The following is a 139,259-nucleotide window of genomic DNA, read 5'->3' as shown; positions in this document are numbered from 1 at the left end:
CCAGGGCCCTGCAGCCAGTAGGCTTGTGGCCCTGCCTACCAGTGGCTAGCAGTTTTTGCACACGGCAGGGCCAGGCAACCAACCAGCCTGGTAGTCAGCCACACCTACAAGACAACCCACAGTAGTCAGTCCCCCATAACAGAAGGACCCACACAGACCAAGAGAGGGCACCCCTAGAGCATATAGCTCTGGTGACTATAATGCAGTGCACCACACAGGGCATCCCCTACAAAAATGCCACTTCTGGAGTTCCCGTCGTGGCTCAGTGGTTAACAAATCTGACTAGGAACCATGAGGTTGCGGGTTCGATCCCTGGCCTTGCTCAGTGGGTTAAGGATCTGGCGTTGCCCTGAGCTGTAGTGTGGGTCGCAGATGCGGCTCGGATCCCGCATTGCTGTGGCTCTGGCATAGGCTGGCAGCTACAGCTCTGATTAGACCCTAGCCTGGGAACCTCCATATGCCACAGGAGCGGCCCAAGAAATGGAAAGAAGACCAAAAAAAAAAAAAAAAAAGCCACTTCTCCAAGTTTGGAAAAATAACCAATCTACCGAACACATAGAAATAAAAATAGACGAACATGCACATGCACCCCAATGTTCATTCCAGTACTATATGCAATAGCCAAGACATGGAAGCCACCTAAATACCTATCAACGGAGGAGTGGATAAAGAAGACGTGGTACATATGCACAATGGAGTATTACTCAGCCGTGAAAAGGAATGAAATAATTGCATTTGCAATGATATGGATGGACCTAGAAATTATCATGCTAAGTGAAGCTAGTCAGACAGTGAGACACAAACACCATACGCTACCACTACATGTGGAATCTAAAAACAAAGATACAATGAACTTACTTGCAGAACAGAAACTGACCCACAGACTTTGAACAGCTTATGGTTACCAAAGGAGATGGGGGGGTGGAAATGGGCTGGGGGTTTGGGACGGAGATATGGTAAAATTAGGTTGTGATGATGGTTATACAACTATGAATATAATAACAGTCAGTGAATTTTTTTAAAAAGAAATAAAAATAGAAAATTAGGCAAAGTGAGGAGACAGAGGCCTATGTTCCAAATGAAGGAATAAGATAAAGCCCCAAGAGAAAACTAAGGGAAGTGGAGATAGGCAACATACCCAATAAAGAGTTCAAAGTGGATTTCCTGCTGTGGTGCAGTGAGCTAATGGTCTGGCCCGTCTCTGTTGAGGCACTGGTTCAATCCTCAGTCCAGTACAGTGAGTTAAAGGATCTAGCATTGCTGCAGGTGTGGCTTATGTCACAGACGCCACTCAGATTCCATCCCTGGCCCAGGAACTTGCATATGCCATTGTCACAGCAAAAAAAGGGGGGGGTTCAAAGTAATGATCATAATGATGATCAAAGAAATGCAGAGAAGATTAGATGAATAGACTGAGAAGTTAGAAGTTTTGTTTTGTTTTGTTTTATTGTTCTAGGGCTGCACCCACAGCATACGGAGGTTCCCAGGCTAGGGGTCAAATTGGAGCTGTAGCTGTTGGCCTATGCCACAGCCACAGCAATACAGGATCCAAGATGCATCTGTGACCTACACCACAGCTCACAGCAATGCCAGATCCTTAACCCACTGAGCAAGGCTAGAGAATCGAACCTGCATCCTCATGGATGCTAGTCAGATTTGTTTCTGCTGAGCCACGATGGGAACTCTGAAGTTTGAAGTTTTGGGGGATTTTATCTGATTTTTTTTTAGGGCCACACCCACAGCAGATGGAGGTTCCCAGGCTAGGGGTTGAATCAGAGCTGCAGCTGCCAGCCTACACCACAGCCACAGCAACATGGGATCTGAGCCATGTCTGCAACCTACACCACAACTTACAGCAACACCAGATCTTTAACCCACTGAGCAAGGCCAGGGATCAAACCCGCATCCTCATGGATCCAAGTCAGGTTTGTTAACCACTGAGCCACGAAGGGAACTCTGAGCTTAGAAGTTTTCAACAAAGAGTTAGAAAATATAAAGAAGAACCTAGCAGAGATGAAGAATACCGTAAATGAAATGAAAAATACACTAGAAGGAATCAACAGTAGACTAAATGATATAGAGGAACAAATCAGTGAAGAGCTGAAAGACAGAATAGTGGAAAGCACTGAGGCCAAAAAAGATAAAAGAGAAAAGAATGAAAAGAAATGAGGACAGCTTAAGGGCCAACACCAAGCATTCCAACATTCCCATTATAAGGGTCCCAAAAGGTGTAAAAAGGGACAGAGAATGTATTTGAAGACATAACAGCTGAAAATGTCCCTAACCTGGCAGAGGAGTCACCCAAGTCCAGGAAGTGCAGAGTCCCAAATAGGATCAACCCAAGAGGACCACACCAAGACAGAGTGTAATTAAAAAGGCAAAGATTAAAGATAAAGCAAGACTATTAAAACAGCAAGGAAAAATATCAACTTACGTTTAAGGGAACTCCCATAAGGTTATCAGCTGATTTTTCAGCAGAAACTCTGCAGGCAGAAGAGAGTGATACAATATATTTAAAGTGATGACAGAATTCCTGTTGTGACTCAGCAGCAACGAACCCAACTAGTATCCGTGAGGATGCAGGTTTAATCCCTGGCCCCGCTCAGTGGGTTAAGGATCCAGCATTGCCGTGAGCTGTGGTATAGGTCGCAGACATGGTTCGGATCCCACGTTGCTGTGGCTGTGATGCCGGCCAGCAGCTGCAGGTCCAATTTGACCCCTAGCCTGCAAAATTCCACATGCAGGCCTAAAAAGATAAATAAATAAATAAAGTGACAAAAGGGAAAAACCTACAAGCAAGAATACTCTTACCTGTCAAGGCTTTTATTCAGATTTGATGGAAAGATCAAAAGTTTTACAGACAGGAGTTCCTGTCATGATGCAGCAAAAACAAATCCAACTAGGAATCGTAAGGTTTCGGGTTCAATCCCTGGCCTTGTTCAATGGGTTAAGGATACGGCATTGCCGTGAACTGTGGTGTAGGTCACAGACGCGGCTTGGATCTGATGTTGCTGTGGCTGTGGTGTAGGCCAGCAGCTGTAGCTCTGACTCGACCCCTAGCCTGGGAACCTCCATATGCTGCGTGTGCAGCCCTAAAAAAAAAAAAAAAAAAAAAAAAAAAAAAAAAAAAAAAAGTTTTACAGACAAGCAAAAACTAAAAGCGTTCAGGACCACAAAATCAGCTTTACAAGAAATGTTAAAGGGACTTCTCCAAGTGAAAAAAACAAAAGGTCAGAACTAGAAATGTGAAAATTATGAAAGGAAGAATCTCATTGGTAAAGGCAAAAATGCAGTAAAAGTAGTAAATGAACCACATGTAAAGCTGGTAGGAAGGTTAAAGGGCAAAGGTAATAAAGTCATCTATATCTGCAATAAGTCATTAAGGGATCCACAAAATAAAAAGATGTAAAATATGACGTCATAACAGTAGACACTTACCTCCCTGGCGGAGAGTAAAATGCAAGGTTATTAAAATGTATTTGAACTTTAGAAATTAGTGAACAGGTGGAGTTCCTGCTGTGGTACAGTAGGTTAAGAATCCAGCTGCAATGGCTCAGGTCGTTGCAGAGGTGTGGATTCGATCCCTGCCCAGGGCAGTGGGTTAAAGTATCCGGTGTTGCTGCAGCTGTGGCTTAGGTCACAGCTGTGGCTCAGAATTAGTCCCTGGCCCAGGAACTTTCGTGTGCCACAGGTGTGGCCATAAAAAAAAGTTAAAAATAAAAAGAAATTAGTGAATATATGCACATCAGCATTATTTACAATGGCCGAAGTATGGAAGCCACCCAAGTGCCCATCAATGGATAAAGAAGATGTTTCATATATATATATGAATATATATGTGTATATATGTGTATATATATGAATATATGTGTGTATATATGTGTGTGTGTTTACATATACATACATTCATACAATGGAGTATTACTCGCCTATAAAAAAGGAATGAAATCTTGCCATTTGCAACTACATGGATAGACCAAGAGGGTATTATGCTTAGTGAAATAAATGAAACAGAGAAAGACAAACACAGTATGATTTCTTTTATATGTGGAAACTAAAAATCAAAACAAATGAACAAACATGAGAAAACAGAAACGAAGTCATAGGTGCAATGAACAGGTAGTCACCAGACAGGAGCAGGGTGGGGAAGGAAAGATACAGGTGAGGAGATTAAGAGGTACAAACGTCCAGTTACAAAATAAATGAGTCACAGGTATAAAACATACAGTGTGGAGAATAGTCAATAATGATGGACTATCTTTGTAGGGTGACAGACTGTAATGAGACTTATTGTAGGGATCATTATGAAATGCACAGAAATACCAAGACACTGTGCCCTGTACTAGAAACTAGCATTGTATTGTAGGTCAATTGTACTTCAAAAACAACCAAGCAAACTCGTAGGAAAAAACGACCAGATTTGTGGTTCCCAGAGGTGGGATTGGGGAAAGGGGGAATTGGATGAGAAAGGCAGTCAAAAAGTACAACCTTCCAGTTGTAAGACAAAGAAGCATTAGGGATGTAATTAACAACAGGATAAATATAATTGGCATCGCTCTATGCTTTACATGAAAGCTGTTAAGTCAGAAATTCTGAGCATTCTTGTAACAAGAAAAACAGTTTTTTTCTTTAATTTTGCATCCATATGAGATGATGGTTGTTCACTGAACCGATTATGATAATCATTTCATGATGTATGTAAGTCAAATCATTATCTTCTGTACCTGAACCTTAGTGCCATATGTCAGTTACATCTCAATACAACTGGAAGAAAAATAAATAAAAATCAGGGTGCAAAACACTGGGTACTCTATTGTATGGCCCCATTTTATTAGTAAATAACTATACTCATTTACAGCATTAACAGTGGAGAGTTCTGGGTAGTGGGATTGAGTCATTTTAAAATTTTAGGAGTTCCCCTTGTGGCGCATGGGAAACAAATCCGACTAGGAACCATGAGGTTTCAGGTTCGGTCCCTGGCCTTGCTCAGTGGGTTAAGGATTGGCATTGCGGTGAGCTGTGGTGTAGGTCGCAGACGCGACTCAGATCCTGCGTTGCTGTGGCTGTGGTGTAGGCCGGCAGCTGTAGCCTGAGAACCTCCATATACCGCAGGTGCAGCCCTAAAAAGCAAAAAAAATAAAATAAAATAAAATGATTTTGATTGACCTATAGGGAGTTCCCACTGTGGCTCAACAGGGCAACAACTTGACTAGTATCCATGAGGATGTGGGTTCAATCCCTGTCCTCGTTCAGTGGGTTAAGGAGCTGGCATTTCTGTGAGCTTCAGCATAGGTCGAAGATTGGGCTCGAATCTGGCATTGCTGTGGCTGCAGGGCAGGCTGGCGGCTACAGCGCCAACTGGACCTCAAGCCCGGGAATTTCCACATGCCACAGGTGTGGCCCTAAAAAGGAAAAAAAAAATTTTATTGACTTATAAATATCTACAGTGAGCATACATTATTTACATACTTGGGCCAAAAATAAAATGTTCTTATAAATTTAATTTTTAAAACCTGTGCCCATCTCTGGAGAAGCTCCACAAATCCGGGACTGGGGAGTGGAAATATGTTCTCTATGTTTTTGGCTGACCACGAGACCCTGATTGAAAGCTTCCAGGGGACAAGCCGTCCCAAGGCCTATCAGACCAGCTCGATAATCGCGTGTAATACTCCATCCCAGCCTTGCCATGGTTCAGTTCTTTAGATTTCATTCCGCTGCTTGATTTGATACGTTTATGGTACACTTCTGAACACCTGTGTGCTTGGCCGGGGGTGCCATGCATTAGCAATGCAGTTCCCGAGGCCCCTCAAAGCCGAGTGCCAAGCAAGGCTAATGGCAAAGTAAATGTCGTTGTCTAATCTTTCTGCCACGCCAGTCTGGCACGACGAGATTACATAGTTTCCCTGCTGGCAGTCACGGACCAGCCCTGGCTGGCGATCAGGAGAATGCTTAATCCCGGCATCAGGATTCTACCTTCCCACCTGAGAGTTCCTCCAGGGACTAGCCAGGATGGCCTCTCCTAGTGCCCCTGGGATGGAGGCAGCGGTCACCCTGGAATATCCACTGTCCACTCTAACCAGGTGGAGGTGTGTGGGGACAGAGCCCAGGACAAGACCAGGGCTCTGCGCTGATCACTTAACTCTTCCGAACGGCGTCAATGGAGATGAGGCAGGAAGACTATTTTTTCACAAGATCATGTAAAAATCGGCAAAGCATTCATGAAGCAGAAAGAACCATAGAAACACAATCCTTGGGTTGATGGGGGTGTGCAGATAAGCGGGCCAGTGATGTCAGCTCCCTTCTGAGATCACTCACGTTGCTTGAGCAGAAAACCACCTTGCAGGACACAGACGTGGCTCCCAAATGGAGACGAGCAGGAGGCAGCCAGGCGGATCTTTGCGGAGTTTCCCAGGAGGTTTCTAGCCCTGGATTCGTTTTCTCTGGCTGGCAACGAATTAACGCAAATCTAGCAAATTAAAACAACCCACATGTATTATCTCCACATTTTTGTGGGTCAGGAATCCAAGCCTCATTGGCCGGATCCTGTGTTTCAGGGATTCTGACAAGGCTGCAGTCCAGGTGTTGGCCAGGGATGGGGTCTCATCTGATGCTCCAGTGGAAAAGGTCAACTTCCAAGCTCACAGGGCTGTCGGCAGGATTCAGTTCTTTGTGGGTTATCAGACAGGAGGCCTCAGTTCCTTGCTGGCTGTCAGCTGGAAGCCACCCTCTGTTCCTTGCAATGTGGGCCTCCTCGGGGCAGTTTGCTGCTTCACAACCAGCAAGGGAGAAAGTCTATACGAAGAGTCGGCCATTCATTAGGAATTGGTGCCACCAATTGTGTCAGTCTCCCTCTAACGTAGTCCTTCCCAGACAGCAGTATCTTCACCAATCCAAGGGCTTCCCACCGGCGGGATCCAAGGCCCTCTCCAGGTGGAAAGAAAGGGGCCTCCCCCTCCACCCTCCCTTGACCTAACCACAAACTCCTTGAAGGCATGGCCTTGTTCCATCTTCCTCATGGATGTACCCCAGCCACTAGGACGTGCCTACAAGCACAGAGCAAGTGCACAATAAACACGTGTCAAATGAATGTGTGAACTGGGTCCTGCAGGTCTAAGAAGGTTTCCTTCCCAAACGTACTTCTCCTCTGTCCAAAATTCCCATATGGGTCCCGCAGACAAGCTGATTCCCCCAAATTGGTGCCCAATCTTGGGCTCCAAGCCCTTGCAAGCCAGCTCCAAGGACACCCCGAGGAGCCTGGACACTACCTACCCCTCCTAGATGGATTCTGGTCACGCCACCCTACCCTCAAGATGACATGCAAGAGCCCATCTGGCCCGCACAGCAGCCAGGGATCTGAGAAATGTTCGCAGTACCCACCTGGCTCCTTGGAGCTGTGCCTCAGCTGCCAACGTCATCACTCCTGGAGTGAGATACAGGGAGAAAAGCAGAGCGTGGACAGGTTTTACTCATGGTTCAAAGGACCCAAATGGAAAAGAGGATGATGACTGGTTCCTCTTTGCCTTTTCATTTTCTTTAACGGGATTAGGATATTTTATTTGCAATGAATCCAGTGCATCCCCTCCAAGGCCTCCTTGGCCTGGGGTAGAGCCTCCACTCCAATTTGCCCCCACTCCCACCAAGTGGCCATCCCTGGCGGAGCTGGAAACGCACCCACTGCTTCACCTGCTGTAAAGACAGGTGCATCCGGTCTATTGCCACCAAGTGAAATTTCTCTTTTCAGGTGTTCAATCTAGAGATAGAATATTTTCATCACCCCGCCAAATTCCCCCGTTCCCCCTTGTGGTCAGTCTTCTACTCTGGCCCCAGCCCCTAGAAACCACGGACCTGTTTTCTGTTCCCATTATTTTGCCTTTTCCAAAATGCCACCTAAACTGAACCCTATAAATGTAGCCTTTGCGTCTGGTCTCTTTCACTCAGCATAACGCCCGTGAGATTCACCCGGGAGTTCATTCGTTCCTATAGCTGAGGGGTCTTCCATCGTGTGAATACAGACTATTCATTTATCCAGGGACCACCTGACAGACATCAAGTTTTGTTTCCAGTTTGGGGCAATTGTGGGGAAAAAAAAAATCTGTTATAAACATGTGGGTACAGGTCTTTGTGGGAACAAGTGTTTTTCATTTCTTTTCAGTGAATACCCAGAAGGGGTGTTTCTGAGCCAAGTGGTAAGTACATGTTGACTTTATAAGAAACTGCTCAACTCGGAGTTCTTGTGCGGGTGCAATGGTAACGAACCCAAATAGTATCCATGAGGACATAAGTTCGATCCCCGGCCTCACTCAATGCGTTAAGGATCCAGCATTGCTGTGAGCTGTGGTGTTTGTCAGAGATGAGGCTCGGATCCTCTATTGCCGTGGCCGTGGCGTAGGCCAGCAGCTGCAGCTCTGATTCAACCCCTACCCTGGGAACTTCCATATGTTGTGGATGCAGCCCTAAAAAGACAAGAAAGAGAGAGAGAGAGAGAGAAAGAAAGAAAGAAAGAAAGAAAGAAAGAAAGAAAGAAAGAAAGAAAGAAAGAAAGAAAGAAAGAAAGAAAGAAAGAAAGAAAGAAAGAAAAAGAGAGAGAGAAAGGAGAGAGGGAGGAGGGAAGGAAAAGGAAGGAAGGGAAGGAAGGAAGGAAGGAAGGAAGGAAGGAAAGGCTAAGCTGTTCTCCCAAGTGGCCGCACCATCCCATGTTCCCACCTGCAACAGGAAAATTCCACTTGCTCAGCATCCTCATCAGCACTTTTCCATTTAGCCTCTGTTATGAATATGGCTGGGAAGCGCTCTGTATTTCATCTTCTCAACAATCCTCTGGGATTGGTGGTACTACTGCCCCCATTTTACAGATGAGAAAACTGAGCCTCAGAGAGACTGGATCACTAGCCCCAGGTCTTGCAGCTATTTCAGAGGCAGGGCTGGGATCCCAGACCCCGGAGCCAGGGCTCTTCCTAAGATTCTTCCACAGCCTCCAGCAAATCCCAGTCAGTGGGTCTGTGAGGGAGCAGGCACGAGGAGTGACAGAGACGCGGGTTCAAGCCCTTGCTCAGTCACGCCAGGCAAGTGACACAACCTCTCCTGCCTCCATTTCCTCATCTGTAAAGTGGGATAATAACATCACCTATCACAGTAAGCAAAGAGCAGCGGTCAGTGAATCTAAGCTCCGGGTCTCCCCTCACGACCAAGGAAGAAAAGCACGTGCTCGAAGCGGTTCTGTGTCACTCACCGCAACAGTTGGCAAATGGCAGAAACCGCTCATTAGGAATCATGACCCTACCCTGAGCCACATTCCCAAGCTGCTCTTAACTAGCGGCGCTGACATGGGATTAATTAAAACACTGTCTTGAACACTTCTGCGCGCCATATAACTCACAGAGGGAGATGAAAGATGAATAAGATACACGCAATGTTCTTCACGGCTCATTCCCCACCTCCCAATCCGGAGGGTTCCCAGACTCACCCTGTTCCACCAAGCTCCGCTCCTCCATTTCCAAGTTGAAAAGTATGCCCATACCCTCCTTGCCTTCTTTTTTTTTTTTTTCAGTATTATGAACAGTTTTATTTATGCATCACATATACATAACGTGTAAGGAATAATCATGAGCACCCATAAGCCCAGCGTAAGACCCAAGTACTTTTGAAGACCCTGGTGACCCGCCCTCCAGGAGGAAGCCTGGAGCCAGGGTTTCCATCTGCTGCTCCCAGGACCTCGGCCAGCATCCTGAGGGCCATCCGCTCCTCCACAGAAATGCTGATATCTGCCCAAAGTTGATGGCCAAGGAAGCAGGCACCAAAAGATGTGAAAATGGGACACAAAGATGTCCTAAGGGGTGAATTTGAAAGGCAAATATGATTTTTTACTAACAATCACGGGTCCTAAACTTGATATGCCCTGCCCACCGCTCCTCCAGAGGCCCTGGGGGAAATTTGCAACTTGTGTAGAATCTGTGTCTCCTTTGGTTGGAAAAACCAGGGGTGGCCCAGGGACTCCAATTTCAGAACAAGACCCAGAGACATGGCCGGCTACCTACTGGTGACTTCCCGCTCACATACCCTCTCTTCCACAACTCCTGAATCAAAGTTCCCACTCCACTTTGTTGAATAACCCCACAAAGGGAAGGATCCATCGGGTTGGAAAGTCTCCTCTTTTCAGAAGAGAACTTTTTTAAGTCCTTCACACTCTAGTATGAATTTGCCCAGATTGCTTTGCTCCACTGCAGCTGATCCAGCCCAGTTTTAAGCATGGAACACCTAGAGGTCTGATCCAGAAGGGGTCTCAACGGTGGAGGCTGAGAGTGTGGGAGAGGAGCAGAAAGAAGAAAGAGGGTATAGAAAGCAAGGGGCACAGATCAGAAAGGCAAACTGGGCCTGTTTCAAGTTTGCTTCCTCCAGGAAAGGAAACCTTCCTCCATGTGCTCCCCACTCTGTCCCCTTCCTCTGTGCTACACACACCACTTTCCGAAGACTCAACCCAACTGCCATGAGAAGCAAGAGCAAAGTAAGTCCCATAGGCTAATTAGGCACCCAACAACCCCATATGATGACCTTTCTATGGGAAATGAGTCTTGAGTCCCAAATCACCGACCTACCAATATGCTTGGGGGCAGCAGCTACAGGAACATGGCCCATCACTGAAAGGAGAGCTGCTCTCTGAAAATCCCAACCGGGACACATCAAGGGTACCCAGAGCCCCTCTGACATCTGTTCAATGTAAGGGGCACTTTGGACCACTTTAGTCTAAAGAGTCAGCTTGTCAGTTTTAATGCATTGCATCATTTAAGGAATAAGCCCACTTTCCCAGCACGCGCTCTCTGCAGGGACCATTCCCAACTGCGGGAGGTGACTACAGTGGAAAGCTACCCAACTGGAAACTTCCCAGAACATGGCTCAGGGCAGGGACCATCTTATCAGGAAATTTTCTGTTTGGGGTAAGGGTAAAGGGTGACGTTTGGTGGCTGATAAGGCCATTCCCAAGGACTCGAACTGTATAAAAGGAGCAGCTCTTGCCTCCTGCTGCATACCTTCCATCCATCTTCCCTTCTCTGGAGACTTGGGAGCCAGGAAGAACCATGAAGTGGCTACTGCTGCTCAGCTTGGTGGTGCTCTCCGAGTGCCTCGTCAAGTGAGTCTGGGGGACATGCCGCACAAACAGCTTCCGGGGGGGATATTTCTTTTCCCTTTGCTGCCTGTGGCATCACATCTCTTTCTGCCGTATCTTCCTTTTCCCTTCTTCCCTCCCACAAGTCCTCTCTCTTCAACTGTCTCAGGTCTCCCCTGCTCTGCCCTTTTGGGGACACAGCACCGCAGAGGTGGTTAACAGCCTAGCCTGGGCTGGGTTCCCGGCTCCAACTCCAGGCCCCGGCGACTTTGGACAACACCTTAACCCATCTCTGTGCTCCTGGGCCCCAAACGGAAGCATCTCCCCTCTCGACTTCCTTCTTCCGCTCCTGGACCTGCTTCCTTCTCCTTCCGGGGTCTCCCCCCGCACCCCAGGAGGGGGACCCCTGCCTGATCACTCTTCTTCCTCCAAACCTTCTGTTGGCAAATGCTCCACAGGGTCCCGCTGGTCAGGAAGAAGTCCTTGAGGCAGAACCTGATCAAGAATGGCAAGCTGAAGGACTTCCTGAAGACCCACAAACACAACCCGGCCAGCAAGTACTTCCCCGAGGCCGCTGCCCTGATAGGCGATGAGCCCCTTGAGAACTACCTGGATGTGAGTAGCCCCAGGGACCCGGCCCAGGGTCGGGGTAGGGGCAATCCCAGAGCTCTGAGCCCCCCATGCCACAGTAACCCAGGGAGCTGCTCCCTAGATCTCAGAGGCACAGGGAGGGCAGGAAAACTCCAACAAACCTGTTGCTCTCATCCACTCATTCCCTCGTTCACTCATCCAGTATCTGGAGCTCCTCCATGTGTATCAGGCACTATGCTGGGCCCAGGGAAGCAGCAGTGATACACCTGAGGGAGCTCATAGCCTGGTAGTAGAGACAGGCGACAGTCAGCCTCGCAAAGCCTGACAAGTACAACCAGGCTGAGACTGGTTGATCGTGAAGGTGACACACCGAGTGTGTAGCAGGTGGTAGGCAGAGACGCCTCCCTCGGGCAGTGAAGGAAGAGTAGGGGTTCCAAGAGGACAGGTGAGGGTCCCAGAGAGCGGGACAGCTTGTTCCAGGCCCTGTAACTGCAGGGAGCAAAGGGCCTTTGAGCAAAGGAAATCGGTGTTCATTTTCAAAGCAAGGCCCCGGCGGTCGGCAGGTAGAGCCTGGCCAGAGTCTGGGATAAGAGTCTGCATCCTAATTGCTTCTCAGTTATCCTAACTAGAGGGGTTGACAAGGCCAGACTGCAGTTTTAGGAAGATCACTCTGACTCTTCTATGTGGGACCCCACAGCCCTGCCCTACCACCTGCCACACACTCGGTGTGTCACCTTCACTGTCAACCAGCCTCAGCCTCAGTAGCTCTTGTGTGTCCCCTGTGTGAAAGCCAAGGATAGAAAGCCAGGTTGCCTGGCCTTAGAAGCTTAGCCTATGAAACCTGCCAGGCCTGGAGCAAATCTAAGCGCTAATCCTTTGGGGCTAGTCATTTAAATTATCTGAGTGAGCCTCGGCTTCATCCTTCGTGAAACAGAACCATGAATAATCAGAAGGGATCGAGTAATTCATGCAATAATGTAGTTTTTGTTTTTTGTGGGGTTTTTGTTTTTTTCCTTTGGTTTGGGGTTTTTTTTTGGGGGGGGGTTGGTTTTTTTTTTTTTTTTTTTTTTTTTGAGTGCTTAGTACAGGGCCCAGCCCTTGGTAAGAGCTTGGCAAAATTAGCCCATTTGCTCACTTAACAAATATTTACAAAGTACCACCCTTGCACCAGAGGCTTTCTGCCAGGAGCTGGGGTGACAGTGGTGACTAAGCAAAGATCCTGGAACTTGTATTCTAGAAGGACAGACAAATAAGAGACAGATAAATAAGTATGGACGATCATTCCAGGCAATGACAAGTGCCACAAAGAAAAATTAATTAATTCGGGTAAACGGAAGAAGAAGAATGGGGCGGGAGCGAGTGTAGATAAAGTGGTCTGGGAGGACCTCTTAGGGGGAGGTGACATTTGACTAGAGCTCTGAAGGATGGATGAGAAGGAGCCAGCTGAGGAAAGATCTAGAATAAACCCTTTCCTAGCACAAGGAATAGCAAGTGCACAGGCCCTGGGATGGAAAGGAGCTTGTCATCAAAGAATAGCCATATCGGCGTGGCTGGAACAGAGCTGGCAAGGGAGAAAGTGCTGCCACTAAGGGTAAAAATCTGGGGAGTTCCCATGGTGGCTCAGCAGGTTACAAACCCTACTATCCATGAGGACGTGGGTTCGATCCCTGGCCTCGCTCAGTGGGTTAAGGATCCGGCATTGCCATGAGCTGCAGTGTTGGTCACAGACGCAGCTCAGATCTCTGGCATTGCTGTGGCTGTGATGTAGGCTAGCAGCTGAAGCTCTGATTGGACCCCTAGCCTGGGAACTTCCACATGCCGCAGATGTGGCCCTAAAAAGAAAAGAAAAAGAAAAAAAAAAAAAAACAATTTAATGAGAAAGTGCCTAAGCCTTTCCTCTGCTGGGCGCCATAAGGTTCCAGCCCTGGGCAAGAGTGCACGTTCTCTAGGACAGCAAGCCTGAGACATGCAAGGCATGAGCTGAAGAGGGGAGGGAACGGCAGGTTGTTATTAGGTGTTGATGAGGCCTAGACGAGAACGGTCAGAGGGGGACAAAGGAGCAATCAGGGAAGACTTCAAGGAGGAGGGGAAACCAGGCTCAGCCTTGAAGGATGGATGCATTGGATAGAGAGGAAAAGGCGAGGAGGCTAGTAAAGGGGAAGATGGGAGGGGATTAAAGAGATGACCCAGAGACAGTCCCCGGGGAGGCCAGGCAGCGGAGTCCCCAGTCCGTGAGCCGTGCCATCCCCACCCCCGCAGACTGAGTACTTCGGCACCATCGGCATTGGAACCCCCGCTCAGGACTTCACTGTCATCTTTGACACCGGCTCCTCCAACCTGTGGGTGCCCTCTGTCTACTGCTCTAGTCTCGCCTGCAGTAAGTGCCCTCCCCGCCTCACCAGGAGCCCTGAACATTCAGCAGTCTCAAATAGGTCCGATTCCAAGCCTGCCAGAGTCACTCAGGGATTCACTCAACGGGCATTTACTGAGCACCTACTATGTGCCCAGCACTGGGCTCAGATGCCTGGGGGGAGGGGGTCAAGGACTGGGCTCAGGTGCCCTCGGAGGGTCAAGGAGTGAGTCCCACAGGGTCCTCGGGCAGTTCAGTCCGGCGGCAGAGAGTGTGAAGATGCACGTGACCTGGGCAGCCCTGGACCCGTCCCAGCCAGCCTTAGCCTCGTGGGGGGGTGGTCCTCTGGAGGACCTTCCATCAGTGGAAAGGTCTCAATTGGTCCAACCAATCAGAAATGGAAGCTAGGAAGGTCTGAGCTCCAAAGTCTGGGGAGAGGATTCCCTTTCTCCTCCAAAGCCCCACCCAGAACCAGGGCACCCACCCCTGGGAGATGCCCCCAGCCCAGGATGCTCGCTCAGCTTTGGGAGTTTAATCATGTCACTTCTTGCCCCTGCAGGCGACCACAACCAGTTCAACCCTGATGACTCCTCCACCTTCGAGGCCACCAGCCAGGAGCTGTCCATCACCTATGGCACCGGTAGCATGACAGGCATCCTTGGATACGACACCGTCCAGGTGAGCCCCTGCTGGTGAACCACCTCATCCTGCCAAGCCCTGGGAACAGCTTCTGGGGACCTTGGAAGCCAGTGGGCATTGCCCAAAACAAGCTCATCTAAGCAATACGGGTCTCAGTGACCAATAAAGTAACCTGACTGGGACATGAGGAAAGTGGCAGGGATGTCACAGACATTTCTAGTGGGGACAGCAGAGACAAGGGGCCGGGTGCCTGGAGCCATAAGCCACCCAAGCTGAATACTATGGGAGGGGCGAGCACCTCTTCTTCTTCCTCCTCCCCCCAACCAGCAGCACAAAAGTTCCACCCGCACCTCCCCACCCAGGACACAGTGGGCTCAAGGGCTCTGATTTGCCTGGGGTTCCCACTACGCATCTGATCCTCAGAAACGCAAACACACGGTGACCATCTGTTCTGCAGCAAATTCTCACACCAAGTCGCAGTTGGTGGCCATCTGGAGCTCAGCCTCAATTGTTCCTTCCAGTGGAATCACGAGCATTCTCAGAGATAATCCCTCTCCCCTCCTTCCGGCCTGATGCCTGGAAGCCAAGCCCTACACAAAATGAACCAGGGATGCCCTGGGCCCAGGGCTGACACCCCAGAGGTTCAGCCAACACACTGATCCTGAACTTCTTGGACCCCCGCCCCCCCACCCAGGTCGGAGGCATCAGCGACACCAACCAGATCTTTGGCCTGAGCGAGACAGAGCCCGGCTCCTTCCTGTACTACGCCCCCTTCGACGGCATCCTGGGTCTGGCCTACCCCAGCATCTCCGCCTCCGGGGCCACCCCTGTCTTTGACAACCTGTGGGACCAGGGCCTGGTTTCCCAAGACCTCTTCTCCGTCTACCTGAGCTCGTAAGTTGCGCAAGGGGGATCTCCTGGTCCAGCAGGCCATTGTCAAGGGCTGGGCGTGGGCAGAGGAATCTTGGCTGGCAGAGGCTTAGAAAGGTCAATGTCTGGAGTTCCCGTGGTGGCGCAGTGGTTAACAAATCCGACTAGGAACCATGAGGTTGTGGGTTCGATCCCTGGCCTTGCTCAGTGGGTTAAGGATTCAGCGCTGCCGTGACCTGTGGTGTAGGTCACAGACGCGGCTTGGATCCCGAGTTGCTGTAGCTCTGGTGTAGGCCGGCGGCTACAGCTCCAATTAGACCCCTAGCCTGGGAACCTCCATATGCCATGAGTGCGGCCCTAGAAAAGACAAAAAGACAAAAAAAAAAAAAGAATAAATCAAGTGTTGGTTTTGGTTAAATAGAGGTTTATGCCAGAATAACCAAGGGCGTGTCGTCAACGTTCCTCTGACACTCACATCCTTGTCTTTTGAAGCCATTTGTTACTGCTCATGTTTTTCTTTAGGTTATTACCTGTTCCCTATAACCCCACTGTGACCCAGGGACTGTCAGAGGTTGACAGGGCAGGGGGGTGGGGTTAGGTGAGTGAGGTCACCGTCTGTGCGTGACCAACTCTTTGGTGATTCATTTCTTATCGTCATTTCCACTTGCTTCCCTATCTACCGAAACTACAGAGATATTTAGACAATGAATATTCCAGTAACAAGGACCCTCCCCTGTAGTTTACAACTGAAAGGCCCTTTTCTCCTTTTTTCCTCTTGGCCACTGAATATTCCAGTCAGCTCCTAAACATAATCTCCCTTTATGGGCACTTAGATATTTCAGGTGGGGCCAAATAGATCAGTTTCCCCATCAGAGCACTATGGACATTTTTGGACCAGATGATTCCTTGTTGGGGGGGGTAGGGGGTGCTGTTCTCTGGCTAGGGATTAAGGATTGAGCATTGTCACTGCTGTGGCTCCGGTTCGATTCCAGGCCCAGGAACTTCTGCACACTGAGAGTGCTGCCAAAAAAAGTAAATAAATAAAGGAGAATAGCTCTCAGAATGTGCATAATTTATGTTCAGTTGAATGAGTGAATGAATGAATGACCTCCTTTCTTCCCTCCACGTTCCACAGCAATGACGATAGCGGCAGCGTGGTGTTGTTGGGCGGCATCGATTCTTCTTACTACACAGGAAGCCTGAACTGGGTGCCTGTTTCCGTCGAGGGTTACTGGCAGATTACCTTGGACAGGTGAGGGCACTGTGGATGGGCAACATCCTGGCAGGGGCCCCCGATCCCGTTTCTTTACAGATTCACCGTTGGCTAAGCACGCCAGGGTCCCCCTGGAACAGCCAGCACCGCGAAAGGTGCTCCAGAAGGGAAGGCAGAAGTTGGCCGAGCCAGAGAGACCCCGAGAGACCCCAAGAAAGGCACCTCCCTGGAGGAAGAGGGCTGTCAGGGACCCCCCAAGGGTTCTGCAAGGGTGGGACAGCCACTTTCCTTCTGGGCAAGGAGGCAGAACAATCTACCAGAATCCTTGGGAAGATTCAAGGATTGAGGACCCCACTCTGTCTACCTAGCTCAGCATTTAGAGGACCTGTCACTTTCAATCTAGGGTGGAGGGAAAACGGCTGAGACGCCTTCAGGGCTTCTCCGTCCCCCATGCAGCCTCATCCTCCAGCTGTTCTTTCCACAGCTGGCCTGCTAGGGTGACCCATTGCTCAGGTTTCCCGGGATGCCTGGCTTTCAGTACTAAACCCAAGAGCATCCTGGGCAAACAGAAACCCACTGATCACCTTGCGTCTGCCCCAGGCGTGCTAAAACCCCACGGGTCCTGAACTCCTGCCCCTGCTCCCCTCGTCTCCATCACTCCCCACCCTCCATCCCCTCTGTCTGTGAGGTCCTCCTCCAGCTCGTCACCTCCCTACCTCTGAGTGTCTGCTTCCCTGAGAAACCTTCCCTGGTTGCTCCAAGCCACCCTGGGGGGGGGGGGTGTTCCGTTCCCCTGCCACGTGCCTTGCTCATCCTATTCTTCCTCGAGCATAACTTTCCAGCTAGGGTGTGAGCTCCCTGCAGCCAGAAACCATGCACCCATCTTGTCTGGCTTTGCCTCTCCCGTGCCAACCAGAGAAGGCACTTGAGTACATGAGTGAATAGAAGGAATGAGCATGTGATGGAGAGAAGCTGCAATGTTAGGCACCGGCCAATGAATGGGGAACAGGGACCTCCAGGGTCACCCGGTTCCTACCTGGCAGAGGTCCCCCCTGGGGGCTCAGGCGACCCTGACTCGCATCTCATCCTCAGCATCACCATGGACGGAGAGACCATCGCTTGCAGCGGTGGCTGCCAGGCCATTGTGGACACGGGCACCTCTCTGCTGACCGGCCCCACCAGTGCCATTGCCAACATCCAGAGCGACATCGGAGCCAGCGAGAACTCAGATGGCGAGGTGAGTCCAGCCCTGACTGCCCTGTGCTAGACCCAAGTGGTGGGTCCACCCCGCAGGAGGAAGGAGAGCTCTTCTAACCGTCGCCCTTTCCAGATGGTGATCAGCTGCTCCTCCATCGACAGCCTGCCTGACATCGTCTTCACCATCAACGGTGTCCAGTACCCTCTGAGCCCCAGTGCCTACATCCTGCAGGTAAGGGGACCCTGGGCCTTCCACCTAGATGTGCCCACACCGAATGTGGCCACATCCAAAATAAATGCACAAGTGAGAATTTGGATGCAGAACCCGGGGCGGGAGGCAGGGGGAGGCAAAGGCTGATGGCGGGCGTGAAAAGAGGATTCCTAGTTCAACCCCTGAGTCCCAGCTCTGGGGCTCTATTACTGGCCTGGGGATTCTGAGCAAGTTACGAGCTTCCGTAGCCTCAGTGTCCTGGTCTAAAAGCTGGAGCGTTCCCCATGCTCTGGGTGGGGTCGGGGTGATCATGGGACATTGACCACATCCAGGCGACAAGGGCTGGGCAAAGGGAGACCACATTTTCCGCAGGACCAGGGCTTACGATGCTCCTAGGTCTCTGCCAAATAATAAATCTTCAGTCAGATGAGCCCCAGGAAAACTCTACCTCCGATTATAATGCCGGATGGGAGACTCGTTTTCAGCAAGAAGGATGGACGCCTAAGGCCCCTCCCCCAGTGACGTGGATTAATTAGGAAGGGTGGGGCCTGAGCATGGTGGGGGTTGGGGGTGCAGGGGAGGGTCAAACTCCCCAGGTGATTCTACTATGCAGCCAAGGTGACTGGCCCAGTGACTTAGAGCATGAAAAGGACTAACAGCTGATCTGGTTTGCCCCTGCGACAACGGGCTCAGAATAATGAGAAAAGGCTGTGTCACCAGCCGCTTCCCAAATCCTTCCAGGCAGCTGAGTTCTCCCTAAACCCCTTAGCTCTGATGCTGATGTCAGGGTTGGTGCATCTGCCAGGAACACTAGATAATGTCTAGTAATCCCTGGAATCCATGAGTGCAGTTGGCCGCTTATGCGGGGCAGACCCCAGGCCGGCAAGAACCGAGTCCCCCGGCACAAGCCAGGAAGCGCCTCCTTGCACATGCCTTGCAGTGGACCACGGCCCCGGATGCTCACCCCGTGGCCACCTGGCACTGCCGGGTCTGTGTCCCGACCCCAGTCTGATTCTCCTTTCCTCCAGGACGATGACAGCTGCACCAGCGGCTTCGAGGGCATGGATGTCCCCACCTCCTCCGGAGAGCTCTGGATCCTGGGTGACGTCTTCATCCGCCAGTACTACACCGTCTTTGACAGGGCCAACAACAAGGTCGGCCTGGCTCCCGTGGCCTGAGCCTGCGTCTCTCCAGCCACCTCCCAGGAAGATCCTGCCTTGTTCTATCCCCGCGCTTCCATGTAGATAATTCTGATCGCTTTCCTCTGGGGTCGTGGAGGTGGAATCTTGGTCCTGTTCCCTGTCACACCAATAACGTAGAATAAATCATCACCTCCTGGAAAGTGCTCTGTGGGGTTGTTTTTCTTCATCAGTGTTCTCTTCTACATCATGGGGGTCAGACCACCAGGGAGGGGCTGGGGGGGGACGGAAATGACTGCATCCACTTGGACAGCACCAAACACAGTGACAGCGGCAGCCCCCACTTGGTAACAGAGCTGGAAGACAAACAGGCTTCAGCTGGTCCAGGTGGGAGTATCATATAAAGACAGACTTGGAGACCAGAAATGCCAGGCTCCTTATCTCCTCATAGAGCAGAGCACCTGACTCTTGGTTGAGGAGTAACTCCTTATTTTTCTCAAAGCCAAGAAGAGATCATGAGAAAAGGAAAGAGGTCAAGGGACGGCGATCACGGATGGTGACCTTCCCTAGGAGGCCAGGCAGGGCGGTATGTCCCATAGGACGGGCCAGAGCAGTGAGAGAGGCTAACACCCCAGAATCTACCAGGCTGCTCTGCCATGAGCTGGTTGATGCAGACGAACCCTTGGCAGCCCCTCCACCCCGAGCTCATCCCTTTCCCCATCGGTGGTTGGAAGAAGACAGTCTTCCATTCCCCAAGCAGAGGTTGTGCGAGAGGGAACGGACATGCCTGTGAGCAAATCTGCCCTAGAAAGGCAGCCGGAAGTAACGAGAGTCACCTTCCTCAGAATGGGTTTTGATAGCAAAGCTTCAATGGAAACATCTCAAAGTAAGCGTGGAACAGGCTACATCCTGGGGTCCTTCTTCAAGGTTCCCAAGACTCGGTTCCCAAAGGCGCTGAGAACTCTGGGCACAAAGTGAACTTGCACTTTGACTCAGCTCAGCTTGATCCCGGTCCCTCGGTTGCTGAAAACCTATTCTCGTCCTGTGCTCCCCACTCGGAGGTTGGAAAAATTCCCACTGCACCTGCCTCTGCCGGGTTCCGGGCTGCCTGCTGGAGACACTGGCCTCAGGGCCAGAGCTGCCCCACCCCCACCCCCGCTGAGGGGGGGATGGACTTTGGGGCACCCAGAACAAGATGGCTTTGGAAACTCTTGTCGCATCATTCTCCCCATTTGTAGTTTACTGCAAATAAAAGATGTCAGGATCCAGGACGGAGTGGGGTGAGCTCTCCCACCCAATGCCCCAGGTCTCTCCAGCATCACTTATACCCTTCCTAGCCCCCTTTCCACAGCCCCACAATCTTTTTGAAACCTAAAGTTGATCACACCCCTCCTTGCTTAAAGCCTTTCATTAATGCCCTGCGATTGTGCTTGGAATAAAACAGTAAATCTCTGGTGGGGTTTCCAGGCCCTGCATGCTCTGGTCCCCATCTCTCTTCCCTGTCTCGCCTCGATCCCTCTTATCCTGAACTCCCACCACCCTGGCCTTCATTCTACTCCCAAGTTCTTCCACACCTCCAGACCTTCGCACACACTGTTCCCTTTTTCTTGACCCACTACCTCCTAGCATTGTGCAGATGTCAGCTTACACATCACTTCCCTGTAAAGCCCTCCTTGACCACCCCTCACAGAGCCCGGCCCTCCCTTCCTCCACGGCACTGGGCACAGCTGGTGTTCTTGCCTACGTGGGAGGGCTGGCAACAGATCCACCAGAGCAACAACTGTGATTGTTTAAGTGCTGAAGCAGCAAGAGCAGGCCTGACACATTGGAGGAAGGTGCTCCCTAAATATTGTTGACTGAGGGAAAAATTCAGGATGACTTACTTACTTATTTATTTATTTATTTATTTATTGTCTTTCCTATGGCCTCACTCATGGCATATGGAGGTTCCCAAGCTAGGGGTCTAATTGGAGCTGTAGACGCTGGCCTACGCCAGAGCCACAGCTACGCGAGATCCAAGCCGCATCTGCGACCTACACCACAGCTCACGGCAACGCCGGATCCTTAACCCACTGAGCAAGGCCAGGGATCGAACCCGCAACTTCATGGTTCCTGGTTGGATTTGTTAACCACTGCACCACAACGGGAACTCCCGGGATGACTTTTTAAAAGGAAACAGCTAGGGAGTTCCGACTGTGGCTCAGGGGTTAAGAACCCAACTAGTATCCTGGATCAGTGGGTTAACCACCCAGCGTTGCCCTGAGCTGTGGCATAGGTCGCAGATGCAGCTCGGATCTTGCATTTGCTGTGGCTGTAGCGCCGGCCGGCAGCTGTAGCTCCAATTAGACCCCTAGCCTGGGAACTTCCATAGGCAGCAGGTGCAGCCCTAAAAAGAATGAATGAATGAATGAGTGAATGAATGAATAAGTAAATAAATAAATACATAAATAAATAAATGGAAACAAATAGAGTAAGACAAGAATTGGATCTGAATTGATGGAGACCATGGTTAGGCCCACAGATGGGTCCAGTCTCACCGGCACAGACCTTCTGTCCCAGTCATAGTTGGTCCAGGGGCACGCGTGGATTCTCAGGTTTCTGGGGATGAACTTCACGGTGTTCTGGCTTTTTGCTCTTGTTGCCACTATTTTCTAAGCACCTTCCCTGCCCCAGACAGTATGCTCAGCTCCAGGTTTGTAGCTAGTTCTCCCCAGACCCTCCCCTTCTGCTCCTGGCCCCCTTCCCCTGCTGGTGTCCCCCCTTCTCAGCCCTCCGCAGCTGCAGCTCAGCCCCTCCCTCCCAGCCCTCTTCTGCTCCCTCATCCTGGGATTCCTGGAGCTGGACAGAGTCTAAAAATGCTCCCCAGGAGTTCCTCTGTGGCTCAGCATGTTAAAGACCCAGGATTGTCACCACAGCAGCTTAAATCTCTGCTGTGGCGTGGCCCAGGAACTGCCACATGCTGCATGGCCAAAAATAAAAAAAAAAAAATTAATTAATTAAAATGCTCCCAATTTGGAGTTCCCGCTGTTGCACAGTGGGTTTAAGAATCTGACTGCAGGAGCTCGGGTCCCTGCAGAGGCATGGATTTGGTCCCTGGCCTGGCACAGTGGATGAAAGGATCTGGCGATGCTGCAGCTGCGGCTGGGATTCAATCCCTGGCCCAGGGAATGTCCATATGCTGAGGATGTGACCGTAAAAAGAAAAAAAAAAAAAAAAGGCTCCCCATTAGACAGATCGTCTGTACTAGAAAACCCCACGCTAACATACCTAATCTGACACTTTGCTCCACAAGATAAGATGGATTTGCATTCCTCTTCCACGGTCTGAGGCCCCTTCCCCATCCATCTTTCCCCATTTCCTGAGAGCCTCGGGGGTCTCAGCTCAGCTCAATCCATCCTTTCCACCCACGCTTGTCCAGGAGTGTTATTTGCATCTCCTAGGCCTCTGCTCTCCTCATCTGTGGAGCCCAGGCCCTCCCAAACACGGATTCTCACGCATCGCCAGTGGGAGCGTCAATGGGTATGAACCCGAGGGAGCACCATTTGGCGCCATCCGTCAAAATTAGAAATGCGTATACCTTTTGGCCCAGTAACTTCACTTCTGGGAATTCGTCTTAAAGATAGACTTGCACACGTGCAAAATGACGTAAGGCCGAGGTTATTCTTTGTGGCATCGTTTGTAAGAGTAAGAAACGACCCAAATGTCCACCCCCAGGGGATGGTTAAATGACTTCTGATGTGTGTGTGCGCAGAAGCCGCTACGCCCGCTGTAAAAAGCAAAGAAACGAGGATGCTTGCTAGGAACCGGGACAGAAAGAGCTTGCGGAGAGATGATTAGATGAAAAACACACAAAGAAGCACACGAAAAACAACAACAACAACAACAAAACCCAGGTGATAACAGAGCCTGTATTATTCTGTCTTTGGATGATAAAGATTTGCTTGCATATACATAAAGAAATCAAGAAGGGGCGCCCAAGAAACAGACATCACAGAAAGGGTAGGGGTACCGGGTGAATGTGGGGATGGAAAGACACCTCATCTATTACAGTTTTACGCTTTTCGGCCAAACCCTCAGCATGCAGAAGTTCCCGGGGCGGGGATGGAACCTGCATCACGGTTGTGACCTGGGCCGCTGCAGCGACACAGGGTCCTCAACCCACTGTGCTGCAAGGAAACTCCTACACATTTTTCTTTCTTTTTTCTTTCTTTCTTTTTTTTTTTTTTTTTTTTTTTTTTTGTCTTTTTGCCTTTTCTAGGGCCGCTCCCGTGGCATATGGAGGTTCCCGGGCTAGGGGTCTAATCGGAGCTGTAGTCGCCGGCCTACACCAGAGCCACAGCAACACGGGATCTGAGCCACAGCTCACGGCAACGCCGGATCGTTAACCTACTGAGCAAGGCCAGGGATTGAACCCACAACCTCATGGTTCCTAGTCGGATTCGTTAACCACTGCGCCACATGGGAACTCCTCATGAACTTATTTTGAATGTGTTTTACATCCCCATTATTAGAAATAAAAATGTGGGAGTTCCCGTAGTGGCGCAGTGGTTAACAAATCCGACTAGGACCACGAGGTTGCAGGTTCAATCCCTGGCCTTGCTTAGTGGGTTAAGGATCTGTGGTGAGCTGTGGTGTGGGTCACAGACGCGGCTTGGAGCCCTCGTTGCTGTGGCTCTGGCATAGGCCGGTGGCTATAGCTCCTATTAGACCCCTAGCCTAGGAACCTCCATATGCCGTGGGAGCAGCTCGAGAAAAGTCAAAAAAAAAAAAAAAAAAGTTCATGAAAGGTATTTTTAAATCTCTGAATTTATCCCAATGCAAAATCTACTGCGATTTGTCCTCGAGCCAATTGTCACCTAAACTCCAAAGCAGATCTCTTGACCCATGTCTGATTACTTGGCCTTGGGGAACTCCCTGGGTCCAGTGAAACTGACCCTGTGGAAGAGGTTTCCAGCACCCTCTCCCCCTCCTCTACTGCTTCTCAGAAGCCTCCGGTGGAATCCTAGGTTAGGGAAGTGCAGGCTGTACTCCCGCACAAAAAACACCCGATACACCCAGTGCGGGAGCCCAGGGTACTGAGAATTCAGACCAGCTCATCTGTGCCCCACTGGAGTCTTGAAAGTGGACCTCCAGCCTCCTGGTGCCAGCCAGCCCTGGGGTTTATTGTGGGCAGAACCTGTTCTGACCAAGCAAGGTCCCACCACTGGGGTCTCCCAACATATCACAGGGGGAAGGAGGACAGGTCAGAGGCACTCAGAGGCCCTGAGAAGGGACTGTGTTGGCCACAGCGGTCCAGCGGGGGTGCTCTGCCGACCGTGCACTTCAACCCCAGCTTGGGAGCAACATCTGCACAGGCCTGGGACCAGATTGGGCTGGGTCTTAGATTAAGTCCCTCCCTCCTTGATGCTGGGAGACTTTTAAAATGAGGAAGGAAAAGACAGATGAAGAGGGCTTGGCGGGGGGGTCCCTAGGAGGGAACCTCTGAGATGAAATTGCGGGCAGGTGGCGCTCAGCTTTAACATCTGCGGGGATGGGGGAGGGAAGCAAGCGGGAGGGGTGGGCCGGGCCCTCCCTAGGACTCAGCCAAAGAGTTCCTGTTGTGGTTCAGTGGGTTAAGAACCTGATTAATATCCACGCGGATGCAGGTTCCATCCCTGGCTTCGTGCTGTGGGTTAAGGATCCCGTATTGCAGTGAGATGTGATGGAGACCAGCAGCAGCCACTCCAATTTGACCCCTAGCCTGGGAATTTCCATATGCCACAGGTGTGGCCCTAAAAGACCCCAAAGGCTCAGCCAAGCCCCTGTGGAGCTCCGAGGCTGGAAGGGTGCTTGCTTCAGAGTCATTCTGTGTTGCAGCAAGGGGACAGGGCTTTGTGCCCTCCGTGTTGGCCAGTAATTCTATCTGGGCCACCCTAGGAAAGTGGCCTGGGCCAAGGCAGTTGCCCACCTGTGGGCTTGGAGTGAAGTTTTCCCACCTTTCCAAAGGTGAGAAGTGAACAAGAGGGGCAGCCTGGGGAGACCGAGACAGCCTTTAATCGGGAAACCTCAGGTGAGGACACATAATGGCTGGTGACACAATCCCAGTGGAACCCCAGGCCCCTCTATCCCTCCTCCTCCAGGGGAGACTCAGCCACCCCAACCTTTCTCACAGGACAGGAGAGCCAGGTGGGCCAGGAAAGATGCTGACCGCAGAGAAGGCCTTGCTGGATTCTTGTAACGCATCCCAAATGCTTCTCGGGGTCGAGGGGTCCCGCAGAAGTTGGCAGCCTCGTTGGCCCCCAGAGCCACCCTGCCAGGCTCCCAGGGCCACTGGCAGAGTCTTCTGTCCGGCGTCTCCTGGGCATGACCCTGAGGTGAAGACCTGGTCACCCTGTGGGCTCCTCCTCCCGCGAGGTCCCCGTGGTAGGTGGCTGGGGGCCGGGACTGCCCGTGGCTGCAAGGGCTGCAGACAGTCTGCGAGGCCTGAGGAGGGTGACGGGGGTCTCAGAGGGGCTGGTGCCCATCGTGGAAAGGGCCGAAGCTCCAGGTAGGGCTGTGGTGGGCCGTCTGGAGGCTGTGTGGGCCCTGGAGGCTGAGGACGAGGGCTCTGGTGTAAGAGGAGGTGGCCCGGGAGCCCCGGGAGAGGCCGGAGGTAGAGAGGAGGCTCCTGGGAAGATCGAAGGCCCTGGTGAGAGCCGAGGGGGCTGGGAGGCCCCGGGCTCCCCTGGGAAGTTGCCTTCCAGTCGCAGATGGGGTGAGGGTGAGGCCCGGGCTCCCGAGGGTAAAGTCTGCCTATTAGACAGGTTCGTTCTTAGGAGGAGCTGGAGGAGCTGGGGCGCTGGCCTCTGAGACGACGTGGCTGGGGGCCCCGGGCAGGAGCTGCAGTTGACCGGGGCTTCGGGGTCTCCACGGGGGCTCCGGGACGCTTTGCTGAGCTCTGCGACTCCACCAGGGGAGAGTCCCCGGCTCCCTTCCAGGAAATCTAGAGAGAGGGGCGGGGGAGGGGGGGAAGAAGATGCCCAGTGGTCCTCCCTGATGGCACAGGCAGCTCTGGGATCGGCTGCACGGAGGCCCCAGCTCTATCCTCTGAGGTCCTCGCACACCTGGGGGGGGGGGACCCAACAGCTCCTGCCTCCAGGGAGGGAAGACCAAAAAGGGAGAGGCAGGGAGAGGCACTGGCTGCATGACCTTGGGAAGGCACATAACTCCCCTGGGCCTCCATGTCCTCATCCATAAAATGGGCATCATAATAACAGTGACCGCCCAGGGCCACTCAATGCGGGCTGAAGGAGACAGTGCCTGCCTGGTCTCAGCCCAAACCCCAATGTTAACCATGGACTTTGGGTGACCGTCATGTGTCAGAGCCGGTTCATGGATGGTACCAAGGGTCCCGTCTGGTGAGGATATAGATGGTGCGGGAGGCCTGAATGGGGAGGGGAGGGCAGAGGGTACCTGGGAGCTTTCTGTACCTTTCCCTCGATTGGGCTGTGAACTTAAAAATGCGCTAAATAAAATAAAGTCTACTGAAAAACTTGTTTTTAAATAGGCCTGGAGCCTGGCATACCACAAGGGCTTACACTATCACAGGAGAACAAGAGAAGGAAAAAAGAATACTGGAGAAAGGTATGACTGGGGAGGAGACGATGACTGCATTTGAAAAATCATCAGAAAGTAACCTGTAACCTTTAAAAAGTGTGACAACGTTGTAAGTCAACAATACTCCCATAACATTAAAAAATAAATCAATAAAAATAAAATAAATACACCTGAAACTAATGCAACATTGTAAGTCAACTATACTCCAAGAATTTTTTTTTTTTTTGCCTTTTTAAGGGCCATATCTGCAGCATATGGAGGTTCCTAGGCTAGGGGTCCAATCGGAACTGTAGCCAGCCCACGCTAGAGCCACAGCAACACGGAATCCAAGCTGTGTCTGCGACCTACACCACAGCTCACGGCAATGCTGGATCCCTAACCCACTGAGCGAGGCCAGGGATCAAACCCAAAACCTCATGGTTCCTAGTCGGATTCATTTCCTCTGCGCCACGATGGGAACTCCAAATTTTTTAAAAAATAAAATTAAAAAAAATTGTGAATCACTGTGTTATATACCTGACATTTATATGCTATTGTACATAAACTATACCTAAATGTAAAATACACATATATGTGGAGTTCCCGTCATGGCTCAGTGGTTAACAAACCCGACTAGGATCCATGAGGTTGTGGGTTCGATCCCTGGCCTTCCTCAGTGGGGTAAAGATCTGGCATTGCCATGAGCTGTGGTGTAGGTTACAGACACAGCTCAGATCCCCCATTGCTGTGGCTGTGGCGTAGGCCGGCGGCTACAGCTCCGATTTGACCCCTAGCTTAGGAACCTCCATATGCCACAGGTGCTGCCCTCAAAAAGACAAAAGACAAAAAATAATAATAATAATGCAAATAAAATAAAATACACATATATAGGAGTTCCCTGGTGGGTTAAGGAGCCAGTGGGTTAAGATTCTGGTATTGTCACTGCTGTGGCTCAGGTTTATTCCCTGGCCCAGTAACTTTTGCACAATGTGGGACAGCCAAAAAAAAAAAAAAAAATTCACTGTATTTCTTTCTTTTTTGACCACCCCAAGGCGTATGGAGTTCCTAGGCCAGGGATCACATCTGAGCCACAGCTATGCCACAGCTGTGGCAATACCAGATCCTTTAACCTGCTGTATGGGGCCACAGATCAAACCCAGGTCCCAGCGCTGCAGAGACGCTGCCAATCCCGTTGCGCCACAGCGGGAACTCCAATTCTCTGCATTTCGATAAAAAGCAGTTTCTCTTTTAAAGGTGCTCTTATTACGAAGAACCACAGGACAAACGTAACTGAGGCAGGAGCCCCAGCAGGAGGAGCCGGGCTCTGCATCTCGCCTCTTTGGGCTTCCATTTCCCATCTGGAGGCTGGAGAGCAGAATGGGAACGAGCTCGGGGTAAGAAATCAGAGAGAGCTGGCCTTGAGGCTGACCACCACCTAGAGCCTGGCCTGAAGACAGAAACTCAACGTCTCTGAGCCTCCATTTCTCCATCTGCAAAGTGGAGGTAATAAGAGCACCCAAGCCTGAACATCCCTGGGCCGTTTAAATGAAATAATACTGGTTAAATGCTTTGGACACTGACAGGCTCCTTAGCTAACGAACCGTTAGTCTCCAGAAAGCAGGGCAATAATACCCACCAGCTTGGTGGTTAAACGCATATCTAGCATCACCGAACAGCTCCCAAGATAATGACTATTTGGGATCGGAATGTCTCCAGCCCCTCCAGTCTGGACAGCAGCTCTCCATCCACACATCTGAGAGCTGCCCTAAACACAGAACGTCCTCCTCAAAAGGTCAAAGGAGTTAAGCAGATATTTTATACAAGGAGAAACCCAGGCCACACATCCGTGGAAAAATTCACTGTCTTCCTAGAAGTTTAAAAAAAAAAAAAAAAAGTAAAATAGCCACATTGAAGGGACTTGATGGACATGTTAAATTGGAAAAATTAAATTAAAAACACGCAGTGTAGAGTTGGCAGGCATATGGGGAACCAGGTACCTCTCTGTGAGTTTTCTCTTTCTCCTGGACCCCCTTCTGGTCTAGGTGGGGGCGGTCACACCCTGGGAGTTACCAAACCACTCCTGACATCCTAGTTACTCCACCTACTAACCACAGGTCCGAACACAACTCACAAAATTTGAAAAACAGTGGCCTGACCGAAGATCTTCACAGTAGGTCCATTATGGATAGAAAAAAAGAGGAAGAAGAAGAAAAAAACCACCTAAATGTCAACCAGAAAGGCCAGGGGTAAGCAAACCACAATATTTGGGAGCTTTTCTTAAATGGCCAAGTGTGGGCTACGTCAATGCTCCGAAACTATGTGTTACAGCAGGTTGTCTGTGTGCTGTTGATGTCTCTGGAAGAGATCCACATGGGCGAGCACTCATGATGGAGAAAGACAAACAGACGAGGAGTTCCCACTGTGGCCCAGTGGGTTAAGGACCTGGTGTTGCCACAGCCGCACCTCGGATTCGACCCCGTGGCCTGGGAACTTCCATATGCCATGGGTGTGCCCAAAAGAAAACAAGGAGAAAAAAAAAGGCAAACCGATGAGAATAATTTTCAGGAGTCAATGCAGCAGAGCAGCTAAAATCATTGACTCTGGGCTCAAATCCTGGCTCTACTGCCCACCAGCTGTGTGGCCTTGCACATCCCACTCCACGTCTCTGTGCCTCAGTTTCCTCACCTGGGAACCAGGGATGCTAACAGAGTTAGCTCTGTGAGCACAAAGAGTTGCTCCGAGGATGGAAGGAAATCAGACAAGTGAAGAGAGAGAGATGGTTATCAGGTACATGAAAAGATGCTCAGCGTCACTAATCATCAGGGAAATGCAAATCAAAACCACAAGGAGAGGAGTTCCCGTCGTGGCGCAGTGGTTAACGAATCCGACTAGGAACCATGAGGTTGCGGGTTCGGTCCATGCCCTTGCTCAGTGGGTTAACGGTCCGGCGTTGCCGTGAGCTGTGGTGTAGGTTGCAGACGCGGCTTGGATCCGCGTTGCTGTGGCTCTGGTGTAGGCCAGTGGCTACAGCTCCGATTCAACCCCTAGCCTGGGAACCTCCATATGCCGCGGGAGCGGCCCAAGAAATAGCAACAACAACAACAACAACAACAAAGACAAAAGACAAAAAAAAAAAAAAAAAAACCCACAAGGAGAGGCCCCTCACACCTTTGAGAATGGCCATCGACACAAAAACAAGAACCAACAAGTGGTGGAGAGGATGTGGAGAATAAGGGGATCCTCGTACAAGGTGGGTGAGAAGGTAAATTGGTGCAGCCACTATGGAAACCGGTAGGGAGGTTCCTCAAAAAAACTAAAAACAAGAGTTCCCATCACGGCTCCGTGGTTAACAAATCCGACTAGGAACCATGAGGTTGCGAGTTCGATCCCTGGCCTTGCTCAGTGGGTTAAGGATCTGGCGTTGCCGTCAGCTGTGGTGTAGGTCGCAGACACGGCTCGGATCCCGAGTTACTGTGGCTCTGGCGTAGGCTTGGCAGCTACGGCTCCGATTAGACCCCTAGCCTGGGAACATCCATATGCTCTGAGGGCAGCCCTAGAAAAGGCAAAAAAAGACCAAAAAAAAAACAAACAAACAAAAATAGAACTACCATATGATCCAGCAATTCCATTCCTGGATATATGGCCAAAGGAAATGAAAGTATTAATCCAAAAAGATATACGTACCCCAAAATTCAATGCATTATTTACAACAGCAAGGGAACAACCTAAGTGTCCATCCATAGATAAAGATGGATAAAAATGTGATATATATATATACATAATGGGATATTAGACAACCATAAAAAAGAATGAAATCTTACCATTTGTGGAGTTCCCATCATGGCTCAGTGGTTAATGAACCCGACTAGCATCCATGAGCACATGGGCTCAATCCCTGGCCTCGCTCATTGGGTAAAGGATCGGGCATTGCCGTGAGCTGTGGTGTAAGTTGCAGACACAGCTCGGATCCCGCGTTGCTGTGGCTGTGGCGCAGGCCAGCGGCTATAGCTCTGATTGGACCCCTAGCCTGGGAACCTCCATATGCTGCAGGTGTGGCCCTAAAAAGACAAAAGATTAAAAAAAAAAAAAACTTACCATTTGTGACAATGTGGCTGCACCTAGAGGGTATTATGCTAAATGAATAAATCATACAGAGAAAGATAAATACCATTCGATCTCATTTACAGGAGGAATCTTTTAAAAACAAACAAACAAACAAAAAACACTGCTGTGGTGCAGGTTCAATCCCTGGTCCAGGAACTTCTGCACAGCCAAAACCAAACCCAACCCAAACAAAATGAAACAAACAAAAACTAATCTCACAGATACAGAGAACAGATTGGTGGTTGCTAGAGATGAGAGGTGAAGGGTCAACGAAATGGGTGAAGGGGCCAAAAGGCACAGATTTTTCCGATAAGTCACGGGGATGTGAGACACAGCGTGGTGATTATAGTTAATAATACTGTGTTAAAATAGCATAGTTGAAAGATGCTAAGAGATTAAATCTTAGAAGTTCTCATCACAAGAAAAAAATATTTTGTCACTATGTGTGGTGACAGATTTTTTTTTTTTTTTGTCTTTTTGTCTTTTTTGCCTTTGCTAGGGCCACTCCCTCGGCATATGGAGGTTCCCAGGCTAAGGGTCGAATTGGAGCTGTAGTCACCAGCCTACACCAGAGCCACAGCAACTCGGGATCCGAGCCGCGTCTGCGACCCACACCACAGCTCACGGCAACGCCGGATCCTTGACCCACTGCGCAAGGCCAGGGATCGAACCTGCAACCTCATGGTTCCTAGTCGGATTCGTTAACCACTGCGCCATGACGGGAACTCCTACAGGTGTTAACTACTGTGGTGATCATTTCACAATATATACAAATATCAAATCACTGTTGTACACCTGAAACTGATACAATACTATAAGTTAATTATACCTCCGTTTTCTTTATTCTTACAGCCTCATCTGCAGCATATGGAAGTTCCCAAGCCAGGGGTCAAATCAGAACTACAGCTGCCGGCCTACACCACAGCCACAGCCATGCTGGATCCAAGCCCCATCTGTGAACTACACTGCAGCTGGTGGCAACACGGGATGCTTCACCCACTGAGCAAGGCCAGGGATTGAACCCTTATCCTCACAGACACTGTGTCAGGTTCTTAACCCGCTGAGCCACAATGGGAACTGAGGATGCGTGTTCAATCCCTGGCCTCGCTCAGTGGGTCAAGGATCTGGTGTTGCCACAAGCTGTGGCGTAGGTCACAAATGTGGCTTGGATCCAGTGATCCTGTGGCTGTGGCGTAGGCTGGCAGCTGCAGCTCCAATTCAACCCCTGGCCTGGGAACTTCATATGCCACAGGTGTGGCCCTTAAAAAAAGTAAAAAATAATGATATTCCCTGACACATAATGGGGCTCATTACACATTAGCAATTATTTTTCTGCAATGTTGATTCAGTCCCTAAACTCTTTTTTTTTTTTTTTTTTTTTTTTTTTTTGCCGCACCGGCAGCATGCGGAAGTTCCCAGGCCAGGGATCAAACCCCCTCCATAGCTACAAACTACACCACAGCTGCAGCAATGCCAGATCTTTAACCCAATGCACTAAATTCTAAAAGAGGAAGAAAGCAGAGGAAGACATTAAGAAAGGAGGCAATGAAGAGGAAAAGGGACAGTAAACAGACTTGTCAGATGGCACAGCCCAGTGTGGCAGGGACAGCACCAACGAGGGTCAGCAAGCCCAGGCATGGGCCTGATTATACCACATGCTCACTGTGTGACCTTAAGCAGGCCACGTTCCCTCTCTGATCCCGGGCTTCTTACACCCAGCCCTGCCCAAGTTCTGTGTTTCTGGGAAGAAGAGCAAAGTGGGGAAAAGCCAGTGTTCCAAGGGAAACTCCAGGATGCAGAGGCCCGATTACCTGGGCAGGAGGAGCAGCAGTCTCTGGGAGGCAGGGAGGAGTCTGCACAGGCCTGCTGGCAGGGCATCTTCTCACAGCTCACCTCTCCCAGCTGGGGAAGCAGAAAGACACACATGAGGAAGTCCAGAGCAGCTCGCCTGCCCAGGACCTCGTGCATCAGCAGCTGGACCCACAGAAAGATGCCAGGCAGAAGCTGCAGTGCCTGGCCCTCACCTGAACAACAGGTGACACCCAACACAAGGGGGCTGCCTTAAAGGAAACTGCAAAGGCAGAGAATACCATCAAATCCGAAGGTATTCCGGGTGAGTAATTAAAGAATGGGCAGACACCGGCTAAGGGGCCCCAAGTTTGCAAAAGGACAAAGATTAGAAGCAGCCCCTGGCCCAGGCCCCCAGGCCCAGCTCACCTGGCATATGCACTGGGTACAGGGCTCATCGTCCAAGGTGAACACCTGGCCGTTCGCCACCTTCCTGCCCTCGTAGTTGCAGTCTGCAGGGGCAGAGGAGACAGAGGCCATGAGAGCCAAGGCCCACCCGGGAGCCCCGGCCGTGGGCGGCTGGTCCCACTCACCTCGGCACACTGGGCAGCACTCCCCGTCAGGGTGGAAAGGGTAGGTGCAGGTGATGGGACAGTCCACGGGCGAGCAGGCCACCGAGCCCAGCTACGGACACAGAACACGCACAAGGTCCTTCATTCTGGGGGGCTGATGGGACACTCCAGAAGGACAGATCACAGAGCCATGGAGTACCCATCGGAGCCACCAAGGTCAGAGGACAGGTCCACGGTGAGGGGGTGGGGTGCGTTAGAGTCTGTCCCCCCACTAGAACAAAAGCCCCACAGGGCCAAGGACCTGGCCTTGTCCACGGGAGCATCTGTCAACAGGTACCTGCCAAACAAATCCATGAACCACACAAGGAAGCTGGGCACCAAACACAGGGGAGAAAAAAAAAAAAAAAAAAAAAAACAGAAGCTGAAGCTCCCCAAAGCACGTGGTTGTGAACAGACAGGGTCCCTCGGACGGTCACCGCATTTTCCTCAAATCTCTCCGCAGACGCGTCCCTTTACACCCACTGCCAGCGAAGAAGCCTCACCAGCATGAAGCATTTTCAGCATGACAAACAATATGAACTTCTTTTTCTTTGTTTTGTTTTAAGGCTGCACCTGCAGCATATGGAAGTTCCCAGGCTAGGGGTCGAATCAGCGCTGCAGCTGCCGGCCTACATTACAGCCACGGCAATGCCAGATCCAAGCCACATCTGAGAACTACACCGAAGCTTGTGGCAACGCCAGATCCTTAACCCATCAATCTAGGCCAGGGATCAAACCCGCATCCTCATGGATACTAGTTGAGTTCTTAACCCACTGAGCCACAATGGGAACTCTTAGACTTACTTTTTCCAATTTTCAAACACTCAATGATATTCCTGTCCTTTGGACTGAGAGGCGGCATGGCTTAGGGGCATCAGCATGCTCCCTGAGGCAGAGTCAGGACGCCAGGATTCCATTTTTGGCACTTCACTTGACTGGCTGTGGCATCTTAAGCAAATGGCTTGTTTCTGTGCCCAGTTTTCTCACCTGGCAGCTGGGGACAGAGGTGGCACCTCATAGGAGTCCCCGTGGACTGACTGAGGTCGAGCTGAGAGCAGGGACTGGCACACAGCAGGGCCCGGAATGTTGAGAATATTAAAGACTCCACGCAGAGTCCTGGGTTTGCACGCCTCACCTCCAACCCGCAGCAAGAATCCCTGAGCCAGAGTTCTAGTTGTGGCTCAGCGGTAACAAACCGACTAGTATCCATGAGGATGCAGGCTCAATCCCTGGCCTCACTCAGTGGGTTAAGGATCTGGCATATCCCGGAGCTGTGGTGCAAGTTGCAGATGAGTCTCAGATTCCGCGTTGCTGTGGCTGTAGCATCGGCTGGCAGCTGCAGCGCCAATTCAACACCTAGCCTGGGAACTTCTATACACCGCAGGTGCAGCCCTAAAAAGAAAAAAAAAAAGAAAAACAAAAAAGACAAGAAGCCCTGAGCCACATTTTCTACTATAAGGAGCCAGCCCCCTTCCAGTCACCGAGAAGCCAGGCAGGGTTAAAACTATTTCTCTGGCCCTGGCTAGAGATTCACCCTAGGCAGTGCTGGACGGAGCCAGCTTTCAGCTTGGATCTGATCCAGAAGTGACCAATCCCTTGGAAGTCTCTGGATTTTTGCCTCCAGGGTTCAGGAGCCAGGGGCAGTTCCCAGGGAGATTCCATAGCCAGGGGTCAGGTCTGGGTGGTAGTACCAGGCAGATGCAGCTCAGGCACGGGTCCAGCACGGATGGGAAGGTCTGGTTGTTGTAGAAGATTCTGCCTGTGTAGGTGCAGCCTGCCAGAGAGAGCACGTGGTGAGTACCAGCCTGGGGATGGCCGGCCTCCACTAAGATGAAAGTTCAAGGCTATCTGGACAGCAAAGTTCAGGCCAACGGCCTCCCCAGGCTCTTCCCTGGGGAGCTGGGGAAGGGACAGAGCGCACACCTGGATCGGGTGCTGACTTTTTTTTGAGGTGGATTCTGCAAAAGGATTATAGGGTGTTCCCTCCAGGATTCTCCCCCAGGGAAGGGAGTGGCTCCTCCTACCCCCTCAGGATGAGGACAAGGGACCAGGAGACTCAACCTGGGTGCCCCGTGCCATGGCCACCCTCTCTGATCCTCTCCGCTCAGCCAAACCCCAAACCCCACCTTCCAGGATGGTCCCCCGCTGCTCCCCTCTCTGCTTCCTGACGCCCATAGAGGCCCCACATGAGAACTGCCACTTTGGTGATATTTATCACATACTGGTGTGTATAAAGCCACTGATGGGGAGTTCCCGTTGTGGCGCAGCGGTATGAGCAGCATCTCTGCAGTGCCAGGACTCTGGTTCCCAGTGCGGTGGGTTAGAGGATCTGGCTTTGCCGCACCTGCGGCATAAGGTGCACCTGCGGCTTGGATCTGATCCCTGGCCCAGGAACTCCATAATGGGATGGTAGGGAAACATTTTATAAGAAAAAAATTTATATCTATGATATGTGAGCTATGGCGCTTTGCACAGGGAAGCCTGAGACAGGGTGAGCCCAGAGAGGGGGACCAGGGGTGCTCTGCTGCCCCCCTACCGCCCCCCAGGCAGGGAATTACCTGCCGAGCAGTCCGGGCAGCACTGTCCAGGGATCCGGATCGGGTGAGGGCAGGAGTCCACACAGTCTGTCCTCTTGCAGCTCACTGAGCCATCTGCCTGAAGGAAGGAGGAACTTCACCAAGATCCCACCTGCCATGCCCACCTCCCCACCCCACTCCCCCCACCAGCTCCCCTGCAAAGAAAAGGCGGTGCTGCAAACTGGCCGGGGCTTGCCCTAATGGGCACCACGATGCACCTGGGAGGTGGCAGGGTTTCCCCCAAAGAGGACCAGCTCCTGGGGGATGGGGGTGGGAACCTTCCAGAAAGCCTTCCCATTTCCCGGAAGGGGGAGGGTCAGAGCTGGGGTTTCGGTCTCCTTGGCTTCCTATCCCTCTCCCCGCAGCAGCCAAGGCTTCGCCCTGACCCCATCCAATTCTTCCCTCAGAGTTTCCCTGAAACTCTGGCTCACCCCAAATCTACAGAGGACAATAAAATCCTATTTTTATAGAGAGCTATTCCACCGGAAATGTCTTTCAGAAGATGAAAGCGCCATACACAGTTCTTGTTCCTTTTTTTTTTTTGGTAAGAATTTGAAGTTTGGGGTTATTTTGTTGTAACACGAGTACCCTAGATCAGTCCTAAAGGAGAAGAAACGCATCAAATGTACTTTCCTCCCAACTCTAATTTCAGTGAAACGTTTCCAAGTTTCATAGGAGTCGAAGGCTTTTTAACACATGCAGCATCAAAGGGACGTGAGGGCTGTGCTTCTCACGCACTCACGAGCACGCGAGTCTCTCGGGGATTAAAATGCAGAGTCTGGGGCCGGGAGGCCTGGGCAGCTGGGAGGTCCTGCATGTCTACCAGGCTCCCTGGTGATGCTGACCACACTGCGGGTGCGGGGACCTGATCTGGAGAAATGAAGCTCTAAGGGACTAAGAACCCCTTTTTTTTTTTTTTAAATTTTTGGCCTCCCCTTGGCATATGGAACTCCCAGGTCAAGGATCAGATCCAAGCCACTGTCCAGACCTAAGCCACAGCCACAGCAACGCACTGTAGCAGGCTGGAGATTAAACCCACGTCCCAGGGCTCCCAAGAGGCTGCGGATCCCACTGCGCCACAGCAGGAGCCCCTAAAAACTCTTTTAAAGTAGAAACGAGGAGTTGTGATTGTGGCGCAGCAGGTTAAGAAACCGACCAGTATCCATGAGGATGAGGGTTCGATCCCTGCCCTCGCTCAGCAGGTTAGGTGGTGGGTCGGTGGGGTTGCCATGAGCTGTGGTGTAGGTCGAAGACGCAGCTCAGATCCCACATTGCTGTGGCTGTGGCGTAGGCCAGCAGCTACAGATCCAATTCGACCCCTAGCCTGGGAACTTGCATATGCCACACCTGCAGCCCTAAAAAGAAAAAATAAGTAAAATAAAATAAAATAAAATAAAATAAAATAGAAGAGAAAGCCGACCCGTACTCAAACATGAGCTAAAATGATCGTGTTTCTCGGTGAAAAGCTGTGTTTGCATTTCTGTCAATCTGACTCTAGAACTCAAGCACCCTCCCCTTATCCATTTCTGAGCGGATGAAGTCACATGATTCACGTTCATGAAGGAAGCACTACAATCTCACAGAAAAGAGCTGAACTCCTGGGCCTCAGTTATCCGAGCCCGGGGGAACCTGCTCCAGGGCCTCCTCTTTCCACCTGCTGAGGGCGGGCGGGCGGCGGGCGGGAAGCGGCTGAAGGCGCGCAGGTTGTCATTCACCTGGCAGATGCATAACTCACAGGGGTCACCGGGCGACCAGATCTGTCCAATCGGAAACTCAACCCCATTGTCGTCGAGAGAGCAGCCTGGCCGGGGGGGCAGCAGGGGAGAAAGGACCAGTGGGCAGAGGTGCCAGGGAGGGTCCTGAAAGCCTGCAGACCCCAAGCACCCACCCACCAAGGACAGACAGACACCGCTGCTCATTCACACTGTGTCCTTACAGCCACCTGCTGAGCTGCGGCTGCCGGCCACGGCCACCGCAGTTAGTGAATTTCTCCCCCGCCCCCAGTATACACGGGCACACTCATACAAATGTACACATCCGTGCACACCCACAAACACACCCATTCACACACTCAGACACCACACCCACAACAACACACACAGATACAACAGAAATCAAAAAGCACACACTCAAAAAACACACATGGAGTTCCCATTGTGGCTGACGGGGTTAAGAAGCCAACATAGTGGCCATGAAGATGCGGGTTCAGTCTGCGGCCTTACTCGGTGGGTTAAGGCTCTGGCATTGCCACAAACTGCAGCACAGATCACAGATGCAGCTTGGATCCCACGTTGCTGTGGCTGTGGTGTAGGCTGGCAGCCGTAGCTCCAATTTAACCCCTAGCCTGGGAACATCTACATGCCACGGTGTGGCTGTAAAAACACACACATACGCACCGATACAGCTCACACACATACATAGTCACATGGGCACAAGACACACAGATGCCACTCATATGCATACACATACACACCCTCACAAAAAGACACACACACATACTTGTAGACACACACAACACACAGAGAGCACGAACACACACACATTAACCATCTCAGCAGGTGACACTCAGCCTCCCCAGTGCTGGGTGCAGCCTGGGAGGCAGGGCTGGGCAGCCCTCACCTGTCATGGGTGTGGGTTCCCTGCAGGTGAAGCAGCACTGCCCAGGGCCCAGCCACCACTCCTCGCGAGGGCAACCCAGCTCTGGACACGGCGTGAAGGAACATTCCACCTCCCCATTCTGGAAGAGTCAAGGGACACGAACCAGTGAGAGCCCAAGAGGAGGCCAGCAGGCTGCCATCGCCCCCTAACAGGGACAGATCTCCAGGGAGCAGGAGCGGAAGGAAGGGCAAATCCCTCACTGGGGGCTGAAGCGAGGCTGGGACAGGATCCCCGGGCTGCCCCAGCCACAGCCACAGCCTCCAGCATCTCTTCCCTTGGCTCCTACAAGAGCTTTCTGCTCTCACTCCAATCCACTCTCACCTGCAGCCAGAGAACCTTCCCGTGTGCCAATCGGATGGCATCACACCATCCCTTAAAAACTTTCAGTAGCTCTGCCAAGTCCAAGTCCGCTGCCTGGCTGGCAAAATCCTTCATGACTGAATCTGAGGCAGAGACTGTCACCCCCACACACAGACCCCTTCCCTAAGCACTGCCCTTGGCTGATGGAGGCAGCATCCTCCAGGTACCTGAGGGTCCCTTCGCCCTCCCCGCCTGTGGAGCAAGAGCATACATACAACCGCCTGGGCTGGGTGGGCAAGAGCCCAGCTCCTGGCCTCGGGACACACCCATCTCTGCATCTCACCCTCTGGCCCTCCCCGTGGGATCAGCCTGAGACCCCATCTTCACGTGGCCCCCTCCCCTGCCTGTCCTCATCGCCGGCTAGTTCCTCCAAGAAGTCCCCCTCAGGAAATCACTTATACAAGAGCCCTGCTCCAGACTCTGCTCTAGCCCAAACAGGATCCCTGCCTCAGCTTCCCCTCAGGTCCCTCTAGAGTTTCGTGCTGAAGCCCAAACAGACATCTTCAGGCCCTGGAACACGCGGTTCTCTCTCCCACCCCTGCCATCTGCTCCCGACTGCCTTCTGCCAGACACACCTGTCTCAGCGCCTCACCTGATCAGTCTTGGGCATCCTTCAGGTCTCAGCTTAGCATCTCTGCCTCCAAGAAGGCTTCCCTGAAGCCCACAGTCTGGTTAAGAGCCCTGGGCACCAGTCCATTGCCCACCTAGCTGGGGGCCCCCCTGACGGAGGGACTGGGCTGTCTTGTGCTCAGCTGGGACCCCAGCATCAGCATTGTTCTGGAAACACAGGAGGTGCTCCAGAAACAGCAATGCTGAAAGACGAACTTCAAGGAGACTGCGGGAAGGCCGTGGTGAAAGCTAAGGACCCTTTGGTCTCGTTGCTGCCTCAGTTTCCCTTTTGCTGCATGGCAGCTCCTCTTCTGCAGGTCAAGGCATCCTGGGAAAGCCCTGTGCCCTGCCCCTCCCCGTCACCCCCCCCATTCAGCCCCCTACCTGGCAGACACACGTGGTACACTCGTCACCACCCCCACTGAACACAGCCCCATCCGCGTACCAGCGGCCGTGGAAATAGCATCTCACTGCAGGGGAGAAAGGAAGAAGCAGCTCAAGGTCTTCGGGCAGCTAAAGAAGAGGGGGGAGCAAACGGGGAGGGGGGTCTTTGGAAAGAAAATGCGCCCCCGAAATACTCCACAGCATGCCCACACCCAAGAGGCCAATGGCTGCTCCCCTACAAACCCTCAGCCCCTCAGCTAAAAGCACACCAGTACTTAAAAACTGACAGGGGGAGTTCCCTGGCTCGGCAGGTTAGGGAGCCAGCATTGTCACTGCTGTCACTCTGGTTACTGCTGCGGTGCAGGTTCTATCCCTGCCTGGGGAACTTCCACCTGCCACAGACATGGCCCAAAAAATCAGTTAAATCATTAAAAAATAAAAATTATTATTTTTAATAATTTTACAGAGTTCCCGCTGTGGTGCAGTGGGTTAAGAATCCAACTGCAACAGCTCAGGTCACGTGAGAGGTGCAGGTTCGCTCCCAGCACAGTGATGGCAATGAGGTCATCTCAGGAAGGAGGATCCCATTTTAACAAAAGACCAAATCATCAGCGGGGAGATTCCCCTTCCCAGTCCACACCAAGGGTGGACTCAAACCCATGCCTGTCGGTGTTGAAAGCACCATCCGGGCAGGAGCCAGGCAGGCTATAAGCCAAATCTTGCATCCAGGACACCGAGCACATGGTAGGGGCTCAGTTAAAATGGGCACTTCGAGATGCTTCACTCAATCAGTTTCTTTCTTTTTTTTTTTTTTCATTTTAGGGCCTCGCCTGCAGGATATGGAAGTTCCCAGGCTAGGGGGTCAAATCAGAACTGCAGCTGCCAGCCTACACCACAGCCACAGCAATGAAGGATCCGAGCTGCATCTGCAATTTACACCACAGTTCACGGCAACACCGGATCCCTGACCAGTGAGTGAGACCAGGGATCAAACCTGCATTGTCACGGATGCTAGTCAGATTTCACTTCCACTGCACCGCAACGGGAACTCCCTCCATCAGAGTTTCTAAAGCAGAAATCAATCTCCTTCCTGTCTCCACCACTCATCGGCCCCCCCAAACATACTCAAAAGACATCACCCAGCCCTGCAAACACACAAAAGCTAAATTCCCCTCCCTGCCCAGAGTCCCTCACCTGGCACACACGTACAGCAATCGGACTTCAGGGAGGTCTGACAGGGGCCGGGAGGACACTCTGGGGAGATGCAGGATACATTTCCGGCCTGAGGAGGTGAGAGGGGGAGTGGGTGGGGGCGGGGAGGGGAGCACATGGCACTGCACCCATGGCATCCCCCCACCACAGCATCCTCATAGCAAAGAAAGCTCTGGAAGGATGCTGAGAAGTAGAGAACAGAAATTACTCCACCACAGACACTTCCTGTGCATCTGAGTTTTGAACCAAATGACTGGGAATTAAATTTAAAACTCGACGTTACACATTTGAGGTTAAGATCCAAAAAAAGCCCCCAGCTTTGGAGCCACCCAGACCTGAGATCCAAGGTCTGCCCCTCCAAGCGGTGTGACTCTGGGCAAAGTGCATGCCCTCTCCGAGGCTCGGTCTCCCTACCTGTGAGATGAGCGGGAAAGGGCAGCTCTGTCTGGCGATTGCTGAGGACTGGGTGAAATGGGATCAAGCATGAAAGTACTTGGCCACTATATGTGTACAGCGCACAGGAAGGGCTTAAGGGGGGGGGGTGCTGCAGGGGGTGCCCCCCAACTCCATCTTACATGCAGCTTCCACTGTCACAGCCAGACCAGGGCTGCCTTTAAAGATGATCAGAGGCAGGGAGGGCTCGTGGACAGAGCCCAGGCTTCGGAAGCAGACAGACCTCCGCTCAAATCCCAGCTCTGCCACCTCCCGGCCTCAGTCTTTCCATCTATAGACTAGGGGCAGGAACGCCCACCCTACAGAGCTGCCTGGAGCCTCAGGTGAGGATGCACCAAGATCCTCACCAAGCCACCTGCCTGGAAGGCACCGGGTGATCATAATCCAGTCCCGGGGACGGTATCTGGCTGCATCTGGCACCTAATAGGAGCTTAATAACTATTCTTGGAGGAGTGTATTTGCCTAAAGCAAAATACCCGTAACAAGCTGAGTCTGGTAATGAACCTTCTCCCTCGCAACGTGGATGCCTTTATTGTGCTGGCAAATATTTTGCCTGGAGAGAAAAACAGCCTCCCTGGTAGGAAGTTTCCAAGGGAGTTTCATCCCCTCCCCTTCGTAGACAGATGAACCCTGTTTGCCTGTTGGCTCTTTTCTGCTCAGCAGAAGCCTCCCTGACTCCGCAGACTACAGGCAGGCTTTCCATCCCCCCCAGTTTTAAATTCAGCAGGTTCCGTCGGACCAAAAATCCACAAACCTGAGAACTCTTCCTCCCTTCCACAAGCTCATCTTTAACATCCGGTCTCCCCCACTTCCTCTAAAACCCCCAAAGGTTAAGAAAACACTCGCAAGGCTTCGGGGATCTCATGATGCTCACCAGGCAGACACAGATGGTACAGTTCTGGTTGGGAGGTGAAAACACGTCCCCTTCGGCCCGGACGACGCCACTGTGAAAACAGCCTTTGAAAGACAAATATGAGTGGAGACATCAGACCTCTTCAAAGGGAAGGAAGATTGAGGTCTCATTACTTTTCCAGGCATGATGGACCTGGAATCGTCTCTCGCTGGCTCAGATGCCCCAGGAACAGCAGATCAAAGTGCTCAGAACTTTGTGGTCCTGGCACCCCTGGAGAACCATAGGAGATACCCATCTACGATGCCCTGGGAGGAGCCCTTTCATGTCTGATAAACCTAGAACGGTGTTAAGAGCATGGCATTTTATTTCCATAAAGCAAGAAAGGCATGTTCCCATCATGGCACAGCGGAAACAAATCCAGCTAGGAACCATGAGGTTGAGGGTTCGATCCCTGGCCTCGCTCAGTGGGTTAAGGATTTGGCATTGCCATGAGCTGTGCTATAGGTCGAAGACACAGCTCAGATCTCACGATGCTGTGGCTGTGGCATAGGCCAGTGGCTACAGCTTCCATTCGACCCGTAGCCTGGGAATTTCCACATGCCACAGGTGAGGCCCTAAAAACCAAAAGAAAAAAGAAAAAAAAAAAAAGAGCAAGAAAGGCAGCCAGATAGCCCTGAGTTCAAAACCTGCCCATTTGGTCATCTGAGTGGCTGTGGATTTGTCACCTAACCTTTCGGGGACTCAGCTGTCCTTACTATAGAACGGAAATACCACCACGTGCCCTGCAGGGGACTCGGACGGATCTACAACCTCAGATGTAATGTACCCAACACTGTACATTCAGAGCTCAGTACACAGTAGGGAAACAGCAAAAAATCACCATGACCATCAAGAAAATGAGGGAGTTCCCTGGCGGCCTAGCAGGTTAAGGATCTGGTGTTATCACCGCTGTGGCTCGGATCATTGTTGTGGCACGGGTTCAGTTCCTAGCCTGGGAACTTCCACATACCACAGGTAAGGCCAAAAAAGGAAAAAAAGAAAAGAAAAGAAAATTAGTAAGTGCATTTTCATTCTAACCCTTAGGAAGACTTTTTCACTACTGCTCAAAGGGCAGCAACCTCAGCATCTTATCACAGGACGCTTCATAGAAATGCAGAAAAGCTCAGGACCCCCTGTCCCCACATCTACTGAATGAGAATCTGCGTTTTAACAAGATTTTCTGCGAGTCAAGTGCACAGTGAGTTTAGAGGAGCTCTGTGGAAAACTTGTTAAGATTTGGGGTCTTTATCCTAACAGATATGGGAAGCAAATGAAAAAGTGCCAGCAGATTTTGGGGAGGGAATCAGAAAGGGGGTAGAACTTATCCATGATTACTCCTTGGGCAGTAGAGGGGGGTGGAGGGGCATTGTGGCAGGGGAGGGGACGGCAGAGTGGGTGTGGAGAAACTTCCTGAATGCACGAAGCTCCGAAAGGATCCCCGGGAGATGAAAAGATCCCCCTGAGACAATAGACCAGTGGTTCTCAAAGTGTGGTCCCCAGACTAGCAGCATCAGTATCCCCCGGAAACTTCTTAGAAATGCATGTTCCCCGGCTCTAGCCCATTCCTACTAAATCAGAAGCTCTGTGGGCAAGGCCCAAGGATCACCCTTCAGGAGATACAAGAAGCTTGGAGAAGAGTCTCTCAGCTCAGGAAGGCTAAGGAAAGGAAGAGGCAGGACCACACCGGAAACCCGCAGCCCTCCCCGGACCAGCTCCCACCTGCGCACGATGGGCAGCATCCCCCATCTCCGGAGGGAAGCGGGTGGGAACAAACAGCTTCACACGTCACCTTTGCACAGGTCACCTCCCCGTCCTAGAAGCAGAAGCAGGAAATCCAGCCACCACAAGGCCCCAGGCACCGGACCAGGGAAACCCCAAGGACCCCTCACACCCACCTCGCATGAGCACTGGGAACAGTCAGGCTCTGTCCAGCGGCTCCCTGACTCATACATGGCTCCAAGGTGCCAACAGGCAGAGGGCCCTGGTGCCAGCTGCGTGGCCTCGGGGCCCCTGGGCAAGGAAGGGGTCACCACCGCCTTCTCTTGGAGTTGTGAGGGGGGTCCGAGGGTCCCCAACAGAGAGGCACTAGGCATGGGGGTGGCCACTGTGGTGGAGAGCAGCTGCGACAGGGCAGAAGGGGAGGCCGTGGGCAGCACGGGGGTGGGAAACGGCAGCCGCGTGGTCCTGACTCCAGGAGGGGGCCCTGGAGCCCCGGAAGGAGGGCTGTGTCCTGGCGAGAGGGCGGGCCGGCCTGCCTCTGGAAGCAGCAGTAGCATCTTAGGGGGATGCTGCAGAGGCTGCAGGATGGCAGATGGAGCCAGCACGGCTTTGGGGAAGGCTGAAACGGAAACACAGAGGGGTCTTGAGGGAGGCAGCAGGTGCAGAAGGCGAGATTCAAGGGGCATAGCCTCAGCTCCATCCCCACAAATCACTGAACATCTCTGGGCCAGTTTCTTCATCAACATGATGGGTTTTTGGTGGGTTTGTTTTTTTTTTTTAATTTGTTTGTTTGTTTTGTCTTTTTAGGGCCAAGCCAGTGGCATATGGAGGTTCCCAGGTTAGAGCTGTAGCCACAGGCCTACACCACAGCTCCCGGCAACGCTGGATCCTTAACCCACTGAGCGAGGCCAGGGATCGAACCCGCAACCTCATGGTTCCTAGTCGGATTCGTTTCCGCTGAGCCACAACGGGAACTCCAGCACGATGGGTCTACCACCACCAGTTCAACCTCAAACCGATGGGGCTACGGTGTCGATCAAGGGAGAAGATTGATGAAAAAGTACCAAAGGAGGAGTTCCTATCGTGGCTCAGCGGGTTAAGGACTCGATCTTGTGTCCCGGAGGATGTGGGCTGGATCCCTGGCCTCGCTCAGTGGGTTAAGGATCCAGTGTCGCTGCAAGCTGCGGTGTAAGTCTCAGAGGTGGCTTGGATCCAGCATTGCTGTGGATTTAACCTCTAGCCTGGGAACCGCCCTGTGCCGCAGGTGCGGCCATAAAAAATAAATAAATAAATAAATGAGGAGTTCCCATCGTGGCACAGAGGAAATGAATCCAACTAGGAACCATGAGGTTGCAGGTTCTATCCCTGGCCTCACTCAGTGGGTCGAGGATCCAGCGTTGCCGTGAGCTGTGGTGTATACATCGCAGATGCAGCTCGGATCTGGCATTGCTGTGGCTCCCGAGTAGGCCGGCGGCTACATCTCCGATTGGTCCCCTAGTCTGGGAACCTCCATATGCCTCGGATGCGGGCCTAAAAGGACAAGAGACAAAAAAATAAAAAATAAAAAAATTAAATAAATAAGTGAACAACTTAAAAGTACCAAATGAGCAGGCCAAATTTACAGGTTGGTGATGCTGGAAGTCCAGCGGCTTCAGAGGCTGCAAAATCAGATTCTTCTCCCTTCCCTTCCTGGCCTGCCGCAAAAGAGCCTCGGGTTTTCCTGAGCCAAGCAAACTTTCTCTAAGCCCTTGGGGATCTGTCCTGGGAATGACCCTTCCCTCCTGCTGTGTCCCAACAAGTCCAGAGTGTGTCCCCTGCTCCCCCATCCAGATGTGGCTTCCCAGAAGATGCTGAGGCTCAGGGGGAGGAAGGGTCCAGGGGCCTCTTGGGTCCCATGGCAGACAGACCTCCCCCATCCGACACCAACACAGGGACAGTGAATATTTCCCCACAGCTGGACACCGATGGCCCCACAGTCTGAAAGACAGGGAGAGTCCAAAAAAAAAAAAAAAAAAACCAAGAGAGGAGAGAACAAGGTGGATTGTGGGGCAAGGGTGAGACAGAGGAGGAAGGGAGAGAATCACAAATGGAGTGAGATGGGAGAAAACAGGCCAGGCTGGGTGGGGGAAACGGGGTGGTCCAGCTCAGACCATCACAGGGGATCACGAGATGGAAAACTGGCCTTGGACTAGAAAGAAGGCCATCGGCGTTGACATGACAGTATACGGACGGACGTGTACAGGCGCGCTGTTAAAGCAGGGCAGAAAGCTGACAGCACCCTGCCCAAAACATCTGTCCCTGGGAGCCCAGGTTACTGAGACTCCTATGTCACATGCCCGTTTATCATTGCTTTTTGTTTTTTAAGGCCACATCCAGGCATATGGAAGTTCCCTGGCTAAAGGTCAAAGTGGAGCTGCCGCTGCCAGATCCCAGCAATGTCTGCAACCTACACCCTGCAGCTCACGGCAACGCCAGATCCTTAATCCACTGAGTGAGGCCAGGGATCCGACCCGCATCCTCATGGATGCTAGTTGGGTTCCTTACCGCTGAGCCACATGGGTAACTCTCCCTCTATCACTGTTTTTGCTGTTTTTTTTAACTTCCCGTTTACGATCTGGAGGGAAACAGAAGGACTGGGGAATAGTGAGAGGAAAAAGAAGAATGGATAAAGGAGACTGAGAGGACGAAAGGGGCGGGTGTTAGGATAACAAACAAGATGAACTGAAAAAAGCGTTGAGGGGGCAAGAGAGACAGCCCTGCTCCGGGTGGGTGGGGCCTAGGGCTGGGGGCGGGGCCTGGAGTGGGTGGGGCCCAGCGCCGGGTGGGGGTGGTGGCGGGGGATGCTGGACGCTCACCTTCACAGGACACTCGATCAGCTCGGAGCCTGAAGCCAGGTCGGCAGGTGCACAGGAAGCTGCCCACGGTGTTATGGCAAGAATGGTGACAGACTCGCCTCTCCAGCGGCCTCCGACACTCGTTTACATCTGCAGGAGAGCCTCACTACCAACGGCTGCCCTGTCGGAGTTCTTCTTCCTCCATTCCGTAGCCCAGAAGGCTGGGGGAGTCTCCCTGCCACGTTCCTATGGGGTCCATCCCTGCCCCGGGGTGCCGACGGGACTCAGACGTCTGGCGGTGGGGCTAAATCTAGGGCTAGTCCCATTGGAAGGTTCATCCATCCCATAGGCATTTCATGGATGCACGCATGACCCATGCCCCATGCCCCAGCACTGCAGCAATGATTAAGTGCTGGCTGGTGGGGATGGGCCCCCCCTGGGAATCTCATCTCCAAGCCTTCCACCATCCTGCCATCGGCGTTGGGTGGTGTGGGCCCTTCTGAAAAAGAGTCTCAAAAATCCCTGCACTGCTTAGGGCAGGCTTCAGGACAAACACCCAACTCTGCTAGAACAAGGTCTTTTTTCAGGCCCATGGGACCCCACCTTCAACCCATGAGCCAAGCTCCAGCCAAACATGCCAATCCCTTTCTGGAAATTTCTGCTAATGGGCTGAGAAAACAGGGGTCTCCTTCTAAACCAGAGGAACCAAGACATAACGTGCTTTATTTACCAAGGGGAGCAAAGGCAGCCAAGAAAATGGGTGAGCAGAGAGGAATCCTTGGGGTGTATCTGGGAGAGGGTGGAAGAGAAACATAACAGGATGAAAGTGGCATGTGGCCAGGAAAAGTCCAAGACAAGGTCTTCCATTAGGAGCCACGCCAACCCCGGGGAAAGGCAGGCTCTGAGCAAAGGCTCAAGGCGCTGGCAGGCTCCAGGGAACCAGGAGGTCTGGACTGTTGACCTGTCCTTGCCCCTGGGCTCACCCTATCCATCTTCCTGATTGGCAGCCTAAGTGTGAAGACAACAGGGTCCCAGGCCTTACCTACACAGGAGTGCCGGTTGCCATGGAGATGGAAGCCAGTCCTACAGGAACACCTGTAGCTGCCAATGCTGTTTTTACATCTCTGCTGGCAGGGGGTCCCAAGGCATTCATCAGTGTCTGGAAGGGAACAGGACACGGCTGGAGCTCATTTCCTCATGGAGTTTTGGAAATATGTGGTCCTCTCAACCTCTCTTAATTACCATCTCCTACCCAACTCCTAACCCTTCTCCGTCTCACCACCTGCATTCAGTCTATCAACTCCAAAGTCCTCCCTGGATCAGCCCGCTTCTCTCCATCCTCACTGCTATACCCCAGCCCAGGGTACCTTTGTCTGAAGGATAACAACAGCCTTGTGTGTCTCTCTGCCTCTCCCTGCACTCCTCCCAAGCCACTCTCTCCCCAGCCTCCAGGAGGTTCTGACCAAAAGACACCTTTGATCAAGCCACTCTCTGCTTAAAACCCCTACAAGCACCAATGCTGCACCGTAGCGCAGGAGCCCTGAGCTGCCTTTCTCACCCCCTCCCCGCCCCTCTCCTTCGCTCTGGCCGAAATTCTTGCCAGCTGACAAATGCACCACACTCTTGTGGTCCTCTCCCTTTGCTGGGGTTCTCCTTCCGCCTGGAAGGCCTTCCTGTCTTGTCTGGCTGGAAAACTCCTATTCATACATCAAAACTCCGCTTTTATACCACCCCCTCTGTCAAAGCTTCTCCAAGCCATTGTTTGAAACTGGAAATAATCTACATGTTCATTTAGAAGAAAGAGTTAGTAAACTATGGGATCTTTGCACTGCAGAGTACCAGGCATCAGGTGGAAAGAATAAAGAATAAAAGAATAAAGCAAGTCTTTTGACCCTGCTGTGGCAAGATCTTTAAGACAGATTATTGAGGGAAAAGAAGCAAGCAGAGGAATGACTGGTTCACATCGCAGCTCTAATGTGATCTTGAGCAAGTTAATTTCTTTAAGCCTCAGTATTCCTATCAGGAAAGTGGAAATAAGCAGTATCGATTTCATAGGACAATTTTGAGGATGAACTGCGAAAACGCATATTGGAGTTCCCATTGCAGCTCAGCCATAATGAACCTAACTAGTGTCCATGAGGACGTGGGTTCGATCCCTGGCCTTGCTCAGTGGGTCGAGGATCCGGCCTTGCTGTGACCTGTGGTGTAGGTTGCAGATGCAGCTCGGATCTGGTATTGCTGTGGCTGTAGTGTAGGCCGGCAGCTGTGGCTCTGATTCAGCCCCTAGCCTGGGAACTTCCATATGCCATACCCGAAACCCCAAAAAGACAAAAAAGAAAAGAAAATGCAAATTACATGTTCAGCATGGTACCTGGAGCACAGCAGTTCGACAACTGTTAGCCACCCACCTCTTATCATCCTGTCTCTGTGAATGCATAAGAATGTATGCACATGTACTGGGCAGAGGCAGGCAGGGGCCTCATCAGATTATTAACCAAGTGCTGTGGATGAATTGCATTGCCTCCAAATTCGTATTTGGAAGCTCTAACCCCCAGTAATGTGATGGTGTTAGGAGGTGGGGCTTTGGGAGGTAATTAGGTTTAGATGAGGTTTGAGGCTGGGGCCCTCACAATGGGATCAGTGCCCTTAGAAGAAAAGCCACCAGAGAGTTTGCTCTCTCTCTGCCCTGTGAGGACACAAAGAGAAGGCAGCCGTCTGCAAGGCAGGAAGAGAGCCTCACCGATAACTGAATGAGCCAGCACCTTGATCTTGGACTCCCAGCCTCGGGAACTGTGAGAATACATTTCTATTGTTTAAGCCGCTCAGTTTTTGACATTTTGTTACAGCAGCCCAAGCAGATACTAAGACCCAGGGTTATTCTCTAGAGAGTGCAGAGGTTGGGAGTGGGAGAGAGGGCCTGAGGGTAGTGCCATGACTTTTTAAACTTCTTAAATAATTTATGTAAACCTGGAGTTCCTGTTGTGGCTTAGTAGGTTAAGAACCTTTAACCCACTCAGTAGGCTAAAGGATCCGGTGTTGCCGTGAGCCGCAGTGTAGGTCACAGACGCAGCTCAGATCTGGGGTTGCCATGGCTGTGGCTGTGGTGTAAGTCAGCAGCTGCAGCTTCGATTCGACGCCTAGCCTGGGAACTTACAGATGCCATAGGTGCAGCCCTAAAAAGAAGAAATAATAATTTATGTACATTTCAATCACATGGAAAATGATACCACAGTATCAAGAGGAGCTTCTGTCTTAGCTGCCTTGTTAAAGACAGAATGTTTTCTTACATAATTTCTGTAAAGAAAAAATCATTTTTAAAGACGTGTAATTAGTTTAAAAGATCTCTCTCGGAGTTCCCGTCGTGGCACAGTGGTTAACGAATCCGACTAGGAACCATGAGGTTGCGGTTCGGTCCCTGCCTTGCTCAGTGGGTTAACGATCCGCCGTTGCCGTGAGCTGTGTGTAGGTTGCAGACGCGCTCGGATCCTGCGTTGCTGTGCCTCTGGCGTAGGCCGGTGGCTACAGCTCCGATTCAACCCTAGCCTGGAACCTCCATATGCCGTGGAGCGGCCCAAGAAATAGCAACAACAACAACAACAACAAAAAGACAAAAGACAAAGACAAAAAAAAAAAAAAAAAAGATCTCTCTCATCTCATTCACTGAGGAGAAGAGTCTTTCCCTTCCCTGGGTTCCCACAGGACGTATCCCTTGTCTCAGCCTCACCTGTTCTTCCCCTCCCCACCAGACGGGGGCGCTGTGTGTGTGTCTTCAGAGCCTGTGAACCAAGTGACTCAGTCACAGCATGTTTCTTTCTCCCATAGCCCCGCTGGACCTGTCACGGCCCTGTCGCCTTGGTCCCCACAGTGGCCTCCTCCCCCTGATTTGCCTGCTCTGCCTGCCCTAGGTCTCTCTCAGCCTCTTACCCCCCCGCCACAACCCCCACGCTTCAATATGGCAGCAGCAGGTTCTCATGAGTCATGGTCCAGAGCCTGGATGCAAGCGGACTCCTCCTCCTACTGATGATGGCGAAGGTGAAATGCAATGATGCCTGCAGAGCCGAGGGCGGGCTGGCAGGGCCACCAGTTCAATGTCAGAGTCTAACAGCAGTGGGGCCGGCGCCATCATCCCCCCTCCCAGAGCCGCTCACCTTGACAGCTATGGCGGTCAGCGGACAGCTGCATGCCTGGCCCACACTCGCACACGAACCCGCCTTCCGTGTTCACACAGTGGCCCTCACAAGAGGCGCTTAAACACTCATCGATATCTGGGGAGAGAGAACACACTCCTGCAGAGCCCACTCTGAACGTGCTTCAGGTGCAGGGAGAAAATCCACCCCAAAGGACTCTGTGCTGACACAGGGCGGGTGGGCTGCCCTCAGCGGGGTGGAACCCCCGTCCCCACCCCAGGGAAAAGGGCACAGGAAAGTCATCGGGCTTTGGGGGGGGGGCCTGGAACGAAGGGGCCAAGGGACAGGCCTCTTTTTAACCCACGCAGAACAGATGATGGAGAAGCTGGCTGAGACAGAACCATTTCCCACAATCCCTCCTGCAGGGCAGCCCCCCAAGGGCAGAGGGAGTGGGCAGAAAGGCTGATTAAAATCCCCTAAATGCTTATTGAGCACTGCCTGTGTGCAGCAGACCTGGAGGGGGACAGTCGAGGACACAAATATGACTAAGACACAGCACTGACTCTTCCGACGGCTGCGGTCTGAGAATGCAGGAGCCACGACACACACCCGGGAGAGGCCGGCGTGTGGCTGGTGATATGTGCTCCACAAGGAACTGCTGGACCACAGCAGGTGCACAGGGGTGGAGAGAGGGACTGCAAGGACCAAGAGGCATCAGGAGGCGTGCCCACCGAGTGGAGAGAGTCTGAGGCGCTTCCGGGAAGCGCAGGGGATGCCGGGAGCCCAGTCTGGCTGGAGCCCAGGTTCCCATGTCATCAGGGGCAGTGGGAGGCCGGGCTGGAAAGGCACAGCTGTTAAGGTGCAGCTGTGGAGGAGCCCAAAAGAGTTGTCGAGGCTTGCCCAGGGTCGGGGTGACTGGATCCAAGTAGTGCTTTAGGGAGGATCAGGCCCGAGGAGGAAGGAGATTGGGAGAACTCCAAGGCACCCCTTCCTAGCTCAGAACCGTGGCGGCTCTGGAGAGCCTATGAATTCAGCTCTGCCCCTCCAGTCCACTCTGCCCGCCTGAGTCTCCCTCCCACCCCCGGCCCCCATAGCCACTGGTCACCTCCATTCTCCTTTCTTGCTCTTCCCACCACAGGGACCTCCGGGATCACACCCATTGCCTCTAAGAAGCCCACCCTGACTCACCCCATCCCACTGGGCCCCTTTGGACGGTGGCCAGTGCCCCCCTGCTCTGCACTTGCTTTGACATTGGTCTCTGGCTTCTCCTTGGTCCAGTTTGCCCCGCAGTGAGAAATGTGTCTGGAAACTAGTTCAACTTCCCAGAAGGGGGTGGTGCCCGGAGCACCAAAACTCCTTCATGGGACCCTTGACCCAATAGTTCTCCTTCTGGGGACAGTCAGAGAGGCCAACAAGAAGCTTCTTTATTGCAGCATTATTTATAGCAGCAAAACATTGCAGACAAGCTAAGGGTGGATAGCACAGAATTAAGTACTTGAAGCAGCCACATCCACAGCCATTAAAAAATGATATTGTAGAAGATCCCGTTGTGGTTCAGTGGTTAACGAACCCGACTAGTATCCATGAGGATGTAGGTTCGATCCCTGGCCTCACTCAGTGGGTTAAGGATCTGGCGTTGCCCTGAGCTGTGGTGTAGGTCGCAGACTCGGCTCGGATCTGGTGTGGCTGTGGCTGTGGTATAGGCCGGCAGCTCCAGCTCCGACTCAAGCCCTAGCCTGGGAACCTCCATATGCTACGAGTGCAGCCTGAAAAAGTAAAAAACAAACCAAAAAATGCTATTGTAAGGACTATTCCCTGCTCACAACGCAAAGTGAGAAAAATAACAAATGAAAACTATAGATAAGGTACAATCCCACTTGACACACATATACCCACAGTCACACACACACACGGACACACACACACACCAGGGGAAAGAGCAGAAAAAAAATATGTTCACTTTAGTAACAAATATCTCTGGGTAGGGACTTCTGGGACACGTTTATTTTCACAATTCTACCCTTCTCTTACTTTCCAAATGTTCCAAAATAAGTTATTCTTTTTCTTCTACATTCAAGGGAAGAAAAATTATTTTTATAAAACCCAAATTCAAGGAAAAAAAAAAAGTTTCAAGCTCTCTGGAAGAACAGGCTAGAAACTGGTCACAACAGCTGCCTCTGGGGACAGGAACAGACTTTGCCTGTCCAAACTTTTAAAAATCATGAACAAACAATACTTGTATGAAATAACGCTTGGATTTCGCTGGCCTCATCCTTCAAATGTCACTTTCCTGAGGGAGCCTTTTGTGATCAAGCCCAACTCCTGGCCCCACAGGGTTGGCTCCCTGGCACCATGCACTCCACCAGTGACAGGCTTATTACGTGGGATTGTCATTGTCCTGATTTTTTTCCCTATCCCACATTCTGAAGCAACACATTCTGAAGCCCTCCAAACCCCAGCCCCAGCTCAGATCCTGGTCCTTAAGAGGTGCTCAGTAAGTATTTAGGAAAGAGCTTGCCTGCCTGCCTCTCACAAAGCTGAGATGCTCAGCTTTGCTTCAGCATCTCTTCGGAGACTCCGCTTCAAGGACAGAGAGGAAACAGCATTTCCAGCCACCCGGCCCGCTCCCCGCTGTTCCCAGGCCTCTCACCAGTACACCTGATGCCAACAGCTGTCTCTGTCATCGAGAAGCCCACGGGGCATACTCGGGCCACCTCCTGACAGCCACCGTGGTTACAGGTAAGGTCACAGCCGTACTCCCCGCAGGGTCCGTGGGCTTCTGCAACAGGTACCACACCCATCAGAATGCAACCCACCAAGGTCCCAGCCGCCCTCCCCTCCCCGGGGGCTCCTCCTAAATTCTGTTGGGGAGGTGGCTCTGGAGGCAAACAGACCTGAGTTTAAATCCATCTCTGCCACTTACTAGCATATAACCCTGCGTGAGTCACTAGCTTCTGTGCCTCAGTGTCCTGATCTACAAAACGGGAATGAGAACGCCCACCTAATAGGGCTGTTTCAAAATGATATGCTAGGGCACAAGTGCCCAGTGCCCGGCACATAACCTCAGTGTAAACAGAGTTCTTCCCGTCAGCCATTGCCCACCCCCAGTTACCTGGGCAGGTGGCCCCTTGCTCTCCATCCTGGCAGGAGCAGACATTGGGAGCGATGCAGATGCCACTCCCGCAGCCAAAGGAGCAGAGGGCTGAGAGGAGAAAGGCAGGTGAGGGAGTGGGGGCTAGGGCCCCCCACCTGGCCCTCAGGCCAGCCCAGGGAATGTGGAGGACATTCAGGGCACAGGGACAAGCACTTACGAAGGGTGCAGTGCCCGCTGCCCATGGAGGGTGCCCAACCAGGGCAGCAGCCACTCCCAAACCCCGAGAGGCAGACGTGGGGGCCCAGCCGGCGTCTGCAAGAGAGGAGAGAGCACCTTCCATGTTCTGAACCAGGGGAGGATTCATCTACAGGGCAGTGAAAGCCTCCAGTCAGTCAGTAAGTCAGTCGACAAACAGCTCTGAAGACTTCTTCCTCTCACGCTCCTGCTCCACGGAGAGGGGCAATGGGAAGTTTCCAAAGAAAAATGACCCAGAGAGTCAGTCCCCCTTGGAGGCAGGACAAAGACAAAGGTGTCAGAGAACAGACACTTGTCTCCTACAGATGCCAGATGCCCGTCACATGGACATAGCAAAGAGGAGCCTCAGGGCTGAGGAGGGAAGACTGCACTGGATGAAGAGCCCCAGGGATGGCTGCCTCAGGGCCTTTGCACTTGCAGTTCCCTCTATCAGGGAGGTTCAGCCTCAGGGCCTTTGCACCTGCAGTGTCCTCTATCAGGGAGGTTCCCCCCCCACCCGGCCCCCGCTTTTACCCAGGTCTCTCTGCTCATGTCACCTTCTCAGAGAGGCCCTAGTTGTCCACCCTTACCTTGGGTTATTCTGCTTCATAACCCTTACTTCCTGGGACATGAAATTACTTATTAACTTGTTGATTTGTTCATTGCCTGGCTCCCTTACCATTCCCTGAGGACAAGGGCTTCATCTTTGGCTCACCTCCACACCACGGGCAGCGCCTGGCACACCGCAGGTGCTCAATAAATGGCTGTTGAGGGAAAGACTGAGAAGGGAAGCCAGCAGAAGAGAGGAAGGGGGTGGCAGCCCCCAGGGGGGCTGGAAAGATGTCATTCCCCAGGCGACATTTTTTGGGGGGAAGGAAGGAGCAAGCCACCCAAAGGAGTGAAGGGGAACCGAGCGTGCCAGAGGCCAGGGGAGGCAGTACAGCCGTGAATAAGCCGCTTTCCCCTCCTTCGAGGGGAGACAAGGAACCAGTTGATAAGAACATAGCATGGGGCGTTTCTATCGTGGCTCAGCAGTAAAGTAACCAACCCGACTAGGATCCATGAGGATGTGGGTTCGATCCCTGACCTTGCTCAGTGGGTTAAGGATCCGGTGTTGCCGTGAGCTGTGGTGTAGGTTGCAGACGCGGCTCAGATCCCTGGTTGCTGTGACTGTGGCGTAGGTCAGCAGCTGCAGCTCTGATTCGACCCCTAGCCTGGGAACTTTCATATGCCGCAGGTGCGGCTCTAAAAAGACAAGAGAAAAAGAACATAGCGTGACAAGTGCCACAGGGGAGGTTTCCTAGGCCGAAGTCGGAGAGAGGGTAGGGGCAGCCGGTGAGAGTGGAGGAATGTTCCAGGCAGAAGGAGACAATGGCTAGAACTGGTTCTGTGATGGGCTGGGCGGAGGAAGATGAAGTCCAGCCTGATTTGAACTGGAGATCCTGGTGCAACAGAACAGGGACAAGAAAACCCTTCCCAACTGTATTCTGTGTTTGGAGGCTGACGGGAATATTCTGCCAGTCAGGCAGTCTGAGAGCACCCACCATGTGTTGGGCACCACAGCAGCCACTGGTGACACGGATGGAGGGACAGATTCAGTCTGTTCTGGGAGAGGATAATCTGTATCAAAAGGGACAAGGATTCTAGCAAGGGACACTCGGGGCACATGGCAAAACAGAAACGTCTGCAGAACACTGTCCCTGGAGCCTCTGAGAGCCTTTTCCCTCTCTGAAGTCATCGCAGAAGAAGAAGGGGCCCTGGAAGGGAGTCGGGGTGTGGCAGTGATGTCTGACCCGCTGCCCTTGCTGCAGCCATTATGGCAGCAGCCTGGGAAGGAGGGGCCGGCAGCTCCTGCTCCTCAGATGGGACTCTCAAAGGGACAGGGATGCCACCAAGTTGGCAGATGGAGAGATGCCCGGGAGGCCGGTGGAGCCTCACCGCTCGGGTGGGCAGGGGCCTAGCGCCCGCCAGAGCGCCCCAAGGAGCCTAGGGAGGGCGGCGTCGCGGAGACAGGTGGCAGGCAGGAAGGCTCTGACACGCCGCGGAGCCGGGCCGATCTCAGCAGGAACTGGCGGTGGCCGCGGAACACACGTGCGAGCTGCGAGCCCGGCGGGGCCGTCCCCCTTGCGCCCCCGAGGCCGTGGCCGCGGGCCAGGCCGCCCGCTGACACCGTGTTCCCTCGCTCGGAGCATCACGCACACACGCGCTCGGCCCGCAGCGGCCCGGCCTCCGCCGGGAGGAGACACGAGGGGAGGGCGGCATCAATTGGGAAAGAGCAAAGGGGCAAACACCCCACCCCCGCCCGCGCGCACACACTGGCGGAAACCGAAACATAACCCTGGGAGACCCCGGCGGTTCCAAGGTCCACGGCGTGCGCAGAGCCTGGACTCAGGCAAAGCCCCCAGCCCCAGAGCGCCGGCGCCACCGGGCAGGCCAGGCACTGCCTAGGCAGCAAAAGGCAGCCAGTCCGGGAACCAGGTGGCATGTCCTGGGGTCCCCGAGCCGGGAGTCCGCGCTCCACCGGACTCAGAGCGGCTCACCCAGCGCCTGGATCTCCGTTCCCCTCGCCAGATCTTAAGTCAGGACAGCCCCCGCCAGGGGCGCAGAACGAGCACCCTCCCAGAGCACTGGCTGGGGCCCCTTTGTCCGGACCCCCTGGGCTGCGCCCGCGCGCGGACGGTACCCCCGGGGGAGCCCCAACCCGCGGCTCCTGGACGCCCCTCCGCGCCTCCCCGCTCCGCGCCGTTAGCACTCCTGCGGAGGGGCAGGGCAGGGGCGCGGGGCGCTTACCTCTCGGCCCCAAAGTGCCCGGGCGTCTTCCTCCCGGTGTAGCCGCGGGCCGGGGTCCCTGGTAGCAGGAGCGCGACGCAGGCGGCCCGGAGGAGCAGTCCGGCCCACATGACGGGCGGCGGCGGGTCCCCCCCGGCTCGGCTGGGCTCCGGCGCCGCGCGCGGGGGAGGGGGCTCCCGGCCCTCGCCCCTCCTCCTGGCGCCCGGGAGCGAACCAGCGAGCCCCGAGCTGGCACGCGGAGCCGAGCAGGGGGCTGGGGACGCTGAGAGGAGGGGCCGGGGGCCGCGCGGGGCCGCGGCCGACGGCTGGGGGTCTCTGGCACCTCAGAAAGAAACGCACAAAAGGCAGCGCCGCCCGCCCGCCAGTGGCCTCCTGGGGAGGCGCGGAGCACCGGGCGGGGGCAAAGATCAGGGACCCCTGGGGGCGGGGTTTCCTCCTCGGCCCACACCCCCTGCCCGGGGTTGGGAAGTCGGCTTCCTGCGAAGGGCTGTGGGCGTCAGACTGAGGCCCGGGGAGGAAAGAGATTCGGGGAACAAGGCTGGCGCTGGAGGCTGCGCGTCCCGGGTATTGCTGGTTTCGGCGGAGCCCGAGATGCCCGTGTGGTGCAAGGAGGTGGGAGGCTGAATCGTCTCGCTGCTGGGCACTTCTAGGCGTGCTCCCAGCAATGCCAGCAGGTCTGCACCCTCACCCTGGGTGCCCAGGTCAGTGGGTCCACTTGCTCCCTGGTCAGAGGGCACTAGCCGGTCTCGAACCTACAGACTCCTCTTTATCCCCTTCTGCAGCTGCCCCAGGCCACAGTCAGAGACCACAGGCAGGGAAGTGGTGAGCAGGTGGTGGATGAAAATCGGGATCACCCACCTGGGAGAAAGCTGAAAAGAGAACCAAATTCTACCCTCCGCTCTGTGCAGGAACCCTCCTTAGCCACCCAGACCCAGTCAGTCGAGCTTCTGCTTAAACACTTCCTGGGATGAAGATCTCACTACCTGTCAAAAGGCAGCCCACGGAGTTCCCATCGTGGCGCAGTGGTTAACGAATCCGACTAGGAACTATGAGGTTGCGGGTTCGGTCCCTGCCCTTGCTCAGTGGGTTAAGGATCCTGCGTTGCCATGAGCTGTGGTGTAGGTCGCAGATGCGGCTCGGATCCCACGTTGCTGTGGCTCTGGCGTAGGCCAGAGGCTACAGCTCCAATTCGACCCCTAGCCTGGGAACCTCCATATGCCGCGGGAGCGGCCCAAAGAAATAGCAAAAAAAAGACAAAAAAATAAATAAATAAAATAAATAAATAAATAAAACAAAAAAAAAACACAAACAAACAAACAAAAAAAAGGCAGCCCAATCCAATTTTTAATAACCCCATTAGGAAGTGTGAGGAAGTGCTTTTCCTTCCCAGCTAAATAACCCAGTTCCCTTGGTTCTACCCCTACAGCAGCCTTCCCACTGACCACCTCAGCCTGTCACCAAGGTCCTTAACACTGGTGGCCACAAATAAACGTGGCGTGCCAGCAGTGGTCTGGACTCTCTCTCGCTTCCTCCCAGACACCATGCTTCTATTAACACAGCCTAATATTACTTGGCTTTTTTGGCAACCCCATGATGCTGTCAGTTCCTAAGCTTACATTTACAGGAAAGGAGAGAGTCTCTGGTGTTTTTTGTTTTCATGTTTTTATGTTGTTACTAACTACAAGCTGCTAGATCGATTTCCTCACCTGAACCCATATGGTTGAGTTTTTGCAGATGTTCGAATTTAGACATGTTATCTCACCTCGTTAGACCCATCTAGGCAACAAACTCTTAGGAAGTAAGTTGTCGAAATATCCTATATCATAAGATGAATGCTACTTCCATATGTATGTCCATGCTGAGTCCGAAGGACCCTCAGAATTTTTTTTTTTTTTTTTTTGTCTTTTTGCTATTTCTTGGGCCGCTCCCTCGGCATATGGAGGTTCCCAGGCGAGGGGTCGGATCAGAGCTGTAGCTGCCAGCCTACGCCAGAGCCACAGCAACGTGGGATCTGAGCCATGTCTGTGACCTACACTACAGCTCACAGCAGCACCAGATCCTTAACCCACTGAGCAAGGGCAGGGACCGAACCCGCAACCTCATGGTTCATAGTCGGATTCGTTAACCACTGCGCCACGACGGGAACTCCAGGACCCTCAGAATCTTAAGGCATCTTTTCCTTTTATCTCAAAGCATTGAAAGGTGCACTTTTTCCCATCTTCCACTCAGGCTGCCTTCCTGTTATTTACAGAGTGCTTCCATGGCCACCTGCAGTGTTCACAGTCAGAAATTTAGCCCTGAATTATTCACTAGGGATAAACAGAAAGTCCTTCTTTTTGACTCGAGCCCGTTAAATCTGTCACACCGCTTGCCTTTATCATCACTGCCTGGACCCACCACTCACATAGGCCCTCCTCCTTCCTGGCCCTGAGAAGCGATCCCGAAATTCTCAATACATTTACACAGAACGAGTTTCCTTCCGCACACCTGCCAGCCTCGTGCCATCTTCTCCTACACTCCAGCACACCTCAGCGACCTCCATCCCGAATTCGACTTTATGTTGCCCTGCCCCCTCCATCTCACCCCTGGAGTCTGACAGGCTTTTCCCCACATTGCTCAGTGGGCAGCTCGAGATGCAACTTTGTGCTTCAGGAGAATCCTCACCCACCCTCAGGAGGAGCTCAAGACATAGAAGACAGTAAATTCCCACCCGGGAACTTTGAAAGACACAACTTTCTAAATCTAGCCCCTAACATTTGTTTCCTTTGACCTTATGGCATTCACCTTGCTCCTCATATCAGTTTGCTTCTTTAGTTTGATGTTTGCTGTTTTCTCTTTTTCCTGTCTTTTGGTTTGGCTCCTCAAAGTTTGGACCCTGAGAGTCACTCACTTCACATCCTTCATCTTCAAGGACTAGTTTGAGGGAGTTCCTGTCGTGGAGCAGCAGAAACGAATCCAACGAGGAACCACGGGGTTGCGGGTTTGACCCCTGGCCTTGCTCAGTGGGTTAAGGATCTGGCGTTGCCGTGAGCTGTGGTGTGGGCCGCAGTCGTAGCTCCAATTTGACCCCTAGCCTGGGAACTTCCATGTGCTACGGGTGTGGCCCTAAAAAGCAAAAAAAAAAAGACTAGTTTGAGCTTACAATTTCTCAGTGTCCTCCTCCGTGGCTTGTGGCTTCTCAGTAACAAAAGGGACCCTCCACCAAGGGCGGAGGATTCAAGTTGTTGTTGGCTATAGAAAGAAGGCCTCTGGCTTGTGACCCTTCCAAATGGTCATGTGATGAGTCAGTGTTTCTATTCTTCTCCCAAAGGTCCATTCGTGCGGAGGCCTGGAGTGAGGCTAGCTCATCAGCGCCTTCATGGAAAGGAGCCATTCCAGCTGGCTGTAGCAGAGCTCCAAAGGCAACCTTTCACCCCGGGAGAGGTGATTAATGGTTTTAAGAGAGGAGGTGGGAGTGTGGCAGCAGAATGGCAGTTTCCAAAGGATTGCTGGGATTCAATCCGGAGTGAATATACCCAAGATCATAGGAAACAAAAAACAGCAAGGACTCCAGTTTCCAGAGTCAAGACTGAAGCCACTGGTAATAACCTTCGCCTTAAGGTAGCAGGTCTCCATGGCTGCAGGTCAGACCACTGAAACACACCAGAATGATCCCAACACATTCTGTCTTTCTGACCTGGGCACCTTCTCGTCAATCCTCAAATCTAGGATTAAATTTTTTAAATAATCACAATCTGGAGACCGTTGCTCACGTCTGCCTCATCGAAGCTGGTCTCTGGCATGGGGGCAGGCCTTTTCAACTCAAACCATGACTTGAAGAATTCAAATCACAGTGTTGAATTTCAAGTTCAAACTGTGGTTTTTGAGAGATGATTACTTCTTCCCTTAAGACCCTTATCCCCACCCTCAGAAACCCCAGGAGAGGAAGGAGAAAAGAACTGTGATGAAACAAGGAATGCCTCCAGGGAAGGAAACTTACTCCAGAAGACCCCCAAAGCAGAGATGCTTCCTTGCTCTTTTCCTTTTAAGCTGGAATCTCTCAAAGCCACAGTTTGAACTTGAAACCACAATTTTCCTGACACTGTATCAAAGGCTGGTCTTAAAGGAGCCAGCAATATGCCTGGGATCAACCCTGCTCCAGTGTTGGGACAGAGCAGCCTTTATTCCCCCTGGATCATTGGAAATGTGGGCCCAGACACTCTGACCCACTGAGCTGGAAGAAGACAGGCTCTGTTCGCTGGACAGGGGGGTGAACCCCAAATGTGCCCTGCTCCTGTATTTTCAAACCTAAGGCATCAAAGGTTTACTCAATTAAACCAAAGGAAATATGATCAGAATCCAAAGGGCATGTGGCAACAGGAAACTGGGAGGTGCACGAGGAGCAGTGCCTGGGGGGTTAGCTGGGGGGGGTTGTTGGCTGAATGCTGCACACACATCTGGCTGTAAAATGACGTCAGGAAAGGCAGCCCAAGCCACCCCCAGGCAAGGCACGTTACTAACAGAGGCAACTGGGAATCAAACAGTGACTACGGAGTCAAGGGCAACCAAAGACCACGCCTCTGAATTTCACAAACCTGACACCCATCATCCTTGGGATACCGCCAAGAGCCATCGCATGGCAAAGGAGGTACAGATGTTACTCCTTGAGAGCAACGTTCCAGCACCAAGGACAAGGGGCTGCTACAGCAGCCGTGAAGGAGGGAATATCGAGCTTGCAGGAAACTGGGCACAGTCTTGGGGATGGTGGAGAGCCAGGCGAGGGAAGAAAAGCAGGAACGAATGGATCTTTCGTCTTAGACTCTACTTTATTTGGTAAAACTCAGAAACTAACCACCAATTCACGTCCCCCCACCTCCTTCCCTCTGAAGAAGGCAGCTCCCCAGAGACAGAAAGGCTGTGGCTTGGTGATCATCCACCATCGCAGGTTTTACACTCGGGAAGCCCACGGCCTGGTGGTCAGGCCTCCAGCCCCAGAGCTCTCAGAGGCAGCAGAAGAAAGCACAGGAAGCTCTCACTTCAAAGACAACGGGCCCCTCCCCTTCCCCCCCTCCCACAACCTCCCCACAGCCCCATCCTAAATAAAAAGATAGTAGAGGACAATGCACGAGTGTGGGAGACACACACACAGAGCTTCCTTTCAGCCAAAGAGCTGCAAGAGTGCCCCCAGAAGGAGGACAGCCGGGGCTACACCAATCAAGGCTTGGTGGCCCCAGGTGATGGCTGGAATCATGTGAGACTGGTAAAAATCCAGGGAGAAAATATTTCACCTTCAGCCCTTTCCCAGGTCTCCAGTGAACTGGTTTTAGTTCTACAAAATCCCCGTTTCCACACAGGTAGGCTGTGGCTTGCGGGCAGCTGGCTCAGGGAAAGGTTTCCCGCGGCCAAGAAGACAATGGCGGGGGAGGAGGAGGAGAGCAGGAGGGCAAAGCCGTCAGAGAGGGTCTGGGAAAGGGGAGCCCTGCCCGGGGCTAATGGATCCGAGTCAACTCCTCCACGACCTTGATCAGGTCATCTGCGGTGGCCTCTCGCTTCATTCCGCTGCCATCGTCGTACTGCAACGAGGAAAGGAGGGTGGGGGCGTGAGGGGGGCCGAGAGGGTGCTCTCCCTCCCCTGGGGAAGGGGACACCCACCACGAGGGAGGCGCCCCCACTCCACCACTGCCATGGCCGGGAGGAAGGACCCATCATCGGAACTCCTTGCGGGTACAGGTCAGCAAGGTCTGCTGACAGCAAAGCTGCCCGGAGGCCGCCACCTGGTGTGTACCTCCTGCTCCCCCAGGGTGGCCCCCAAAGGCACCATTGCCAGTGAGCAATACCCCAAACTCCAGCACTGGAAACTTCTCTTCCCCGCCCCCTTTCTGAGATCCCAGATGTGGCTGAATGTGCCCTCGCTGCTAAAGTTACAGCACTCGATGCCTGGCGGGGGGACCCGCAAGCCTCAGCTACGTCTCCTTGCCCTTGGACTCCACTTTCCCACATGGGCAGGAGAGAACTTAGAAGGGCTGCTGGCACGTGGGAACCAGAGAGGAGAGGCCCGGGAGGTCTCCCGGCGTGCCTGCCCTGCTACCAACTTGTGTATCTGGCCCAGGGCTGAACACAGCACAGCTCACCTGTAGGTTGGCCACAACCTCCTGCATCTTGGGTCGGCTGATATCCAGGAAACTCTCAATCAAGTCTCCATCAATGAAGCCTGTGGCCGGTTCAGTCTTTCGTTCCGTATGAAAGGATCTCCAGGTGGACAGGCGAGTTAAGGAACGTGCCAATCGTTTGGAAAGAATAAACATCCTTACTCTGAGTCATCCCCTCCTCTGCACAAGACCACAATCGAAAGTCATCATCAGGGAAGCTCCCTGGTGGCCCAGCGGGTTAAGGATCCGGCATCATCACTGCTGCAGTGGCTCAGGTCACTGCTGCGGCCAGGGGTTCGATCCCTGGCCTTGTGCATGCCATGGGTGTGGTCGAAAAAATAAAACACAATTTAAAAATTAAAAAAAAATCTTCAGGATGAGAATAGAAAACAATAGTTCCAACAAAAAATCACACTGCTTTTTGGGACACTTTTGGAATTTCAAAGACCTGTAAAATTACTACTTTATCCAATAGTTCTCAACTGGAGTAATCTTCAAAATAACATTTTTAAAAATACAGATTGAAGAAAAAAACTACAGATACAGCTTTTAGTTCAGAGCCTGGACACATATAGATGTTTTTCTCACAAGTCCTCCAGGTGAACTGGATGCTTGCCTGGGAAGAACCACTCTTCTAGGTCTAGCCTTGACTTTCATGGACAAACTGAGGCTCAGTGAGACAAGAAATGTGCCAGAAGTCCTGCTGGTTATCAAAAAAAAAAAAAAAAAAAAAATGAAATCAACCCATCGGCCCACCTCCTCTGTGGCTGAGTTGGGCTGTACTGCCGTGCATCAGAGCCCAACCAGCCTCGCAGACAGGAACCCCTCCTGCCTCCGCTCCCAAGGTCCCCTTAGCTCTCCCATAGTAAACACACTTCCAGTGGTACTTGGATCTTGGGTGTCCTGGGGGGCTGATCCTTGGGCTTCCAGAGCTGGCAGCTTCTTCACTTTCCCCCTCGTTCTTCTGCCAGCCTCTCTAGTAAGGGGCCTCAGACACTGCTGCCCACAACAGGATCTCTGAAAGGATGTCCCTGAGTTGTGATCTAAACTTAGGTTCGACATGCAACTTCAGGAAGGCCAGAGGAAGCCCACGTTTCAGGAGCATGAATGTACGTTTTCAAGAAGAACCAGTCAAGCTGGGTGCTAAGTACATGGGGATTCATTATACTGTTCTCTCCACTATTGTGCATTTGAAATCTTCCCTAAGAAAAACTTTTTAAAAAGGCTGTTGCCCACAGAAACCTCATCTAGACATTTCCTCAAGAGACGGCAGTTTTTCCAGAGGCTGCTTCGGGGAGTGTAGTTCTCCGTCCCGCCAGCGCAGGCTTCCTGGGGCGGGGCGCCCCTGGGAAGGATATAAGGAGTGCTCAATCTTGCCCACGCTTTTGATGACTTTATTGAGTCGATTCTGCATGTCCAACAAGAGGTTGTACCAGCTCTCTGAGAGTGACGTCACCAGGCCTGAAGAAGCAAAGGGAGCAGGAGCTGCAGAGTGCCCCAGAGCCCACAGCGAGCACTGCCCACCAAGGGCGGCCGGGGCAGCAGCCCGATGCCCTGCTCTCGCCTGCCTCTCACCGTGGGGACGGTGATCCCAGGAAGGAGGCCTGTGTGGGAGCTCAGCCCCAGGGCTCCTGCTTACCAATCATGCCGTTGACCGTGCCGAAGAGCACCGAGCCCTGTGTGGGGGTGGAGGTCTCGCCCAGATTCTGCATGACCAGCGAGCCATGGCAAAAGACGTTGACGAATTCACCCAGGTGGAAGAGCCCCACCTCCTGGAGGTGCTGCCGCTCCTCGTCGGTGGTGGCGGCGCTGAAAGGCGGTGCAAGAGAAACTCACCACCCCGACTTCCTGCCCCCTCCCCACCCCCCGACAAGGACAGAGCACGGAGGCCAGGTTCCCTGGTGAGCCCACCACCCACTCCAGAGCGGAGAAGCCGGGCGGCAGAGGCTCATCTCCGCAGCCCGATTCCCTCATGGAAACCCTGGCCTCTGTGAAGAGGAGCACCTGAGCCCGAGACAGAACCACCGTCCTCGAGCTCGGCAGACCCGGGGCCCCAGCCCCCAGCGCTCCCACCGCCAGTCCCTCACCTATCCTTCTGACACACGAACAAGTTAAAGGCATTTTCGGCCCCCAGGAAATTGTCATCATCCAAGATCTCCACAGCACTCATCCAGTTGGGGTTAAAGTCTCGAGCAATCTTACAACAGACAAGGCACAAGAGGAGAGACCCCCAGAAAGTCTGCATGGAAGCCGGTGCTGGCGCCTGGCCGAGAGCCGCCCCACCCTGTGTTCAACCACCGCCTCTCTAGAGAGATCCTGCCCCCTTCTCGGCCAACCCGGCCCATCTGGTTGAAATGCCCAGAAATGGAGCCTAGTCAGAGCTCAAGCAGGGGCGGGGGGGGTCCTCCAAAACTACTTCATAGATGCAGAACCTATGCCCCAGGACGACATTTCCGCCCCCACCAGGCTTGAACATCCCTCACCGGCGGAGAGATACCTGCAGGGGCCGCAGCTTCAGTGGGCGCCCCGCCCCCGCCCCGATACCTCTTCGAAGTTGCCCTCCATGGGCTTGTAGGCCAGCAGCAGCACGGAGCGCATGAGGTCGCCCACCAGGATGAAGTCGCCCTTGGTCTTCAGGTAGAGGCCATGATGTTGTTGTAGTGATTGCACTCGGTGCGGAGCTCCTTCTCCGTCGTCCACTCGTAGAGCCGCACCTGGGACGGGCATCGCGCTTCGCTCAATCCCGGGAGCCCGGGTCCTCTCGGAATGACTGTTTCTCCAAACCCCCCTCCATCCTCCATCTGCAGCCCCATTTACCAAAGGGCAACGCACGTGAAATGCTTTGGGTGGCACTTGGATGACCAGTTTTTATTTCCATATTAGACATTTATGAAAGATGAAGACAGAGTGAACACATGAAACTAATGATACAAAGGTTCCCTTTGGATAAAGAGACGGTCCATCTCCAATTTCCTCATCAGGACACACATGATCACCTCCCAACGAACTGCCTTTCTGAACCCTTCTCGAAACTCACACATCCCCGGCACCTTTGATGGGAACCTGATAAACAAAGAATATAGAATGGGAAAGTCTAACAGAAACTAAAGGGCTCTAAAGGACTGGCATCTGCAGCCTCCCCTCCACCGAGAGGGGGAAAAAAAAATACCCTTTTTTTCCTTCTCCACTGCAGTGTTTCTTCAGTTACAACCACATCTCCAAAAGAATACAGGTGCTTGACAATGAGCAGACAGATGAGCAGATATTTGGCACCGCACAGCCCAGATCCAGGCAGCCCCACCCATGGCCCCTGCACATACGGAAACTCCTGGGCAGAAAACATTAAGCCGTGATTTCTCCAGGTGTGTCCAAAGAACCCTGGCTCCATAGGTGTGCCTCTGAGAGTCACTCGTAATAATTACAACGGCTACCACACTTCCATCGGTGGGGTCAAGGGGGCCTGGGACGCCTCAATTTGGGGTAAGACAGCCTGGCTGGGCCCCCACACTCCAAGAGTGGAGTGAGAAGGGGCTGAGAGCCAGAAACACACCCCACACCTCCCTCCCCACCCTCCCAGCCTCTCCCCGCCTGGAGATAGTCAAGACCAAGGTGAGACACCACCAAAATCCGAGACCATCACTCTCAACCCAAGAGTCCCCGCACTGTCCAATGTGGCAGCCACCAGCCACACATGGCTACCAACACCTGAATTGTGGCTAGCCCAACCCGAGATGTGCTGTAAGGGTAAAATACCCACCACGTTTGGAAGTCTTGGTATGGAAAAAAAGGTAAAATATCTCACTGAATTTTTTTTATACTGATGACACGTTGAAGTAATATTTTGGTTCTAATGAGATAAATAGAACACATTGCTAAAACTGATTTCACCTGCTTTTTACTTGTAAACATTGACTACTAAAGTTTAAAATTCACATGTGGGGAGTTCCTGCTGTGGTACAGCAGAAATGAATCTGACTAGGAACCATGAGGTTGCAGGTTTGATCCTTGGCCTCGCTCAGTGGGTTAGGGATCCGGTGTTGCATGAGCTGTGGTGTAGGTGGAAGACATGGCTTGGATCTGGTATTGCTGCGGCTGTGGTGTAGACCGGCAGCTATAGCTCCGATTAGACCCCTAGCCTGGGAACCTCCATATGCCGTGGGTGCGGCCCTAAAAAGACAAAAGACAGGAAAAAAAAAAAATCACATGTGGCTCCTATATTTCTATTACGTAGCAGGGAAATCTTATAATCCAACTTTACACCCAATGCCTCCCAATGTCCGCATCTGCTCACTGGGCCCTCTGGAATATACGGTCACCAGTCACGGGCAATCTGGACTGGTCCCTTGTCATACTAACTGAAACTTGGATCTTTCATACACATGGCCCTCTCGACTTGGCTCTTTTCTCTCCCACTGTCCCTCTTACCACGGCACTGGAGGGAGGACAGCCTTTCATGTACCCTGCCTGTCTCCTAAGCGTTCCAGTTTTGAAGTTCACTCCACCAGACCACTACCACTGTCACCCATTGCCACCCCACCCCATCACTCTCTCCCAACACAACATTCCTGTAATCCTTTGTGACTTTATTTATTTATTTATTTAATTTTGCTTTCTAGGGCTGTACCTGTGGCATATGGAAGTTCCAGTCTAGGGGTCGAATTTGCATTTAGCTGCCGGCTTACACCACAGCCACATGATCCAAGCCACGTCTTTGACCTACACCATAACTCACAGCAACACCAGATCCTTAACCCACTGAGCGACACCAGGGATCAACCTACATCCTCATGGATACTAGTCAGGTTCATTATTGCTGAGCCACAATGGCAACTCCAATTCTTGGCGACTTTAATATTCAGAGAAGATCTTCCAATACCCTCATCTCTTATCTTTTCTCACCCCCGCTTCCCCACCTATCTGCTCCACTCCCATGGTCACCCCTTAGAGTCTGTCATTAAAAGTAACTCCAGACGCTTATACCCCCCGTTTTGTCATTTCTCAGTGCCCAGAGCGCAACACCATAATTCCTATCTTGCAGAGTCCCACCTCCCTTGCCCCCTTGATCATACTCATCCAATGAACCAGAAACTGGTGAAATTCTTTTTTTTTTTTCTTTTTGCTTTTTGCCATTTCTTGGACCGCTCCTGCGGCATATGGAGGTTCCCAGGCTAGGGGTTGAATCGGAGCTGTAGCCGCCAGCCTACGCCAGAGCCACAGCAATGTGGGATCCGAGCCGCGTCTGCAATCTACACCACAGCTCACAGCAACACCGGATCCCCAACCCACTGAGCAAGGCAGAGACCAAACCCGCAACCTCATGGTTCCTAGTCGGATTCATTAACCACTGCGCCATGACGGGAACTCCAGAAACTGGTGAAATTCTTATCTTCATCTCCAAGCTGAGGAAAAACAACTAACTGGGATGACTGGTCTCTTTTACATTCAAGACCACTCACTGGAAGTGGGCTCTTGTACTTCTCAGAAACTGTGCATTTCCTAGTCCGACACTCTTTGGGTCCTGAAATGGTTGTACCTCCTTCACTACTCAAACTCCAAAACCTCTTCTTCCATCTTTCTCTCAGCTCCTTCGCAGAAGATGGACACAGCCAACGGAGGATTTCCACCTCCTGCCACCATCTGAGGCCAATGCCGTGCCCTGGAGCCCCTGCGGCTAACTCAAAATGCAGCTCCAATAACCGTTCTGCAACGGACCACCACCAGCAGCTGGGGACGTGCAGCAGTATTTCCTAACTCAAAACATTAAAAACCTCTCTTGTCCTCACCCTCCCTGGAGTTACCCCATTCCTGTCTTCTCTCTCCTCCATTACTGCAAAACCTGGAAAAGGCGTTCAAATACGAGCTGTCTTCGCCTCCTAGTCCTTGTTGAACCCTCTTGGACCAGGTTTCCATGCCCAGCACTCAACCTAAGGGGCTAAACCAATGGCCAACTCCCAATCCTTATGTTACCTGACCCACCAACAGCCTTTCCTTGAAACATGTTCTCGCTACAGCTTCCAGAACACTTTTCTCCCTGGCTTCCTCTTCTCCTTCACTAGTTACCTCCTCTCTGGCTAGATCGTCCTTCCGACCCCAACTGTGAAAGGCTGGAAGACTTCAGGGCTCAGTCTCCAGCTCTCTCCTCTGCCCACCCTCAGCAGACAGGGGATCTCAGGTGAGCTCATCCAGACTTCCAGCTTCACAAGCCACTGACTAACCGCCACGCTGGGGTCTCCTGCTTCCTCCTGCTGGAAGCCATGCCCCTCTCATCCAGCCACCTGCCTGACATCTCCACAAGACGACTACTGAAACTGAGCATTTGCAAAACCAAAGCTCTGGCTTCCCCACTGCAACATAAGAAACATACATGTGGTCTCTGGCCCCAGTTCCTGAGCTACAGGGGGAACTCCGATGCTTCTTTACTCCTGATCTTCTTAAAACTTCAATGTGCTATAATGCACTGTTACGCTCCAGGAGGAGGACACAGGATATAGCAGTTCCCAAATTTATTTGACCTGAAATTTTTTTTTTAACTTTCTGCAAGGGAGGAGGTGGGGTCCTGCCACAAGAAAGTGGACTATTTCACAGGGCTACTATTTCAGGGATGTACTCAGGATAGCACTGTTGGGCTCACTCTGTCCCATACGGATGAGATATTCTCATGCCACCACACATTCTGAGGGCAGGGCCATAGCTCTTACCCCTCCCTCCATCCCCACAGCACTTGACATGACATCATGGGGTTTCACACAAGCAAGTCTAATGTCTGGTCCAGCCCCAGCTCCCACATTCCCAGCTCCATCCTCCATACTCACTACTGTTATCCTTACAATCTGATACATGTGCAGCACTGGGAAACGTGTCTATGGACAATGGGGGAAGCCTTAGGCATGACACCAGTGGGAGGGGCCTCACCGTGCTGTTGATGCTGGCTAAGAGCTTCCCGTTAAATTCCACCATCGAGTACACGGCCCCTTTCACCTCCTTTTCAGCCACCGTCTGTAGTTTTCCTGGGGGAAAAAAGATACTGAGTCTCCTTTATGAGCCCACTGTTTTTTTTTTTTTTTTGGCCTCTACTGCAGCTCGCAGGAGTTCCCAGCCAGGGATCAAACCCGCGCCACAGCAGCAACCGGAGCCACTGCAGTGACAATGCTGGATCCTTAACCCACTGAGCCACACAGGAACTCCCAAGTCCACATTTAAAATTAATCAAAAGAATCCCCTGATTCCCCTCTGGCTCTAAATTCCTGCCCCCCAAACCACTCATCTGAAAGCAGAAAACAGAGTCAGCAGGACCGGGGTTCTCCACCACCAGAAGTACAAGCCCCAACAGCATGTGCAGTGCCTCCTGACACGGCCGGGGATCTGCCCCAGCCCGAGCCTCCGATCGCCCTCTCAGGATGGAGACCACCCTCCGCCTCAGCCATCCGGTCTGGGAGCTCGGGACCGGCCGAGAGCTGGTCTTCAGGAGCATCTTGGGCGCGGGGATGAGCGAAGACGAGAAACGAGCACCAGGCTCGGAGGCTCGGAAGAGGACCTAAGGGCTCGAGCAGCCAAGTGGGAAACACACCCAGGATGCCTGACGGGATCCCTAACTCACATTCTGGTCACCGGTTCTTATCCACAGCTCACCTCATCCCCTTTGCCTCCTTTCAAAGAGTAAAAAGAGGAAGAAACACGTGCTAGATTTTACTTGTGCCTCTGCTCGCATACGCCAAAACTCAATCAGACCGTCAAGAGCTTAAGAGAAATATCTTAGACCTCATCTCACAGCAATTAAGCCAAGTTCTTCTGCTTAACTGAGGCGGCAACCCAAAGCAGTCCGCTTACTTTCCCAGTTTCAAATCCCTCAAAAGCCGAAGGCCGCGTCCACTTACCATCTGAATACTGAAAGACCACAATCCGACCCTGCTTGGGCTCCGCCTCTTCGGGATACACCATGGCCGTGCCCACGATGAAGTACGTGTTGGGGTCTTTGCCCAGCTTGCAGGAGACCAGGCTGAGGGCATACTCGTTCTGTAGAAACTGGTGGGCATGAAGAACTAGAAAGAAAGCAGTAGAGAGCTGACTGGCTGCCGAGAGGCACGCGCACGCGCACACACACAGGCTTCTGCACTTCTGCGAGGCCCACAGCTCAGCCCAAAGCAGAGTACAGGAGGCATGTGCTGCCTGCTACCCTGCCTCCTCTGCAGCCTATTCTGACACGAGGAGGCCCAGCGCTCTGGACTCATGGCAACTCCAAGGGGCCCCACCCTTTCCTTCTCCTCCTAGGATGGTCTGCCAGTGTCTATCAAATTCTGGAATAAATCAGAGCCCAGAAGAGCCTAGTTTCAGGAGAATGTAGGTACAAAATGATAGAAAGAGCTCATTTGCACCTTCAAAGGTGTGCTGGTCAATGATAAGGAGGTTATGCACCTCCACCTCTTCTCCAAAGGAGGTCTCGTGAGGGGCTGTGCTGCTGGAGAACAGCTTGCTGGAGCTGACGCTGCTGGACAGGGCCTGAGAACAGAGAGAATACACATCACCCCTCTCAAAAGCAGCATGGGTGCTGGGAGCAGCTGTGTGAGTGTCAGACAGGATCAGGGAACAGAGGCTGAGTCGGAAGGAGATCGTACGGCTGGCCTCTTGCATGAGCCGAAAGAACAGAGGGCTTCAGAGAGGATACAGGGACCAAGGACAAGGATCCAAACTCCATACGGAATTGACACAGCAGTCCAACTAAGGGTGATTAAAGAGCACTAAAACAGCGATGCTACATCAATCAAGAAAGCTAACAAAAAACTCAGGAGATCTAATAAAGTGACTCACTTCCACCTCTCTTGATGGGAACAATAAGAAAGCACTTCAAATAAAAAGAAAAACGTAAAGACCTTCTAGCTGGTTTAAGGGAAGAAGCCACACCACGGATGTTTGGCAGCAGGAAAGGCAGAGAACACATGGAATAAAATGATCTAACGTCTCCACTGAGTCTATGATGTGTGGCTTTAGTTTGTCCTAGTATTATCCTTTTGCAGACGAGAAAATTAAAGTTTAGACTTACCCAAGGTCACACAGCTAGCAATCAACTTTGAAGCCAGTTCTGACTCCACTCCCCACGCTCTTACCTGTTACCCTATGCTGTCATGCACACTCTACACAAAGTACCCAAACTGGATGGCAAGGAAAAGGAATTTTCATCCTGCAAGGCTACCAAGTAGCAAAACCACTGACTGCCATGCTTGTTAAAGTTCTTCTCAGCCCTCTAAGGAGGGGGCCAAATGCAGCTCACTGCCTGTCTTCTCCTGGAATCCAGCTATGCCAACCCACCGTCCATGGCCGCTTCTCTAAGAGCAGAACTGAGGAGTTGTGACTGAGATCACACAGCCTGCAAAGCTAAAACGACCTCCTCCCTGACCTTGGGCAGAACAGTCTGCCCTGCCTGCTCTCACGCCATCCTTCTTTGCCCCCTGGCCTCACCTGGGTGCTGGCACTGGGCCTCAGGGCAGTCGTGCCCCCACTTGTGTCCTGGACTTCGATACGGCTGGAAAGGACCCCGAAGCACTGGGACACCTCCTGATAGCAGATCTTCCTAGAGAACAGTGTGGAACAACAGGGCCTCTCAGCAAAAGTCTGAAGCGCTTGGCACCAACTCAGAGACCACGCCCCGCCCCTGCAGCGCCCCTCCCCTGCCCTCACCTGGGAGATTCATAGAGGGGAACCGTGCGGATGTGCAGCTTCTGGATCTCATCGATGGTGCCGATGGTGAGGGTGCTATTGTTGGCCAGTGCCAGGCTGGAAAGAAGGTTCTGGGTTTAGAGTGAGGAGACCCAAGGAAGGAAAGGATTCTACGAGGCAACTCCATAAGGGGAAGAAAAACAAGGCAGAATTACACTGGCTTACTCCAGGGCAGTGGTTCTCAACTAGACTCTACACTAAAGCATTCCTAGGGAACATGCCTGGTCCCACCCCCAGATTTGGGCCTAAGCTGAGATTTTTAGCAGCCATTATTTAATGCTAGAGCGCAGCATTAGAAGGAATACAGACCAGTGATTCTCAAACTTTCAAGCCACCCTGGCATCAGAATCGCTAGAGGGCTTATTAAACTAGACTGCGGGCCCACCCCTGGAGTTTCTGATTCAGTGCGTCCAGCGGTAAGGCCTAAGGATTTACATTTCTAATGAGTCCCAGCCAGTACTGTGGCTGCCCATGACGGACCGCACTTTAAATACCACGTCATGACCTCAAAGTCAGAGCTTCCGAAACCTGACTAATCATTTCAATCATCTGGGAGGTTTTCGGAAAATACAGAATTCTCGGGCCCCATCTTTAATCCTCTACATCAGACTCTAAGAAGGAATCAAAAATAATCTGTACATTGAAAGACCTCCTAAGCGTTTCCACTGCGTCGCCAAGCTCTGCAAGCCTCGCTCTACACGTCCCATCTCAGCCATACACTGACTTCCCCAACAGGAGGATGGAGGGGAAGGGAAAACATCACGCCGCCCTCAACCACCGGCTCTTGCCGAGGAAAGAAAAAGGGGCTCACCTATCAGGATAGCCATCTGAGTTGAGGGGACACATGTAGTTCACTTCCTTGAGGTTGACGTTGGAGAAGACCAGTTTGTGGTTGCTGCTGTAGATGACAGTGGGGCGGTCAGAGCAAGCGAAGACGTTGGTGGTAGAGAGAGACCGGAACGTCCTCAACACCGTGGGCTGGGTGCCCAGCGTCACCTTCTTACGGTCGCTCAACAGGCCTACAGAAAGAGTGGCATCAGGAGCAGAGAGGAAGGAAAGGAAACAGAACAAACAGTCGGATTTTGAAGGTTCAGGAGCAGCACCCTGAGGCTGAGAGCTCTGCAACACTCCAGCTATTTCTAAGCCCCCCTCTCCAAGTGCCAGTCCCACCTGTCTCAATGTTGAGCCCAAAGTAGAAGAGCGCTCCATCTCCCAAGGCACAAAGGAGGTAGTGGCTACTCTCAAAGGTGGTCATCAGGATGGAACGAGGAATGATCTCTGCGGGGAAAGAGGCACATTAGGTCTTGTCCCACATTCGGATTCTGATCCCAGCCCAGGTGTCCTTAAAAGACACATACCTCCACCCAGCATCTCTTTGTGCAGCAGCTCAAATGAGGGCAGCTTCGAGATACGGGCCGAGATGTCTGTCCAGAGGCCAATGGCACAAAGCGGGGACAGCCCATTGCTGTCCCCCAGTGGGGTGATGTCCAAGCAGGCCACTTCATGCTCCATCTCTGTGTGGCTGAACAAGGAAGAATATGGCAGAGGAAGGAATCCAAGGATCAAAGAAGTCCCGGAGAACAGGGGAGGGGGAAAAGAGCAGAGAGAGACACCCACCTGATCTGTCGGAGCTCCTGAGGATGGATCTGCAGGTAGTAGAGGGCCCTCCCCACGGCCACCACCACCTGGTTGCTGTTGCAGGAGGCCACACTGATATTCTTGCCCTGAGGCTCCTTCCATTCACTGACCAGAGCTTTGGGTTCTTGAGAGACCAACCTCACAGATGCTGAAGTGATCTAGAGAAAGAAAAGCAGTGCCTCCAAGCGTCTGCAGGGATCTGTACGGGGCGGGGGATCTATACGGGGGGGATCTGTACGGGGGGGATCTGTATGGCACACACTGCCGCCCTAGCGGAACCCCAAGAATAAGCGATGGACGCCTTCCTCTACAACAGATACATTCTTCCAAAGTTCTGCAATGAGTAATGACATGACGATGTCATTTCTAGTTGACGCCCTGAAGACTGGCTTAAAGCAGCTTACAGCTTACATTCCTATGGCCAGAAAACTAGACCTGTTTCATTCTGAGTAAGGCTTGGGTGACACAAACTGCACACCGTGGAAAGGTACGGGGACGGAGACTCTGTGACTACCAAGCTAGCTCTTTTTTACTCAACCCCAAAATCAGATCTCTAAAATATCCAAGTTCTTTATGATGGATGAGCCATTAAAATTATATAAATTCTTCAGTAAAGGTTACAAAATTGTATTAAAATGTTTTATACATTTTGCCACTGAAATAAGACAAAAAGTAGGTTAATGCTGCTATGTAGCAATATACCTTACTTATCAAAACTGAGTTCCTCCTTAAAGGCCCTATAATAATAGAAAACACTGACAAAGCAATGAATGAGGCAGTATCTGGCCGCTTCCCACATTTGCTCCACAAACTGACAGAAACTTCCCTCTGGTTTCTACCAGATCCACTACTGCCTGCTGGCTAAAAGGAAGACCGGGAGGACAGTGGAGACAGCTCAGCAATCCTCGGGCCCTCAAGAGCTTTACCCGCCACCGGCAAACAGGGACTCATCAGAGTGGAGAACAGCTCAAAAGGTGAGGAGGGTGTGGGAAAACCCAAAAACATCATGGTCACACTAAAAAAAGACTGCTGGGCGTTGGCAGGTGCAGAGAAATGAGGCTCTATGGCTGACAAGTGCCAGGAGGTTCTCTAATTCCCCTATCAGATTTAAACTAAGGATCTGAAAAGAGTGAGAGCTCTGACTATAATAATCAGTTGAAGGTGCACCAAAAGTTATATACGGATAGTTGGCATATGACTAATTTTTTCTTCTTTGTGCTTTTCAATATTTTCCAAGTAAGTATATATTACTATGACAACGATGGGGAGAAAATGTGTCTCAGAAAACAGGATATGGGAGTTCCTGTCCTGGGGCAGCAGAAACGAACCCAACTAGGAATCATGAGGTTGCGGGTTCGATTCCTGGCCTCACTCAGTGGGTTAAGGATCTGGCGTTGCTGTGAGCTGTGGTGTAGGTCACAGGTGCAGCTTGGATCTGATGTTGCTGTGGCTGTGGTGTAGGCTGGCAGCTGTAGCTCTGATTCGACCCCTAGCGTGGGACCTCCATATGCCGCAGGTGCAGCTCTAAAAAGAAACACACAAAAAAGGAAATAGGGTATAATAGTATCCCTCAACCAAAATAAAAAACATGTATATATATATAAATAAAACAACCCCATCTATAAAAGAAAATTTGAATAAATACAGTATACAGACATTCCTCAGAATCTGTAGGGAACTGATTCTTAGGACCCTCAGCAGATACCAAAATCTGCAAATGCTCAAGTCCCTTATATAAAACGGAGCAGTACTAGAGTTCCCTCTGCGGTGCAATGGCATCAGCAGCGTTTCTGCAGCATCAGGAAGCAGGTTCAGTCCCAGGTTCAGATCTGATCCCTGGCCCAGGAACTCTATGTGCCTCGGGGTGGCCAGAAAAAAAAAAAAAAAAAAAAAAAAAAAAGCAGTATTTGTGTATAACCTCCTCACAACCTTAAGGGTATTTCAAATCCCCTCTAAATTACTTATAATACTTAATACAATGCAAATGTGATATAAGGAACTGTAAACACAATGGAAATGATATGTAAACGGCTGCTGCTCTGCACCAAATAAAACTTTTGCTTTTTGAACTTTCTAGAGTCCACCCCCCAAACTATTTTTGATCCGCAGTTGGTTGAATCCATGTATGTGAAACCCTCAGATACAAAGCGCCAGTCATACACATTTGTATAAAGAAAATTCGAGCTAAAAGGAATAACTCCAAAGTTAAAAGAGTTAAGTGGCTCTCAGTAATGGGCAGTCAAGTCATCTCTGGTTTTTTCCCTCGCCTTTTAACATTACTTTTATAGCCGTAACAACTGACTTTTAAATCCAATAACATTCCGTACGGCGCTCTAGGTCAAATTCAAGTAAACGGGGCCTGCCCTTTTCTCAGTTACTACCTGGATAAGCTGCTGATGAGCCACGTTGCCACAGAAGAAAGTCTGCTGATCGTCCACGAAACCCATGAGTTCTGTTTCTTCCACTTCCTCTCCGTTTAGCATGAGAACTCTGCAGCAGAACCGAAGGCCGGGGTCAGCCAGGCCAGCTGCCCCACCCTGCAACCCTTCACACGAGTACCCGGAGCTGGCGCCAGACTCATCTTACCTTGTCTGGCCCACAAAAGAGAGCACCAGAGTGTCATCCGTCTCCCGGTTAGGATCAGACCGAAGTGGCCACAGGCCTAGAACAAAGATCAAGGAGTAAGATAAACGGTACCGACCAACACACTCGGCTCACAGTCTAAGGAAAGAGCAGCCTAACCCCGTGGGAAGAGTGAGAAATTCAAAGTCATCCCGAACCGAAATATCCACTCTCTTCCTCCCCGGCTTTAAGACTTGGAAGAAGTTAAGATATTTTAAAAACTGTTTGAACCTGATAATTTTAGTTTTTCACTGATTTTGGAGGGGATAGTACATTTCCATGACTCAAAGTCAAAGATTATTTTTAAAATATTTAACACAGAAGCCTCACCCCTACATCCCTCCCTCCAACCTACCCTCAAAATAAGTAATAACCCTTTCTTGTTTATCTTTTTTTTTCTTTTTCTTTTTTGACTGCCCAGTGACATGTGGAGAGTTCCCAGGCCAGGGATCAGAGCCAAGCCGAAGCTGCGACCTAAGCTGCAGCTGCGCCAATCCTGGATGGATCCTTAACCCACCATGCAAGTTTGAGGATCGAACCTTCGTGCCAGGGCTCCCAAGACACTGCTGATCCCAGTGCAATTTCTATTCCAGTCAGTTTTTTTTTTTCCCATTAAAACCCAAACCCCAAACTGCCCACCCATCCCATTCCCTCCCCACTCCCCACTGGGAACCACGAGTCTGCCCTCCTTGTCTGTGATCTGTTTCTGTGTTGTAGATACAATCATCTGTGCCGCATTTTACCAATTATTTTTAATTTAAGGAAATAGGTAAACACTGTACCACAAGCCAATATAAACATATAAAACAGCCTTTCACAAACTGTGTGCACCTTGTTTTATTTTTTAATTTAATTTTTCTTTTTTGGCTGATCGGCAGCATATGGAGTTTGCCGGCTAGAGATCAGCTCCCAGCTGCAGGTGCAACTTATGCCACAGCTGCGGCAACGCCAGGTCCTGAACCCACTATTACGGGCCCAGGATCAAACCTGTGCCCCAGCGCTCCAAAGATTCTGCTGTGCCACAGCAGGAACTCCTGCACCTTGTTTTTCATCTAACATATGCCTGAGCCCTTATCAGAACAGAACAGTTCCTTGTTTTTGACATCTGCACAGTATTTAATTGTGTGGATGTACCAGTTTATTAGTAAACGCCCACCAATGGACACTTTTTCGGTATTTTGCCATAACATACAGTGGCACAACGAATAATCTTGTCTTTACGTCATGTTACACATGTGAATTGGGGTTGCTGGGTAAATCACTCAAAGCAGCTGTAGTTTTAATAGGTACTGCCAAATGAGCATGCTTATTTCCTCACAGGCTCACTAACACAATGTGTTGTCATTTGGTGTCACTATTTTGTTTTGATTTGCATTTCTAAGTTAGGCTTTGTTAGCTGTCCATTTATGGGAACAAACTGAGGGGAGGAAATCTGATGATCTTCCCAGATATTCTTTTAACAAATTAGTGAGATTACGCCATTGTCTATAAGATGAACTGCAAATGTTTTTATCCAATTTGTTATTTCTTCTAACTTAACTTACAATTTTTTTTTTTTTTTTTTTTTTTTTTGTCATGTGAAGTGTTTTATTCTGATACTGGATCTAAACGATCTTTCTTTTAGGCTTCTGCACTTTGAGTCATAATTTGCAAGACTTTCTCTACTCCAAAAGCAAAAAGGAATTCACGGAGTTCCCATTGTGGCGTAGTGGTTAACGAATCTGACTAGGAACCATGAGGTTGCTGATTCGATCCTTGGCCTTGCTCAGTGGGTTAAGGATCAAGCGTTGCCCTGAGCTGTGGTGTAGGTTGCAGACACAGTTCGGATCCCGCGTTGCTGTGGCTCTGGCGTAGGCCTTGGCTACAGCTCCAATTAGACCCCTAGCCTGGGAACCTCCATATGCTGCGGGAGTGGCCCTAGAAAAGACAAAAAAAAAAAAAAAAAAAAAAAGGAATTCACCAGGAGTTCCTGTTGTGGTTTAGAGGCTTAAGAACCCAACTAATATCCATAAGGATGCAGGTTCAATCTCACCTTGATAATTTGGTTAAGGATCTGAAATTGTCATGAGCCGTGGTGTAGGTCACAGATGTGGCTTCAGATCCCAAGTTGCTGTGGCTATGGAGTAGGCCTGCAGCTGCAGCTCTGATTTGAACCCTAGCCTGGGAGCTTCCACCTGCTACAGGTGCAGCCCTAAAAAAGCAATAAAATAAAATAATTTTTGGAGTTCCTGTTGTGGCTCAGTGGTTAACGAATCTGACTAAGAACCTGAGGTTTCAGCTTCGATCCCTGGCCTCACTCAGTGGGTTAAGGATCTGGCATTGCTGTGGCTCTGGTATAGGCCAGCGGCTATAGCTCCAATTAAGACCCCTAGCCAGGAAACCTCTATATGCCGCAGGTGAGGCTCTAGAAAAGACAAAAAAATAAAATAAAAATAATTTTTAAACTTATTTAAAAAAAAAGAATTCATCAACTTTTTCTCTTAGCTTTTGAATGCCTTCATTTTTTACATTTAGTCTTTGGTCCATTTAGATTCTAGTAACGTACACATTGTGCAGTGTGGATCCAAACTTATCTTCTCCCAAATGTCTCCAGTTATCCCAACACCATTATTGTAAAAAATCATCTTTACCTTGCTGCGCTGAGACACTACCACTATCACACACCAAAGTCTCACATTTAATTGTGTTTGTTACTGGACATTTGAATCTGCTCATGCAACTCTTGCCTATTCATGCACCAAAACCACTCTTTAACTACTAAGGTTTCATAGTATGTTTTAGGAGTTCCCATTGTGGCTCAGCAGTAGTGAACCCAACTAGGATCCATGAGGATGCACGTTCGATCCCTGGCCTTGCTCAGTGGGTCTGGGATCTGGTGTTGCCATGAGCTGTGGTGCAGGTCGAAGATGAGGCTCGGACCCTTCGTTGCTGTGGCTGTGGTATAGGCCAGCAGCTGTAGCTCTGATTCAACCCCGTCTGAGAACTTCCCTATGCCATGAGTGCGACCCTAAAAAAAAAAGCAATGGTATGTTTTAATATCTGGTAGACCTGTCTCACTGCTCTTTTTAAAGTTTCCCAGCTTTCTTGTTTCTTCTGTTTCCCATTGACTTGAACTTATCCAGGTCAAGGGAAAAAAACCTCTACTTACTTATGACGGAGCATGATAGTGTGAGAAAAAAGAATGTATATATGTATGTATGACTGGGTCACCTTGCTTGCTGTACAGTAGAAAATTGACAGAACACTGTAAATCAGATATTATGAGGGGGAAAAAAAAATCATTAAAATTGGGGGGGGGAGCAAAAAAACCTATGGATGGAGTTCCTGTCATCGTTCAGCAGAAGGGAATCTGACTAGTATCCGTGAAGACGCAGGTTCAATCCCTGGCCTCACTCAGTAGGTTAAGGATCTGGCGTTGCCCTGAGCTGTGGTGTAGGTCCCAGACACAGCTTGGATCTGTCACTGCTACAGCTCCAGTTCAACCCCTAGCCTGGGAACTTCCACATGCCTCGGGTACAGCCTTAAAAAAGGCAAAAAAAAAAAAAAAAAAAAAAAAAGGGTATTTTTATTGAGATACATTAACTACAAAAATCAAAGAGAAGAAAGCTTTGTAACACTGATGTATTATATAAGACCTTGGCATGTCTTTTTCATCTGACAATCTATATCCCTTTGATCCTTCAAGAGTATTTCAAAGTTTTCCCTGTATAAATTTTGCACGGTCCTTGTTAAATTTATTTCTTGGTATTTTATCTTTTTACTGCTATTGTAAACTGCCTTTTTACTTCTACTACATCTTCTAATTGACTGTGTTTTTACATGAAAACTACTGATTTTGGAGTTCCTGTCGTGGCACAGTGGTTAACGAATCCGACTAGGAACCATGAGGTTGCGGGTTCGGTCCTTGCCCTTGCTCAGAGGGTTAACGATCCGGCATTGCTGTGAGCTGTGGTGTAGGTTGCAGACACGGCTCGGATCCCGCGTTGCTGTGGCTCTGGCGTAGGCCGGTGGCTACAGCTCCAATTAGACCCCTAGCCTGGGAACCTCCATATGCCACGGGAGCGGCCCAAGAAATAGCAAAAAGACAAAAAAAAAAAAAAAAAGAAAGAAAGAAAAGAAAACTACTGATTTTAGTACATTAATTTTATATCCTAGCTTAGTGAATTTTTACTGTCTATAGTACTTTTTCAGTTTATTCTCTTGGGTTTTGCAGTTTATGATCTCTTGCTACTTCCTAAACCTTTACTTCTTTATAATCTGTTTTTATCTTACTTCTTAAAATACTCTGAATTACTTTTCTGTAGATATGCCTCCCATACACTACCTCAAACTGATTTTGCCTTATGGTCCAATCTTTCCCTTGTCACGGGCGAGTTCAGCCCATGTACATGTGCTGTTACCCGCTGTCTGACAGATCAGCTACAGATACTCACACGGATGTTTGAGATCGGTTCTGTCCCATTACTCTAGGTTATGTTTACTGTTTAGATGCTGTCAAAGTCTTCCACGCTGTCGAATTCCTTTGACTTTTTTGATTATTACAGTTCCCCTGGAATTTGGGAAGACCTGTATTTTTTGTTCTGCTAGTTATTTTACACATTCACCTTCTATGATAGTCTCAGTCTCCTTTCTTTAGGGATTCTACAGCTCCCTCATGTAAACAGCATTGAACTTAATTTGTAATCTCTTCCTCACCCATTTCTTCTACTCCATTATCCATTTTGGTCAATAATATTCTTTACTTTGGAAATTTGAAATATGTTTTTGCTTCTACCACTTGTCATTATGACTTTTTTTTACTCTTCATTTGATGTGCCTTCCTCTAGATCCCACCCAGGGGTCTTTATGACACATGAGGCCAACGGCCAAAGTCACTCAAATCAGATCTGAATCCTATACCACCGAAAGGCTACCTTTGATGCCTGGTAAGTCAATGCTAGCATGCTCGTGGATTCCAATTCCATTCCGGATGATCCGCAAGGAACCTTCCTTGAAAGCCCCAGAGCAAGTGACCAGCTGCAAGTAGACAAAAGGTTTCTAAATAACCCCTCCAGAGACTGGGGCAAGGAGACTAATGCCCCGAAAGTAAACAAGCTATACCTAAGTCCAAGGACCCCTCGTTGTGGAGCTAGGTTTGAGGATGCAAACATAGCAGGGGTTCATCTCCAAGGTTTCTGAAATTTACCGAGCAGACAGGACATCTTAGTCCAAAAAGCAAAAAGCTCCTACCACTCCTCCTAGCAAGTCTGCTACCACCCTGAGAACTTTGTGTACTAGAAAGAGCACAGGACATGGAGGCAGACACACCTGCCTTTTAGGAGTTACGGGACAGTAGACAAGTTACTTAATCCTTCCTGGCCTTCAGTTTCCTCAGTTCGAAAATGGCCAAGAACCTTGTCGAACACGGTGCTTGTGTGATTATCAATACTGTTTATAAAGTGCCTGGCAGACCAAGATAGGCACTCAATAAATGGGTTATCCTCGCATCATTGGAATTAGGGAGTGAGACTCTTAAAAGTTATCTGCAGTGCACACTCCCCATTCTAGATAAGCAAACCCAGGAGGACACAGTCTGAGCTGGCAGACCAACTACCCCTTTCCAGAACGACCCCCTTACCTGTCCCTGCCCCTGCCTTTCCAGGTCCACCACGCACATGTCCACAATGGGTCCCAAATTGGTAAAGGTTTCCATGGCCACGACATAGGAGCCCTGCTCATTGCTGTCAACATTGAGCTAAAAAAGAGAGAACAATGTTAGTCCTGGAATGGTCCACACCCATGCGAAAGAGATAGTTATCATCAAAAAGAAACTCACCCTTACTAGAGCTGCCCTTCCTGTGCCCTACTGGATCCTTCTAGAAGGGGACTTCTAAGGAACACGGGTTTTCTACAGGCGACCCACTAACCACCCAGGGATCGCTAATCTGGCATCCCACGGATGGATTTCAGAGAAGCAGGTGGAAATTCATGTAACATATTTGCATGCATTTTCTGTAGAGAAGATCCAAATTCTCCTATTCTAGAGGGATCAAGTACATTAGATCATGACCTCTTTGAAGGTAAAAGCTGGGTCTTGTTCGTCATTGTATCCACAGCACCTAGGACCTTGCCTGGCACACTTGCTGAATGAGCACTTAGGACAAAGAGCTAGTCAGGGTAGGATGCTAAATCAACCAAGTAGAAAGGCAGATAGTAGGGCTATGGATGAACTGAAGACATCCTGAGAGGCACTAACCACAGGAAAAACTTGAAGACGTAGTGAAGACCGCAAAGAAAGAAACCAGAAGGAGGAAAACGCCTCCTCACCTTCACAAGCTGGGAGTCACCAAGGCGAGACCCGACAAACACAACGCCGTTATCGAGGTAGGTCAAGCACTCGGCGATAGAGGTCTGGAAGGACATGACGGCGTTCAAGACCAAAGAACAGCCTTCACATGAGGTCCAGACATCATTCCACCCACCTCTCAGACATGTGCTGAGAAAAGTCCCAACTGCAGCCACGATTCCCAACACAATTCTCCATTTCCAATCCCCGGGTCATACTCCACAAACTTTCCTAAATCTCTGAAGTTTGTGACTCTTCATTTATCACAACCCTATAGTCAGAAAAATCTGTATTTTGTCTTGTGGGTGCCTGCTTCCAATGATCATTTTAATTCCAACGACTCCAGTCTGCCCAAAACAGCTGGAGACCTCTAATATTCACGGCATCATACTCAACAATACTTTTTGGGAATTTCCTCCCATAACTGAGTATCAGCCTTAGATGAAGCTTTAATTCTATATTGTACCCTTTTTTGTTTCTCTTTCAATACTGAGGTAGCGCCCAGCGCTTGTGAGCCTCTCTCTGTAATCTACTCATTCAAAACCCAATTTCCACCACAGGACTGAGCCTCTATCTGTTGCTGGGTGTTACATAATACAATTCCCAGCTGCAGTGTGGGACCACACATCTGGGGTCGCTGGGCTCCAAGGAGAAAGGAGCAGGGCAGGGACGAGGCCTACCTCCCCAAGGAGTTCCACACGCAGATCCTTGAGGGTGACGGTGCCGTCCATCTGCTCCTCCTTCTCCAAAAGCAACATGAAGAGCCGTCCTTCCATGTCTCCCAGCAGGTAGCGGGAACCATTGGGGTCCACGCGATTGTGACACACAATTGTGCTTTGCTGCCAAGGGCAAAGACACAGTCATTAGAGATTAAGTGTCTTCTGCCACCAGAGAACAAAGCCTAGCTCTCCACTCTCTTTACCAAACTCAACCACCTCATGAGCAAGGAGTCCACTTGGCTCACATTACACGTGTGATCGAAAATGGGGATGTTTTTATTTTGAAGACAATGTTCTGAGGAGCTCAACATACTTTAAATGTTTACTCACATATTTTTCTACTGGAAAACAAATATAGAGAAGAGGAAGCAGCTGTAAACATTCACTGGACTGTGAATGCTGCCATAGATTTTGTTATTTATCTCCAAAAAGAAATTAAAAGTAAGCTTTTATGGAGTTCCCTTCGTGGCTCAGCGGTTAACGAACCCCATTAGGATCCATGAGGCCACAGATTCGATCCCCAGCTTCATTCAGTGGGTTGAGGATCCAGCACTGCCGTGAGCTATGGTTACAGACATGGCTCGGATCCTGAGTTGCTGTGGCTGTGGCGTAGGACAGCAGCTCAGCTCCGATTCGACCCCTGGCCTGGGAACTTTCATATGCCTCAGGTTCAGCCCTTAAAAAAAAAAGTAAGCATTTAAGGCTTAATTTTTATGACTTGAAATTTTAAGGTGAAATTTGTATGACTAATTTTTTGAAGTCTATATATTTTTTTCACTGTATTATTTTACACAACTTGAGCTCTGAAAACATTAAAACTCAATAGAGGGAGTTCCCACTGTGGCACAGCAGAAACAAATCTGACTAGTATCCATGAGGATGCGGGTTCGAGCCCTGGCCTCGCTCAGTGGGTCGGGGATCCGGCATTGCCATGAGCTGTGGTGTAGGTCACAGATGAGACCTGGATCCTGAGTTGCTGTGGCTGTGGTGTAGGCTGGCAGCTACAACTCTGATTCAACCCCTTCCTTAACCTGTGAACTTCCATATGCTGCAGGTGAGGCCCTAAAAAGCAAAAAAAAAAAAAAAACCTCAATAGAATTTGCAAGATATCTCTCTCTGCCTTAGTTAGCAAGCTAGCTCTTTGTAAGCAAAACCAAGCCAGTCTCCCTTTTCGTGTAACCCCAAGGACCAACAACACATCTCACACACATGGTGAAGGCTGTGACAGACAAATCCCCTCCTGATACACGAGGGGAAAGGGAAGAAAAAAGAGAGAGAAGACAAAAGGCAAAGAATGATGCTCACCTTAATGATGGGAGGGGCAATCGCCAGGTATTTGTCACCGTTGTGATAGGTGATTGATTCCTGTCCGATGATGATGGCACCGCCGAAGGGCTCTGGCACTGCAGGACAAAGAACGGCATTAGCGTGCTCAGCCCTCAGCACCTGCCAAACCCTGAGGCAGCAAGGGCACTGATCCAGTTCTCTCTGAGGCGAACTCGATGATAATTAGTATCTTAGACATCAAAGTCCAGGGAACATGATAACCTTTTCCTGAGATTCCTGTCCGAGAGATTATATGCTGCCCACTCTCTACTCCTGGTAAGATCTTTACTGCCCCACTTTCGGTGTTTGAGACTCAGAGGGTAGGGTCTCCCTGGTGTTTGTCCACATGCATGCTTCCCATTTCTCTCCTAAACTTCTGATCCTTTCTAACTGAAAGTTTTTACTTTTTTCCTTGTTCCTTAGCTTAATTCTCCCCATTATCAGGGCTACCATATAGAAGAGGCAATTTGCACTGAAGAGTTTTAAAACTTCCCTACTTGATGAGACACAATATGTGTTGAGGGAAGAATAAAGAGCCAAGAGCCCTGGATTTCAGCCCAGGCTTTATCACTGAGGTACAGGCATGGACAAGTCCTTCGGCCCTGTTTCCTCATCTGTGAAATAAAGACACCAGATAAGATAGCTCTATTGGTCCCATTCAGTTTTTTAGAATTTTACGTCCGACAATAAAATAATGAGACTAATTTCCCTATGTCACTCCACAAATCAATCTCATTGTTTCATAGTTAACCCCTTCATCTCAAATAAAGGAAAGCTATACTTAGACAACCCCAAAGACAAAAATACAAAAAGCAAAGGGAAGCACATTTACAGACAGGAGACAGGAGGTGGGGCGGGGGGTGAACAATGCAGGTGCTCCAGACAACTGGAGCACATGATGAAGCGCAGAGAAGGTGAGGAAGGAAGGACAGGAACTGGCCCAGACTTGGGGCGGAGGCAACAAACCTGCAATCACCATGGAAGCTTCAGCTTCTACGTTCTCCTGTTTCCAGGGGCCCTTATTGAACTCCTTCTCCCGGAGAGAGACCTCATAGGTTTTTACGTGCCGCCCCTGAGGGTCCTGGGTGGGGAAAGGTGGAATCGTTAGCCCCTAGGAAGGATGAAGCCTAAGCTGGAGAGGAGCCTTGAAAGGGACAGGCCACCATTACCCAGCATCTGACACTCCTGTCACGCCAGCCTTCCCATCCCTATCCGTGAGCATGCTGACAGCCGCCAGCTGAACCTGTGAAGCTCTGGGCAGACCGTGACTGAGGCCAACTGTTTCTAACAACTGAACCATCCAAGAAAGGCTTAAAAATTAAGAGGAATGAACTTGCCACACCACACTAACCACTACAGAAATATAATGTATGTACGATACGTACATTTGTGTATGAATACAGACAGATATCAGGTATGTGTACATATTCTACATTTCTTGTCAAGAAACTTACAAAATACCTAAAGAGGGAAAACAAACACACTGAGAGATCAAATCCATCTAACAGTTCTTCTGCATTTGCCTGATACAATTCTCAGACACGCTGAGGGGGAGACGGCGGGGAGACGGTGGGGAGAACAGAGTGTGCCGCTCCTCTCAAGTCAGTCGAAACCTCTAGTCCTGCCACTGTCAACACCACCTTCCCCTTTTTCGGAATCATGACTCACATCAGGCCTGGAGCAGTCAAAGTCACCTTTAAGAGACTCAAAGAGCCGGCAAGGAGCCAGGGGAGGATGGCCTCATCAAAGGCCAGACCAGGGTCTAAGAAGTTATGGAAGGAATCCGACGACGGTGTGTTTCAGGACGGGCCCGCATCTGAATCAGGGTTACAGCTCCTGAAGCACTTTATGTGACTACCTTTCACGTGGTTATTTTTCAAGTTGATTTGGGGGCACAAATAGGAGAAAAAAATAATTTCTTAGTTGATGGAAAGATTTTCCCACCCCGTTTTGAGATGGGTAAGACTCGACTTTCCCATAAATTCAAGCTGGGGTTTCGATTTGGACCTCTGAGATACACAGATGGAAATGAAGATAGTTCACAACCAGCAGCCCTGAGGCTGCCCAGTGTCAGCCTTAAATAACCAGCATCAGTGTTGTAATGATCTGATATTTACAAAACGGAAGAAGGAAAAGAAATACCAAGTCTTTGCTTCAGATCCGATACTTAATGTATCATGAACAAGACTAAACAAAATCTCCTAAGCTGGTTTTCACCTATTCGAATGAACTTTATCTATCAACCAGCCTCAGAACTGTAGCACTTATGGTGCCCCTAAGAAACACACAAAAACACATCAGTATTTCCAACACTTAACACAGCTATCAAAGTGTGTACCTGCCCCACACAGTCCCTGGACTTGGACGAAGTTTCCTTCCATCATTTATTCAACCACAGGCTAGTGAAATAACCTCATGCTTATGGCCCTTTGTTAAAGGCTGAGATTTCCCCAAGATCCGAGCATGTTCGTCTGGTGCTCTGCCACCCTGCCCCCACCCCCAACCCCACCCCCAAGAGATCTGGCCCAGAGAACAGCTGCCCAGGATCAGCTCGACTAAAGTTTAAGGCACAGACTAAAATAGAAGTCGAGAGCCAGCAGTCACCAGAAAGTGAGCACTGATCAAAATGCACTTCTTTTTGGAAGACATACAAAGCATCCCCAAGACATTTTCTCACTGTGTGTAAAGGCAATTTCCAGATCACTTCTCTACAGCTAAGTTTTAATAATCCCCCAGCACGCCAGTAAGAGACAAAGTATAAACTGGGTCACCCTTTAAACTCTCCAAAGCCCACAGCCAGAGCGTAATCTCAGGATTAAAGCCTGCTACAAGCCCCAGACTGCTTCCTGCCTCCACGGTTAAGTACTACTGCTCTCAAGATGACACCCAAAACCTAGCACATATTAATTATAACATTCCAGAACATTTCAAGACAAATACATTAAACACTTCTGCCTACCCCACCACGAAAGCCAGACATTCTGATTAGCAAAAATGAACCCCCACCATGCCAAGCCATACAGCTTCTCCCGCTCTCCTCCTGCTCCAGTACCTGGTAGACAAAGCAGATGGTAGGCGCTTGGCAACCATACAGGAACTTGACGTCGATAACATGCAGCTCCTCCAGGCGGATGTTAAAGGCCTTGAGCTCTTTATTGTCTCGGTCTAGTGGAATAACCTTGAAAAGGCCATCATAGAGTCGCAGGCCAATCATCCGGCACTCAGGGTCGATGATGCCAATAATGCCCGTCTCTGAGGGGCGGCCAATACGGTCCTGGAAATGAAACACGGGTGAGGGAAGAACCTCAACACCTAGAGCAACAGAGGACAAGGGGGAACACCTTCCCAGCATGATTTCAGGAGTGGCAATAAAACCTGTGGCATCTTGTTGACCTGCTAGGATGCCCAAATGTCAGTGCACACCTTTTTGCAAGACACTGAATCTCAATGAGTTGTTACCTCGTCTCTGTGACTAGTAAATTACAGAAGTCCCTGGTGTTTTCTCCTTGTTTCTCTCACCACCGAGGAGAGAGAGAGGAGAGAGAAAGAGAGAGCGCCTCGGCACTTCCATTTTCTCTGTTGAATTGTGACCACCCTACCTGGAAAACGCTCATCAGCCCGAAGCAGCCACCTCACCTGGACGTTGCCATGGGCTCGAGTTATGATGTCAATGCTCTCGCCGCTCTGCTTATACTCCAAGATGCAGGCATTGTACTTGGCTGTCAGGATGAACAGTAGGTCCTTGCTCTCCCCCTGGAAACCAACATTACATTATCAAAAGTGGTTTCTTTTAAAAACAGGAATACCTGTCTAGTCTTTAGTCATTTTTTAAGCATGCTAAATTCTTCAAGAATTTTCTTTTCCCCCTGAGGAGAAAAAAATCTATGGTGGGTATGCAACACACTTTAGTTGCACACACACCCTAAGGGTGTGTACAAAAAGCCAGAACTGAAGCTGGTAAACATCCAGTGCGTTTTCATAATTCTCCTTTTCTCTGCCCTACATACAATGTATTCATCTAGTTCCACTCAGCTAATCTCAATTATTCCATTCATATTCTGAAAGACGAATGTAACGCCTCCTCTAATCTTCCTCCAAGTACTTGGAAAAAGAAAAAAAAAAGGGAACAAGGGAAGCTCAAATAGATCTACAAAGTCTTTCTTACTTATTAACCCAGACCCCAACAAAGTATTTGGTCCAAAGGATTATAATTTAAATTTTGAACCCCTTGCTTTCTCATCAGATGCAGTTAGGACATAATGAAGCACTGCAGTAGCTACTTAGATGAAAACAGTTGAATTATAACAATAATGGTAACAATAACGTGATGATAAGTGTTAACAGTGAACACTTCTTCCGTGCTAGGCCCTGTGTTATTAAATCACTTAATCCTCACAATAAACCAGAGGATTGGTTATCCCTGTTTTGCAGATGGGAAAAATAAGGCTCTGAAAGCTTAGCTGACACCCAAAGTTAGACTGAACAAGGACCAAAGCCTGCACGGCCCTAACCCTAGAGCTGACTCTTGGAATCACTGTGATGACCCATAGGACGGGGCCCACATCTCAAACCGCGTTTACAGTCCCTTCTAAAGAAGTCGACTTGATCCATTTTCCCCTAGTGAGTCTTTCCTACTTTTGGCAACTTGTTAAATAGAATATAAATTAAAAGCTGCCATTTGAAAAGAGAAGGGTTTCTCTCCTAAGCCTTATGGCACCCACCCCAAGCAAGCGATGGCATAAAAACAACGTAAATCCAACGACGACCTAGTTCTCCTTTGCTGCTGCAAGGCCCAACCCAGAACACTTACCTTGGGCCTGAAGAGCTCCATGACGGCAATCTTCCCATACATGCCCACCTCTTTGACGGGCCGAAGCCCCTCAGCGGTCACCACATAGATCTCTAACCTTGTGTTTTTGGCAATCAACAGGTTCAAGTCTTCAGCTGAAGTAAAGTGTCCTGAAAGAACAGATTCTCTAGTTTTTGAAGCCAAAGCACTATCTAAATTATCCTAGCATTTTCTACCTAAAACCTCCTAACATTCTCATTTACTGCACATATTTCTCTGGCTCCCTCCACTCGTTCCTTTCCCACCGATTCCTCAAAGAGCCTTGCTTCATACATTCAAGAAAGCTACTTCCCTAATCAGACTCCGAAAACTGGACTGGACCTAAGAGTAGCATGTCCTTCAACTTGACAATGACTGTGAAAACCCTTCGGCGGGCTCAGTGCCCTCAAATTTCACTTTTCCTTCTGCAGGGGCCCACTCATCCTCTAATTAAGGGATGCTGGAGAAAGTGCTCCTCTTTATTTTCAGTCTTTCTCTCAATTTTCACAAAATCTCTTACCAAACAGACCAGGTCGAATGAAAAAAACTGCCAGAGCCTTATCTTAAAACATGGCTTTAGCTGCATCTCTTGCCCTCCCAGCAGTCTACTAAAACCCCATCTGCACAGTTAGACTGCTTCCAACAACAGTTTTCTTTGGGAATCAGGATTAGGATTTACATAAACATACAAGTTTGAGGGCTTCATGTTTTGCTGAGAAGTTGGTTCAAAAGGATTATTCCCGATTCTGGGCATTTGCGTCTTTAAGAATCCTTGCATAAACAAGGCAAACCCAGCCTGGGCCGGGCCATTCCAAACCCTCCTCTCCAGCAGCTCCCTCTCGTAAACAACAGCCCCAAGCAAAGCAGACTCCTCTCTTTAGGGGGAATGCGGACCTTTCTCACATTCCCCCCACCTCCTGCACCTCCCAGGCTCTCCTACAGGAAAATTCTCGCTCCAGAGTCGCCATCACCACCGACCCCCTTCCCCCCCCACCACACGAGGTCAATCCCGCGGTCCAAGCAGCCCCGCACAATCAACTCACACTCCACTCTGTCCCAGTAGACTCAACCCTGTCCTCGAGGCCAAGTGACCTCAGGGAACGAAAGGGGACCCTCAAGCGCAGCTTTTACCCCCCACCCCCCACCCGAACGGCGCGTGATGAGACACCTTCTTTAGAGTCGGGGGCTGGGGGAGGTTTCTCGGCCGCCAGTGCCTTCCATTCCCCGGGCCTGGTCCTGGAGGCCGCCCAGGGGCCTCGGGCCTCCCTAGGCCTAGGTTCCCCCCCGCTCCAACTCCCTCCCCCGCCGGGGTCTCTTGCCGTGGCAGCCTCACCGGTCACGCAGCCGTTCACGGCGGTGGGCTTCTGTGCCGTTACCACGTAGTTGTACGACATGTCGAGGCCCGGGGCGGCCCAGCGGGACTCAAGCGCAACGATAGAAAGACGGACACGAGCGAAGAGACAGGGGGGCCCCCACCCGCGCGCGGCGAACTCCACTGCCGCTGCCTCCGCCCCGGAGACACGTTGCAGGCCAGAGCGGCCGAGGCGCGGGGCATCACGGGACGGCCTCACCTGGCCTCTTGGAGGACTCAAGGCGCGGGAGGCGGCCAACCAAGGGAGGCCCCGCCCCCCTGAGGCTCCGCCCCCTCCTACCGCCGGAGCCCCGAGAACCCGGATGAGGGCGCCCTGTTGGGGCGTCTTTGAGAAGCGGTGGCGGGTGCTGAGGTGGTGGATGCGGGCGTGAGCGGGTAGCGGAAGTGTGCGGACGTCCCCTCCTCCCCCGAAGCTGATCTGCGGATCTCATCCCCGGGCCTCGCCCCTCGCCTTCCCCAAACCCCGTCCACTCCCCTTTCATTGCTCCGGGAGCCGTCGGGGCTGTTTCCCCTTTGGGAACGGAAAGGTACCGCAGAGGCTTAGAGAGGGGAGGAAGGTGACATCAATTTGTGCATCTCCCAGACTAGCACCGAGGTTCGTACCTCCCTCCGCCTAACCCTCCCTGTACTTCTAAACTCAGCCGGTATCCTGCCCTGACCCTGGAATGACCCATCACCTGGCGGGAGCGGGGCGGCCGGGGGGGGGGGGGGGGGGAGGCTGGCACCTGGACGCTCCCCTTTCACCTCTGAACTGTGTTTGAACCGGCCCCGCAGGCCACTTGCCCAGCATTATTAGTGCCCCTATGGCTGTGCAAAGTCTTACCTCAAACACAAAATGAGAATTTACTTGGTGAGAACCTTAGTGACCCAAGAAAGCAGTCTGTTGGCCCTGAAACTTCCAGGCCATTCCACATCAGACAGACTCTGCTAGGAGGAGGAGGAGGAGAACCACGTGGCTTAGAGCACCTCCTGAAGACTAGGGAGGAGGCAACCCCCATTTTACAGATGAGGAAACTGAGGCTCGGCAAAATGGGTTTACCTAAGGTGCCCCCACAAGCAAGAGTTGCCAAGGCAGGTGTGGATTCTTTCCACTGCAGACACATGCAGTGAGGCCAAGACCCAGCATGACCCCAAGACACCTCTGAACTTGGCCGAACTGAAGGGAGCTAAACATCACCGTGGTTTACACACGTGGTTTCCCACACCGAAGACCTTGTGCCTTGACTCTGTAGGCACTGAATTATCGGTCAAACACAGGCTTTGTGGAAATACTAAACATGGGTTTGAGTCTCGGCTCTTACCAACATGGCATTGGACATGTTGGTAGAGCTCTCTGGGTCAGTTTCCCAGAAGCCAAATGGAGTCACGGACACGGCTGCCTCCTTGGGGCGTGCCAGCACCAACAAGAGCAAGTGTGTGGAGATGGTTATGAATATATTCACTGTGTTTGACGCCCGTGTAACAGATGAAGTTACTTTCTGGGTAACTTTGCCCCTTGGTGATAAGGTGGGCACTACTCCTGAGCACAAGGCAGCCCTGTGCCCAGCATGGGTCGATCAGTGTTCTGGCAGCCAAGGCGCGGGGGTGAACCTTGATCAGCCCCACGCTCTTCTCCATCCCCAGCCCACGTTCTAGAGTTTGGACCTGGATCAAAGTCTGGGGCAGCTCCCTAATTACTAAGGGCCCTGGAAGCACGATTGCACCAGTAGGCTGCAAGTGCCTTCGCAGCTCATGTTGTTACCCCCTCCTGCAGGCACTGCTTGCCGCTCAGGCCCCGTCGGATTGCCTGTCCTCCGGCAGCTCAGCGCGAAGGTGTGAACTCAGCTTCCTTCAGAGCCTCCCCGCCATGGTGAGTCCCACAAGGGCCAGGGAAGGGCACCATGGTCTTGGGGCAGCAAGAGTGCCAGTGCCAGGCAGGCTGGAGTCCCTTGCTCCCTGACCAACAGATGGCTGTGCCTCTTGAGGTTAAGAGAGAGGGTGGTCTTCCCTCACAGGGCCTGACTTCTCTTCATTTCCCAGCTGGGCCCAGCCAGGCCTGGATCCACCTGCCCCCTGTCTGGGTCATGCATTTCAATCGAATCTATGGAGTTCCCGTTGTGGCTCAGCAGGTTAAGAACCTGACTAGTATCCATGAGGATGGGGGTTTGATCCCTGGGCCTCGCTCAGTGGGTTAAAGGATCTGGCATTACCACAAGCTGTGGTGTAAGTCAAAGGCACAGCTTGGGTCTGGCATTGCTATGTCTGTGGTATAGGCTGGCAACTGCAGCTCTGATGTGACCCCTAGCCTGGGAACTTCTATGTGCTGCAGATATGGCCCTAAAAAGCAAAAAAAAAAAAAAAAAAAAAAAAAAAAAAAAGAGCATAAACAGCTACCTACTCTGTAATAGGCACTACCAGTCATTGGAGTTGTGAAGACAGACCTGGTGCCTCTTTTTGAGCCTTGGGCATGTGTGGGCTTGTGGGATCTACACTGTGGGAGGTTTAGCATAGGCCTGGAAAGACCTGGGTTCAAATTTCTGCCTACCACCAACCAGCTGTGTGACATTTTACTGAAGACCTAATTTCTCTGAGCCTCTTTCCTCATCTGCAATATGAGGCAGATAATCAATGAGATGTTGATCAGAGCAGGGTCCTAGCCGACTTTCCTTTCTTTTTCCATCCCTTCAGGCCACTGGGAACCAAGAATGGCACTGGTCCCCAAGCCTTCCTCTGCCTCTGGTTTGGGAATAGTTGCAAATCCCAGGCAGGACGGACTCTCCGGGGTGGCTGAGGGGGCACATTCTTGGAGGGCGGTGGCTGGGCATGGAATTGAGACCAACTGACAACGTCATCGAGTATTCCAGTCCCTGGCAGGCAGGCTCTGAGAGCCACAGGCCGAGCCCTTCCTAGAGCATGCTCTCTGCCATTTTCAGCCTCCCTTCAGCCCCTGGGGAAAGCAGCATGATAAGACCAAAACAGAACCAGCTTTGGAGCCAGGCAGACCTGGACACTTGCTGGCTGTGTGACCTTGGGCAAAGTCACTTAACTGTGAGCCTCGGTTTCCTCATCAGGCTAATTTGTCCAGTCGTGTTGTTGGAAGATTAAATGAGATTTGCTTAAAAGCACTTAGCACGCGGTCTGGCTCTCCATCCATGCTCTGGCCCCTGCCAGACCTAGGAAAGGCCACAGTTTGCATGAAGAACCTAGTTCCTCCCTGCAGGCTTGGGGAAGGAGCCTGGGAGAAGTACCCCTTGCCAGGACTGGGATCAGCTGCAGGCTGCTGCTGGGCCACTAGGCGGCGCTGGGAGCCCAGCCTGCTCTGTCCCAGTGGGGCACTAATTTCACTCTAATGGAGACAAAGGCAGGAGCTGCAGCAGACCCCATTCAGCGAGCTCCAGCGTTTAAGAGTTTGTTTGAAGAAGGGAGTAGCTCCTTTTAATTCAGTTTTTTGTGTACAACAGTCACGTACACTGGTATATTAGGTCCTCGTTTTTCAGAGGAACACCTGAAGAGTGAGCTCTCACAGCTGATGAAAAGCGCCCCATGCCTGGACCCCCCACTTCTGCACCCCCAGTCGGCTCAGCTGTAACTCTCAGGCCTGCCTGCCCTCCACCCTCCCGCCTGAGGCTCCCCAGGGCCAAGTTCCTCCTTTGGCTCCTGAGGCCCTGCCCACCTCTCCCTGTTGGTTACCTGACTGGTTGCTCAAGTCAGCCTAACGCACTTCCTGCCTGGCCCCTGGCCCTGGTACAGTTTCACACCCGCTCCCTTGGCCTGGAATACAGTCCCTGGTCCCTTTCCCCTCCCGGTGCCTCTCACTCCCTTTACCTAGCGGACTCCAATTTACCCTTTCCTAACACTTCCGGGAAATGCTAAGGAGGCCAAGGTCCCCCTCTTTGTGCCCCGGGGCAGGTGCACATCCCTCTTGTGTGGCACTTCCCACAGCACGTGGTAAGGACCTCTTTTGTTTCCACTGAGGGCAGGACCCGCGCTCTGTTTTTTCTCAGCGCCTAGCATTGAGCCTGGCACACCACGAGGCTCGCGAAGTGTTTGCCCTGCATCAGAGCCCAGTTGGAACAGCAGATGGGTGTGGGGGTCTGTCTGGCCCCCTCCTCCAGCACAGGAGCCTCAACCTGGAGCTTCTCTTCTTTTGACAGAAGGCTCTGGGGCTTCAGTTTTATTAATTTGTTTTATACTCGGGATTCCAATTCTTCCATTTTCCTTGTACCGAAGCCATTCTTCATTGGCTTCAATTCGAAGAATAAGTTTAAATCATAATTTAGGCACTGAACAGAACACTGTAAACCAGCTGTAATGGAAAAAAATAAAAATCATTAAATAAAAAAATTTTTAAACAGGTTAGGCACTGAATAAAAAGTCACAAATTAAGGAGTTCCCACTGTGGCTCAGCAGTAATGAGCCTGGCTAGTATCCATGAAGATGAGGATAACCCTGGCCTCACTCAGTGGGTTAAAGATCCAGCTTTGCCGTGAGCTGTAGTGTAGGTCACAGAATGTGGCTCGGATCCCGCATGGCTGTGGCTGTGGTGTGGCCAGCGCTGTAGCTCTGATTAGATCCCTAGCCTGGAAATCTCCATATATTGTGGGTGCAGCTCTAAAAAGCAAAAGCAAAAAAAAAAAAGTCAAAAATTAAGAAAAGTCATGGAAGCATCCACCTGATAAAAATGCTGCCTAATTCAAGGAACCGCTGTTCCCTGGAGTTGCTGGCTGGGCGTGGGCTAAGGGTCTTAGCCACAGCAGTGTGACTGGGCAGGATAGGGGTGTCCCTCCACCCACACCCAAAACCTCCTCCTGCTCCTCTTCCCGCAGACCTCCAAGAAGCTGGTGAACTCAGTGGCAGGCTGTGCCGACGATGCCCTTGCTGGCCTGGTGGCCTGCAACCCCAGCCTGCAGCTCCTGCAAGGCCACCGAGTGGCCCTCCGTTCTGACCTGGACAGTCTCAAGGGCCGGGTGGCCCTACTGTCGGGTGGGGGCTCTGGCCATGAGCCTGCCCATGCCGGTGAGCACCCTGGGCTGGAGGTGGGGGTGGGCTCTGGGCAGAATGATCTCTCCTAGGAGATCTTCGGTGCTGTTAGGAGGTTCAGAACAGAGCCGGGCCCTGGAAACAGCTCTCCCACTCCCTTGAGCTGTGATCTGGGGCCAGTTATGCCCTCTCTCTGTGCCTCAGTCTCTACATCTATAAAAGCACAAGGTTGGGCCAAATAGGGAGTTCCCGTTGTGGCGCAATGGAAACAAATCTGACTAGTATCCATGAGGTTGCAGGTTCGATCCCTGGCATCGCTCAGTGGGTTGGGGATCCGGCATTGCCTTGAGCTGTGATATAGATCGCAGATGAGGCTCAGATCCCAGGTTGCTGTGGCTGTGGTGTAGGCCGGAAGCTGCACCTCTAACGTGACCCCTAGCCTGGGAACCTCCATGTGCCAGGGGTGCAGCTCTAAAAAGCAAAAAAAAAAAAAAAAAAAAAAAAAAAAACCACCAAGGCTGGGCCACATGATCCTCTCAGGCCCTTCCAGCTCTGATTCCATGAATCCTCCTGGTCTTCGAGGCCCAGCTGACCTGCTGTCCCCTCCTCTGTGAAGCCTTCCTGACTTTTGCAGCCTAGGAAACATAGTATTCCCACTTCTGAATTCCCGTCTGAATTTTTGTTTTGCTTTTTAGGGCCGCACCTGCAATATATGGAGGTTCCCAGGCTAGGGGTCTGATCAGAGCTACAGCTGCTGGCCTATGACACGCAGGATCCGAGCCACATCTGTGACCTACACCACAGCTCACAGCAACGCTGGATCCATAACCCAGTGAGCAAGTGAGCAAGGCCGGGGACCAAACCCGCAACCTCATGGTTCCTAGTCAGATTTGTTTCCGCTGCACCACCATGGGAACACCCCCCCTCCCCCTGCATTTTTACATACAATGTAGAAGGTCCTGGATTGTTTCCTGTTCAGTGCCAGGCATGTGAGCTCCCTTGAGAGCTCAGGTGGCAGGAGCTGGGGTGGCAGTGAGGGGAGGTGGGTAGGGACCAGGCTTCGTATCCTCTGTATCTTCTCTAGATCTTTCTCCCTCTGGCAAATCCATCCATCCTTTCAGCCAATGCTAACGAGCACCTGGTGTGTGTCTGGAACTGTTCTGGCCACCAGGGGGCGCAACAGTGAACGGACAGGGTGCCTGCCCTCTTTGGAGCTTCTGTTCTCCTTTGAGGAGACAAACAGTAACCAGATAAACACAGCAGTGAAAGATTCTGCCAGGGTATGTAAGCGAGAGAGTGAAGACAGGAGCACTGGGTGCAGGAACAGCGAGTCGCTGGGGGTGGGGCGAGGGATTATTTCATTTGGGAGGCCTCTCCATAGACATGGACGATCCGAGGAGAGCCACCAGGTGCCATTCTAGCTCCAAGCGCACAGCAGGGCTCACCAAACTGTGCCGCCCAGGAGCCTGGGAAGCCCCAGGGCCTGCAGGCACAGGTCCCCGCCCAGCATCCTTCCCCACCTCTCTCTCTTCTCAGGGTTCATAGGGAAGGGCATGCTCACAGGGGTCATCGCAGGAGCCGTGTTCACCTCCCCGGCAGTGGGCAGCATCCTGGCGGCCATCAGGGCAGTGGCCCAGGCGGGCACAGGTAAGCCTGGCGGGCAGGTGGGGCTGCCTGGGAGGGCCAGCGCTGATGGGGCCCCTGCTGGCTGCTCCTGCAGTGGGGACCCTCCTCATCGTGAAGAACTACACTGGGGATCGGCTCAACTTCGGCCTGGCCCGGGAGCAGGCCCGGGCAGAGGGCATCCCCGTGGAGATGGTGGTCGTTGGGGACGACAGCGCCTTCACCGTCCTGAAGAAGGCGGGCCGGCGGGGGCTCTGTGGCACGGTGCTCATACACAAGGTGAGCTGCCCCCCGGATGCCACCGGCCAGCCCGTCCCAGCCCTCTCTCTCCAGGCAGCGCCCCCCTTCCCCAGGGCTCCCCGGCCCATGTAGGCCCCACTGCCATGGCAGCTCCCTGGGCCCAGACCCTTCCCTCCCACACCCGCCCGCTGCCCCTGCTCCCCAGGGCCCACACATCCTCCCCGAGCCCCGCGCTCCCATGTCAGCCTCACCCCAGTGCACCCAGGCGGCTGCAGCCACCGCCTCACCTGCTCCCCGGCCTGCTTCCTGCCCCCGCCTGCCCCGTCTCCCCCCCACAGCTCCCCAGGGGTGTTTTTCGAAAATGGGTACCTGACCAGGTCGTTCAGCTGTGGAAAGGGCCCGGGTCCTGACAATCAACCCAGGCTCCTCCTCGCCAGGCACCCGCCACACCCTTGCCCCTCCTCCCTGACCTCCCATCACCCCCGCGGTCTTCTCCCGCGCCACGCCAAGCCGCTGGGCACTGGCTCACCTTTGGGCTTTGCTGATGCTGAGTCTTTAGCCTTGAAAATCCTTTCCCTGTCTGACCCCCTTTTGGCCTGGCTAACTCCTATTCCATCGTGGCCCGCCTCTGACATCTCTCCTTTGGGGAGGTTTTTCCTCCCCGTGTCAGGCAGGCTGGGAGCCCCCACCCCACCCCAGTGCTCCCAGAACACCCTGTCCCTAGCGCCATCGTCAGATTTGTCACCTCACATGAAATGTACAATTTGCATGTGTTGGCTTCCCCAGCCCCTCCCCCGATCAAGTTCCTCCAGGGTAGGGACTGTGACTTAGTCACCCTTTTCCTTCTTCAGCACATACTAGGTAGTTGGCAAAAGGTGGGTGACTGGTGGGTAAAATGAGCCACAGGGTGCCTGCCGTGGGGAAAGAACTCTAGACTAAGGATGGGGAAACTAGCCACTACCTGGCTGTGTGACACTGGACAAGTCACCTTAGCTCTCTGGGCCCATTTCTCCGTTTGTGAAGTTCCTCCGGCTCAGGGATTCTTGAAGATTCCTGGCAGGTGCCGTAAACACGGCGGGCAGGTTGACGTGGCAGGACTAAGAGATCCCCTGTTCCGGGCTAGACTCTCAGCCCCAGCCTGTCTCCTACCACGAGTGGTACAGTGACTCCTTCCCCACTGGGGGCCTGTCTCTGTGTGGGTGCAGGTGGCAGGTGCCCTGGCTGAGGCAGGTGTGGGGCTGGAGGAGATCACGAATCGGGTGAGCGTGGTCGCCAAGGCCATGGGTGAGTGCTGGCCCAGGGGTCGGGGAGGGGGCGGGGGAGGTCAAGGCCAACCTTGGACGAGGAGCAGCACAGGCCTCCCAGGTTACTCCCCCAGGGCTGAGGGAGGGTCTCCTGGGGACAGCCAGGTCGCCGAGCCGGGTTTCTGTCCCATCACTGGGATGGGGAGCCTGCCAGCCTGTCTCCGTGAAGAGGCTTCTGCGGCACTGCCGCTGCCCGGCCTGATGCCTGACGCCAAGAACAGAATGGTCGTCCCTCTCACACCTCGTTTCTCGTAGGAACCCTGGGAGTGAGCCTGTCCTCCTGCAGCGTCCCCGGTTCCAGACCCACCTTTGAGCTCTCAGCCGATGAGGTGGAGCTGGGCCTGGGTAAGCCTGTGCCACCCTCTCCAGCCATGCCTGCCACCTGCGTTTTGCCCCTGTACCTACCTGGCCCTCTCTGCTCCCGTGGAGCCATCACCTAGGGGGTCCTAGTATTTTTAAGTGGGCGCATGAGGTCTTGTGGCCCAGCCCGCCTGGTTTCTACCAACTTTGCCCCCCATACCCAGGGCTCTGGCCGCGTGGGGCTCTGTGCCCTGCCCAGCTCCTTGCCTTTGCTCACACCGTCCCGGGTCCCCCGCCCCCACCAAGATGCAGAGCCATTCAGAGGTCATCCCAGCTGCAAAACTTTCCCACTTCATCCCCTGTGCTTCTAGAGTGATGGGCAGAGGCTACATGTGGCCTCTCTGTGACCGCCTCTCGTTAAAGCTGCTTGGCTAGTTCAAAGTTACGTTCTAGCTCCACCACCAAGCCATAGCTCCCAGAGAGCAGAGGCTGCATTTTTCATTATTTTGTCTGTCCCCCGCCCCACCCCGCGGACGCGTGCCTCGCTTAGCGCAGGGCACTCCGTGCATCCTTGAACAGAAACCGCGGAGTGAATCCCGGGCGCCGAGCAGGTCAGCAGTGACTCTGTCTGTCCGCAGGGATCCACGGGGAGGCTGGCGTGCTCCGGATAAAGGTAGGTGCCTCCCCGGCGTGGGCTGGTCTAAGACCGAGGCCCCCAGCGCAGCTCACCCTGGCTCCCTCTGACAGATGGCAACCGCCGACGAGATTGTGGCGCACATGCTGAACCACATGACAGACTCCTCCAATGTGTCCCACGTGCCCGTGCAGTCTGGTGAGGGGCTGTCACGCTGTCTGTCTCCCGGCTTTTCCACCCCCTCTGGGAACGGGGCCCAGGGAGTCTCACCTGGGTGTCCTCTCTGCCCACAGGCTCCTCAGTGGTGCTGATGGTCAACAACCTGGGTGGCCTCTCATACCTGGAACTGGGCATCATAGCCGACGCCGCTGTCCGCTTTCTGGGTGAGCCCCACCCTGAGAGGGGACCTCCTGACCCCCAGAGCTTCTTCCTTCCCACCCTTTGAAGCTGGACCTAAGAAAAGCAGCTGAGGAATTCCCTGGTGGCCTAGTGGTTAAGGCTTCACCATTATCACCATTAGCTGTGGCTCGGTTTGATCCCTGGCCTGGGAACTTCTGCAGGCACAGCTGAAAAAAAGAAAAGCAGCTAAGGTTTTGGATGGTCCAGAGCATGAGCTGTGCAGTCAGTCAAGCCCAAGGTCCCTCTGCCTCAGCAAGCAGGGTGCCACGAGCCTATTTCCTTTTCTGTAAAGAGGGTAATAATAGCACGTGGCTTCGGGGGTTGTCGTGAGGAGTAAATGAGACTTAGCACAGACCGGAGACCTGGTGAGACCCAGTCAGTGAGACCTGTAATGACTCATCTGTCTAATGTCCCTATGGAAGGGACACCTCCAGGGAATGTGCTCGTTCCAGGCATGACTGAGGGATGCCCCAAGGCACTCTGACCCTCAGGGCCTCTGCTCCCAAGTCCTTGTTTTCTCCCATTTGCCTTCTTTCTGATGCTCAGGGGGGCCGTGCCCATCCTTCCACCTGTTCCTCACACGCTTCCATGCCGTCATCCTACAGAGGGCCGCGGGGTGAAGATTGCCCGTGCCCTAGTGGGCACCTTCATGTCAGCCCTGGAGATGCCTGGCGTCTCTCTCACCCTTCTGCTGGTGGACGAGCCCCTCCTGAAACTGATAGGTGAGACCTGGAAGCTGGAAGGAGCCAGGAGGATTGGAGGGGCCCCATCAGGGCTGACCATGACAATCAGAACCTCGGGACAGGCCCTTCCTGGCCTCCCCAGCCCTGCCCAGCTCCCACTTGACTGTGGAGAGTTGGTAGTAGGGTCCTCCCCCAGGGACCCCCGCATCCCTTGTACACAGCAGATACTCAGTACTTGCCGGTTGAGGTGGGAAGAGCCAGGCCACCATGGGGGAGTCCACGCCGCACTTGACCCCTGGCCAGCCAGCCCATCTCTGAGAGTCATCCATGTCCCCAGATGCCGAAACCACCGCAGCAGCCTGGCCTAACGTGGCCAAGGTCTCTGTGACTGGGCGGAAGCGGAGCCGGGCCGCCCCTGCCGAGCCCCCGGAGGCTCCTGATGCCACTGCTGCAGGAGGTATGGAGCCATGCTCTGGGGGGACGTGGCCTGAGGCCTGAAGGGCGCAGGGCCCGAGGCTCACACCTCCCTCACTGGTCAAGTTGGGTTGTGAGAAGGGCCGGCCGGGCCTCTCCCCCACTGTCCTCCCTCTCCAGGCGCGACCTCGAAGCAGATGGTGCGTGTGCTGGAGCGGGTGTGCACCACCCTCCTGGGCCTGGAGGACCAGCTGAATGCCCTGGACCGCGCTGCCGGCGACGGGGACTGCGGCACCACCCACAGCCGTGCTGCCAGAGGTCAGTGCCAGGGCCCCGTCTGGGGCGGGACAGAGGCTGATGTGGTACATCATGCTGAGATTTTGGCATCTCATGAACCAGAATTATTTCAGGAACATTCGGAGCACTCACATGGGATTGGCAGCTTTCCTCTTGCTAAGAGAGGCTGTCATTCACAAAACCTCGCGTTCCTTTCGCTTGTTCTCACAAAGAGACGCTTTTAACACTGCAAATGTAGGAAGGCTGTTATCACAGAATGAAACGCAGTCTTTTACAGTGAACTTCAGGAGTTCCCATTGTGGATCAGCGAGTTAAGGATCCAATGTTGTCTCTGTGAGGGTGCGGGTTTAATCCCTGGCCCCCAAGAAAGGACCCCCTCCCCCCAAAAAAGGAGTTCCAGTTGTGGCTCAGCAGGTTAAGAACCCGACTAGTATCCATGAGGAATCGGGTTTGATCCCTGGCCTTGCTCAGTGGAATAAGGATCTGGCGTTGCCGCGAGCTGTGGTGTAGGTCATAGATGGGGCTCGGATCCCGTGTTGCTGTGGCTATGGTGTAGGCTGGCAGCTGTAGTTCCAGTTCCACTCCTAGCCTGGGAACCTCCATGTGCCACAGACACGTCTCTAAAAAGAAAAGCGAAAAAACCTTTATTCTACAGGGAAACTTACTCTGTTGTCCTGATTTTTCTCAGTTTATCCCAACTAGTGAAAAGCTCTCAATCATTGAGCTTCATTCAGTCAAGAAAAATGTATTTCATGCCAACCATGGGCCAGGTGCTGCCCTCGACTCTATGGATATAATAATGAGCAAAACAGATTAAAATCAGTGCCCTTTGGCTTCTGTTCTGGGGGGAGAGAGAAAATATGAACGAGGTAAATCAGTAATGTAGAAAAGAAGGAGGGGGGAAGCAAGGAGACGTCACCTGCTAGGTGACAGCTGAGGTCCCTGCCTCCACCCCGCTCCAGGCGGCAGGCAGGATCCAGAAAGGAGCCTTGGGAATCTCCTTGTGGTGCCTCCCCCAGCCTCTCCCAGCACCCATTCCTTCTGCCTGGCAGCAAGGCCTGGGTACCTGGTTGGGGTCCAGGCAGGTGGGAAGGAGGGCCTTTGAATCCCTCGCCATCTCTCTCTGCCTGCAGCGATTCAGGGCTGGCTGAAGGAGAGCCCACCACCCGCCAGTCCTGCCCAGCTACTCTCCAAATTGTCCCTCCTGCTACTGGAGAAGATGGGAGGCTCATCCGGGGCAGTGAGTGCCGGCAACCCCCGGGGGGCGGAGGGCTGCCTCAGAGGGGCCCTGGTTGCTGGAGGCCCAGGCCGGCCCCGTGTGCTCAGCATCCTGGTCCCCCCCCAGCTCTATGGCCTGTTCCTGACTGCGGCGGCCCAGCCGCTCAAGGCCAAGACTGACCTCGCAGCCTGGTCTGCTGCCATGGATGCCGGCCTGGAGGCCATGCAGAAGTAAGCCAGAGCCCTGTGCCCTCGATCAGGCGTGGCCTGGGGGAGGAGACTGATGTCACCTGCTCCCAGCCAGGCCGTGTCCCCACCCCCAGAGCGATGCCCTACAGTGAGCCTCATTTGTTCTCTTCCCTGCCAGGTACGGAAAGGCTGCCCCAGGGGACAGGACTATGGTTTGTATCTGGCCCAGCCCTTCCCCCTTTTGAACGCCAAACACCTAGGGAAGGCCACCCTCAGTGGCAGGACCTGTCCTCAGCCCCCTCTCTTACCTTGTCCAGCTGGATTCCCTGTGGGCAGCAGGACAGGAGCTCCAAGCCTGGAAGAGCCCGGGGGCTAACCTGCTCCCAGTCCTGACCAAGGCAGTCAAGGTGAGTGAGGCGGGGCCCAGGCTCCCATCTCCAGGTGACCTTGAACAAGTTAATAGCCTTTCTGTGCCTCAGTTTCCTCCTCTAAAACTGGAGGCGGGTACCTGGCTCAGAGGGTTGCTGTGGAGCTAAAGAGAGAGGTGGAGCCATGCTCAAGGTCTGGGACATAGCAGGCCTCAGTAAGTGGTGGCCCCTGCCCTGCTAGAGGTGAGTGGGAGGTGACCTCTCCACCCTGGTGACAGAGAAGAGGGTCCGGGGCAGGAAGGACGCCCGGTGGTGCCTCCTTGAATCTGCTCTCCCACCCCCACCCCTCAGAACGCAGAGGCTGCAGCTGAAGCCACCAAGAACATGGAAGCTGGAGCTGGAAGAGCCAGTTATATCAGCTCTGCGCGGCTGGATCAGCCAGACCCCGGGGCAGTGGCGGCCGCTGCCATTCTCCGCGCCATCCTGGAGGTTCTGCAGAGCCAGGGGGCATGAAAGCCTCCCTGGGGCTCAGTGCCTCCCATTGCTGTGCACAGTGGCCACTGTCACTTATTTCTGCCTTCCAACTGTCGCCCTCCCCTGCCTACCCTCAGGGCCAGTCCTCTGAGTTCAGCAGGAATCCCTCAGGCAGCGTCCAGAATTACTCCACTGTAGACACTGCAGGCTCCAGTAGGTCACTACCCCTTCCCTCTTCAGGCAGGGTGGAGTCCTTGGGTCACCCGGCTGTCCCCAGCCAACCCTGGGCTTCCGTGATAAGGCCTTTCTGTGGGTGACAGCACAGCCCTTAACGGGCAACGCGAATTTGGTTTTAAGACTCCCCGTGAAAGGCCTTCTGTACCTGAGCTGAGCCAGTGTGGAAAAGCAAGTCAATAAACACACGGAAGCCAAAGAGCTGCTGCTGCTTCTGAGGGCGCGTGAACAGACGGGCCCACTGAAGCCCCGGGACTAAGACCTCAGCCCCCGGCTGCAGTGCTCACCTCATCGCCACCTCCTCCAGCCGAGACCCAAAGGCAGGGGTCAGTGCCGCTGGGCTACCTCCACTGGGACCCCCACTTGCGTCCTTCTGGCACACACACCACACCCAGCGGCTGTGCTGTTCTCAGCACCAGACTAACAGCATTCACTGATTCTGCAGGAAATCACGTGTGCAAGTGGGTCACCAGAAGGAAAAGAAGCCACCATAGTCTAAGGCTCAGTAGTGGAACAGAAACTGCGTCTAGGCCAGCCCCCAGGCCTCTAGAGTGTCACCGACGGCCCGTGGGGGCAGGCGGGGGCAGGGCAGCTGGGTCTGCATGGTGCGTGGCAGAGGCTACGCAGCGCATAGCCAGGGGGTTAGTTAAAGGCACAGGCATGGATTCGCTTTAGACAGGCATGACTGAATCCTTGTTCTGCTTCAGACGAGCTACGAAGCTCAGGCCCATTCTTTAGCTTCTTAGAACCTGTAAAATCTGAATGGTGCCTGTCTCGGGGACGTGGAAAGGATTCCAATGGACTAATGAAGAGGAAGGCCCCAGCCCAGCCCAGGCGCTCACTCACTGGGAGTTACTGGGATCACTGGTGTCTGCATCCACCGCCTTGCGGGCCGTCTGCTCCATCGGGAGGTGGCATCTACAGCCGGTCACACTGGGAGAGGGGCCATTATTTATTTTACCCAAACTTGGCTGTAAGCTTCCTCACTCTCTGCCCAGGGTCCCCTGTTCGTCAGCCACACCCCAGGTCCCTGACCACAAGGCACAGACACACACACCCAGCAGCTGGAAGGACACCCTGGCATCAGGCACCTGGCTGGGTGACCTAGGGCAAGTCACTGTCCTGTTTGAGTCTCGGGTTTCAGATTATAAAACAGGAAACCTCTCCTTCCTCGTCAGATAACCAAGTGCTCAAAAGCCACTCACTACTAAAGACATCCCCTCTACCAAGGGTCACGTGCAGTTCCAGGAGGACAGCCATGTGATCTTTGGTGCCTTCTGGTTTGCCCCTTCCCAGGCCTAAAGGTCGGAATTATCCTGAGGCTTCTGCAAGTTGTACAGAGTTCATTTAACCACAGTGTCATTTTAGCAAAGCAGGCTTTGATTCTTAAAAAACACATTTAATGAAAATCCAGCTTCGTAAGTGAAACGCCTACCCACGTAGAAAGGGGTGTAGGTGGTCCTGGGACCAAGGTGCCTGGCAGTCATTCCAGTGGATCAGGAAGTTCCACCGTAGCCTCCTGCCAGCATCTGGCCACATGGGGCAGGGTGGACGGCCAGCTTTGTGGCCACCTGCCAAGCAGTAAGCCCACTTGGGGCCCCTGGTGTTGTGCTGCTTGTCACCTAAGCACAACAGTACTGAGCCCAGGGCCTGGCAGCACTGGTTTGCAGAGAGCAGGAAAAGCCGCGATGCCAACACAGAAGCAAGACCCGCCACCCCGGTCTCGTCGGGAAAAGAGCAAGGGCACACGCTGCAGCATTACACCTGAGACTGGGTTTGCCAGGCGGGTGGCTGCTGTACGGGCACGTGAGGCACTTTGACACTCAGCAAGGAAGCCTCCAGAAGCGGCCGTGCTCCCAGGGCTCTGCTGGGCACGACACACCACATCTTCGGCACGTTTCATGGTGAGCTGGCACGTGACAACCGCTGGCCAAGGGCCCTGCCGAGACAGCAAGGTTGAAGGTGCCCGGGCCTGACGAGGGGAGGGAAGGGAAAGGCTGCTTCCAGGGTTCGGACACAGGGCCACCAGGGTTCAGAGAGCTGTCCGATGGTGATGAGCGTGTCAGTCACAGGGAAAGGCCGGGATCCAGGCCCCGGCTGTAGCAGCAGCAAGAAGGGCACGTGTGTAGACACGAGGCAGCGGGAGCAGGGGGCCCTCAGCTTCTCTGCGGAGCAGCTCTGCCCTTGGCCCCTCTCCCTCCACCGCGTGCACGCGTGTCCGCCCCGCCTCACGTCTGGAGGGGCTGGATGGAGACCAGAGCAGAAGAAGCGCAACCCAGGGCGGGCGGCCTGACCTGCACGGGGAAAGCTGATGGAAGCATCGCCTCCCCCTCATTCACAGCACAGGCTGCGCTCCACTCCCAGTTCATCTGAGCCATCAGGCTTTTCTCCCACATCCCCGGGGGTCTGAAGGGGAAATGACCTTGACTCCTTGTGAGCAGGAGTGGCGCGGGCAGCTAGGGCAAGGGGGCCGGGGTAAAAAGAGGACGTGGGAAGTCAATGCCAAGAAGGGCTGGAGCAGCCAAAGCCACCATGCAGAGGGGGTGAGCAGCAGGCTGTGGGGAGAGCAGGCCCAGCACAGAGGCGAGGGGGACTGGGGCCCTGAACCAGATGGGAGCCCCCGGGAAAGCAGAGCCTCTGAAGACCGCCTGGCGACTGCTCCTGGAACCCCCTCCTGCTTCACTCCTCCCCGTGCAACAGGGTCTGCAAGACAGGCAGGTGCACGTGGGTTAAGGGTGTAACGTCAAAGCGGCCCCTGACCCACAGGCGTCACCCCAGGCCTGAGCTGTCCAGACAGAACCCCCAACCTGCAGGGTGAGTCCCAGCCCACACCACCACAGCTTTCGGGGAGGCCCCAAAGTCCCTCAGCTGACACACATCCCATCTCACCATGTCCCTCAGATGCCTGAGTGGCCAAGAACAGACAAAACCTGCTTGAGGCACTCCAACTCTCACCCAGGACACACTAGATTAGCCCCCAGCAGGAAAAGGAGAAATCAAGACACCCCCTCGTCATGCTCAAGCCCCTCCTCAGGCAAGATAAAGCTACACTTCCCCTCATGAAACCACAGCAGTTTGGGGAGGGGAGTAACCCCCGGCCTCTCCCAGTGGACAGGCCCCCAGGAGCCTCCGAGCACCTGCCATGACAGCTGGACCTGCTGGTTTGATACGAGTGCTCCCCACCAGCCAGCCTAACCCCCCCTTCGAGCTACTTGGTTTCCCACCATGTTACTGGGGGGTCTTTCAGGCAAGGCCCAAGCCTTTACTGGGTGACCCTTCTCTAGGCCTGGCCCTACCCCAACCCAGGATGGGAAACCAAGACCCCATACCTGTCTTTCGGCCTGGAGCCCTGGCTCTGGGCGTTTCCAAGACGAGGCCTGTAAGATATAGAGCACCAGCAGCCCAAAGACCACCACCAGCATCCCCGCACTGTTCGCGAAGACGGCCTCATCGGGCAGGTTGGAGTATGAAGTGGTGCCATTTTTCCTGAAGATGACAGAACAACGTGGGCCCTCAAGAAACTTTTCCACATGTTTTTGCCCAGTGGGAGACTCAAGAAAAGCTTCCCAGGACCCACTGTGACCTGGCAGGTTAACATACTTTTTAAGTCTCTGCCTCAAGTGTCTGCAGAATGCTTTTCACCTATGAGGTCGCTGAAGCTCTCAGATGTGGCACGAATGTGTCCAGAGTTAAATAACTAGGAGACAGCACAGCCAAGAACTAGACCCAGGTCTGACCTCAAATCTTGTTTGCTTTTCACTCCCCTGCCCCTTGGCTTAAAAAAAAGGACACTGGTAGTGATGAGGCATGCAGGCTCTAGTCCTAACTCAAAGCTCTGCCACCTACTGGCTGTGTGCCCTCAGGTACTTGACTTCAGCTCTCGGTGCCTCTGTTCCCTAATTTCTAAGTTGCAATTACAACACGGCCAACGTATAGGGCAGTTAGAGGACTAAATTTAAGGTGTTTAGAATAGTTTCTGTCACAGAGTAGGTTCTCAATTAATTTGATGCTGGATAAATACTTGCTGACCAATTTACCAATCTCAATCTAAAGAAATACCAATTCCATCACCTTCCAGGTCAGGGACAAGCCCAACCCTAAAGGTTTCTCTTCCCCTGGATGGGCCCTATGATCACGGCAGAAGGCCCCAGTCCTTCCCCTCCACTCCGGCCCCATCACACTCACAAACTGAAGAAGAGCTTCTCATTGATGCCGGAAATGACAGACGCAATGGCCAGAGAGAGAATGGAGGCTCCAAAGAAGACGTGGATGGGTTTAAGGAGGCTGCGCAGCCGCACAGACGCCCAGGGCAGCAGAAAGACCACAAAGCCCAAGAACCACTGCGGACACAGGAAGCACCTGCTTGTACTGTGTGTGACCAAAGGCGGGCACGGTCAGCGCGCCCCACGAGCGCCCCCTCCCCATCAGTGAACTGACACCCTCCTTTCCCAACTCAGGCCTCCCAGCAGGCACTGCCCAGCACCACAGCCTAGCTGTGCTCCGCTCCTTTAATATAAACGAGACTGTCGCCTAACGAGATGCTCGGCTACCTCCACTCTCCCGCAAACCCAGCCACCCTTGTCTGTCTCTGCTTCCTTCCTGTCCTGGCTCACAGAACATTATCAATGTATGGGGCGGTTAGAGGATGAAATGGAAGGTGGTCAGGTTAGTTTCTGTCCTGAAGTAGATTCTAAATCAGTCTGTACAGAGCTGACATCAGAATAGAAATACTGGAGCTTCCACAGTGGCACAACTCAATCGGCAGCGTCTCTGCAGCACCAGGACACAGTTTGCTCCCTGGCCGGGCGCCGTGGGCTCAAGGATCCGGAGCTGCCGCAGCTGTGGCACAGGTTACAGCTGTGGCTCTGATCGGATCCCTGGCCCAATAACTCATATCATTACCAAAAAAGGAAAGAAAAAAAAAAAAGCCAGATTATGGAAACTACTTCTGGAATTGCTTCTGAGTCCCAGAAAGGTGGGAGCAGAGAAGGTGGGAAAGATGGTTTAGAGTCAGTGCAGTGCGGGCTATGACGAAGTCAGCCCAGAGCGCCCTGGGACCAGAGACGGGCAGCATGAAGGGTAAGAGCTGGAGCAGGATATGTGGGAACCACCCATCTCCCCCAGCCCGCCAAATGTGTCGATTCTACAGGATGTGCCTGCAAGGCCATCGCCAGGCAATGAGCAGAGGGACTATTTGGTGCTGGTGCACGCGAAGCCCCAAACAGAGCCCCCAGCTGCCAGCAGCAGGGGGAACGCCAAGGAGGATGGAGAGAACCTACCTGGCAGGCGAAGAGGAAGACGGTGGTGATGCCCAGCCAGCTGTGCAGGGAGTAGAGGTTGGGGATCTTCTCGTGGTTGTGAAAGTTAAAGACGGCCGCCAGCCCCAGCACAGTCAGGATGAAGGCCATCAGGTGCATGGCTGCGTGGCCCAACTTCCAGGGCAGCTTGGGCCCTACCCATGACTGGGGCAGGCGGTACGCCAGCGACGCTGCAGGAGAGACATCCCAGGGCTCAGTCCCCTCCACCTTAGGGGAGCTCCCCTGATGTGATCCCAGCCTCCTAACAATGGAAGGAGGAAACACTAGGACATTAGCACCCTTCCTCGGCACCTTCCATCATCGTTTCTGGGGTTGCTGTCAACCATGAAGCGGGAGAGAAGGGACCAGATAGAAAGGGGAAGAGTTCCCTGGTGGCTAGTGGGTTGAGGATCCAGCATTGTTCCTGCTGTGGCATGGGTTTGATACCTGGCCAAGAAACGTTCACAAGCCATGGGCAGGACCAAAAATAATTTGTTTTTAAAGGGGGAGGAGGAGTTCCTATTGTGGTGCAGGGGAAACAAATCCGACTGGTACCCATGAGGTTCAATCCCTGGCCTTGCTCAGTGGGTCAGGAATCCAGTGTTGCCGTGAGCTGTGGTGTAGGTCGCAGACGAGGCTCAGATCCTGCATGGCTGTGACTGTGGCTAGGCTGGCAGCTATGGCTCCAGTTTGATCCCTAGCCTGGGAACTTCCATATGCCAAGGGTGCAGCCCTTAAAAGAAGTTAATTAATTAAGACAAAAATAAAAGAGGATGAGGAGTTCCTATTGTGGCTCAGTGGGTTAAGGATCTGGCATTACCACCAGCTGCAGCATAGGTCATATATGCAGCTTGGATCCGGTGTTGCTGTGGCTATGGCGTAGGCCACCAGCTTCAGCTCTGATTCGATCCCTAGCCTGAGAATTTCCATAGGCTACAGGTGAGGCCTTAAAAAAGGAAAAAAAAAAAAAAAAAAAAAAGGGGGAGAAGCAGGTTGTGGACTTGCCATTCTGTCAATATAATAATAAATATAATTTGCATGCAGTTTAACAGGTTAAAAAGCAATGTCACATTCGTTATTTTGCTAAGTGAATTCTCACAACTGAGGTTAGTTGTCAGAGATGCAGGCTTTAAAGCTAGATAACCTACGGCAAAATCTGGCTCTGCCTCTCAGCTATTTGGCATCTTCATTCTAAATCTGTTTCCTCATTTGTAAAATGGAAACACCAGAACCCACCCCATAAGCTTCCTGTAAGAACAAAGCAGGACTCCGTCTTTGAGGGACTCAGGCTAAACTGCTATTATCAATGGCATCATTATTCCTATTTACAAGTGGGGAAAATGAGCCTCGCCTGGGCCCCAAGGCCCAGCTCTGGATTCATAGGCCAGAGATGGATCTGGCAGGAGTAAGCAGACCCCTCATGTAAGGACCTGACCTGCCTACACCAAGAGAGGCTTCAACCCCCTGCTCCTGGAGCAAAGGTTGGCAGACCACAGCTCACAAGCCAGATCAGCCCACTGCCTATTTTCTTTTCTTTTTTTTTTTTTTTTTTTTTTTTTCTTTTTGTCTTTTCAGGGCCCCACCCGAGGCACATGAGGTTCCCAGACTAGAGGTCTAATTGGAGCTGTAGCCACTGACCTATACCGCAGCCACAGCAATGCCAGATCCTTAATCCACTGATCAAGGCCAGGGATCGAACCTGCAACCTCATGGTTCCTAGTCAGGTTGTTAACCACTGAGCCATGATGGGAACCTATTTTCATAAATAAGTTAAATAAAGGGTTTTTTCCATATGACTAAATACCATTTATTGAAACAAATATCCTGTCCCACCCTTCCTCCTGTCTATCCGCTTCTCAATACCACACTTTTTTTTTTTTTTTTTTTTTGGTCATGCCCGAGGCATGTGGAAGTTCCTGGGCCAAGGATCAAATCCGAGACACAGCAGTGCTAACAACAGATCCTTAATCACTAGGCCACCAGGGAACTCCTACCACACTGTCTTACAGTAGCTTCTTCTATTTTTTAAATGGCCTCACTCATGACACATGGAAGTTCCCAGGCCAGGAATTGAATCTGGGCCACAGCTGCAGCAGCACTGGTCAGGAGATTGAACCCATGCCTCTGCAGTGACCCCGGCTGCTGCGGTAAGATTCTTAACCCACTGCACCACAGCAGGAACTCCAATTACAGTAGCTTTATAATAAACCTGAACAGATGGGAGAATAAGCCCTCCAACTTTGCTCTTATTTTCAAAACCTTCTTGACTAATCTTGGCCCTTTGCATTTCAAGATAATTCCAACCTGATTGTCACTTTTCACAAAAATAAGCACTGAGACTTTGGGATTAACCTACAAAATTTCAGGAGAACCTACACCGTTACAATGTTTAGTCTTCCAGTCCAATTACACAGCGGTATATCCGCCATTGATTTAGGGCTTCTTTAATTTCTCTCAATACAGGTTTGTATTTTTCTCGGTACAGCTTCTGTTAGATTTATAAATGTATACATCTTGGATTTCCCTGGTGGCCTAGCAGTTAAGGATCTGGTGTTATTGCTGGAGGCATGAATATGTGTGACAAAGAATGGAAAGAAAAGACTGACGCCACAGAGTGGCTGTAGAGGCCAGTCTCTACAAAGTCCTGTGACTCCCTCATGACCCTTGAGGCACAACGAATGAGAACAGAAATAGAACATCAAAGAACGGCATCTTGAAAACAAGGCTGCTGAAGCATTGATGTTGCTGAGGGAAAACCCTCGGCTCTCACATTCTCAGAACTGGAGCCTTGGGGGATTTGTGGGAGAGGCCATAGATGGTTTGAAGCAAACAACAAATGATGGCCTGGGAGGGCTAAAACACTTGTGACTACTTTCTGTGCTTAGGAAGGACTGTGCTAGCATATCTTGCTTCCAATCTGTTTGAAGTGAAATACAGGTGTATCCCCTGCACGTACAAGGAAGTAGAAAATAGTAAATAAAAACCTGGAGTTGGCTCAGAGGGTTGCTACTGCCTTTTGAAGGCGGTAGCCCCCTGATCCTCTCTGTATTTGTCTCTTTGTTCTTATTTCTGCAGCACCGCTGACTTCGGGACCTGAGTTGACGAGCAGGCCTCATCATGCTATCACTGCTATGGCTGTGGCTCAGGTTCAATTCCTGGCCCCAGAACTTTCACCTACCTCTGGTGCAGCTAAAAAGGAAAAAAAAAAAAAACTGATATGTATACATATGTATAAATCTTACACAGCTTCTATTAGATTTATTCCTAAGTAATTAATGTTTATGGATGCTCATATGAATTAAATCATATTTGATATTAAATACTTTTTTTTTTTTTGCCTTTTAGAGCCACACCTACATCATATTGGAAGTTCCCAGGCTAGGGGTTAAATCGGAGCTGCAGCAACTGACCTACACCACAGCCACTTGGGCAACGCCAGGTTCAAGCCGAGTGGGTGACCACAGCTCACGGCAATGCCGGATCCTTAACCCACTGAGTGGGACCGGGAATCAAACCCGCATCCTCACAGATACTAGTCAGGTTTTTAACCTGCTGAGCCACAATGGGAACTCCTTAAATACTTTAAATTATATTAATTTTTTTTAATTGTAACAAATTTTTCCCCAGTTTTACTGAGATATAACTGACACACAGCACTGCATAAGTTTAAAGTGTAGAGCATAAGGATCTGATTTACATACATCACGAAATGATCACCACAATGCAGTTTAGTGAGCATCCATCAGCTCCCGCAATAATATTAAAGAAATAGAGAATTTTTTTCTTTATGATGAGAACTCCTAGGATTTACTTTTTTTTTTTTGTCTTTCGTCTTCTTTAGGGCCACACCCACGGCATATGGAGGTTCCCAGGCTAGGTTTCTAATCGGAGCTGTAGCCGCCAGCCTACGACAGAGCCACAGTAATGCGGGATCCGAGCTGTGTCTGTGACCTACACCACAGCTCACAGCAATGCTATATCCTCAACCCACTAAGCGAGGCCAGGGATCGAACCCGAAACCTCATGGTTCCCAGTCGGATTCGTTTCCGCTGCGCCAGGACAGGAACTCCAGGATTTACTCTTAACTTTCATATACAATGTTCAGTACTGTTCATTATTTATCAAAATGTACATTACTTTCCTTGTACTGATGTATCTTGTCTTTTGACTTCCATCATCCAGTTCCCCTCCCCTACTCCCTACCTCTTTTTACTATGAATGTTCATTTGTTTTTGAAGAACAGTTGAACTGCGACACTGTTACTTCTTTTTTTTTTTTTTTTTTTTTTCTTTTCTTTTTGCCTTTCTAGGGCCGCTCCTGCGGCATATGGAGGTTCCCAGGCGAGGGGTCGAATCGGAGCTGTAGCCGCCAGCCTACACCAGAGCCACAGCAACACGGGATCTGAGCCACGTCTGCAACCTACACCACTGCTCACGGCAACGCCAGATCCTTAACCCATGGAGCAAGGCCAGGGATCGAACCCACAACCTCATGGTTCCTAGTCAGATTCGTTAACCACTGCGCCACGACGGGAACTCCAACTATGTTATTTCTTGTCATATGACACAGTGGTTTAATATTTCTGTACATTTCACAGTGGTGACCATGATAGGACTGTGATCTGTCAGGATACAAAGAGATCACATATTCCCCAAACTCCACATTTCATACCTGCCACTCATTTATTTTGCAACTAAAAGTTTGTACCTCTTTATTTATTTATTTATTAGCCAAGGCATGTGGACGTTCCCGGGCCAGGGATCAAACCCAAGCCACAGCGGTAATCAGAACTACGGCAGTGACAATGCCGGATCTTTGACCCGAGGAGCCACCAAGGAACTCTGGGGAGTTTGTACCTCTTGACCCCCTTCACCTATTTCTTTCCTCCTCTCATCACTCTAAATGAAGTCTGATCCGAACCCAGCCACACACGTGTTTCCGTGTGGTCTCCAGCTACTGCCGCAACACAGCAGCAGAGCTGAGGAGCTGCAACCCAGATCACAGGGCTTGCAAAGCCTAAAATCCTTACTCTCTGGCCTTTAATAGAAGAGTTTACCAACCCCTGGCCAAGCACATCCCTGCAGCTGCCCTTCTCAGCTGCTCCTCTTCTCACTGTTCTTACGTCTTCCTCCAAATAGCACCTGGGCCCAGAGACAACCCTCCCCACCCCACCCCACAGCCCCAAACCTGACAGTGACATAAACCAGGCTGGAGAGGGCGAGCACTGCCCTGCAGGGCACTCACCAGCACTGTAGAGCACCACCATGCCAGTCACCATGAGCACCGGGTGCCAGTTGAACGTGAGTATGGTGCCATCCCAGGCAAAGCCTTTGTGCCAGTACCGCATCCAATAGATGGTGGAGAGGATGCACATGGAGCCCAGGGAGAACAGCGCCAGGGCCGACAGGTAAAACCATCCCACAGCCATTCTGATCAGGCACTCGCTCCTAGAAGAAACGGAAATCACACATCCCTGCTGGCTCCGGTGTGCCCCACACACAGGCTAAGGGAGGTAACGTTGACCTTGCTCTTGGCCGGAAGGGTGGTGCCCCTGCCATCAGCCCGGGCACTGCCCCAGGAGGCCCTCATGGCTGGGTGGGCCTATGGTTATGAAAAACAAGCGAGGCCCCACCCCAGCACCTGGCAGCATAGAGTGCTGCCAGCTCAGGCCTAGGGCCGCTCCTAGAGGGAGGCCTCCTCTGCTGTGGCTAGATGCCAAGGCCCTGGGGGCAGAGCCCAGGGGTTAGTCTCCCCTCCCAGGACCCAAAGGTAGAGAATTACACCTCCCTTTCCACAAAAAGAAAGGACAGAAATCAAAATCCAGGCTAGATCACACAACTGCCCAGACCCTCAGTTCTTTTTTTTTTTTTTTTTGCTTTTTTAGGGCCTCGCCTGCAGCACATGTAAGTTTCCAGTCTAGGGGTTGAATCAGAGCTACAGCTGCTGGCCTACATCACAGCCACAGCAACGTGGGATCCGAGCCACATCTGCAACCTACACTACAGCTCACGGCAACACCAGATCCTCAAACCAATGAGTAAGGCCAGGGATCGAACCCGCATCCTCATGGATACTAGTTGGATTCGTTCCAAGGTGCCACAACAGGAACTCCCAGGCCCTCGGGATCTAACACAAGGAGGCAAAAATCATCCTCTCCACACTACTATTACGGCTCCCATTTCTACAGCAAAGTTCCTCCCCAGCCTGTGAGCTCGGCGGCGCTAACCCTCCCACTGGGGGGGCAAGACTAGGTCTTTCCTCCAGAGTCCCCCCCATCCTCCACTCCCTCAGTGAGCAAAAGCCTTCAGCTGTCTGAAACATCTGCTTTCTCTTCTCTGGGGAAAGTCCACAGGAAAAGAGAGGAAGCGAGAACGCATGATCTAGAAAGCAAGAGTTTATTTTGAGGTTTCCACGTTACCTGATAAACTCAGCAACCAACTCTGGTTTCAGGCATGGCAAATGCCCAGGCCCCTAAGCAGCTGCTCTTAAAAGCCGGGCGAGGCATTCCCTTTGTGGTGCAGTGGAAACAAATCCAACTAGTATCCATGAGGATGCAGGTTCAATCCCTGGCCTCGCTCAGTGGGTTAAGGATCCGGCATTATCGTGAGCTGTGGTGTACGTCACGGACGAGACTCGGATCCTGATCCCATGTTGCTGTGGCTGCGGTGGAGGCCGGCAGCTGTAGCTCCAATTCGGCCCCGAGCCTGGGAACCTCCATATGCCGTGAGTGTGGCCCTAAGAAGCAAAAAAAAAAGGCCAGACAAGTGGGTGTGGGGGTTGGCAGGCAGTCCACAAAGCCACAGGATGCACCTGCTTCCAGCACGGGCCCAGTTCTCAAGGCCAACACACTTCCCCAGGGACTCACACCAAAAAGGTTACACAGTGGCTGGTTTCCTCCATGTGAACCAGCTCAGAGAGAGAGGAGGCCCCTACAATCACCAAGAACTCCCAAGTCTTCACCTTCACACCTAGAGGCAGGCTGACGGAGTGGTGGTCTGGACCCCAATTCTTATGCACTGAGGCTGCTTGAGAAAATCATTTAATGTTTGTAGGACTCAGTCTTCTCATCTGAAAAAAAGGCATGGCAATAGGATGTAATTTACTGAAAGGCAGCTAGGATCAGACACGCCAGAACCTTCCATACAGGATCCCAATGACCCCTCCTGACAACCCCATGAGGAGCTATCCTCACTTTATAGATGAGGAAGCAAACCCCCAGAAAGACTAATAGGACCCAAGTAGTGGGTCGAGTTTCAAACATTCGTCTCTTTTGACTTCAAAGCCAGCATTTTTCCTTAACCACAGGCTGTCAGAAGGTCAAGTGAGACAGTGTACGTAAGGATACCACGTGAGTATACTATCATAATTTTCTTAGTATTGCCATGGCATTTCATCCTAACTACTCACAAAAACCTGAAGCTCATTGCCTCCCGGCTGCTCAGGCCTCTCAGTGGCCCCAATTCCATATCGTGTCCCTCTCCCCCCTGCCAGGTGTCCACCCAGATGCTGGGTTTTCACAAGGAGATCCAAGATAGCAGCAACCTCTGAGAAAACAAGATCTGAGGTCTGGGGTAGGAAATAAGTTTTCAGGAGGTGGGAGGGAGAAAATCATGGCATCTACTTCCTAGAAGCTTTTTGACTCAGCTACTGAGCTGAGAGATGTACTACCCAGCCTCAGAGCTGTTCCCTTAGGTCCTGTAAGAGCTATGCAAGTTTCAGGTCACCAAATGTTCCAGTCACCCTCCAGTGAAGGGTTAGTAGAAAGAAGCCCTCAGTCAGCAGGCTCCATTCGTTGGACAATACCTACTTTTATGTTGCTTCCCTTTATAAAAGGGAAAAAGAAAAGTAAATGTGGAGTTCCCATCGTGGCACAGTGGAAACAAATCTGACTAGGAACCATGAGGTTGCAGGTTCAGTCCCTGGCCTTGCTCAGTGGGTTAAGGATCCGGCGTTGCTCTGAGCTGTGGTGTAGGTCGCAGACATGGCTCGGATCTGGCGTTGCTGTGGCCGTGGCGTAGGCCGGCAGCAACAGCTCCAATTAGACCTCTAGCCTGGGAACCTCCATATGCCATGGATGTGGCCCTTGGAAAAAAAAGACAAAAAAAAAAAAGTAAACATAATCCAAAAAGGACTGTTGGGAGTTCCCATTGTGGCTCAGTGGTAATGAACACAACTGGAATCCATGAGGACTCGAGTTCGATCCCTGGCCTTGCTCAGTGGGTTAAGGATCCACTGCATTGCTGTAAGCTACAGTGTTGGTCACAGACGAGGCTTGGATCCTGTGTTGCTGTGGCTGTGGTGCAAGCCGGCAGCTGCAGCTCGGACTCAACCCCTAGCCTGGGAACTTCCATATGCTGCAAAACAAAACAACAAAAAAGGGGAGTTCCTGTCGTGGCGCAGTGGTTGATGAATCTGACTAGGAACCTTGAGGTTGTGGGTTCAATCCCTGGCCTCGCTCAGTGGGTTAAGGATCCAGCATTGCCATGAACTGTGGTGTAGGAAGCAGACACAGCTCCCATCCCATGTTGCTGTGGCTCTGGTGTAGGCTGGTGGCTACAGCTCCGATTAGACCTCTAGCCTGGGAACCTCCATATGCCCCAGGAGCGGCCCTACAAAAGGCAAAAAGGACAAAAAAAAAAAAAAAAAAAAGACTATATCCACCTCCCTAGAAGAGGTCCTGGTCTTGGACTGTTGCTCTGAGACAGACTTGAAATCCATAGTGGGAACACTTTCCTGACAGATGGCTGGAATGTTTTACTGCACACAGTACACAGATGAGCCCTCCTGCCTAAAACAGAGAAGAAAAAATGAAAAAGGAAGAATGCAGTGAAAACTGCAATGCAAATGCTAAGAATATCCTCTCATTTATCCAGAGAGCAGGATGTGTTAGGATTTCAGGATGTGCTCACCACTCCTATCCTGCCCTCACTTGGAGAGCACGTTCCAAGACAGAAAGTCGGCTAACTTCTGTAAAGGACCATTATGGTAAATATTTTAGGACCTGCCGGCCACACGGCTTGTCACGACTCTGTCATCAACTCTGTTGATGTACTGCAAGAGCAATCACAAGCACTACCTTCACAAATGAACACGGCCACGCTCAAGAAAAATTTTACTGATGGACGCTGAAATTTCAGCTTCCCATCATCTCCCCATGTCACAAAATACTATCCTTTTCATTTTTTTCAATCATTTAAAGAGTAAAAACCAGAGTTCCCATTGTGGCGCAGCAGAAACAAATCCAACCAGTATCCATGAGGATGCAGGTTCGATCCCTGGCCTTGCTCAGTAGGTTAAGGATCTGGCATTTCCATGAACTGTGGTGTAGGTCGAAGACGAGGCTCCGATCGCTTGTTGCTGTGGCTGTGGTGTAGGCTGGCAGCTACAGCTCCGATTCAAACCATAGCCTGGGAACCTCCCAATGCCACGAGTGCGGCCCTAAAGAAAGCAAAAGAAAATTAAAAAATAAAAATAAAAAAATCAATTTAGGTGGGCCAGGTTTGGCTTGTGAGTCATGTTTGTTGACCCTAATCTAAGGAGTCTACTGTTCAACCTAAAACACTCCACAGTCCCTTAGCAGAAAGGATTCTCCCAGTCTGCACTAAAGCAGATCATGCTCTGGGGTAAGAAACGAGCATGTCCTATTCAGTCCTAGCCTTAGAAAATGGCTCTACTTCAACCTCTTTCCCAATTATTTGGAAGTGCAGATGAGGGAACAGAAGTCTGTCTGTTGTTCCCCCTTCCCAGATGAATAGTGGGGGCTCTAGGAATCCTGAGAACCAGACTCAGGGTTCAAGTCCTAAACTCTTATCTTACAGATCAAAAACATTAGGACCCAAAGATGGAAAGTGACTTGGCCACAGTGAGTTCATTCCCCCTCAGCAAGGGCTCCTTATTTCCAAATGTAGCTTCCAAAAAGTCTGAGGCTCAGAAGTGAGGACCACTAAATTCCACTCAGGAAGTAGATAACAAAGCCTGCCTTAGCACCACAGTGATACAGACCCGCCCTTCGGACTGTGCTCTGGTCTGACTCAGGTATACGGAAGACAGCTCCAGGAACTCGGGGACCCACGGCAGATTCCTCCGGTGGAACCAAGGGCCCTTCCGTACTTAAAAACCACCACCTGTGGAAGGAAGAGCACGGAGAATGGTGTCGATTTCCTAAAACAGAAAACTGAGGCTGAGCGAGGGGTTGCGACAGCGCGAAGCGAGGTAGTAGCAGAGCCAGCCCTCGAACCCAGGTAAGACCCTGAACTCCCAGCCCGGGCTCTTTCTCACCCCCGAACCACAGTGGGATGCACGGAGGCTGGCGTCTCCGAGACCCGCGTCTTGCCACCTGGCGCCGGAGCCGCCGCTCCCGAGGGTCCCAGAAGAGAGAGAGAGAGCGCGCACGCAACTGCTTAAACCGACAGCCACCAGCAGCCACTGCCTTCTATCCTGCAGCTGTGTCCGCTCCGTCGTCTTATAGGCTCCCGGCACTTCCGGTCGCGCGCGAGGCCCTCTGGGAAGTGAAGTCCAGAGGTGCGGGGTGGCTAGTTTCCGGCGCCAAGGTGCCGACCCCCAACTCCTGTTCTTCCACGGGCTTTTCTTCCCTAAGCCGGGGATTCCAGGGGCCGAGAACGCTGTCACCGGCCTCATCCCCAGTCCCTCGATTCCGTGGAAGCGGAAATATTTGGGCCGACACGAAGCCTCCGGTTAGGGGCTGACCCTTGGCAAGGCCGCGCGCGGGATGGGCGGCCATGGCCGGCAGCCTGGAGCTCTGAATCAGGGCGCGGCCAAGCTGGAAAGGCCAGGGGATGGGCAGGCCCAGGAACGCGGGGGCCCAGACATGGCGGCCGGGCGAGCCATCGAGCAGGGAAAAGAAAGCCGAGAACGAGCGAGTAGCTCGGCGCGACGGAGTCCATGTCTGCCATCTACTTCCGGAAGTTAAAACCGGTTTCCGGAAGTCAGGACGGCGTCCCCATGACAACCGACGTTGGGCCTCTGAGGTGAGAGTGCTTGATGAAGGGTGGGTGGAGTGGGCAGAAGTCGGAATTTCTGTTGTTAATTTATTGGTTTTAGTTTTTTGCTAAGACCGCTCTATTTTAAAGTGGATTAGGAAGGGAGAGGAAACTGCTCAGGGGACAAAGGGAACGTGGCAGATAGTGGTGGACAAACAGCCAAGACCGCTTCGTTATCTCGCCAGGCACCGCTCCCCTAAGCCTTGGAGGTGGTCATTCTTCCCGTAGAGGTGGAGGTAGGTGATTCTATATGACGGATCCTCACAGCGGCTCTCTGTGGTGGCCTGTGAAGTAGTGGTTAAGAGCACGGGCTCTTAACAGTATCACACCTGCTGGTGAGTCCTGGCTCTGCTCCCCTGCGACCCGGAGGAAGAACTTGAACTCGGACCCTGTGTCCTTGCCTGTAGCAAGAGGATAAGATTTCCCCACCTTGCGGAGTAGTTGCGAGGATGAAAGGAAGGTATCTTGATTAACAAGTTTACCGTAGTGCTGGTAGGTAGGTGATAACTATCAATATTATTTGATGAATAAGGAGGCTTGCTTAGCTCAGAGAAAACCACATATGGGACAGGTGAGGTGGGCAAGGTTCCCTAATCTCTCAGAGCCTCTGTGTAAAGCGGGTTGGCTACTTCTCAAGATGGGTGTAGGATTAAAAAAGGAAATGAATATGAAAAGTTTGTAAATGGTAAGAAATTTTACAGATGTTAATTTAATCATTCTGTAACACTTCAGGGCATTTTGAAATTTGTTTATAAATTTGATCTAGGTGGAGGCGGGGTGGTCACAGGATACCCCCAAAGCAGCTTCTGGGTCTTGGAATAAGTGAAAATAAAGGCCCAGCTCCCCTTACCTTGAGCCACTGTGTTGCTACCATAACCTGAAATGTTGTTTCGCAGCAGAGCACTATTTCCTCTCAGCTTTTTCTGCCTACACCACTTCCCACTTTTCCTGTGCCAACATTTTTCTTGCCTAGTTACACTTAAACCTGTAAGTTATGTCAGATGCAGCTTTGTGCAGTAGTTCAGAGCATAGACTCTGGATTCAGACAGCCTAGATCTGAATTCTAGCTCTGCCCCTTAGCAGTGCGACCTTGGACAGATGATTTTTAACCTCCCTGGGCCTCAACTGTCTCATCTTTAAAATGGGGAGAGTAGTAATGTCTCTTCCACCTCATGGGGTTATTGCAAGATTTAAATAATGTTAGTGCTTAGAACAGTCCCTGGTGTATTGTGATATACGGAAGGCTTGCTGCTGCAGTTAGCATTAGAATTAGCGTTGTAGGAGTTCCCGTCGTGGCGCAGTGGTTAATGAATCCAACTAGGAACCATGAGGTTGTGGGTTCGATCCCTGGCCTTGCTCAGTGGGTTAAGGATCCAGCGTGGCCAGGAGTTGTGGTGTAGGTTGCAGATGAGGCTCGGATCCTGTGTTACTGTGGCTCTGGCGTAGGCCAGTGGCTACAGCTCCGATTAGACCCCTAGCCTGGGAAGCTTCATATGGGGCAAGAGAGCGGCCCTTGAAAGGGCAAAAAAAATTAAAATTTAAAAATTAAAAATTAAAAATTAGCGTTGTTACATGACTAGACAGTCACTGTGTCGTACTCTAGATTCCATTGGTCTACAAAGTGGTTAGAAAGAGCTCTGCATTTAGAGGGTCCCAGGCACAGAGAAAGATTTGAGGGTGAGGGTCCCTGGAAGGAGTGACTAGTTTGGTTTTTTGTAGGTTTTGTTCACTGATGTATCCCAAGCACCTAGAATGCTGTCTGGCACATAGTAGGTCCTCAGTAAATATTTATTGTATTAATGAATTTATAACCTACTCCTTTTTTTTTTTGCCTCAACAGGGCCTTATCTTAGAGTAAGGGAAACAGCTCTGATTCTGAGGAACTACAGCTTCTCTCTCAGTGCCTGGAAGAGGCCAGCAGCTGTTTTCTGGGCAACTGTGGAATGTGCCCTTGGGGGCCCAGGAGAGCAGAAGGAAGATGCTCCAGACCAGTAACTATAGCCTGGTGCTCTCCCTGCAGTTCCTGCTGCTCTCCTATGACCTGTTTGTCAATTCCTTCTCGGAACTGCTCCGAATGGCTCCCGTCATACAGCTGGTGCTTTTCATGTGAGTTCACTGGGTGGGACTGGACAGCTCAACCCAAGCTGCCTGAAGTCCCCGACAGTTGTGATTTAGCAATTTAAGGTTATCAGTAAAGAAATATCAGGGAGAATAAAATTGCACTTGGCCCTGGAAACACCGAGGTCCACAGACGCATCACAGGGCCTGTCTCGATATACTTACTTCTAAAAGGGTTTGGGACACAGGGAGCAGTACCCATAGAAAATGAGGGTCAGGAGTTTCTGCTGTTGCACAATAGGATCAGGGGTGTCTTGGGAGCTCTGGGACACAGGTTCAATCCCCAGCCCAGCACGGTGAGTTAAGGACCCGGCATTGCCATCGCTGCGGGCTTAGGTTGCAACTGCGGCTCAGCTCTGATCCCTGGCCCGGGAACTCCGTGTGTCATGGGGCAGCCAAAAAATAGAGAAATAAAATGAGGTCAGACTGCTGACACTGTAATTTTCTCCATCTACAAGTAGAAATATTATCTTTTTTTTTTTGTCTTTTTGCCTTTTCGAGGGCCATTCCCGTGGCATATGGAGGTTCCCAGGCTAGGAGTCTAATTGGAGCTGTAGCCGCCGGCCTACACCACAGCCACAGCAGCGCGAGATCCGAGCCACGTCTGCAGTCTACACCACAGCTCACAGCAACGCCAGATCCTTAACCCACTGAGCAAGCCAGGGATCGAACCCGCAACCTCATGGTTCCTAGTCGGATTTGTTAACCACTGAGCCACGAGAGGAACGCCATAAAAATATTACCTTACATTGCCATGAAAAAGGGATACAAAGTGGCCGGTGAGAAGGGTAATCATCTTAACGACTATATGATTCCCATCGCCTGGAAGCTGTTGGTGTTTCTCCTCCACGGTGACTTACAGTCTCCATGAGGCAAGTTGGAAACAGTCTTAGGCACCATCGTCCTTCACGCAGCACGTGTTCCTCGGCCTGCCAGGCGGTATGCTAACTGCAGTGGTGAACCTGACATGTTCCTGCTTCGACGGGGTTTCCGTTCTGGTGGACAGAGCCAGTGAATCCATTAAAAAAATAATAATAATAATTTTGATAAATGTAATGATGTCATACAATGGATATAAAGTACATGGGGTGGGGAGGGGAGGGCTGCTTTAGGTAGCGGGCGAAAGGACAGCCTTTCTGAAAAGGGCACATCTGAAGCGAGATGTGAGTGACACTAAAGCACCAGCCCTACGTGGATCAGGCAGAGTGCATTGCCGTCTTGCTAGAGGAAACCATCTGACAGGCCCAGGTTGTGTGACAAGCATCTTCTGGACACAGGGAGGAAACTAGCTGCTTCTCACTGTGCCTCAGAGCTTTGTTCACTTGGGAGTTGCAGCAGGAAAGCCTCGTCCCTGGGCTGCACCTCACCTGATGGGGCCGCAGGTAGTTTTCATGTCATTTGGGGTCCGAAGCCTACACTCCTTGGGTTGGGGCTTCAGAGGACTGTATGTCCCAGGGAAGGACAGACCTCGTGGTGTCCCGTAGGACTCAGGGCCGGCTCCTGGGTCCTCCTCAGGCCTCCATGTGGCTGTCCTTTGTTTTCTTGTATCTGCAGCATCCAGGATATTGCGATCCTCTTCAACATCATCATCATTTTCCTCATGTTCTTCAACACCTTCGTCTTCCAGGCTGGCCTGGTCAGTCTCCTCTTCCACAAGTTCAAAGGGACCATCATCCTGACAGCTGTGTACTTCGCCCTCAGTATCTCCTTTCATGTCTGGGTCATGGTAAGAGGGGAGCTCTGAATTCCTGCATCCTTAAAGGCTAGGCCTGTCGTTCCTCTGGAAACCCAGCATCTCTGGATGTTTACAGCCCTTCGAAGCCTTGATGAGAAACAGGTGAAATCAGTGTGGTCCAGCCTGGAGCTAGACACGTGAGGATTTCATAAGATACTCATGCCCAGACCAGAACAGTTCATCCAGTATCCAACAGGGACACTTCTAGAACATGCATTTCACTTTTTCCCCAAGCAGGCCTGCCAGGGCCAGAACAGGAAGCTGAATCTATTTCACCGTTAGCTGTTTGGGCGGGTGAGCTTGGATACAAGGTATTCTCGGGCTCAGTGTCCTGTGGGAAATAGCCAGGCAGGAGTGCTGCTCGCCCTCTAGCCTCATGCCCGCAGCTGCGTCCCCACCGCGGACACTACGAGGACTGACCCCTAAGGTGCTGCCCTTTGCTTCTAACATGGGCCTCAGAGCAGATGCCATTTTCAAGGTTTTAGATTTTTTCTGCTTCCCAAATTCTTCCCTCTCCTTGGGTATCTATCTCATGCGTTTCTCATGTACTCGTTTTGTTGAAACCCATTAAACCCTCAGGGTTTTCTAGATGTTTCTTTACTAAAGCCACCTTCTTAAACTAAACCTCCTGTTAAGTTGCCCCTGGGATTCCATGCAGAGAACTGGAGCTGCCAGGAAAGAGGCCGAGGCGTGCTGAAGCCTCAAGGTGCTTCCAGAGAGGATTGTCTTGCTCTGGTTCCTGGGGCCAAAATAGGTCCCGGCTTTGTACTGTGAAGCTGTTAATCTGATTAAACCCCGAGTGCATGTAGCCTTTATGTGACAGGAACTGAGCCTGAGATTTCCAAGGCAAGACCGTGACCCGCTGACCTCCCGAGAGAATGTGTATCATTTCTCTTTGGCAGAGGCTGTGGAATGAAAGGGAATAAATGGCTCAGTTCAAACTTCTTCCCTCAGGGTTACAAGAATATCTCCTTTGCAGCAAAAAGGGAACTTGAGTTCCCGTCATGGCTCAGTGGTTAACGAATCCAAATAGGAACCATGAGATTACGGGTTCCATCCCTGGCCTTGCTCAGTGGGTTAAGGATCCGGCGTTGCCGGGAGCTGTGGCGTAGGTTACAGATGCGGCTCGGATTCCACGTTGCTGTGGCTCTGGTGTAGGCCGGTGGCTACAGCTCCTGTTGGACCCCTAGCCTGGGAACATCCATATGCCTCAGGAGTGGCCCTAGAAAAGGCAAAAAAAGACCAAAAAAAAAAAAAGGGAACTTGAGGCTCCTTTGAGAAACACTCCTTGAGCTTGTGGAAGGAAAGAAGGGGGTGAGATCAGCCTGATAGGAAACCAAGCGGCACCTCTGTAGCTGACCAAGTTGGCCATGTCCGGGCTTCATCCGGCCACTAACCTCTCTCTCTCTACTCATGTCTCCTTCAGAACTTACGCTGGAAAAACTCCAACCGCTTTGTCTGGACAGACGGGCTTCAGACGTTATTCGTATTCCAGAGACTAGGTAAGGACCAGAGCAACCCCAGGCCTCACTCTGAGCCCACCTTTGGCTCTGGCAGCCGGGGCCTTGATCCTTCCCAGCCCATCACAACCAGCGGGGATGAGTGGAACAGCCGCACGAGAACAGGAGAGACCGTTGTCCTCTGTGCTTCCTGGGAGTCACCGGGAGGTCTTGAGGCCGGGCCCCTCAGCCTCCTCCGGTCATGTCCTGACCCTGCAGCAGGTTCTCTGGAGCATCCCTGAGGCTTCTTTTCTGCTGCTTCCCCACAGCCGCAGTGCTGTACTGTTACTTCTACAAACGGACAGCTGTGAGACTGGGCGACCCTCGCTTCTACCAGGACTCTTTATGGCTGCGCAAGGAGTTCATGCAAGTCCGAAGGTGACCGCTCTGTCACACCGACGGGGGATGCCTTTCCTTCCTGACAGAAGCCATGTTTGCAGCTCTGCAGAGGGGGTGGTCGGCCCTGCACGCTAGGAGGCAGCTTGACATCCCACAGGTCAGGCCCAGGCCAGTTGTGTTCAGCAGCTGAGAAGGAAGCGCCTCCCTCTAGCATATTAAAGCATCCCTGGCACAGACGCCAGCACATCAGCCTTTCCTGGCCTCCTGCCGCAGGCGGGCCCTTCCCCTCTGCGGCACACAGGGCTCTGGGCCTTTAGCCTGGGCAGGCTTTTCTGAGCCCCTGTGCTCTTGGCCCCACACAGTGACAGAGGCTGTACAAGGGGACGACTGTGCTCCTGACTGGTCACCCCCCCAGACATTTAGATTTTATATGTAACATTTTATAAATAGGAAATCAGTTCTTTTCCATAAATGATGGCATGTCTGCCTCACTAGATCTCGTGGTGGTTAAGAGGCATGCCTAGACCTAGCCTTCACATCCACGTGGTTCAGTGGGCACATTGAGCCGCAGAGCAGATATGGATGTTTACTGAGTCCCGTTGTGAGTACAAGATGTTTTTGCAGAAATTCAAGATGTTGTCTGATGCCCCACCCCTGTCCATAGAGTTCCAGACTTCTGTGTTTTCTTCAGTCTCTCCTCCTGCCAGAGCCCTCATTGCCCTCAGAAGAGTAAAACTGTTCCCTAGGCTCTTTGGCGGAAGAAATGGTTAAAATTCATGTGCCCATAGTGTGTTTTCTATGGCCAGAGCAGTGTTGTGTAACAAACCCAGCACTAAACTTCACTGGCCGATAACAACAAAGAGTTCCGTGGCTCTTGAGTCTTGGGGTTCAGCTGATCTGGCAGGGTTTGGGTAATTTTTGCTGGGCTTGCTCACGAGTCTGGTCAGCTGTGGGTCAGCCAGGCAGCTGTGATGAGATCCTTGACTCTCAGCTAACCGAGGCGGGCCTTAGCTGGAATGACTGGGCGGCTCGCTCTGCCTCACATGACTCATCCTCCAGCTGACTTGCCTGGTCTGCTTACAGGACAGTGGCAGAGAAGCAGAAGAACAAGCCCTAGGGTGCCATCCCAGTTCAAGCCTCTGCTGGTAGTGTGTCTCTTAGACTCCCATTGGTCAAAGTGAGTTATGTGACTGAGCCCAAAAGCACTACAAAGTTTCTTGGCAAAAGACAGGGGTACTGGAAGGGCTGTGAATTCAATCAGTCTGCTCCACCAGGAAGTAGCTCTATGAAACTCCTTATTCAGAGATACTTTAGCCCAGGGATTGGCAGACTTTTCCGTAAAAGGCCAAATAGGAAATGTTTTAGCTTTTGAGAGTTGTGTGGTCTCTGTTTCATTTTTCAGCTTCAGCATTGTAGTTCAAAAGCAGCAGAGATGATACATAAACGAATGACGTGTGTCATAAAATAGTTTTGATTTCTTTTAACCATGTAAAAACGTAAATTTAATCTTAACCTGAGAACCATACAAAACAGCTAGTTTTTTTTTTGCAGGGGAGGGTTTGGCCATACCTGTGGCATGCAGAAGTCCTGGGCCAGGGATTGCACCTGTGCCACAGCAGTGACAATGCCAGATTTTTGAGCCACCAGGGAGCTCCAAAACAGGCTACATTTGCTTCCAAGCCATGGTATGCTGACCTCTGGTTTAGAAGCCTAGAAGAAAGTTCTGGGCAGAGACACTAATCAGCTGTGCTGTCAAGATCTCATCAGGTATTTAAAAAGAAAAGGTACAGGAGTTCCCGTCGTGGCTCAATGGTTAACAAATCCGACTAGGAACCATGAGGTTGCGGGTTCGGTCCCTGCCCTTGCTCAGTGGGTTAAGGATCCGGCGTTGCCGTGAGCTGTGGTGTAGACTGCAGAGGTGGCTCGGATCTCGCGTTGCTGTGGCTCTGGTGTAGGCCAGTGGCTACAATTCCAATTAGACCCCTAGCCTGGGAACTCTATATGCCGCAGGAGAGGCCCTAGAAAAGGCAAAAAAATAAAAAAAAAAAAAAAAGTGTCAAAAAAAAAAATAAAATCAAATATTAAAAATTCCTAACGGAGCCGTCGTGGTGCAGTGGTAACGATCGACTAGGACCATGAGGGGGTTCGGCCGCCTGCTCAGTGGGAACATCGGCGGCGTGAGCGTGGTGTAGGTGCAGAGCGGCTCGGATCCGGTGCTATGGCCTGGCGGGCAGTGGCTACAGCTCGATTAATAGCCTGGAACTCAATGGCAGAGCGCCAAGAAATAGCAGAAAGACAAAAAAAAAAAATTCCTAACAGAGCTACTGTCTATACTTAATTCGTCTTTTTTTAATTAAAAAAGGACAGTTAATAGCCTGATTTTGATTGTTTCATAAAGGTTCACACAGGACTGTTAAAATCCCCTCTGCTCATTAAAGTCCCTGAAAGAGAAGCAATTCTCTTTGTCCCAAAATGAATCAGGACTAGATTGTTCTCTGTAGTCTCTGCAGCTAGTGAGATAACCGAATGCCTGTTTCCTCACTCACAGTAGAATGGTGCTTTGTGGCCCTAGGGGCCTGGGGGGGGGTGTGCACGAGCCTTCCTTGCTTTCTCCCTCCCTTCCTTTCTTTTCCTTAATAGTTAATACATTCATGTGATTCATGTGATACAAAATGCAGGTTATAAAAAGGTTTCTGCAGTTATTCTTCCCACTGCTCCATCTTAGCCACTGAGTTCCTTCTCCTTGACCACCTAGATTGACTTACATATTTCTTATAGACAGCATAACATTTCAGAAACATTTTTATGAAAAAAAAAAAATTGCCATATCCTACCTAGTCATGTATTTCACATCTTTGAGACTATGCATCTTTAATTTATACACGGTTGTGATTAAGGGCATAATGCCACCAAATGATTTACTTTTTTTTTAATTTTTTTCATTTAGCAGTGGGAATATATTTTTAAGGTGTAGTATAAATTGACTGCTTGGGAATAGTTTTCAAAGATGAGAGAAGGAGGAAGTCCCCTTGTGGCTCAGCAGATGAAGGATCTGGTGTTGCTGCAGCTGTGGCTCGAGTTCAGTTCGGGGCTCAGGAACGTCCACCTGCTGCAGGTGCAATCAAATAAGTAATAAATAATGGCCTTAGAAAATTGCTGAAGGAAAGAGGATTGGAGGACCCTCCAATTCTAAAGTAGAATCATAGAGACGAGAACTGACAGTTTGTAGCACATCTTTCCCCTCGGATCATTTGCTGATTCTGGGTTTGAGCAAGAGGTTAAGTAAGAACCCAAGCATTACCCAGACAGAAGGTTGCAGCCAGGGACCAGAGAAGCCAGCCGAGCTTAGTGGTCTCATGACACTAGAGGAACAAAGCTAGGGACTGCAAGAGCCTTAAAAACACCACATTTTCTCCAAGATTTTTACCAAATTCTGAAGCTGTTTAGGGTCAGAGGCCATAAAAAGCAAAGCCTCAAACCTCTGAAAAGCAGAATCAAATTTTTGGCTGACCTACGGTGTTGATTAGAATTTTGGACCTACCAGGGGGAGGAGACTGAGCACACAGGGCTTTCACCAGCTGAGGAAGAACAACGTGAAACAGAATGAGGCTTCTCAAAACCACAGTGCAGCCTCAAACCAACAAACCAACAGAGTGGATTAAGGTGATTAGCCCCCATTCAGTCTGCATAGAAGAGGAGAAAGTGGGGGAAAAAATCTAGAAAAGCTGTACTTTTTTATACACAATTTCTGGATTTAGTAAGAATTACCAGCTAGTCAAGAGACAGGACCACCATATTAATTAAAACCAGAGTGAAAGAAAATAGAAACAGGTGAGCCAAATATCAGAGAAAGACAACAAAGGGTTTAAACTATGATTGATAATGCTCAAGAAATAGAAATATGGAAGAAATAGGTAAAATACTTGAACCTAACCTAGGGACTTCCCTTAATAAAGGCGGAGTAAGGGGGTTCCAGCTGTGGCGGAGTGGAAGCAAATCCAACTAGGAACCTTGAGGTTTCCGGTTCCATCCCTGGCCTCGCTCAGTGGGTTAAGGATCCGGCATTGTCGTGAGCTGTGGTGTAGGTCACAGATGTGGCTTGGACCCTGAGTTGCTGTGGTTGTGGTGTAGGCCAGCCAGCAGCTGTAGCTCCAGTTCAGCCCCTAGCCTGGGAACCTCCATGTGCCTCGGGTGTGGCCCTAAAAGGAAGGAAAGAAAGAAGACTAAGAAAATCCGTTGCCAACAGTCCTGCACTGTAAGAAATATTAAAGGAATTATTTGGCTTGACGGGAATGGAAACTGATGGAAACTCAGATCCTCAGAAAGGAATGAAGCACAGCAGTAATGGAATCTGAGTAAATACATATAAAGACTTTTAAAATATTTTTCCTATTAATTTCCTCATAATACCTATGAATGTAGAATGCAAATTTTTTTTTTTCAAGTACACAGAGTATTGACCAGTATGTACCACAAGCTGGGCCATAAAACAGTTCTCTATATTTTAAAAGAATAAATACGGAGTTCCCGTCGTGGCGCAGTGGTTAACGAATCCGACTAGGAACCATGAGGTTACGGGTTCGATCCCTGCCCTTGCTCAGTGGGTTAACGATCCGGTGTTGCCGTGAGCTGTGGTGTAGGTTGCAGACGCGCCTCAGATCCCACGTTGCTGTGGCTCTGGCGTAGGCCGGTGGCTACAGCTCCGATTCAACCCCTAGCCTGGGAACCTCCATATGCCGCGGGAGCGGCCCAAGAAGTGGCAACAATAACAACAACAATAACAACAAAAAAGACAAAAGACAAAAAAAAAAAAATAAATTAAAAAAAAAGAATAAATACATTAAAAGGGATAAAGAGTATATTATTATTATTATTATTATTATTATTATTATTATTATTGCCTTTTTGCTATTTCTTGGGCCGCTCCTGCGGCATATGGAGGTTCCCAGGCTAGGGGTCGAATTGGAGCTGTAGCTGCCGGCCTACACCATAAGCCACAGCAACTCGGGATCTGAGCCATGCCTGTGAACTACACCACAGCTCACGGCAACGCCAGATCCTTAACCCCCTGAGCGAGACCAGGAATCGAACTCACAACCTCATGGGAATTCATTTCTGCTGCACTACAATGGGAACTCCGTGGAGTATGCTGTAACCTTAACAGGAGGGCCATGGTCACCAGCCTGGACGAGGTCTGCGAGGTTCCCAAGGGAGTGCCTGCGTCTGGCAAGTGGCTGGAGGAGAGCACCACCAGGCAGCCTACCTGTGCCCGCCAGCACAGTGCCCTTGCACCGCAGACAAACCTGGGCAGCACTGGTGGAGGGAAAGCAAACCAGAACTCACACGACCCGGGAAGCCACGCCCTCTCCTTCCTTCAGTATCCCTCTAGCGCCATCTACTGACGAAGTTGACCATTGTGCCCACCATAAGGGAGAAATGCTGAGTCCAATCCGTTATCCACCGCAGGCTTCTGAAGGTGAACATGAAACTAATGCCCATCGTTTTGGTTACTCGGCTTCCACGCACTATTCTACACATATCTGAACTTCCATGTCATATTCCTACCAACAACATACACCTGTCCTTAAAACTGATATTCTCGGAGTTCCCATCGTGGCTCAGTGGTTAACGAATCCAACTAGGCACCAGGAGGTTATAGGTTCGATCCCTGGCCTCGCTCAGTGGGTTAAGGATCCGGCATTGCCGTGAGCTGTGGTGTAGGTCGCAGATGCGGCTCGGATCCCATGTTGCTGTGGCTATGGCGTAGGCCAGTGGCTACAGCTCCGATTAGACCCCTAGCCTGGGAACCTCCATATGCCGCAGAAGCCGCCTAGAAAAGGCAAAAAGACAAAACAAAACCCTGATATTCTCACCCTTCCCCTGGATGAGAAGACATTCAGTCCCAACAGTCAGTGCCCATAGCTGACCATATTAATTATGCCACAAATTTTGTCATGGTCCCACTATATATGTTCTATTACCCAAAGATTAAATTATAAAGTTGATCTCCAACAAACAGTAAACTGAGAGGTGAAAGAGGGGAAATGGTCAGTATACACAAGTACATGCATACAAGGAGCAAAGAAACACACAGCAAAGCTTCCACAGCCCTCGTTTTTGTAGTTGGTCACTTTTGTAATTGGCAACAAGGTCATCATTGACGTCCGTATCTTCCTTCTTCCATTACCCGTTCCGTATTTCTCTTGCCCTCAGCTAGATCTGCTGCTGCTTCTCTGCGTTCATTACCTGGTAGAGTGACCCAAATCCTCATTCCTGAAGGATGAGTCTTGCTTTGGAGTGTGTGTGTGGCATGAATATTTTAATAAGTGCCCCAGGTAATCCTCTAGCTTCCAGATATAGTCCTCCCTGACTTCATTGAGCAACCCAATTTCCCCTTGAGGCTTAGGGTCAATCATTCCAGCCAGGATTGGACCCCTTGGCCTTTTTTTCCCCCCTTTGGTTTAGTGGCATAAGGAGCCCCAAATGGCCAGGTGGCAATCTCATTTTCTCATTTTCCAATTCAACAGTACCGTTGTTGTGTTCCCTTGTGAAACATTACTCACTAGGGAGCTAAGATCTCCAAATCAGCAGGATCAGATTTTTCAGGATAAGAGGCAGAAACCTTGTGGGTGGGTTATTAGATGTAATACTGAGAGGAGTCATTTCCACTCCCACCCCTTGATTCCTGGACCCACGTATGCTGGCCAGGGAGACAGCAGTACCATGTAGTGGTTGCCAATTCAAAAACCAACCTAATTCTGTAAATTAGAACCCCCCCCCAAAAAAGGGAGCTCCCATTGCGGCTCAGCAGTGGGACCAACTAGTGTCCATGAAGATGTGGGTTTGATCCCTGGTCTTGCTCAGTGGGTTAAGGATCTGGCATTGCTGCAAGCTGTGCTGCAGGTCACAGATGCAGCTCAGATCCCACATTGCTGGGGCTGTGGTGTAGGCTGGCAGCTGCTGCTCCCATTAGACCCCTAGTCCGGGAACTTCCATACACCACAGGTGTGGCCCTAAAAAGAAAAAGAACCCTCATCCTTTCAGGGTGTTGTCTCCCAATTGTGCCATAACTGAGTCTTCAGTAAGCCAGTTTACTCTTCCATTAAACCACCTTCTTCCAAATGATGAAGTATGTGTGGTAAGACCAGTTATTTCCACAGGCATAAGCCCATTGCCACATTTCCTTGGTTGTGAAGCAAGGATCTTGATCAGATGCAGTGTTGGACAGAATGCCATGAGGCGCTCATTGTGTTTCCGTTGGGACCCTGGAAACTTCACTTTTATGAAGTGAGCCAAGGCTGATGGGTGGGTATATGGAGGACTTGGGGTACTACTGCAGCCATAAAGCCTAGAGAGTGTGGTGTCCACACCAGGAAAGCCCTGAGAACCAACCCTCTGGGGTGCAGCCAGCTAAGCCTGATGGGCAGGGGGTACACGGGGGGTCAGGATGCTGTTGCAGGTGTGAGGCAGTGGGCAAGGTGATTGTCAGGCCTGAGTCGGGGCTGAAAGACCAGAGAGCCCTGCAGCCTCCTAGCATGCAGCTGGGGCCGACACCACCGGAGGTCCCCCACACACATCCACCTCTGACACACTGTGCAGCTGGAGCAAGAAAAGTCAAAACACAGCATGCTGGAACCAGGAGGCAAAGCCCTTTTCTTGCCGCTATGTCCATCCAGTGCCCACTACTGACTGAGCCTAACATCATGCTCACTGTGAGGGAGAAATGCTTACAGTCTAGTCCACGGACACAGAACAGGTACTCAAGTGGGAATCTGGGGCTGAGGAGCAATATGTTGATGGCTGCCACACTGGGGAACGACCGACTATTTAGAAGTTAAATAACACGCCTGTGGGACTTCACTGATGAATTCTGTCAACATTTAAAGAAGAAATAATATCAATTCTTTCTATCAACTCTTTCAGAAAATAGAAGAGAAGAAATACTTCTTAACTAAAATATCCTAATACCAAAATGGGCAAATACATCATGTGAAAGAAAACTATAGACCAATAGCCCTCATAAACATAGATATAAAAATTCATAAAATTTTAGCAAATTGAATCCAGCAATATAAAAAGTAGTATGCATCGCAACCAACTGAAGTTTAATCCTATGGATATAAGTGAAATTCACCAAAGCAGGAGAATAATGGGGAAAAATCACTTGATCATTAAATATCTATAGCTATGATAAAATTCAACACATGCATAATAAAAATTCTTTGCAAACTAAGAACAGAGTGCTTCTACCTGGTAAAGGACATCCGCGAAATACCTACAATTAACACCGTGAGCAATAGTGGAAGACTTTGTCAGTGAACTCTTCTGAGGAAGAAATAAAACTATTTTACACAGTCTCTCCTAGGTAACAGAACAAGATGAAACACACAAAACCAACTTAATCTTGATACCCGACTTGACAAGTTTCTCACAAGGAAGTAAAATCACAGATTAATATCTCATATAACATATGTTAAAAATCGGAACAAAATATTAGCAAATGAAATCTAGTGATCTATAAAAAGGGCAATACGTCTCTCGGGGGCCCTGTGACCCCTCCAAGTTTGATGATTTGCACGACGTGCAGGGTTCAGCAAACAATCCCACTCGTGGCTAAGATTTGTTCCAATGAAAGCATACGAAGCAAGTCAGCCAAGGGGAAAGTGCTTGGGGGTGAAGTTTAGAGGAAAGTGGGAGCAGAAATCCAGGTACTCTCTCCCAGGGGAATCTTACAGATCTGCTCAATTCCCATGACAACATTTGTGAAATGTCTGCCAGGCAAGCTCATTAAAGGAGCATTGTTTTTTCTTTTTAGGGCTGGGCCTGCAGCATGTGGAAGTTCCCAGGCAAGGAGTCAAATCGGAGCTACAGCTGAGGCCTACGCCACAGCCACAGCCACAGCCACAGCAATGCGGGATCTGAACCACATCTGCAACCTACATCACAGCTCATGGCAACACCGGATCCTTAACCCACTGAGCGAGGCTAGGGATTGAACTTGCATCCTCATGGAAACTAGTTGGGTTCTTAACCTGCTGAGCCACAATGGGAACTTGTACAGGAGCATTAAAAAAATTTTTTTTTGCTGCACCCATGGCATGTGGAAGTTCCTGGGCCAGGGATCAAACACATGCTACAGCAGCGACCCAAGCTGCTGCAGTGACAATGCCAGATTCTTAACCCACTGCACCACAAGATAACTCCAGGACAAGACCAATGTCCAAGGTTTTCTTTCACTGGGGACTGGCCACATAGGCACCCTCTGCTTAGGATGTACCAAAATTCCAAACTCCCAGAAGGAAGAAGACGTTCAGCATAAACCACATAGTTTGTACAAACAGTTTATTACTTTTTTTTTTTTTTTTTTTTTTTGTCTTTTGTCTTTTGTTGTTGTTGTTGTTGCTATTTCTTGGGCCGCTCCCGCGGCACATGGAGGTTCCCAGGCTAGGGGTTGAATTGGAGCTGTAGCCACCAGCCTACACCAGAGCCACAGCAACGTGGGATCTGAGCCGCGTCTGCAACCTACACCACAGCTCACGGCAACGCCGGATCGTTAACCCACTGAGCAAGGGCAGGGACCGAACCCGCAACCTCATGGTTCCTAGTTGGATTCGTTAACCACTGCGCCACGACGGGAACTCCTGTACAAACAGTTTAGGCACAGGAAACACATAGATTTGGATTGGCAGAAACCCTTCAGGAATCCAAGTTCCCAGACACCGGCCAAAGGCTGGCCTTGAGAGTAGGGCTTCCTAAGAGTATCAGTCTCAGGCCTACTATGTCAAATGTTTTCTGCACAATATCACGACCAAACCAAACTGGTTTCTTTCCAGGAAGGCAAGATTGGCTCTACCTTTGAAAATCAATGTAATTCATAACATTAGCAGGATAAAGGGAGGAAAGCATATGATCATCTCAACAGATACAGAGAAAGCATTCAATAAAATGTATCATAAACCTTTCAGCAAACTAGGAAAAAAGGAACTTTCTTAAAGTGATAAAGAGTATCTATCTACAGGGAGTTCCCGTCATGGCTCAGCAGAACAGAATCTGACTAGTATCCATGAGGATGGGGGTTTGATCCCTGGCCTTAGGATCCGGCATTGCCGTGAGCTGTGGCATAGGCCAGTGGCAACAGCTCCAACTCGACCCCTAGCCTGGGAACTTCCATATGCTGCGGGTGCAGCCCTAAAAAGACAAAAAGAAAAAAAAAAGCATCTACAAAAAAAAAATCTATCATTTGCACATTGATTGTATAATTTCCCCTGACATGAGGAACAAGTCAAGAATATCCATTATCATCACTGCCATTCAACTGTATACCAGAGGTTCTGGACCGTACAATAAGGTAATAAAAAGAAACTGAAGATACTGGGATTGAAAAGGAAGAAGTAAAACTATATTTTCTGATGATGTGATTTTTATGTACATTAAAATCCAAAAGAGGAGTTCCCGTTGTGGCACAGCAGAAATGAATCCGACTAGTAACCGTGAGGTTGTGGGTTTGATCCCCAGGCTCGCTCAGTGGGTTGGAGATCCGGTGTTGCTGTGAGCTGTGGTGTAAGTTGCAGTTGTGGCCAGGATCCTGCATTGCTGTGGCTGTGGCATAGGCCAGCAGCTGCAGCTCTGATTCACCCTTAGCCTGGGAATTTTCATGTCGGGGCTGTGGCCCCGAAAAGCAAAAAAAAAAAAAATTCCAAAAGAATCACAAAAGGCCATTAGAAATAGCTGATTTAGCAAGGGCGCTGGATGTTGGGAAAGGCAGTCTGCCTTGGGCCTTAGCATCCTGCATGTTGTTCTTGCTGAAAATTTCTAACTGAGAGGCATCACTGTCTTCTGACACCGAGCACTAAGCCAAGGCCAGCACAGTGTGACCTCAGTTTAATTGTTCCCTCCCCTAGAGTGCAGTGTTGGTGCTGGCTTATTTGCTGCTTGATAAGAAAGGTTCTGAGCCCTTGGTCCTGGGCTCTTCGATGTGTCATAACCCATTGTGTGCACCACCATCTGAGCTTGAGGTGGGAGAGCGTGGGCCCCAGGCTGAACAACTGTGGCCAGTCTCCTGATGACATTTCAAGACACCTGCAGGAGCATTTAGGCCCTGGTTAGATAAGGTGACCACAATTTCCTCTCACCCTACTTGGGTTGAGAGGGACTTTCCAGTCTGACATATACAGAGAAGGTTCTCAATCTAGGGAAGGGGCCTAAGGAGAGAGGGGCTACCAGCCTGTATGTCCTGCCAACCTCCCAGAAAACTTCACACTAAAATCTATCTTGTATACAGATAGCCAACAAGCACCTGAAAAAATTCTCAACATCACTGATTATTAGAGAAATGCAAATCAAAACTACCATGAGGTACCACCTCACACCAGTCAGAATGGCCATCATTCATAAGTCGACAAACAGTAAATGCTGGAGGGGCTGTGGAGAAAAGGGAACCCTCCTGCACTGTTGGTGGGAATGTAAGCTGGTACAGACACTATGGAGAACAGTATGGAGGTACCTTAGAAAACTATACATAGAACTACCATATGAGCCAGCAGTCCCACTCTTGGGCAATTATCCAGACAAAACTTTCTTGGAAAAAGACATATACACCTGCATGTTCATTGCAGCACTATTCACAATAGGCAAGACATGGAAACCACCCAAATGTCCATTAACAGATGATTGGATTAGGAATATGTGGTATATATGCATAGTGGAATACTACTCAGCCACAAAAAAGAACGACATAATGCCATTTGCAGCAAGCAACATTGATAGAACTAGAGACTCTCATCCTGAGTGAAGTAAGTCAAAAAGAGAAAGACAAATACCATATGATATCACAAATGAACCCTTCCACTCATGGACTTGGAGAATAGATGTGTGGTTGCTGAGGGGGAGGGAGCGGGATGGATTGGGAACTTGGGGTTAATAGATGCAGACTATTGCCTTTGGAATGGACAAGCAATCA

At 51.3% G+C, this 139,259-nt stretch overlaps 6 protein-coding genes and 2 long non-coding RNA genes across 35 annotated transcripts; 4 read left to right on the top strand and 4 right to left on the bottom strand.

Annotated features, from left to right (window-relative positions):
* PGA5 (pepsinogen 5, group I (pepsinogen A)) lies at nt 11,052-19,396 on the top strand. Its single transcript, NM_213873.2, is given in 9 exon segments — nt 11,052-11,122; nt 11,557-11,713; nt 13,949-14,066; nt 14,599-14,717; nt 15,373-15,572; nt 16,684-16,800; nt 17,854-17,998; nt 18,092-18,190; nt 19,198-19,396. Coding segments are annotated over 9 exon segments (1,158 nt in total). The 5' UTR covers nt 11,052-11,069; the 3' UTR covers nt 19,348-19,396.
* Nucleotides 23,203-57,686, bottom strand: VWCE (von Willebrand factor C and EGF domains). 8 transcript variants are annotated; one of them, XM_021082935.1, is made up of 21 exons: nt 57,308-57,659; nt 54,501-54,595; nt 54,302-54,391; nt 53,840-53,968; nt 51,211-51,327; nt 48,105-48,221; nt 47,084-47,212; nt 45,829-45,948; nt 44,405-44,847; nt 44,229-44,322; nt 42,492-42,574; nt 41,147-41,234; nt 39,953-40,038; nt 38,561-38,678; nt 37,657-37,742; nt 35,924-36,020; nt 35,057-35,139; nt 33,348-33,438; nt 33,184-33,266; nt 32,778-32,868; nt 25,319-26,269 (listed from the first exon to the last, which is right to left on the bottom strand). In XM_021082935.1, exons 1-21 carry the CDS (start codon nt 57,415-57,417, stop codon nt 25,674-25,676), a joined length of 2,946 nt encoding a protein of 981 aa, XP_020938594.1. In that variant the 5' UTR covers nt 57,418-57,659; the 3' UTR covers nt 25,319-25,673. The 8 variants fall into 8 exon arrangements, with proteins under 8 accessions (XP_003122698.4, XP_020938598.1, XP_020938594.1 ...); XM_021082937.1 differs by having other exon boundaries at nt 35,924-36,016; nt 37,677-37,742; XM_021082936.1 differs by having other exon boundaries at nt 41,162-41,234.
* Nucleotides 57,927-62,189, top strand: LOC110259248. Its single transcript, XR_002341473.1, has 2 exons — nt 57,927-58,008; nt 60,618-62,189. It is a non-coding gene; the product is annotated as an uncharacterized LOC110259248 (long non-coding RNA).
* DDB1 (damage specific DNA binding protein 1) lies at nt 62,094-92,142 on the bottom strand. Its single transcript, XM_003122651.6, is given in 28 exon segments — nt 62,094-62,859; nt 63,418-63,541; nt 64,794-64,896; nt 65,075-65,244; nt 65,523-65,632; nt 65,980-66,080; nt 66,083-66,149; nt 70,348-70,442; nt 71,310-71,474; nt 71,808-71,931; nt 72,889-73,000; nt 73,108-73,203; nt 73,958-74,165; nt 74,317-74,424; nt 74,505-74,668; nt 74,764-74,942; nt 77,166-77,274; nt 77,371-77,446; nt 82,320-82,422; nt 83,024-83,140; nt 83,713-83,796; nt 84,412-84,570; nt 85,756-85,853; nt 86,743-86,857; nt 88,829-89,050; nt 89,413-89,529; nt 90,587-90,735; nt 91,938-92,142. Coding segments are annotated over 28 exon segments (3,420 nt in total). The 5' UTR covers nt 91,999-92,142; the 3' UTR covers nt 62,094-62,775.
* On the top strand, nt 92,244-105,513 carry TKFC (triokinase and FMN cyclase). 2 transcript variants are annotated; one of them, XM_021082941.1, is made up of 18 exons: nt 92,244-92,571; nt 93,730-93,825; nt 96,782-96,971; nt 98,472-98,582; nt 98,656-98,837; nt 100,004-100,082; nt 100,358-100,447; nt 101,041-101,075; nt 101,150-101,234; nt 101,330-101,419; nt 102,041-102,157; nt 102,456-102,575; nt 102,713-102,850; nt 103,963-104,069; nt 104,175-104,278; nt 104,415-104,448; nt 104,554-104,643; nt 104,956-105,513. In XM_021082941.1, the coding sequence occupies exons 2-18, from the start codon at nt 93,823-93,825 to the stop codon at nt 105,115-105,117; spliced, it is 1,737 nt and encodes a 578-aa protein (XP_020938600.1). In that variant the 5' UTR covers nt 92,244-92,571; nt 93,730-93,822; the 3' UTR covers nt 105,118-105,513. The 2 variants fall into 2 exon arrangements, with proteins under 2 accessions (XP_020938600.1, XP_003122689.1); XM_003122641.5 differs by lacking the exon at nt 92,244-92,571 and having other exon boundaries at nt 93,572-93,825.
* Nucleotides 96,123-98,025, bottom strand: LOC106509335. Its single transcript, XR_001306780.2, has 2 exons — nt 97,882-98,025; nt 96,123-96,261 (listed from the first exon to the last, which is right to left on the bottom strand). It is a non-coding gene; the product is annotated as an uncharacterized LOC106509335 (long non-coding RNA).
* LOC100519643 (cytochrome b ascorbate-dependent protein 3) lies at nt 104,536-121,594 on the bottom strand. Of its 16 annotated transcripts, none has more exons than XR_002341471.1 (9): nt 120,888-121,249; nt 120,612-120,733; nt 117,570-117,677; nt 115,854-116,056; nt 110,592-110,800; nt 108,642-109,652; nt 106,159-108,015; nt 105,600-105,751; nt 104,536-104,768 (listed from the first exon to the last, which is right to left on the bottom strand). XR_002341471.1 is itself a non-coding variant. In XM_021082945.1 (9 exons), exons 5-9 carry the CDS (start codon nt 116,035-116,037, stop codon nt 107,992-107,994), a joined length of 729 nt encoding a protein of 242 aa, XP_020938604.1. In that variant the 5' UTR covers nt 116,038-116,056; nt 117,570-117,677; nt 119,271-119,397; nt 120,612-120,733; nt 121,026-121,531; the 3' UTR covers nt 106,691-107,991. The 16 variants fall into 16 exon arrangements, 14 of the variants coding, with proteins under 14 accessions (XP_020938604.1, XP_003122686.1, XP_005660876.1 ...); XM_021082945.1 differs by lacking the exons at nt 104,536-104,768; nt 105,600-105,751 and adding an exon at nt 119,271-119,397 and having other exon boundaries at nt 106,691-108,015; nt 108,642-108,798; nt 109,498-109,652; nt 121,026-121,531; XM_003122638.5 differs by lacking the exons at nt 104,536-104,768; nt 105,600-105,751 and adding an exon at nt 119,271-119,397 and having other exon boundaries at nt 106,691-108,015; nt 108,642-108,798; nt 109,498-109,652; nt 120,888-121,465.
* TMEM138 (transmembrane protein 138) lies at nt 120,647-128,830 on the top strand. Of its 5 annotated transcripts, XM_003122640.4 has the most exons (6): nt 121,464-121,597; nt 121,671-121,845; nt 123,450-123,715; nt 125,282-125,453; nt 126,889-126,964; nt 127,231-128,787. In XM_003122640.4, the coding sequence occupies exons 3-6, from the start codon at nt 123,588-123,590 to the stop codon at nt 127,341-127,343; spliced, it is 489 nt and encodes a 162-aa protein (XP_003122688.1). In that variant the 5' UTR covers nt 121,464-121,597; nt 121,671-121,845; nt 123,450-123,587; the 3' UTR covers nt 127,344-128,787. The 5 variants fall into 5 exon arrangements, with proteins under 5 accessions (XP_020938608.1, XP_003122688.1, XP_005660880.1 ...); XM_021082949.1 differs by having other exon boundaries at nt 120,647-121,845; nt 127,231-128,830; XM_005660823.3 differs by lacking the exon at nt 121,671-121,845 and having other exon boundaries at nt 121,465-121,597; nt 127,231-128,765.

This window comes from Sus scrofa, chromosome 2 (genome assembly GCF_000003025.6).
Source record: "Sus scrofa isolate TJ Tabasco breed Duroc chromosome 2, Sscrofa11.1, whole genome shotgun sequence".
NCBI lineage: Eukaryota > Metazoa > Chordata > Mammalia > Artiodactyla > Suidae > Sus > Sus scrofa.
The sequence above is the reverse complement of the archived record's forward strand: the minus strand, read 5'-3'. Positions and strand labels throughout refer to the sequence as shown.

Bases quoted from the DNA above. Each gene is read 5' to 3' on its own strand.
- TMEM138 (XM_021082949.1), top strand. From the start codon at position 123,588: ATGCTCCAGACCAGTAACTATAGCCTGGTGCTCTCCCTGCAGTTCCTG. The intron at 123,716-125,281 runs GTGAGTTCACTG...TTGTATCTGCAG, and splicing joins ATACAGCTGGTGCTTTTCAT to CATCCAGGATATTGCGATCC. The intron at 126,965-127,230 runs GTAAGGACCAGA...GCTTCCCCACAG, and splicing joins ATTCGTATTCCAGAGACTAG to CCGCAGTGCTGTACTGTTAC.
- LOC100519643 (XM_013994242.2), bottom strand. From the start codon at position 116,037: ATGGCTGTGGGATGGTTTTACCTGTCGGCCCTGGCGCTGTTCTCCCTG. The intron at 110,801-115,853 runs GTGAGTGCCCTG...TCTCTCCTGCAG, and splicing joins GGTGGTGCTCTACAGTGCTG to CGTCGCTGGCGTACCGCCTG. The intron at 108,016-108,641 runs GTATGGGGTCTT...CCTGTCTTGCAG, and splicing joins GGCTCCAGGCCGAAAGACAG to ACCCTGTTGCACGGGGAGGA.
- VWCE (XM_021082935.1), bottom strand. From the start codon at position 57,417: ATGTGGGCCGGACTGCTCCTCCGGGCCGCCTGCGTCGCGCTCCTGCTA. The intron at 54,392-54,500 runs GTAAGTGCTTGT...TTCTCCTCTCAG, and splicing joins CAGCGGGCACTGCACCCTTC to CCCTCTGCTCCTTTGGCTGC. The intron at 33,267-33,347 runs GTGAGTGGGACC...CTGCCCCTGCAG, and splicing joins GTGCTGCCCAGTGTGCCGAG to ACTGCAACTACGAGGGCAGG.
- TKFC (XM_021082941.1), top strand. The intron at 98,838-100,003 runs GTGAGCTGCCCC...GTGTGGGTGCAG, and splicing joins GCACGGTGCTCATACACAAG to GTGGCAGGTGCCCTGGCTGA. The intron at 101,076-101,149 runs GTAGGTGCCTCC...TCCCTCTGACAG, and splicing joins CTGGCGTGCTCCGGATAAAG to ATGGCAACCGCCGACGAGAT.